Source organism: Rana temporaria, chromosome 6 (assembly GCF_905171775.1).
Source record: "Rana temporaria chromosome 6, aRanTem1.1, whole genome shotgun sequence".
Lineage (NCBI taxonomy): Eukaryota > Metazoa > Chordata > Amphibia > Anura > Ranidae > Rana > Rana temporaria.
This window is the reverse complement of record NC_053494.1, coordinates 128,509,088-128,653,266: the sequence shown is the minus strand read 5'-3', so window position 1 is coordinate 128,653,266 and position 144,179 is coordinate 128,509,088. Positions and strand designations below refer to the sequence as shown.

Sequence of the window (144,179 nt, the reverse complement as noted above, 5' to 3'; positions counted from 1 at the left end):
CTACTTTGGTCCTACATTGATCCTACTTCAGTCCATTGAATATCATTGAAGTCGGACCAAAGTAGGAGCCTTGTCCTTACCAGACATCCACAGCAGCAGTAAAAGGAATTTATCTCACTCTGGGATTGTTTTGATTGGTCAAAGAACAAATCAGACTATCGCAAAGTCAGTTCAAAGTAGTATCCTGTTCATGAAAGTTGGATGGATGTAGGACCAATGTAGGATCAATGTAGGACCAATGTAGAACAGATGTCGCAGAGCAAAGTAGGATGAAAGTTGTACTGCTGTTGTGTAGTATAATGTGAACCAAGCCTCAAATAAAATCGCATCCAGACAGAGATCTATGCTAGGGAGAATAAACTGTTTCAAAATGCTAACCCTCTCCAAGATTTTATATAAAATACAAATGTTACCGATTTCACTTCCAGGAGCATACTTCAAAACAATAAAAAAGTTATTAGGTAGGTTTATATGGCGGAATAAAAAACCGTGCATAAGTATGGCAATATTAACAAGAGATAAGGCACAGGGAGGTCTGGGGGTACCGGACATTAACACATATTATATGGCTATTCATATGGCACGGGTGGTTGATTGGGTTAAAAAAAAATAAAGAGAAAAGGTGGGTTAAATTGGAAAATAGTATAAATAAGTCAATATTAGGGAAAGAGATTTGGATTCCGGCACAGTTTAGACACATGCACACGATTACACTGACATCAATGTCAATTTGGGATAGGGTACACAAAAAAGAAAAATGGAGATATAGGGCCAAATCCACAAAGCAGATGCACCGACTTAACTCGAGATTTCTAAATTTACACCGCGCGTATCTTTGCGCCCCATCCTCTAAACGAGATACGCCTTAAAACAAGGTTTTTCCGTCCTACCTAAAAAAATTACACCGGCGCTTCCACGGACGCAAATTACGCTAGTCACGCCGCTGTTTTTGATAGGCAAAGATGCAAATGAGGGAGATAGGGCGATCCACAAAATTAAGTGTGTGCGCCGTAGATTACGCCCTGTGCGCACCTGTTAGTTTCCCAGCGGGAAGTTACACTTTATAAAAGCAGCCCTAATTTTACACCTGCCGTGTAAATGTCTGCTGAAGCAACAGCATTGAGGAAGAGCTGAGCACACATATTTGCTGGACTACAATCTGTCTGCCAACATGCCAGGGCCATCCATGATCCTAACTGCACTCGTTACTTTAGAGGCGCAAAGAAGGAGGAGGGCACAGAGGAGGAGGAGGAGGGCACAGGAGAGGGTATACCGCCCACGCCGAGATCTCTTTGGCATGACTGCTTCTGAGGTCTATGGCAACTTCCGTTTCAACCGTGAAGCCATCCTGGAATTAACCAGAATCCTGCAGGATGAACTCACCACCCCAACACAACGATCCCATGCCCTGCCGCCTCTGATCAAAGTAATGGCAACACTCCATTTCCTTGCCACTGGCTCTTTCCAACGCACATGTGGAGGTCTGGCTGGGATGGCACAATCCTCCATGAGCAGGTGTGTGCACCAAGTAGTCCCTGCAATACTGAGACGCATGGGCAATCAATTCCAAAAACCCACCCAGGAGGTCCAGCGATTGAAAACCATGACAGACTTTTACCACATTGCCCGAATCCTACGGACCATCGGGGCCATTGATTGTACCCATGTGGCACTACAGCCCCCCCATGAGACAGAGCACATGTTCCGTAATAGGAAGCACTGGCATTCCATAAATGTCCAGGTAATAGTGGATGCACAATCCCTCATCTGGCACGTCTGTGCGAAATTCCCTGGATCCTGCCATGACAGCTACATCTTCCGGCAGACCAACATCTCCAGAGATTTGGAACTGAACGTGTTTGGGGCAGCTGGCTGATTGGTGAGTGACATGGGTGTCAGGTATGACTGTCCCCCCCATGATGCAGACATCACGAGGGGCACATGCATGACTAACATCCTCCTGTCTTTTCCCTTCCAGGTGACTCTGGATATGCACTGGGACCCCATATGATGACCCCATACCGGAACCCCCAAACTCCAGGAGAGCAAAAATATAATGAGGCTCACATTCGTACCCGTGCAGTTGTGGAGCGCACATTTGGCCTCCTGAAGTCCCGCTTCAGATGCCTGGATAAGTCTGGGGGTACACTGTTGTATTCCCCAGACTTTGTGTGCCAGATAATCGGTGCATGTTGTATTCTGCACAACTTTGCAGTGAGAATGGGCCTGGAGATTGACATACATGCTGACCTGACCCCCGACCCAGACATTCCCCCCCTAACCAACTCTACCCGGTCTGCTGAGGGCATAGCAGCCAGGAGACGCCTCGCAGAAGGCATTTTTTCACAGTAAACGCACATTAATTATGTCACAATGAGAATGTTTTTTTTCACAGTAAACGCACATTAATTATGTCACAATGAGAATGCATGAATGCACACCACTGTGGTCCCTAGCACAGACATATCACATGCACATCGAATTGGATTAGATCCAAGTACCCCCCCCCCTTTGGTACTTGGGAGCAGTAACCCCACGCCACGGCTCCAATTATGTCACTGTGCATTCATACACCATTCAGGAACCTGGGATCACTTCTCCCTGGTCCTGGGGATCCCTTCTCCACCAAAACTGAGGGCGACACCCTTATTTTATCAGGAATGACACCCCCCCACATTCACACATCATTCACACACATAAATCAAATCATAAGTACAGAATACCAAATTAAATAATAAAAATAAAAAAAAAACATAAAAATAAAAAAACAAAAGTATCCCTGCTAATTCAGTTGCGGCGGCGATTGCTACGCCTTGGCTGGCCACGGCCACGGCCGACCGGAGGATCTCCATTGGGGGGAGTGTGAGAAGGGGAAGGAGGATCCTCCTGGGGGGGTAAGCAGGGGAAGGAGGAGCCTCCTGGGGGGGTGAGCAGGAGAAGGAGGAGCCTCCCCTGCTGGCCTGCCCTCCAAGGCCACTGCTATTCTTGTGAGACAGGCAGTGAGGGCAGCCGCATTGGCCTGGCCAGACCTGGTATTGTCCTGCACAGCCTGGGTCAGGGCACTCACCTCCTGGGCCACGCCTGTTGTGGCGGTATGCAGGTCATTCAAGCATGTAATGACCGCCACTGAGTTGGTGGCCACATCACCGAGTGCCTCCTTCATTACACCCAGGCTGTGCTCCATCTGGGTCAGTTTTTGATGCATTTTACCCAGAGTGCGGGTCTGCCGGGCATTGTCCCTCATCACACTGACCGGAAAACGCTCGGCCACCCCCCTGGTTTCCTGGGTCGGCATCCTGCCGGCCGCTGAGTTTTGCGGCCCTGGAGGAGGGGAGAGAGTGACCCTTGTGAGTTGTGGCCTGTTGGGGGAGAAGTGGGAGGGGCTACCCCTGATGGTGGCCTGACTGCTGCCAGCCTCTGGGGTAGCCTCAGGGGTAGCCTCAGGGGAAGACTCAAAGGTCATCCTATCAGGCCTCGTACACACGACAGAGTTTCTCGGCAGAATTCACCGAGAAACTCGGTCAAAACCCGGATTCTGCCGAGAAACTCTGTCGTCTGTACAGTTTTGGCTCGATGGAGCCGCCGAGGAACTCGACGAGAAAATAGAGAACATGTTCTCTATTTTCTCGTTGTCCTCGTTGTTCTATAGGAGAAGGCGGCCCGCCGAGCTCCTCGGCGGCTTCATCCCAAAACTCGACGAGGAACTCGACGTGCCAAGCACGTCGAGTTCCTCTGTCGTGTGTACGGGGCCTCAGAGGCCAACAGGACTTCCCGGCCAATCTGTAGATTTTCTTCCTCCTCCCCCTCATCCTCCTCCCCCTCATCCTCCTCCCCCTCAACCTCCTCCCCCTCAACCTCCTCATAAGGGGAGGTTTGGCCACTCCCCTCCCCTGGGGAATCCTGCCCTTCTTGGGACTCTTGTCTTGGGGGTGGTGCAGCAGCCTGGCCTGATGGGCCTGCAACCTCCTGGCCTGATGGGCCTGCAACCTCCTGGCCTGATGGGCCTGCAACCTCCTGGCCTGATGGGCCTGCAACCTCCTGGCCATCTGTGGAGGACACAAAACAATCACAGGTTTGAGGATCCACACACTTGGCACATCTTCCCTTCCCCCACCCACACATGCTAATCACCAGAGAGAAAAACCAAAAACGTACCTGTCCTCACAGGAACATCTGACTGATAGCCACGCAGGCCCACCACCTGCTGTGGGTGGAAACACTGGGCCACTGCCCATTCCTCCTCAGTCAGCCTGACTGGGCAGGGTCCCCCTCCTCCAGTGCCCCTGGTATGGGCATCGATCCTTGCCATCTTGTTCCGGACCACGCTCCTAAGATCGTTTATTTTTTTTTGTATGCCAGCGGGGGTCCTGGTCTCCCCCCCCCGCCGCATTGATCTGATCCGTGATCTTTTTAAGTATCTCCTTCCTCCTGGCCGGGGGGGTGTTCCGGCTCTCAGGGCCATGCAGATAACGCCCATATCGGACGATGCCCCGAGCAAGAATTTGCTTCTCTCCCAGGGTAAAATTCAGCTTCCTGTGCTTGGGGGCCATCACAGACACCACCCAGCAACAAGAAACTCACCCAAAAAGCAATCAACAATACACACACACACAACAAACAAACAAACAAACAAACTCACTGAAAAAACACACAAGCAGACAGCTACTATAAATTCAAAAACAAACACGCAAAAAAAAAAAAATACAATCACAAACAAACAATCAGAAAATACAATCACAAAAAAAAAAAAAAAAAACACTTATCAAAAACAAACACCAACTATACTCTCCAACTCCTCAACAACTTTTCTCACAAACACAACTTACCAACAAACACCAACAAACATTCAGAGCAGAAGCAACTTGCTCTAGGAAGGGAAACACTGGGATATACTTTTGCAAGGGAAGTGTGTTTGACTGGGGCTTTTTATACACAGGGCGATCCTCAAACTAAGTACGCTTGGCCTTTTACCTATCTCACTGATTGCGCCGAGCCAAGTTCTGCACATGCCCAGTGAGGTCCAGATTCGTGCGAGCATGCACAGTACGGCCGGCGCCTCATTTGCATGGGGTCACGGCTCATTACAATGAAGCACGCCCACTTCCTTCCCACTTGCAATAACCCTGCCTTACGCCTCGGAATTTAAGTTACGCTGGCGCAAATTTGGGCGCAAATGCGCTGTGGATACGGCACTTACGATACCAAATTAGGACACCGTAACTTAAATTACATAAGTTTTGAAGAACTAAATTTGCGCCGCTTTTTGTGGATTTGGCCCAGAATTCCCCATTAATCCCACTAAACGATACAAATTATTTTGCACCGGGGAAAGCGAGTTTGTTCGATAATTGGATAAAAAAAACAGATGCACAACTAAGGGACATATTAAAAGATGGTAAAATTTGCACTTATCAGGAACTATGTATAAAAAAAAGAAATATTTGAGCTAAACAGGAGGCGATATGCACAGTTAAAACATTTTGTGGAATATCTCCCTTATCCGATTAGGCCGGAGGGTAATCTGCTCCCTTTTGAGCGTTTGTGCTCAGTGCCAAATGGTAGGGGTGGGATTTCCCCCGATCTATAAAATATTGACGGTGTTAAAAAATTCGTGGCCACTTCCATATTTTAAAAATTGGGAAGAGGAGTTGGGAACAGGTGAAACTGAGATAGACGTTGGGAAAATATTAAAGATGACGCATATCACAGCAACCAATTGCGGGCTGATAGAAATTAATATCAAATGCCTATATATATAACCCCGGACATAGCACACCATTATCAAAGGGAAACCTCCAAATTTTGTTGGAGGGGCTGTGAGGAACCCGGAACTATGTCACACCTATGGTGGACTTGCCCAAAAATTAAAACATATTGGAACAAAGTTATATTAGTAATAGAGGAAATTACAGGAACTAAAATACCAGCAGACCCGTGGGCATGGGCTTTCGCTCCATAGGGCAAGGGGGGGCAATGGACCCCCCCTGGAAAATCGAGAAGATGTTGAAGACTAATGACACCCCTCCGCGACTGAAGCAGTGACAGCAGCACGGTGACAGGCAGGTTAGAACAGGGAGAGAGAGGCGAGCTGTTGTCCATGGTGTTGCAAGGGGGGGCAGGGTGGGGTCTGGCGCGGAGTGACGCCACTGCACCTGACCAACCATCCCCTTCTCTTGTGGCCGCGGTCTGTCTGAGCATTCCCTGATGTCACACAGGCACAGCGAGCAGAGTAAAGCCGCCTCCCCCTCCAGTGTTGTACTGTGCTGCGCTGATGGCTGACCTTAGGTACTGAATGGGATGGGGGGAGGGGGGTCCATCTGTGCTGAAGGGGTGGTTTGTGCTAAATGGGGGACCATCTGTGCTGAAGGGGGGGTCTGTACTGAAGGGGGCGCCATCTGTGCTGAAGGGGGGGTCTGTGCTGAATGGAGGGGTCTGTGCGGAATGGGGGGTCTGTGCTGAAGGGGGGTCCATCTGTGCTGAATGGAGGGGTATGTGCAGAATACGGGGGGGTCTGTGCTGAAGGAGGGGGATCATCTGTGCTGAATGGAGAGGTCTGTGCGGAATGGGGGGGTTTGTGCTGAAGGGGGGGCCATCTTTGCTGAAGGGGGGTCCATCTGTGCTTAAGGGGGGTCTGTACATTCTCTAGGCTATATTTATATGGGCATGGAGTAAAGCTAAATTATCTCAAGAGCTATTTCACACTGCCAGCTGGCCGCGTTATTGGTAAGACACCCGCTAAAAAGCGGCGCTTTACCATCGTTTTAGCTGCGCTATTCGGCCACTAGCGGGGCGCTTTTAACCCCCGCAGGCATTTGAAGAAAGGTTTAAATGCGACTGTGTATCGCCACTGCCGAAACGCCCTCCCCTAAAAATATTTCAGCGGACGCCCATGCCCGTGGGTTTGCCTGTTTCATGGGACAAAAATGTCTATCAATCAGTATATGAGAACCTTGCTTCCCCATATCCTAAATGCAGCGAAAAGTTTGATTCCCAGACAGTGGAAGAATCCTAAGAGCCCAACGGTGAGGAACTGGCTATGTAAAATAAACAATATTTATTACACAGAACAGCTTTGGTTTATGGGGGAGGAAGGAGAAGGGGGATTTAAACTGAAATGGCAAGATTGGGTAAAATATAAGCTGTCACAGAGATTCGTAGACAGGATGGTATGGAGCAGGAAGGGCAAATAGGCAAAGGGATACATGACTTGAGATAGTTGGTCGGAGAGAGGAGGGTGGGCTGGGTGGGGGGGTTTTGGGGTGGGTCAGGGTGGGGGGGTTTTGGGGTGGGTCAGGGGGGGGCTTTGGGGTGGGTCAGGGAGGGGGGTTTCTTAAACTGGAAAATAAAGTATTTTTGTATATTTTTTTGGGGGCCGTAACAGGCCCTTTATATATATATATGAAATAATAAAGTTTCAAAGAAATTCCACGATGATGTGAACTATGATTGAGACAGCGAATGAACGCAAAACTGATTAGAGTTCTCTGAGGTGAAAAAAAAATAAAAAAAAAAAACACAGTGGGCTAGATTCACATAGATCAGCGGATCTTTAGATCCGCATGATCTATGTGATTTAAGATACGCTGCCGCAAGTTTGAGAGGCAAGTGGGTAATTCACAAACCACTTATCTCCAAACTTGCGGCAGCGGATCGTAAATCCCCCGGCGGAATTCAAATTCCGCAGCTAGGGGGAGTGTACTATTTAAATCAGGCACGTCCCCGCTTCGATTTAGATGAGCATTCGCAGTCCGTGAATTTTCCCGGCGTGCATTGCTCCCACTGACGTCGCTAGGACGTCAGTGGTTTCGACGCTTACGTAAACGACGTCCATCTGTATTCGAGAACGACTTACGCAAACAACGTAAATAAATTCAAAATCGACACAGGAACGACGGCTATACTTAACATTGGCTGCGCCTCATAGAAGCAGGGGTAAGTATACGCCCGGAAAACCGCTACGGAAACGTCGTAACAACACTGCGTCGGGTCCGCGTACGTTCGTGAATTAGCGTATATCGCTGATTTACATATTTCTCAGCGTAAATCAGCGGGAACGCCCCCCGCGCCATTTTTAAATTGCAGATAAGATCCGACGGTGTAACACAGTTACACCTGTCGGATCTTAGGCATATCTATGCGTAACTGATTCTATGAATCAGGCGCATAGATACGACCAGTGTAAGTCAGAGATACGACGGAGTATCTGGAGATACACCGTTGTATCTCTTTGTGAATCTAGCCCAGTATATATCAGTGCATTTCTGTACATTTAACACAGCATATACTGTATCAGTGCATTACTGAACGTTTAACGCAGTATACAGTATCTCACAAAAGTGAGTACACCTCTCACATTTTTGTAAATATTTTATTCTATCTTTTAATGTGACAACATTGAAGAAATTACACTTTGCTACAATGTAAAGTAGTGATTGTCCAGCTTGTATAACAGTGTAAATTTGCTTTCCCCTTAAAATAACTCAACACACAGCCATTAATGTCTAAACCGCTGGCTACAAAAGTAAGTACACCCCTAAGTGAAAATGTCCAAATTGGACCCAAAGTGTCAATATTTAGTGTGGCCACCATTATTTTCCAGCACTGCCTCTTGGGCATGGAGTTCACCAGAGCTTCACAGGTTGCCACTGGAGTCCTCTTCCACTCCTCAATGACAACATCACAAAACTGGTGGATGTTAGAGACCTTGCGCTCCTCCACCTTCCGTTTGAGGATGCCCCATAGATGTTCAATAGGGTTTAGGTCTGGAGACATGCTTGGCCAGTCCATCACCTTTACCCTCAGCTTCTTTTGCAAGGCAGTGGTCGTCTTGGAGGTGTGTCTGGGGTCGTTATCATGTTGAAATACTGCCCTGCGGCCCAGTCTCCGAAAGGGAGGGGATCATGCTCTGTTTCAGTACCTGTTGGCATTCATGGTTCCCTCAATGAACTGTAGCTCCCCAGTGCCGGCAGCACTCATGCAGCCCCAGACCATGACACTCCCACCATGTTTGACTGTAGGCAAGACACACTTGTCTTTGCACTCCTCACTTGGTTGCTGCCGCACACGCTTGACACCATCTGAACTAAATACGTTTATCTTGGTCTCATCAGATCACAGTAATCCATGTCCTTAGTCTGCTTGTCTTCAGCAAACTGTTTGTGGGCTTTCTTGTGCATCATCTTTAGAAGAGTCTTCCTTCTGGGATGACAGCAATGCAGACCAATTTGATGCAGTGTGCGGCATATGGTCTGAGCACTGACAGGCTGACCCCCTCTTCAACCTCTGCAGCAATGCTGTCTATTTCCCAAAGACAACTTCTGGATATGATGCTGAGCATGTGCACTCAACTTTTTTGGTCGACCGTGGTGAGGCCTGTTCTGAGTGGAACCTGTCCTGTTAAACTACTGTATGGTCTTGGCCACCGTGCTGCAGCTCAGGCCTCGTATACACAACCGAACATGTCTGCTGAAACTGGTCCGCAGACCAGTTTCAGCAGACATGTTCGGTCGTGTGTACGGCCGATCGGACAGGATTCCAGCGTACATTTGCCCGCCAGACCGTTTTCGAGCGGACAAATGTTTCTAAACTTGCTTAGAAACATGCCCGCTGGAATCCTGTCCGTCGGACATGTTCGGTCGTCTGTACAGACTTACCGTACATGTCCGAGTGGCCGCCATCCCTCGCATGCGTCGAATGACTTCGACGCATGCGTGGAAGCAATTGCGCATATTTTTAAAATTGGCCGTTTTTTCAGGAGCAGTGATTTTAATAATGCTTAAAGTGAAACAATAAAAGTGAAATATTCCTTTAAATTTTGTATATGGGAGGTGTCTATAGTATGCCTGTAAAGTAGCGCCTGTTTCCCGTGTTTATTACAGTCTCTGCACAAAATGACATTTCAAAGGGAAAAAAGTAATTTAAAACTACTCGTGGCTATAATGAATTGTCGGGTCCTGGCAATACAGATCAAAGTAATTGAAAAATAAAAAAATAAATGCGTGGGGGTCCCCCTAAATTCCATTACCAGGCCCTTCATGTCTGGTATGAATATTAAGGGAAACCCTATGCCTAAATAAAAAAAAATGGCTTGGGGTTCCCCCAAAAATCCATACAAGACCCTTCAGGTCTGGTATGCCAGACCCTTCAGGTCTGGTATGGATTTTAAGGGGAACCCCGCGCCATAATTAAAAAAAAATGGAGTGGGGTTCCCCCCAAAAATCCATCTGGAAGACCCCTTTAACAAAGGGGCACTTCAGATCCTGCCCCCCCATGTGAATTGGTAAGGGTAAGGAACGATGCACGATCCTGCCGAATGATGCACAAGCTCTTTGACAGCTGGTGCTTGCCTGTTCACTAGAGGGTGAGTGGCACTAGTACTGGCTCTCTGCTCCATACGAGAGGCCTACGGTTCTTGCACCTCAACAACAGCAGAAGAATGGGGTCGAGTACGCCTGACCTTGACAGGGATGCCGCTGCTGTCTACGGGTTCGTATTCTGAGCCTAAATCTGACAGATGGGTGACTTCCTCTTTACTATCTGTCATGCTCAGAAACATGTAGGCCTTTTCACTACTGTACTTTTTTATTTGAAATTTTGGTCAGTAAATTTACTGGAAAAGTAGTGAGACTTAGGCCGCGTACACACGATCAGTCCATCCGATGAGAACGGTCTGAAGGACCGTTCTCATCGGTTAACCGATGAAGCTGACTGATGGTCTGATGTGCCTACACACCATCGGTTAATGAACCGATCGGAACGTGGTGACGTAAAACACAACGACGCGCTGAAAGACACGAAGTTCAATGCTTCCAAGCATGCGTCGACTTGATTCTGCTTTTGCATACTAACCATCGGTTTTGACCTATCGGTCAAATTTTAAAGCAAGTTCTCTTTTTTTTGACCGAAAAAAAACTGACCGATGGGGCCCACACGAGATCGGTTTGGACCGATGAAACGGTCCTTCAGTCCGTTTTCATCGGTTTTGACTGAACGTGTGTATGCGGCCTCACAGGAAAAAAAGCTCCTGACTGTCAGCGACTGATTCAAACGCTACCAAAAAAACTGTTAGCATTTGCAGTGATCAGGCCAGACTCTGCGAATGCTGCAGTTATGTGTTTAGTGTTTTGGAAGTGACAGTGATCGATCGATACTGCACTTGGGTGGGCTGGGCTGGACACTATACTACTAAAGGAGGTGTATGGTGTGTGCATGGGTGTTAGCACTACTGGCACTAATCTGACGCTGTGAGTGTAAAAAATATTGCGCAAACTAAAATATAATATGGATAGGCCGCCAACACACAAAATGTATTTGTGAAAGAATGTAAAAATATAAAGTGTAGCGCCAATGACTCAGCTCTACTCGGGATGCCCCAAATGGAGTAAGACACTCCTGAAAGGAATGAAAAAACAACGTGTATCCACACAGTGATAGTGGGATAATGTATAGTATCACAAATGTGAGATATCAATCACAAATATAAAAATGAGAATATTAAATAAACCTGTAAATTTAACAAAGTGCAATACACAAATTCAACCCAACACCATATTGTACATAAATCAATCTGTGTTGTTATGTGTCCATAGAGATCAATCCGGCAATCAAAAAGGTGTTTGATAGCAAAAAGAGGAGGTAGCAACTCTCCCAATTTGGCATATGAACCAGACACCCAGCATCAACATAAATTAATATGTGGAAGAATCTCTATATTCCTCTGCAACAGTCTGCATAGAAACAAAAGATGTAAAGTCCGTCCCCCTATCAGTGGTGATATACAAGTATAAACTCTTTCCACTCGTATGGACTTGAAGAGATGAATATCTTCAGCAACTCATTCCAATCCCTTTAGGGAAGGTAGTAAATGGATACTCTTACCAGATTCCAATGACCCACTGCTCATCATACGATGGGTGGGTCTCCAATGCTTGTATGGGCCGATTGCCCTCTCTGGTTATCCTTGCGGTGGTATCCTTCCAAGACTATTTCAAAGCCTATGTGACATCAGGACGGTTGCTGGTGGGAGATTATACTCACAGTCCAGGGGGGTTCGGATGTTTCCAAGGGTGATTGGAAAATCGCGATACAGCCAATAATTGATCATACCAAGGTATGTGAGGAAAAAAGAAAAAGCTCCTCATAGTGTAAAAAAGTTGTGATTTAATAAAAAACATCAAACTAGTGTCACTACAAAGATCAACACTTTGAATAAAATTGGCAATAAAATTCAGTAGTGAATCCAAAAAAAGGAGAAAACAATCCAACCAGAAAAACATGCAGCAAAAAATAAAGCTTCAATGCCCTGTGAAAGGCTGAAGGAATCCACAGAGTTTTAGCAGATGGTGGCAATGTGACCTGTATACCCTACCGAAACCCTACCAGTTTCGTCGCAATTGGACTTCTACACCCCAGTAGAAGTCCAATTGCGACGAAACCGGTAGGGTATACAGGTCACATTGCCACCATCTGCTAAAACTCTGTGGATTCCTTCAGCCTTTCACAGGGCATTGAAGCTTTATTTTTTGCTGCATGTTTTTCTGGTTGGATTGTTTTCTCCTTTTTTTGGATTCACTACTGAATTTTATTGCCAATTTTATTCAAAGTGTTGATCTTTGTAGTGACACTAGTTTGATGTTTTTTATTAAATCACAACTTTTTTACACTATGAGGAGCGTTTTCTTTTTTCTTTTTTCCTCACATACCTTGGTATGATCAATTATTGGCTGTATCGCGATTTTCCAATCACCCTTGGAAACATCCGAACCCCCCTGGACTGTGAGTATAATCTCCCACCAGCAACCGTCCTGATGTCACATAGGCTTTGAAATAGTCTTGGAAGGATACCACCGCAAGGATAACCAGAGAGGGCAATCGGCCCATACAAGCATTGGAGACCCACCCATCGTATGATGAGCAGTGGGTCATTGGAATCTGGTAAGAGTATCCATTTACTACCTTCCCTAAAGGGATTGGAATGAGTTGCTGAAGATATTCATCTCTTCAAGTCCATATGAGTGGAAAGAGTTTATACTTGTATATCACCACTGATAGGGGGACGGACTTTACATCTTTTGTTTCTATGCAGACTGTTGCAGAGGAATATAGAGATTCTTCCACATATTAATTTATGTTGATGCTGGGTGTCTGGTTCATATGCCAAATTGGGAGAGTTGCTACCTCCTCTTTTTGCTATCAAACACCTTTTTGATTGCCGGATTGATCTCTATGGACACATAACAACACAGATTGATTTATGTACAATATGGTGTTGGGTTGAATTTGTGTATTGCACTTTGTTCAATTTACAGGTTTATTTAATATTCTCATTTTTATATTTGTGATTGATATCTCACATTTGTGATACTATACATTATCCCACTATCACTGTGTGGATACACGTTGTTTTTTCATTCCTTTCAGGAGTGTCTTACTCCATTTGGGGCATCCCGAGTAGAGCTGAGTCATTGGCGCTACACTTTATATTTTTACTAATCTGACACTGCCTGGGGTGATGCAGACCCTAACTGATGCTAAAACCTAACTGATATCACCCGCCGGGTGATCAGGATAAACCTTTATTAGGTAATATATACGGCGGGTACCCTGACGGAAAAAAAAAATAACTAGCTAACCAGCGTCACCAGTGACACTAATACAGTGATCACTGGTGACCTGGTGATGGGGGGTGATCAAGGGGGTTAAACCTTTATTGGGGGGGTCCCTAGACCTATCTGAACCTACCACTAATTACCCGAACACAGATTTGTGTCACTAATGACACCAGTACAGTGATAAAAAAATATTGTGACACAGTGACAGGGGATGAAGGGGTTAACTGGGTGGGTGATCGGGGGGGGTAAAAAGTGTACCTATGCGTACTTGTGTCAGTGTAGTATTGGTGCAGTTACTCTGAGATGTCTTCTCTCCTCTCTCTCTGGAACATAAAAGAGTTCTACAAAGAGAGATGACAACACTTTCACTTAAACAGGCAGGGGAAGCATTCCATTTGCCAGGACCGATCACCAGGTCCAGGCCATAAATCATTGGCCTGGAGACTAATTGGTTCTGAAGAAAATCCGATCGTCGCTGCCGCCTAAAGGGCGCACGCGCCGACGTACATATGCGACGATTCTCCCAGTCGGACTAACCTGCCACAGTATATCTGCATAACTTTCCATTAATTTATTGTTTTTTATGTAACGTTTTCCATGCTCCCATCCACACCACTGGGACTGCGAAAGGCATGGACCTTTTCTTCTTGTTTAGCCAATGACGCAGATAAGTTGCACATGTAATGTAACAATAATGAGGAGCCCAACTCTTGTCCTGATCACCTATTTTGCAAAATATAGGCTATATGTCTTTTTTACCACTGCCGTCATACTGCACTTTTGAGATGCAAATGTAACCTCGCCACAGTTACATACTTTATCTGCGTTGTTTACACAGGCCCAGATTCAGGTACAATTGCGCTTTATTTGCGGAGGCACAGGGCAACGATTTTGCCCTGCGCCCCCGCAAATATTTTGCGCTGCCCTCGATTCAAATTGCCCGGCGTAAGCGCGCGCAATGTAAATGATCCCGCCGGGGGCGGGAATCATTTAAATTAGGTGCGCTCCCGCGCCGAGCGTAAATCGCATGCTCCGTCGGGAAACTTTCCCGACGTGCATTGCGGCAAATGACGTCGCAAGGACGTCATTTGCTTCAAAGTGAACGTGAATGGCGTCCAGCGCCATTCACGATTCACTTACGCAAACGACGTAGATTTTAAATATCGCGAAGGGGGAATGTGGGTATCCTATAGCATTGGCTACGCCTGCTATTAGGATGTGTAACCTTACGCGAAACCCGACGTACGCAAACTACGTAATTTGCGTACGCAGGGCTCGCGCAACGTTGTGAATCGGTGTTAGTATGCAATTTGCATACTATACACAGATCACAATGGGAGCGCCCCCTAGCGGCCAACGCAAGAATGCAGCCTAAAAAGAGCCTTATGCCACACAGATTTTAGGCTGCAGTCAGCGTAGCGATGTTCCTGAATCAGGAGCATTCGCTACGCCGGAGCAAGTAAGCAATTGCGCTGTGTAACCTATGGTTACACAGGCGCAATTGCTTCTTGAATCTGGCCCACAGTTTTGCGGAATCTTGGCTTCTGAGGAGAAATATCATGCAACTGTTCCTTGGAAATGTTAGGTAATAACACTTTCATCAGCCACTAGATGTACCTGTATGATGCGTAGATCTGACCAAGACAAATGTACCTTGCAATAAAAGAACAATAAATTACAGTTAGGTAATAATCTTTAGTCTCAAAGTGAAGATAAATTTATACACTTCCATGTGGTACCATTTTCGTTATTCTAATATACTTTGTCAAGACGTTCCGAGGCATCATGATCATCAGACAGCTCCCTCCCTTGTAGGGAACTATATTCGCCTGTGTATAAGGCTGTGTTTACACCATTGCAAATTGGAGGCAGGATCCCGGCCTCCAATTTGCAATAGCAGGAGATTTTGACCGGCTCTCTATGGAGCCGATTCACATAACTCCGCAGCAAGTCCGATACATTTTGCAGAAAAACGATGTGCATCTTTTGGTCTGTTTCAGGTCCAAATTCAGCCCAAAGTTTGGGCTGAAATCAGACCCACAAAGCTGAACCATCACACACCGGACCCCTGCTTTGAGCGACATACGGCTCATATGTGAGCCGAGCCTGAATCTTTATTGTGAAATATTTAAAAAACTTGAGCCAACCAGCACCTTTATCACCTGTTTTACAATTCATCTAATAAAAATATGTAAGAATTAGCACATTTTATCTCAGAGGTTAATAATTTCCCCAAATTTGTAGACCAGTGTTATCTGAACAACTCCTTCTGTATTACCAGCCATGATGATCCCTTGAAAAAGCCAGTAAAATGTTCATATGTCACAAGGGGGTGGGGTCACCTGCTCACGTCATCAGGTGACTCCACCCCTTAGCTACAGTATTAAAGGGGGTTGTAAAGGTTCGGTTTTTTTTTTCCTTAATGCATCCTATGCATTAAGCTGAAAAAAAAAAACCTGGCAATGACGGCCCCCCCTGTTTTACTTACCTGAACCCGTTCACCTGCTGCGCTCACCCCCGATGTCCTCTTCTCCACTCAGTTTGGCCGTTGATTGGCTAGATTGGATGGATTGATAGCAGCGCAGCCATTGGCTTGCAGTGCTGTCAATTACATCCAATGACGTGGCGCATCTGGGGCACGAGGCCGAGTGATACAGTCTGCGGCTATAGCCGCCGGCTCTATCACTGGAGTGCACCCGCAAGATCTAACCCCCATGGGAGAGAGCTATCATGAAGGGGGTTAGTTCCTGCGGGGAGGAGCTGAGACAGCCGCCGAGGGACCCCAGAATACCAGGATCGAGGCCAATGTGTGCAAAACGAGCTGCACAGTGGAGGTAAGTAATGTTTTTTTGTTTTTTAAAACGGAAACCTTTAGTGTCCCTTTAAGAAATGTAAGACAGAGGAAGAGGCAGTCTGCGGGCAGCATTCAACGAGGCCGGAGGCTTTTTTTTCCCCCATGTCCGGCGGTGGGCGGTGTAATTAATATCTTTTAGAAAATAAATTGTCAAAAACTTGTGTTCTGTCTTTATTGACTTTTTTGTGAATAGGCAGGGGAACTATGCACCCTATACTCATTCACACGGGGGGGGGGGGCTGGGATCTGGGGGCTCTCTTGTTAAAGGCAACTTCCAGATTCGTATAAGCTTCCCACACGCAGACCACTACAACCACAGCCCAGGGTTGTGGGGAAGAGGGCCTTGTCCCTGTCAACATGAGAGAAGGTCTCTTTATATGGATGGGCAATTGTAAGAATGCTGTTACATTGGCCATTACTAAAGGGGAAAGCTCTGATACATTGGTCATCAGTGGGGAGAATGCCTCCTACTTTGATGATCATCAGCTGGAACAATGTTCTGATGAGTGAAACTTGCTGCAACTATTCAGGCACGGCAAGGCAGTAAGTCAATCTGCCACTGCTCTCTGCTCAAGGAACCACTAGCAACCTCTGGAGGATCCCTAGGGATTAAGTTTGCTTAACTGCTGCCTTTTTGTATTGGATGTTACTATGGTTTATTTTCTGTGTGATATGTTTTTAAATGCATTTGTTACTTCCGTTTTATTAATCACTTGCTGTTTTTTCTTATTTACAGAAATATGTTACTAGAATTATTGACCGGAGTCATTTCCGGTTCCCAGAGATTAAAACAATATATTTTGTAAGGAGTTCAGATTTGTGTCATACTCGATGAAGGGCTGAAGCAAGCCTGAGTGTTGTCTTCTAAATACACATGCTGTGATATTTGTCAGAGCTTCAAATATGCTGTATTGCTGAAACCACATTAATAACATTTGGGAGTGCTTCAACCTGCAACTTTTTTGGTAGCTAGTAATAAATTGAGCGGCTTGCCATTTTAATTTGGAAACTGCAAATTCCCTTTAAACTGTATGCAGCATGTAACCCACTAGATGGCAGCAAACTACAAAACAAATATTTCTAAGGAACAAATGTACACTACAGTATATTCTCTTTATAGAAGTTCCTTTTCTCCATCTTATTTTAGCCCAAAGAAACTGGGCAATATAGAGCAGATGACAAGGATGCATTTAAAAGTTTACAAAAAAATAAAATAAAAAATAGTTATAAAGTTTGATGACTGATTAGTGTGAAAATTTGATTTATTCAATGTAAAATTGCACTTAATAAGTCCCAGAGCCATTGTAATTCATATCTATTTCTAGTTTTAAAGAAGTGAGGTGGTAATTATGCCAGGGGCAAATGTATTGCGGGAGCAGTCTCCTACTGCACATACAGTACGTTCTAAATAATGATGAGCAAACTGCCTGGTTTCGGTTTGTGGCAGGATGAGTCAATCCAGTTTTTGTTTTAAATTTGTCATTGTTTTGTAATGGTGTCTGTGCATTAACATTTACCATTTTTTGTAACAAGGGGTTTTCTGTACCCTATAGTTATTGGGCGGTCACAGATCGAAAGTTGTTGAGCGAGGGGGGGGTCCGCGTATCAAAGTTGTTGAGCGGGGGGGGGTCCGCAGATCAAAGTTGTTGTTGAGCGGGGGGGGGGGGTTCGCGGATCGAAGTTGTTGAGCGGGGGGTGGGTCTGCAGATCACCGCAAATCACAGTTGTTGAGCGGGCGGATCGAAGTTGTTGAGAGCGCGGGGGGGGGGTTCGCAGATCAAAGTTGGTGAGCGAGGGGGGGGATTCCTTGGTTCAGAGTTGTTGCGCGGGGGGGGGGGGGGCGCAGATCTACCGGGATTTAACGCGAATCGCGGGATTTAAAGAATCATGTTAATCTCGGGGGGTAGGGGGGACAGCGAAATCGCGGGACAATAGCAGTGCTCGCGGGACCGTGGGATTTACCATGAATCGCGGGACCTTCGCGCGAAATCTGGGACGGTTGGGAGGTATGAATTCCCCTCACTACAAACAACCACACTAGGGATGTAGGGATGAGGCCTAGGTCCCCATTGACATGGGGGCCCCCAGTAGGGTACCCTCCCCGTGTTGAGGGGACATGTTTTGTATAGTTCAGGAGAGGGATGCATACTCACTGCATCTCCCTTTCCTGGCCAGCCAAGCTTCATAAGTTTATTTATTTTTAAATATGTTTAAAATAATGTAGTACGTGTAAGAGGCTGGTGTTTTCAGTTGTGATTAAAGCAATTAGAGAGTCAGTTTAAAGTAAAATTATAGGCAAAACTTTTTTTTTAAATTTCAGATAGAACAAGGGAGGGATATAACCTCTGAGTTTATTTTTGCCATCTTCATCCCATTGGGGAGAATTCCCTTCACTTCCTGTCCCATAGCCAAAACAGGAAGTGAAAGGAAAACCCTGCAAATAATGGGGCTTTTTTGGGGATCCCCAGGTCACTATAACTAGTGTCTCCATAGGAAAATTTCACCTCTATCATTTTTCTTGGGACAACCCAAAAATGTGGCATTTTCTTTTACTTTCACTTTCAATAATAATGTAAGGTGACCACGTGTCCCGGATTGCCCGGGACAGTCCCGCATTTTGCAAGTCTGTCCCGGGCACATTCATTCCGGGACAATACAGTATCTCGGAATGAAACTGACACAGCCACCCCCCAGGGTCAATCTAATGCCCCCAAAAAAGGCCGCCACATCACCACTTTACTCACTGACAGTACTTGTCCTGGCCGGGAATGCCTGGAGAAGCACAATCCCACCCTCTGGTTGTGATTGGAGAAATCATAAATCCCGCCTCTTGTGTCCAATCACTGTGCTGTGATTCGTTACAGCACAAGCTGATTTTTGGGAAAGGAAGGGTGTCCCTGAATGGTAGTTTGGAAATGTGGTCACCCTATAATAATGGTAAACAGGAGAAATGGAGAGAGTGAATCTCCCTAATGGGGACACAGGTATTCTAATCCCTCTCCCCTTTATCCAAAACGAAACATTTGGAAAGATGTAATCTGGGAGGCAGTGACGACTGGTGCTCAATTTTTTTTTGGGGGGGGGGGCGTCAATCCTGCCCCCCTCGCAAGACCCACCCACCCAACACCGTGTCGCTCAATCGATCGCCATTTCAATTGACCGACCGCCCGTCAGCCCCACACTTACCTTATCCAGGTCACGGCTTCGACAGCCTCCACCCTGCATCTCCTTCTGAGTCTCAGCGGTCCCTTCTCCTCCCAGCTAATCAGGTCTCAGGACTCCCAGCCAATCAAGTCTCAGGACCTGCTTTCTGATTGGCTGGGAGAAGCAGAAAGACAGTAGCGAATATAAAATCGCTAGGGTTATCCCGATACCGATACTAGGATCGGTATCGGGACCAATACCGAGCATTTTCTCCCGATGCCTTTACCGATACCTGGGATGGGCGGAGTCAGCGGGCGGAGAGTGGAGAGCAGGGCAGAGCGAGTCCTCAGCGTGTAAGTAAACTTTAGTAAAGTAAACGTCTTTCTCATCATCCAGAAAACAGCAGCGTGTGCTCTGCAGCTTCTGCTGTTCAGTAGGTGACTCGATGCTGGGAGGGAGAAAGGGAGGGAGGGAGTTTTGATCAGCACTGAGAACGGCCCAGGGGAGGCGAGAGCTGGAAGTGGGGGGTCCTGCCTTTCTTTGGTTAATATTAATTAAGAACTGTAGAAGGGCAGGATGTGAGCTCAGAGAGAGAGAGAGAGTGCAATATCACCTTATCACCTGAACTGCAGTGCCACCCGGTGAGAGCTCTTCTGTATTGCAAGTAGTGTACTATAGTGCTTAAAGGGGGGGTTCACCCAAAAAAAAAATGTTAACATTACATTCAGCCGAGTTGTTAGAATGACAATCGGCTGTTTTTTTTAATCTCCTTGCCGTACATACCGTTTTATATATACCTGTATATATATATATGTTCACCGCGGCTTCCGGGTATGGAATCTGCGGGACTGGGCGTTCCTAATTGATTGACATGCTTCCGACCGGCGCATACAGCGTGTCACGAGTTGCCGAAAGAAGCTGAACGTCGGTGCGCAGGCGCCGTATAGAGCCGACTCGCAGTCCGGCTTCTTTCGGCAACTCGTGACGCGCTGTATGCGCCAGTCGGAAGCATGTCAATCAATTAGGAACGCCCAGTCCCGCAGATTCCATACCCGGAAGCCGCGGTGAACATATATATATATATATATATATATAAAACGGTATGTACGGCAAGGAGATTAAAAAAAACAGCCGATTGTCATTCTAACAACTCGGCTGAATGTAATGTTAAAAACATTTTTTGGGGTGAACCCCCGCTTTAATAATCAGTAATCCAGTCTTTTTAACTAAGTTGATGTGAAAAATGAGAGGTTCTTTAAGAGGTTGCCGGGGTTTCTTCAGCAGTGATCAATGTTTCCATTTCCAACTCACAGATAATAAAATAGTGACCCCAATGAATGTATTCGCTATCTGTAAGGCAGGCATTCTTCCCACTGACCGCCAATGTAAGGGACATTCTTCCCACTGACCGCCAATGTAAGGAACATTCTTCCCACTGACCGCCAATGTAAGGGACATTCTTCCCACTGATCACCAATGTAAGGAACATTCTTCCCACTGATCACCAATGTAATGGACATTCTTCCCACTGACCGCCAATGTAAGGAACATTCTTCCCACTGACCGCCAATGTAAGGAACATTCTTCCCACTGACCACCAATGTAAGGGGCATTCTTCCCACTGATCACCAATGTAAGGAACATTCTTCCCACTGACCACCAATGTAAGGGGCATTCTTCTCACTGATCATCAATGTAAGGGACATTCTTCCCACTGATCACCAATGTAAGGAACATTCTTCCTACTGATCACCAATGTAAGGGACATTCTTCCCACTGACCACCAATGTAAGGAACATTCTTCCCACTGACCACCAATGTAAGGGGCATTCTTCTCACTGATCATCAATGTAAGGGACATTCTTCCCACTGATCACCAATGTAAGGAACATTCTTCCCACTGATCACCAATGTAAGGAACATTCTTCCCACTGATCACCAATGTAAGGGACATTCTTCCCACTGACCGCCAATGTAAGGAACATTCTTCCCACTGATCACCAATGTAGGGAACATTCTTCCCACTGATCACCAATGTAAGGAACATTCTTCCCACTGACCACCAATGTAAGGGGCATTCTTCTCACTGATCATCAATGTAAGGAACATTCTTCCTACTGATCACCAATGTAAGGGACATTCTTCCCACTGACCGCCAATGTAAGGAACATTCTTCCCACTGATCACCAATGTAGGGAACATTCTTCCCACTGATCACCAATGTAAGGAACATTCTTCCCACTGACCACCAATGTAAGGGGCATTCTTCTCACTGATCATCAATGTAAGGAACATTCTTCCTACTGATCACCAATGTAAGGGACATTCTTCCCACTGACCACCAATGTAAGGAACATTCTTCCCACTGACCACCAATGTAAGGGGCATTCTTCTCACTGATCATCAATGTAAGGGACATTCTTCCCACTGATCACCAATGTAAGGGACATTCTTCCCACTGATCACCAATGTAAGGAACATTCTTCCCACTGATCACCAATGTAAGGGACATTCTTCCCACTGATCACCAATGTAAGGAACATTCTTCTCACTGATCACCAATGTAAGGGACATTCTTCCCACTGATCACCAATGTAAGGGACATTCTTCCCACTGATCCCCAATGTAAGGGACATTCTTCTCACTGATCACCAATGTAAGGAACATTCTTCCCACTGATCACCAATGTAAGGAACATTCTTCTCACTGATCACTAATGTAAGGGGCATTGTTAGTCTGTCTGTATTGTGGTTTGAAAACTGTCACATGACATTAAAAAAAAGAATCGGGATCGGCGAGTACTTGAAAAAAATATCAGTACTTCTACTCTTAAAAAAGTGGTATAGTGACAACCCTAAAATTCGCTAATTTCACGCAGTGCTCTGCATCCCGAGCCCACCCTTTTTGAAGCCAATTAGAGCCTCAGGCTCTAACTATGTGCTTAAAAAAAAAACATTGAAGTCCATGCATCCGGTGCCCTGCACGGAGATAAGGTGCCGGGCGCATGGATTAGGGGGGGGCTGCGCCCCTGCGTCCTTTATGAGCGGCTACCACTGCTGAGAAGTTCTTAAATTGTAGTTCTAGAATTCACTTTTTGAGCTATAACTTTACCTTGTTTATCTCCCTAGGTATTAAATTAAGATTTAGCTCCGATAGTCGTTAAAGTGGTTGTAAACCCTGTACAACCACTTTTTGCTACAGGTAAGCCTATAATAAGGCTTATAGGTGTTATATACAATACTGCGCAAACCAAATAATAACGTGAATCAGGCTGCCAACATACCATATGGATGCTTGGTGAAAGTAATGTGAAAAAAATGTAGCGCCTAAAAAAAGTAAGAAAACCCTAAAAAGGGGGATTTCTATGTGGCCAAAGAGCAACTGAATAATAGAAATTGTGCATCTGCATCTTCATGCTGGGGACGGGCTGAGAGACATCCTTGGAACGCACTGTGAGACGCAGCGCTGACGTGCTGACGTCACGGCTCTGCGGAAAGGCTATTGAATGATGCCTATTGGCTGGCAAACCGCTACATCTCCACCTATTGAAATGGAAGAGAGGGGGAGTGACTTAGTCACCCACACATAATGAATACATCAGCGCTAATCCCGCCCCAACACTTCCGGCCTCTGGAACGCAAGTGAGGAACTAGGATTACTGTATTGGAACGCACGCCGTTTGGGCATGGCGGAACAGATGGGGGCAATCACGGATCTGGATCTGAGGTATTTAATGCAGTGGGGGAGCGGGGGAAGGTCAGATACCCCAGTTGAAGTCCTTATTGCGACGAAACCGGTAGGGTGACTGTTCCATCGCATCCCTGCTGCATTCTAAGCTTTTGGAACACTCCTTACACCTATCCAAGGTGGGAGTTTGCTGCTATTTTTTCAGTTTGCTGTTATTTTCGATTGATTGATTTTTTCAGTTGGCTGATTTTTTATTTCACGTGTGGCTTTGTAAGCTTTTTATGGTTTTACTGCATTCCTGTCACGTGTGTGAACTTTGGAATTTTTTTACCATTAAATAATAGTTTTACACTATGAGGAGCACCTCTATTATTTTTTCTTTTTTGCATATGAATTGGGGTGTTTGGAGCAACTACTGACAGGCTGACCCCTGTTATTACAATACCTCTGGACAATCAAGTACATCTGTGACCATTCCTGGTTTGGACGAGTAGAGTGAGGACCCCTGGATCCGGACAGTCGGTCTATATAAGCTCTGACGACCCTCCCACCGTATGGTGGTTGAGAGGGTCCACCTGTTCTGGTAAGAGTACCCACTCATCTATTTATATGTCCAGTATAGAAGATTGTCTTGTTTGAGGATATTTGCTCCACCCCAACACTGGAAGAACGTACATGTGCATTGACTTCATACTCCTTACAAGGACTTTGCAGGATTGGGTGTATGTCACTTTATTGAGGCACACCTGATTGCCAGCTCAATATTTACCTTGGAGGACTGTTTTTAGAACCATCATTTTGATTCTATACTGTCACTGTTTTTATGTTTATTTTTTTAAATAGACACTGCAATGTTTTGAGTGTTATACACAACACATATATGTTTCACGTATTTAACACAAGATTGGTTGTTTTTTATGGATATACTGACACCTTACAGACATTCATGTTAGGTGGTATGTAAATCAACACAAAACCACCATACCTATCTATCATTATTTCACACAGTGTGTATTCTTCTGTTCTGGGACATAGGCTGTTGACTCTCTTGAAGAGCACAGGTGTGTCCGAGATCCACAATATTCTACACATTGTCACTACTTAGGTTGTTCACCACATGGGGGTACCTATTATAGGTACAGCTTAAAATAATTTTTGTGTTTATTTTACCTCGCATGGTTTATCACTTTTTTAGTGCAGTAGAAGGTGTAAGACTTTCTATTATTCAGTTGCTCTTTGGCCACATAGAAATCCCCCTTTTTAGGGTTTTCTTACTTTTTTTAGGCGCTACATTTTTTTCACACTATAATAAGGCTTACCTGTAGCTATCGGTTTAGGAGATATCCCCTGTATCTGCATGTGCTGACGTTATTGGCACACGCACACTGAAGCAATGGCACGTACGTGCCGTTGCTTCAGTCAGTGTGCCATTACTGGCGGCTCACGCAGGAGTGACATAATTGCGGCTCCGGAGCAACGGAGCCCTCGATATCCAGAAGTAACTCCGGGAAGGAATGTCGCCGGCCGGAGTCGGGTACGCATACTAGTTCATTATGCCTTTGTCTTGCAGGTATTTTATTTATTTTTTCACTTTAAGCAAGGTTAAAAGGTTTTCAGATTTTTTTCTGTTTTAGGTCTAAGGTCATGTTCAAGATGCTTTTGTTTTCTTGGTACTTTAAAGGGGTTGTAAAAGTACAATTTTTTTTTGTTCTAAATAGCTTCCTTTACCTTAGTGCAGCCCTCCTTCACTTACCTCATTTTTCGATTTTGCTTTTAAATGTCCTTATTTCTTCTGAGAAATTCTCACTTCCTGTTCCTCTGTAAATCCACACAGTAATGTGAGGCTTTCTCCCTGGTGTGGAATGTCGTGCTTGCCCCCTCCCTTGGACTACAGGAGAGTCAGGACGCTCTCTACGTTGCAGATAAAGGAGCTGTGTGTTAGTGGGCGTCCTGACTCTTCCGTAGTCCAAGGGAGGGGGCACGCACGACACTCCACACCAGGGAGAAAGCCTTGCATTACTGTGTGGAGTTACAGACAGAAGAACAGGAAGTGAGGATTTCTCAGAAGAATTAAGGACATTTAAAAGCAAAATCGAAGGATGAGGTAAGTGAAGGAGGACTGCACTAAGGTAAAGGAAGCTATTTAGGGAATAAAATTGTACCTTACAACCCTTTTAACAGGAATTCAAGGTTTAAAGTTCAGTTTCTTTTTTGTTAAATAGATGATAAGTCATTATTTTTTCATTCTGAAAACCAATTGTATCATTTTACCTAGAATACTTACTTGAGTATGAGTATGAAGTGTTTTTTAGGTTATTTCAAAAAAATGTTAAATTCTAATTTTCAAAAGACTTAAGAAAATAATTATCAGTAAGTAACAATTCATTTGGATGCTAGTGAAAATTATTTTGTTTCATCCACAAATTAGAAATAAGAATTTGTACTGATGTGTCATCCAACCAAGACACAGGTAACATTGTTGCTTCAGAGACATAGCAAAGAAGTGATGAATAGGTTTTTATATCTATACGTCAACAGCTTTTGTGGATTAAATTTAATAGCCTTTTGTATAATGTTTAAGATCCCATTTTGAATGAATTATGTCATATTGGGATAATACATATTTTTTTTGCTTTAGTTACAGTATTTTAATACAGGTTGATGACAGATTTATCTAGAAATGGGTCTGTAGTTAAATTAGAGTCGCTTTCATCAATAATTTGACCTACTGCTTGAGGAAGAAAAAGAGAGAAGAGGTTGAATGGAATAATTATATTTCTATTTTTACTCTGTGGCGTGTCACACACCCCTCCTGTGTCCCCACTCACCAGATATAAAAGACCCCTAGCTTTTCAGTCTAGGGGTCATATGAGTTGAGATCTGGCAAGGGATAATGACTCAAAATGGGTCCAAAAGAGCGTCCTTGATGACGCCTAGTGGAAGGGCGAAGTGCTTTGATGTAATTTCCGGAGCCGAGTCCAAACAACATCACTTCCAGTTTTCGGTGGGATGCAGCGTTCCTGGGTTGAAATACATGGGCTAGATTCAGATACAATTGTGTATCTATGGGCCGTAAATTAGGGCGCAAGTTCTGTATTCAGAAAGAACTTGCGCCCTAAGTTACGGCGGCGCAACGTATTTGGTCCGGCGTAAGCCCGCCTAATTCAAATGGGGGATGATGTGGGCGTGTTTTATTTAAATGAATGGTGACTCCGCGTATTTGACGTATTTTAAAAAATCCCAGTGCGCATGCTCGAAATTACGCCGCAAATCGTCATTGCTTTAGACGTTAACGGAACTTACGTACAGCCCTATTCGCGAACGACTTACGCAAACTACTAAAAAATATGTGTTATCAGAGGAAAACTTAATAAAACATTAACAGCGCTTTCAGGTCACTACCGTGACTCATGAGTTCAAAAGAATCTCATAACCTTAGATGAGATGATAGAAAAGCTCTCAGGGTCAAAACACTTGTTTGGCAGCTCTTATCAGTCTCTTTACATAAACAGCTCAGTGAAAATAACCAAACTGTGTGTGTGATGAAGTGTCAATTCACATATCACTGCTGAAGCAGAAAATGTAGAAAAAATCTTCTCCAAGCACTACAGGACTGTATGCTTCACACTGCTATCTTCCCCCTATAGGTAATGTACTCACCAGATATTAGGTGAAAGACAGCATAATAAGTACTGGATCTCAGCTTGTTTCCTCAAAGCACTCGATGGATGTCAGCTGTGGTAGGATCCTGGTGTTGAATCACTCTGCTACAGCTTATCTCTCTGCAGTTGTAAAGAGGTGTTTCCTTGGAATATTGATGCAGCACAACGGACATGCAGGGAGAAAAAGGGAGACTAGATAGTGTAAAACCCTTTTATTTTTAATAATAAGCCCCTGCTGCCCACATATGCTTACACGCTTTAAAATCAAAAAAGGCTTGTCACTCAAAACTATGGTATCAGCTCACACAGGGAGGATGTTCACAAATCTCTATCCCCTGTTTTGTAAGTCCCGGGTAAATACCAGCCTTAGTGCAAGCGAGCTTGTCGTGTAGTCACGCCCTGACGCGTTTCGTGATTGGCTCACGTCTTCAGAGGGCATGGCTACACGATACGACTGCTCCTTATTTAAGGGAATGGACAAGTCTAATTGCCCGCCCTTCCCTAAGTGTGATACGTCCCAACATAGTTAGCTCCACCCCTGTTGGACTCGTCACAGGCTGCCGCTGCCAATCCCGAGCGTCTCAGGATCGTCGGCAACAGCATGCGTCCCGGCCAATCCGCTCCACCTGCTCGTACCCTCGTCACTGGCTTAATCGGCCAATCGCGGGTAACAAAATATTTGCATATGTTGTCAATGCTTGGAAGTCTCGATCAGCTGGGACCTACAATTCATTTATAACAGATGGTAACCTCCGATGCTATAGTGGGTCCATACTTTAATACAGATCCGCTGGCATCATTGTACCATAAGATAAAGAGGGGGAATGAACTAAAAATACATTATAGAGGAAATCACATCTAGTATAGCGCTAATACATAATCATGACTGACATCCTTTTGTACAAAATCTCAGTGGTATATATTAACAGCCAAAATAATGTGTCATATGATCCATATCATTTGGCTTATATTCCTCATTTAAATGTCTTGATTTGATAATAACAATGTATACATTTAAAATCCAACATGTGTGTTGTTAAAAGTCTCTATGTACCTTATATTTATTAAAATGGTATAAAATAAAATCTTCATTAAAAAATGATTACTGTATTGTATAAATATACATAATGGAAACCACATACTAATTAATTAACCTCCTCATTAATTATTAAGAAAAGTAAAATTATATAAGATGTCATTTTCCTCAGCAATGACAAATATATATATTAAATATGTCCAAACTTATCCATAGACACTGCCATTGGACAAGTTTAGACATATATTAAGTGATCACAATGGCCTGTAAGGTCAAAAACATGACCAGTGTGTTCAACTTAAATTTATTATGCACATCCTATTGTCTGGTCGTGTGATGTGCACCTCTAGAGGTGGAAATATTGTTTGAATATCACATCACACAAACAGCAATAATAATTGAATATCGACAAAGAATTTAAATCAGAAGAGCTCCCCATACTCCCCTAGTGGTCACTGATGAAACAATTGAGATCTACATCTATATTGAGGCCATTAGGGCTTAAAGTATTAGTCCAATATAGCCACTGGGTCTCACGTTTGGATATCTCACGGACCATATTAGCCCCCCTCCAGTTACGATCTATACGGTCTATACCCCAAAATTTAAGTCCAATGGGATTTTGTTCGTGTTTGTCCCTAAAATGGAGCGAGACGCTATGATCTTTGTAACCTATAGTGATGTTATAGATATGCTCCGATACCCTCTTGGTTAATGTTCTTTTTGTGCGCCCAATATACATTAGGCCACAAGGGCATTCCAGAGCATATACCACATGTGTAGTTTTGCATGTGATACATTCCTTAATCTTGAATTCTTTTCCATTCGCAGTGGATGTAAATCTGGTGAGTCCTCTCAGATGAGTGGATACTTGTTGGCATGACTTACATCTCCTACATGCTGTGAATCCTGCTTTGTCCCAAAACATCTTGACTTTTTTGGGGGGATCCAATACCTTTTTTACTATTTGGTCTCCAAAAGAAGACGTTCTTCTGTATATGAAGCGTGGATTTTCGGGCAATGACATCTTTAGTACTCTATCCAAAGTCAGAATGTTCCAATGTTTTCTGAATATGGCTTCTATTTCATGATACTGTTCATGATAGGTAGAGATAAAGCCCCATTCATGGGCTTGATTTGGTGCACGTTCTTTTGGTTCCAACATATTTTGCTGTGTGTTCTGTCCCACCTCTTTCATCCAATTATCTAGATGCTCCAAATTATATCCTTTCTCCACGAATCGTTGTTTAATAATGGAGGCTTGGGCCCAATAGTCATCATCTTTAGTACAGTTACGCCTAATACGTGTGAATTGGCCCTTAGGTATATTTTTGAGCCATAGTGGGTGGTGCCCACTTTGTATTGGTATGTAACTGTTCCTGTCTGTGTCCTTGAAATAAGCTTTAGTGTACAGTTGTCCAGGACCCTTGATCACTGTAACGTCAAGGAAATGGATTTGTAATTGATTCCAATTAAAATCTAGTTTGATGCTGTTCTTATTACTGTTAAGCCAGACTGAAAATGCTATAAGAGATTCCTCCGGACCCTGCCATATCATAAACATATCATCTATATAGCGTTGGTAAAAAAATAAGCTCCTTTTTCTTGTTGTTATAGATCCACTTATCCTCCCATTCACTCATGAATAGATTGGCTAGGCTTGGCGCGAACTTTGCGCCCATAGCTACACCAATCTTCTGGGTGTAGTACTGTCCCCCATACCAAAAATAGTTATGGGTAAGACAGTAATCTAATGCCATTTTAAGGATTTTTTTCTGGATGAATGGTAGCTCCTCTCTCTTGCTTAGTGCCCAATTAAGAGCTAAGAGGGCGTCATCGTGTTGAATATTGGTGTACAATGCTGAAACGTCAGCAGTAACTAAAAACACTTCTGATCCTACAGGGAATGTAACTTCCTTTACTTTTTGAATAAAGCTGGTGGTATCTTTCAAGAAGGCTTTTGTGGTGACAACGCTACTTTGCATAAAATGGTCTAAATATTGACCAATCCTAGCTGTAACAGAACCTATTCCGTTCACAATAGGTCTAGCCGGAGGTGCAATTGGATCCTTGTGAATTTTGGGAACTGTATACATAGTGGGTGTCCTGCTGAAGCTTGGGCACAGGTACATTTTTTCTTTTTTGGTAATAACCCTCATGTAGTACCCGTAATCCACCAGATTATGCAAATCCACTCTATATTGTTTGGTAGGATCATTCTTTAGAAGTTGATACGTACTTTGATCTTCCAGCATCTCCTGTAGTTGGGTGTGGTAGTATGTCTTATCCATTACCACCACCCCTCCTCCCTCCCCCTCCTTTTACGCAAACTACGTAAAATTTTCAAAACTCGGCGCGGGAACGACGTTCATACTTAACATTGGCTACGCCTCATATAGCAGGGGTAACTTTACGCCGGAAAAAGCCTAACGTAAACTACGTAAAAAAATGCGCCGGCCGGACGTACGTTTCCGAATCGGCGTATCTAGCTCATTTGCATATTCCTCGCGTAAATATACGGAAGCGCCACCTAGCGGCCAGCGTAAATATGCAGCCTAAGATACGACGGTGTAAGACACTTACGCCGGTCGGATCTTAGGGAAATCTATGCGTAACTGATTCTATGAATCAGTCGCATAGATACGACGGCCCGCACTCAGAGATACGACGGCGTATCCGGAGATACGCCACCGTATCTCCTTTCTGAATCTAGCCCCATGTGTATACATACTCTGTAGATTTAGATTTCTTGTAAGTACATATCTTTTTCTGCACAATAGACATGAACCATACAGAACTTCACTATTAGTTCCCTTTTCTGTCCATTCTGGTGAACATCTCAACATTGATCTTTGGACCCAATTTGAGTCATCATCCCTTGCCAGATCTCAGCTTATATGACCCCTAGACTGAAAAGCTAGTTTTTTTTTTTTATATCTGGTGGATGGGGACAATGGAGGGGTGTGTGACACGCCACAGAGTGGAAGTTTGGATTTTGCACAAGAGCACTTGTTTATATTGAATGATTTTTTATATTCGGTAGGTTTTGGACTTTTGCAAGCGCTGTAAATAGTTTATTTGATGATTTCAAGTGTATAGCACCTTCTGTACAACAGCTAAAATTTTTGGTTTATTTTATATAATTATATATAATTTGTTGCACAGTTGGTACATTCACCTTAGCGCAAGTATTTATATTTTTTCACAATAATTCCACTTGTTTATGAGAAATATGAGATTAGGGATACTATAAGATTGGGAATATTTTAAGACCATTAAAAAAAAAAAGTTTATCCTATCAAAAATATTCTGGGTCAAAGAATTTCAAATTACAACCCCTCTATTTTTCAGGGGATGTTAGATAAATATAAGGTGGAGATAAGATCATGGGGGGGGGGGGTGGATATCTTGCCATTGGGGAGAATTAAGATCTTGTTGTGGTCATAGTAAATTAAAAAGTATATGATATATAATAACTATTAGAAAAAACATATCATACCCCAAAAAAAACATAAAATCAATTTATTGATTAAAAAAAAGGAAAATGGAAAAGAGAAAATTGGGCAAAAAAAAAAGGCCAAGTATGAAATAGGGGGGATATAAATAAGACATGCCAGTGATGCTTACAGAACTTTGGTTAAAAAAAATAACCCAAATCAGTGTATATTATTTAGTCTGTGTAAAAGTCTACAAACTATGGCATTTATATTTGAAAATTGATCAGTCCTAAAAAGCCAGAACATTACATAACCCTCCCCCTCCAAATGACACCTTTTTGGAAAGAAGACAGTCCAAGGTATTTAGTAAGAGTAATTGGAAATTTTTTGAAGTTGTAATTTTTTTCAGACTTTTGTGGAAAAATTAAGATTTTTTGATTTTTTTTAGAAAGTTGCCATTTTAACAAGTTATTTTCCACACACAGCATAGGCATACTTAGAAATACACTGCAAAACACATTCTGCTATGCCTCCCAAGTATGGGGATACCAAGCAAGATACTTTTTCACAGCCTAGATGCACGGAGGGGTCCAAAATCTAAAGAAACACCATTGGGCTTTCAAGGAGCATAAATTTATGCATCAAATTTCCTGACCACCTTTCACATTTTTGGAGGTCTTGGAGTGCCAAGACAATGGAAAATTAGCCCAGTTTGTAAAGTAAACACTGTACCAAGAGAGAAAAAAAAAAAAAAAAAAAAAAAAAAAAAAAAATGACTGCTGCACACCCTTAAGAGTTATTACTACGTTTTATTAAATATCAGAAAATAGAGCATAAAAGGCATTAAAAACACACAGGTAACCAATAATGGTATAGTACCCTAGAAGTGACCTGAGAATACACTCACAAAAGCGAGACGGCAAAAATCAGTGACAAATTGAAAACTGGAGCTTGATCATCCAATAAGGAGATCTAAGTCCATAACTCACCCATTCACCCTCCACACAACACAAAGAGACCCCCCACCCCAAGCACATATAAAACCCCCACTGCTATCAATAATCCTAAAGATTTCCACACCATGCGGTGGTTCCCTGTAACTACAGGTGAAAGTACCACCGTCTAAGTGGGAAAAGTTGCAAAAAAGAAAAAGCTCAAAAATGGGGACATGAGAGGGATCCACTATATAGTGGTATAGTAATACTGCTCAATTGGAGATAAATGGCAAGTGATAAATCAGATGAGAGAGATATAGTCCCAGGGACCACAGACAATTCTACTAGGCTGGAGAAAAAAAGTGGTATATATATATATATGTCTCTGCTCTTCAGATGGGTCGCCGCATCTGGCGTAAACAGTTATTCAATTTCCATCAGATAGTAACTGATAAGGAGGCATTCAACAAAAATATATATTTGAGACACTGTAGTAGTGATCATTAAGTATCAGAGTTCACCTATGCTGCACTTGAGAGGACTATGCAACAATGTAGCCACAGTTGATTGACGGGTTCCCATTACTTATGGGTAGTGTCCATTCTAATATATCAAGTAGATATGTCCATCAGATATTGAAATCTTGTTGAACTGCTAATGGCAATTAGGCTTACACGAATATTGGATGTGTTGATATATACACTGTTGGTGAGCAGATAATTGATCAGCATTCCACAGAAAATAAACGGTTGAAGTTGTACTCACTGTTGGGCTGTTATGTGTAGCTCAGAGTTGTAGCTACCACATCAAATCTGTACTCACGTGCTGCCAGAGAGATTTGCAGCCGGGCCATCCATCCATGTGTAGCACACAGAGCCTGAAGCACTCCTCATCAGTGCAGTAATGATAGGTGAATGATATAGTAATGTCCAGTATAAAACTGCAATTATACAGTGTCTTCAATGATGTTTAGGCAAATACCAATCTCCAAAGTTGAGAATAAAGAATGTATTAGGTCTCCATGGGGTCAGTCTCTCCAATTTGAGCGTGCAAGTAATGTTCAGATTGCACTGTTCATGTCTCCATGTGATAGTTTTCCTTAAGCTGCTTAGTGGCTCAAGGTAACTATGTTACCGAGCTCCAAAAGAAAAAAAAAAAAAGCACTGAGGTTCAAAATGTGCATCGGGGGGTCCCTGTACCCCAAGAGTTTACATGTTTCGTTCCTTTAGAACTAGGAACTTCGTCAGAACTGGGGGGCTATTGATCTTTACCTCCTATAAAAAGGGAATTCAGAGCTATCCATAATTAACCTAGATGTCAATCAGGTGTAATCAACCCATTATCTCATTTAACCATTAGGTTTACCTGGTGCTCTACATATCAATTTTAAATATACAATTAAAAAGAAACCCATAGCCAAAAAACCTATGTTGGTGTGCGCTGTCACATACAATCTATTCCCAATAGGAAAAACGCATTCATACACACTGCATCCATGCATCCATATAGTACATGTCCAAATAATATTTTTTAAAAATTTGAAACATATCGTATCCAAAAAGATCCATCCACATACCATCCGATTCCTATTTCACAAATATATCCAAATCGCAGAGGAAATTCTTTTCCATATTCTCTGGCAAGTGCATTTAACCACCAGGCAATACACTGCTTGGAATCTCTATGGAACCAGAAAAGGGATATGGATGGAGCACAGATAGAGAGGTGAGGGGTATATACATACCCAGTGCGACTGGAACACCCGGTCAGTTTCTATAGCTATGCATATCATATCCCATAGTAGATCAATATTCCCTACAAAAGCATAGGGCGTATCACTATCAATTCTACACAATGCATATGCATGCGATATACTCTTCACATATAGTATTTATTGAAAAAGTGGATCGTGGTCGCACAAAAATGACATTCAACATACTCACTACATGTGTGCGCATAATACATACACTCAAGCGTCCATATAATACCGATCGAATAATCACATTTTACATCCGGCTTTCCGGCTTTTCTATGTTCCATGCTTGTCCATATCGCATGGTCTGTCCCCAAGTCTTCCGATTTTTATTTCACAGTCAGACTTATATAGTACATAGAGCATTAGATCGCAATGGTCACAGACAGCACCTCACCTTCAGGATCGGTGTTCAAAGTGTAGTAAAAGACGTGTCTCTATCAGTTATGCATGAATTACAAAAAACATTGCAAAGATGAGTCGCTGTTTAACCCCTTAGGCATCATACAATCCAAAAGAAATATCCATTTAGCTTCCTTTTGTTGTAGGATTTTGTCCCAATCTCCCCTTCTATTTGATAGTTCCAGTTTGTAGATCACCATGCATTGCATTCCAGTGGCCACTGATTCATGGTGGTCCATAAAATGCATTGCTACCGGTGATGTATCATCTTTGCCTATTATGCTTGATATGTGTTGGCCTATTCTCTTCCTAAATTCCCTGATAGTTTTTCCTACATAGATCTTGCCACAAGGGCAAATTATTTGGTAGACCACAAAAGTTGTAGAGCAATTGACAAAGGGTTTAACTTTATATATATTTTTGCCTGAAGAATTTTTAAAAGAGTTAGTTTTCATAACGTATTTACATATTGAGCAATGTCCACATGGGTGCATCCCTCCAATGTGTTTAGCAAAAGATAGTGTTGTTTGGCCCTTTATGCTTCCTCGAGTGTATTCACTGTGAACTAGTGTATCACCTATAGTAGGTGCACGTTTTGCTATCATATTGGGACGAGGACCCAATATTTGTTTCAGTTTGTTGTCTAACATTAGCAAATGCCAATGTTTACCCAAAATTTGTCTTAGTTTGTCATAGTTACCTTGAGCCACTAAGCAGCTTAAGGAAAACTATCACATGGAGACATGAACAGTGCAATCTGAACATTACTTGCACGCTCAAATTGGAGAGACTGACCCCATGGAGACCTAATACATTCTTTATTCTCAACTTTGGAGATTGGTATTTGCCTAAACATCATTGAAGACACTGTATAATTGCAGTTTTATACTGGACATTACTATATCATTCACCTATCATTACTGCACTGATGAGGAGTGCTTCAGGCTCTGTGTGCTACACATGGATGGATGGCCCGGCTGCAAATCTCTCTGGCAGCACGTGAGTACAGATTTGATGTGGTAGCTACAACTCTGAGCTACACATAACAGCCCAACAGTGAGTACAACTTCAACCGTTTATTTTCTGTGGAATGCTGATCAATTATCTGCTCACCAACAGTGTATATATCAACACATCCAATATTCGTGTAAGCCTAATTGCCATTAGCAGTTCAACAAGATTTCAATATCTGATGGACATATCTACTTGATATATTAGAATGGACACTACCCATAAGTAATGGGAACCCGTCAATCAACTGTGGCTACATTGTTGCATAGTCCTCTCAAGTGCAGCATAGGTGAACTCTGATACTTAATGATCACTACTACAGTGTCTCAAATATATATTTTTGTTGAATGCCTCCTTATCAGTTACTATCTGATGGAAATTGAATAACTGTTTACGCCAGATGCGGCGACCCATCTGAAGAGCAGAGACATATATATATATATACCACTTTTTTTCTCCAGCCTAGTAGAATTGTCTGTGGTCCCTGGGACTATATCTCTCTCATCTGATTTATCACTTGCCATTTATCTCCAATTGAGCAGTATTACTATACCACTATATAGTGGATCCCTCTCATGTCCCCATTTTTGAGCTTTTTCTTTTTTGCAACTTTTCCCACTTAGACGGTGGTACTTTCACCTGTAGTTACAGGGAACCACCGCATGGTGTGGAAATCTTTAGGATTATTGATAGCAGTGGGGGTTTTATATGTGCTTGGGGTGGGGGGTCTCTTTGTGTTGTGTGGAGGGTGAATGGGTGAGTTATGGACTTAGATCTCCTTATTGGATGATCAAGCTCCAGTTTTCAATTTGTCACTGATTTTTGCCGTCTCGCTTTTGTGAGTGTATTCTCAGGTCACTTCTAGGGTACTATACCATTATTGGTTACCTGTGTGTTTTTAATGCCTTTTATGCTCTATTTTCTGATATTTAATAAAACGTAGTAATAACTCTTAAGGGTGTGCAGCAGTCATTTTTCTTTTTTTTTTTTTTTTTTTTTTTCTCTCTTGGTACATTATATTTTTGATTGCACCCCCCGAAAATATCGGTGAGTACTACATATTTGATAAATAGGTGGGATTCCCATATCCTTCTCTCCTTTGTTTATAGTTCTCTTGGTTTTGTATAACCTATTTATGGTTGAGTCCCGCCCCAATATACTAAGGTGATCCTTGGATATTTCATTTAAGGCATTTATTCACGGTATTGAATACACTCACTATGGATATATTTATATGACAATTATTTGTCCACAGAATTTCACTCATTGCGACGGCATAGTGACATATATGGACTTTTTTGTCTGATTTTATATGAATACTCATTCACCCATCAGACAATTACATTTGTGTTGGTGTGGGCTGTGAGTGCATGGTGGGAGTGTATATGTTGTGTTTGTTTGTAGTGTTCATATAGATACATGATTTGACCTCACTGACAATGGCTTTTTGTATTGATAGTGGAATAGAAAAAGAGATTAGAGCAGTATTCAATAAAGATGAACAGATAATTCCAAAACGTCAGAATGAATTTAGACAGCTTTTTAGGAAGCATAGTAATCTAACTATCAAACATTTAAAGAGAAAATGGAATATCATTTCATTAGAGGCTTACATAGAAAGTAATATGATACCACGAGGTCTAAGGGAACGTATCATGCCTGCGGACCATTTACATAATGAGAGATTTCTAAAAAAATGGACAGAGGAATCAGTAAAACATGGTTTACATATGATCGGTCTGATTGTAGAAGAGGAAAAAATACAACTAAATGATATAGAAATACAACTAAAAGAGAGTGTAGAATTACTTAATGAATATCAGGATCTTGAAGATTTCAAAAAATTCAATGAGAGGCTAAAGAAGGAAGTCGAGGACTTCCAAAAAGAACAAAAGATTGGTAAACAAAAGAAGTTTCAACGTGACACTGCTGACTTTGAAACAGGGAATATTCTAGATTTAGAAAGAAAAAGAGGAAGAAGTAGATCACGCAATAGATTTCAAAAACAAGACCCCAGGAACCATAGTAAAGAGGGGGGAAAAAACGTGACCTTTTTAAAGAAAACAGACAAAACCACTCTCAAGGGAATAATGGTAGAAAAAAGAAACGAAGGAGAAGGAGAAATAGAAAGAACAGACATACACACGGCTCAAGAACAGAATACATCCAAGATGGGGAACTCTACTTTACAGGGGAACAGAGTAACCACGCGGCTACAGAAAACACAGATATGAATGTAATTAACCTTACGGAACATACATTAAATCAGGATCAAATATCTGTATTAGGAAAAGGCTTAGGCTTTTCACCATGTAACAAGGGTAACCCATTTGAGATATATAAAGATATATGTCTGTTTCTACGACGAGTCAATTTCAAACTCATGTTCTTTGGAAAAACCAAGGAACCACCTAGAGGAATGGAAATACTTGAAATTGAGGAGTCCCAAGTGGTTGACTTTTTGGAGGGGAATACATGGATAAATTCAGACATGTTAGACCCACCACCACCTTCAGGTCTAGCAAATAAATCTCAGAGATTCCCTAATTTCTCAAATAATAAATATCTTCAAATGTTCCTTGAGGCTACTACGGAAGATATTAGATCGATAAATTGGGAGAAAATAGAACCAATAGTAGACAATTTATCGCAGAGTGAGAGAAAGGCACTACAGGAATTAAAGGAATTATCCAATTGTATTATCAAACCCAGTGACAAGGGAGGAAATGTGGTTCTATGGCCAGAAAATGAATATCTTGAGGAAATCTATAAACAATTAAATGACAACCACTGCTATGAAAAATGGCCAGACAACCCATTCCCAAACCTTGTCATGGAAATCAATTACCGTCTTACAAAAGCTTTTGAGGTTGGATTGTTGACCCAAAAGGAATTTTCTTTCCTTAAAGTTATCAACTTTAACACACCCACTTTTTATATCACACCCAAAGTACATAAAAATCTGAATAAACCTCCTGGTAGGCCGATTGTATCAGGGATGGGTGGACCTCTAGAAAGAATTGGCAAATATATTGACAAGAGAATTAAACATCTTAATCAAGAATTACCATCATATGTACAGGATTCGGCAGACATTCTGCGGAAATTAAAGGACCTGGAAATACCAGAGGACTGTCTATTAGCAGGCATTGATGTGGAATCTCTTTACTCATCCATCCCTCATACAATCGGAATTGATGCAGTGTCACAGTTTTTGGATATTAGACACCCTTTGGCGGGCCCACACAATGAATTTTTAATAGAACTTTTGGATTTTGTGTTAAATAACAACTACTTTGTTTTTGATAGTAAATACTATCGTCAAAAACGAGGCGTAGCAATGGGAGCCTCATGTGCACCCTCCTATGCTTGCTTACATTTGGGATGGTGGGAACGACAAGAAGTCTACCACCACCCTGCCTTTGAGAAACACGTAGCCCTCTGGGTTAGATTTATTGATGATGTCCTGGTGGTGTGGAGAGGTACTACAGCTGAATTTGAGAAATTTATGAGTGAACTAAATAACAATACTAGAAATATCTTTATCACTTTTAAAGTCGATAGGGAACAGATTGAATTTTTGGATCTAATGATCCGTAAAGAAGGAAGAACAATTGTGACCAATACCTTCAGAAAACCAACAGCTGGAAATACCCTCCTCCACGCCACCAGCCATCATCCATGGGCACTCATCAGAGGAATTCCCATTGGTCAATTCCTCAGAATTCGGAGAAACTGTACACAAATTAAAGACTTCCACAAAGAAAGCAAGGAGCTAGGTCAGAGATTCAGGAAAAGAGGCTACCCTAATTCTACAATTAGACAAGCAAAATTAAGGGCAGTGAAACAAACACGTGAAAAAATCCTGGGTCTAGAACCGGATGATGAAAGAAAAGGAAAAATGGACAGAGAGAGGGTAGGCCTAGTGACTACATATGGTACTCACTGGGACTACCTAAGACAAATTTTGGGTAAACATTGGCATTTGCTAATGTTAGACAACAAACTGAAACAAATATTGGGTCCTCGTCCCAATATGATAGCAAAACGTGCACCTACTATAGGTGATACACTAGTTCACAGTGAATACACTCGAGGAAGCATAAAGGGCCAAACAACACTATCTTTTGCTAAACACATTGGAGGGATGCACCCATGTGGACATTGCTCAATATGTAAATACGTTATGAAAACTAACTCTTTTAAAAATTCTTCAGGCAAAAATATATATAAAGTTAAACCCTTTGTCAATTGCTCTACAACTTTTGTGGTCTACCAAATAATTTGCCCTTGTGGCAAGATCTATGTAGGAAAAACTATCAGGGAATTTAGGAAGAGAATAGGCCAACACATATCAAGCATAATAGGCAAAGATGATACATCACCGGTAGCAATGCATTTTATGGACCACCATGAATCAGTGGCCACTGGAATGCAATGCATGGTGATCTACAAACTGGAACTATCAAATAGAAGGGGAGATTGGGACAAAATCCTACAACAAAAGGAAGCTAAATGGATATTTCTTTTGGATTGTATGATGCCTAAGGGGTTAAACAGCGACTCATCTTTGCAATGTTTTTTGTAATTCATGCATAACTGATAGAGACACGTCTTTTACTACACTTTGAACACCGATCCTGAAGGTGAGGTGCTGTCTGTGACCATTGCGATCTAATGCTCTATGTACTATATAAGTCTGACTGTGAAATAAAAATCGGAAGACTTGGGGACAGACCATGCGATATGGACAAGCATGGAACATAGAAAAGCCGGAAAGCCGGATGTAAAATGTGATTATTCGATCGGTATTATATGGACGCTTGAGTGTATGTATTATGCGCACACATGTAGTGAGTATGTTGAATGTCATTTTTGTGCGACCACGATCCACTTTTTCAATAAATACTATATGTGAAGAGTATATCGCATGCATATGCATTGTGTAGAATTGATAGTGATACGCCCTATGCTTTTGTAGGGAATATTGATCTACTATGGGATATGATATGCATAGCTATAGAAACTGACCGGGTGTTCCAGTCGCACTGGGTATGTATATACCCCTCACCTCTCTATCTGTGCTCCATCCATATCCCTTTTCTGGTTCCATAGAGATTCCAAGCAGTGTATTGCCTGGTGGTTAAATGCACTTGCCAGAGAATATGGAAAAGAATTTCCTCTGCGATTTGGATATATTTGTGAAATAGGAATCGGATGGTATGTGGATGGATCTTTTTGGATACGATATGTTTCAAATTTTTAAAAAATATTATTTGGACATGTACTATATGGATGCATGGATGCAGTGTGTATGAATGCGTTTTTCCTATTGGGAATAGATTGTATGTGACAGCGCACACCAACATAGGTTTTTTGGCTATGGGTTTCTTTTTAATTGTATATTTAAAATTGATATGTAGAGCACCAGGTAAACCTAATGGTTAAATGAGATAATGGGTTGATTACACCTGATTGACATCTAGGTTAATTATGGATAGCTCTGAATTCCCTTTTTATAGGAGGTAAAGATCAATAGCCCCCCAGTTCTGACGAAGTTCCTAGTTCTAAAGGAACGAAACATGTAAACTCTTGGGGTACAGGGACCCCCCGATGCACATTTTGAACCTCAGTGCTTTTTTTTTTTTTCTTTTGGAGCTCGGTAACATAGTTACCTTGAGCCACTAAGCAGCTTAAGGAAAACTATCACATGGAGACATGAACAGTGCAATCTGAACATTACTTGCACGCTCAAATTGGAGAGACTGACCCCATGGAGACCTAATACATTCTTTATTCTCAACTTTGGAGATTGGTATTTGCCTAAACATCATTGAAGACACTGTATAATTGCAGTTTTATACTGGACATTACTATATCATTCACCTATCATTACTGCACTGATGAGGAGTGCTTCAGGCTCTGTGTGCTACACATGGATGGATGGCCCGGCTGCAAATCTCTCTGGCAGCACGTGAGTACAGATTTGATGTGGTAGCTACAACTCTGAGCTACACATAACAGCCCAACAGTGAGTACAACTTCAACCGTTTATTTTCTGTGGAATGCTGATCAATTATCTGCTCACCAACAGTGTATATATCAACACATCCAATATTCGTGTAAGCCTAATTGCCATTAGCAGTTCAACAAGATTTCAATATCTGATGGACATATCTACTTGATATATTAGAATGGACACTACCCATAAGTAATGGGAACCCGTCAATCAACTGTGGCTACATTGTTGCATAGTCCTCTCAAGTGCAGCATAGGTGAACTCTGATACTTAATGATCACTACTACAGTGTCTCAAATATATATTTTTGTTGAATGCCTCCTTATCAGTTACTATCTGATGGAAATTGAATAACTGTTTACGCCAGATGCGGCGACCCATCTGAAGAGCAGAGACATATATATATATATACCACTTTTTTTCTCCAGCCTAGTAGAATTGTCTGTGGTCCCTGGGACTATATCTCTCTCATCTGATTTATCACTTGCCATTTATCTCCAATTGAGCAGTATTACTATACCACTATATAGTGGATCCCTCTCATGTCCCCATTTTTGAGCTTTTTCTTTTTTGCAACTTTTCCCACTTAGACGGTGGTACTTTCACCTGTAGTTACAGGGAACCACCGCATGGTGTGGAAATCTTTAGGATTATTGATAGCAGTGGGGGTTTTATATGTGCTTGGGGTGGGGGGTCTCTTTGTGTTGTGTGGAGGGTGAATGGGTGAGTTATGGACTTAGATCTCCTTATTGGATGATCAAGCTCCAGTTTTCAATTTGTCACTGATTTTTGCCGTCTCGCTTTTGTGAGTGTATTCTCAGGTCACTTCTAGGGTACTATACCATTATTGGTTACCTGTGTGTTTTTAATGCCTTTTATGCTCTATTTTCTGATATTTAATAAAACGTAGTAATAACTCTTAAGGGTGTGCAGCAGTCATTTTTCTTTTTTTTTTTTTTTTTTTTTTTTCTCTCTTGGTACATTATATTTTTGATTGCACCCCCCGAAAATATCGGTGAGTACTACATATTTGATAAATAGGTGGGATTCCCATATCCTTCTCTCCTTTGTGTAAAGTAAACACTCCAAGGTATTTTCTGAAAGGCAAAGTTTTGACGTTGCTTCCGCCCTGCAATGGTATGGAGACAAGTGGGGGCCATCTTCCCCTCACTCATCTCCATACCTAACAGGGAGAAGGACCCGATTGCCTCTGCCGGCGGCTCCGGTAAGCGGCAGAGCACAGATTAACGGCGGGAGGGAGGGGGCCCTCTCCTGCCGCCGATAAGTGATCTTGTGGTGAATCCGGTGCAGAAACCACTTTTATCTGAAAGCAGACCGCCCACTGAAGAAGAGGACACCGGGGGTTAAGGTAGCTAGCTGCTGCCATAACAACAATATCGCTCTTCAAACAGCCGTCGTATAATAACGGCCGGCAGTCCGTAAGTGGTTAATACAGGCTGATGATGGACAGATTTATCTTGATTTTTTTTAATTAAAAAAAAATAAGACAACAGTGAAGTTAGCCCAATTTATTTTTTAGATTGTGAAAACTTTTATCCTTAAAAATCTCCATATGCGACGTTTAAAAAATTCTACAGGTTGCATGTTTTGAGCAACGGAGGACAGAATTATTGCTCTTGCTTTAACGTTCGCTGCATTACCTCACATGTGTGGTTTGAACACAGTTTTCATATGCGGGCGCTACTCACGTATGTGTTTGCTTCTGCACTTGAGCAAGGCGGGAGATGGAGCACGTTAAAAAAAAAAAAAAATTGTGTCACTTTTATTCCTTGTAATTGAAAAAGCATGACAGGACCTCTTAAAGCGGAAGTAAACCCATCGATTTAACAGTTTCAAAAAGCAGTTGCATTTCCGGCATGCCGGGATTGCTAACTGTCCCATTGGTTGTGCTCTCAACCAAACTGTCAAACCATCCAATGGCTGATGTCATAACTGATCACATGTGCAGCACCATGGCAGTTGAAGATTAAATATAGGCCAAGATGGCAGCTTCCTTGGCTGAAAATGATAGGTGGGTTTACTTCCACTTTAAATATTAGATCTGGGGTCAAAAAGACCTCAGATCTCATATTTACAGAAAAATTTATAAAAAAAAAGTCCCCCTTAAGAGCAATGGGCAGAAGTGACGTCGCTTCCGCCCTGCAATTGTACGGAGCCGAGCGGGGGCCATCTTCCCCTCACTCCATACCCAACACAGAAGAAGACGCGATCGCCTCCACCGTTGCTGGAAGGCACTGGAAAGCGCCAGGAAGGGGGCCCTCTCCCGCCACTGATAAAAGCGATCTTGCGGCAAATCCGCTGCAGAGACCACTTTTATCTGAAAGTGGACCGCCCACTGAAGAAGTGAATTTCCACTTCAAAGTATAATGACAGCGGGCGATCCGTAAGTGGTTAATATTTTTTTTTCCCCTACTTAAAATTTTTATGTACTTCTTCCATCCTAAGTACCTGCTTGATCCTACTCTTCATCTTTCCTCCTTGTTATAGGCTGACCACACAAAGCAGATGCTGATCTGAGCTTGTGTGGTCATTTCTGGCTGGCCATTTAGAGAACACTGTGCAGACACACAGAATGAGAATGCCTGTATTGGGTACTTTGTTCCATCACCATAATCCCTGACCAGCTATAGTCTGCCTCTGGCGCATACCCAATCCTAATTACACAGACTGCCTCTTGAACACGCCCCCTCAAGCAAAGCCTGCATCTTGTCTAAGGCTCAATAGATTTTGGAATACAGGCATACTGTGTCTGCAGTGTCCTGTAATCCTGCCTCCCACTTTTGGGAAGAAATGATGTGTGGATTGTCAAGATTGTTTTTGGTACCTGCATACCTAACTGTATTAGAAAGTTGGAGGCGATTTACTAAAACTATAGCCTGCAAAATCTCGTGCAACTCTGCATAGAAACCAATCAGATGTCAGGTCTTACGGTCAACATGTTATTGAACAAGCTAAAGTTAGATGCTGATTGGCTACCACGCACAGTTGCATCAGATTCTGAGTGCTACAGTTTTAACCACTTAAGACCCGGCCCAAAATGCAGGTAAAGGACCAGGCCCCTTTTTGCGATTCGGCACTGCTTCGCTTTAACTGACAATTGCGCGGCCGTGCGACGTGACTCTCAAACAAAATTGCCATTCTTTTTTCCCCCACAAATAGAGCTTTCTTTTGGTGGTATTCGATCACCTCTGCGGTTTTTATTTTTTGCGCTATAAACAATAGAGCGACAATTTTAAAAAAAATGCAATATTTTTTACTTGTTGCTATAATAAATATCCCCCAAAAATATATAAAAAAAAAAAATTTCCTCAGTTTAGGCCGAAACTTATTCTTCTACCTATTTTTGGTAAAAAAAAAATTGCAATAAGCGTTTATCGATTGGTTTGCGCAAAATTTATAGCGTTTACAAAATAGGGGATAGTTTTATTGCATTTTTATTATTTATTTTTTTACTACTAATGGCGGCGATCAGCGTTTTTTTTCGTGACTGCGACATTATGGCGGACACATGGGAAAATTTTGACACATTTTTAAAAATGCATGGTTTACTGTGAAAATTACAATTGCAGTTTGGGAGTTGGGCGCTGAAGGGGTTAAGTGTGACCTCATCTGTGTTTCTAACTGTAGGGGGGTGTGGCTGTAGGTCTGACATCATTGATTGTAATTCCCTATATTGGGGAACACACGATGACGATGGCGGCGCCACAGTGAAGAACGGGGAAGCTGTGTTTACGCACAGCTCTCCCCGTTCTTCAGCTCCGGGGACCGATCGCGGGACTCCAGCGGCGATCGGGTCCGCGAGTTCCGTGGTCACGGAGCTTCGGACCGGGTCGCGCGCCCACGACTGGGCATTTAACAATTACGTACAGGTACGTGATTGTGCCCAGCCGTGCCATTCTGCCGACGTATATCGGCGTTAGGCGGTCCTTAAGTGGTTAATAAATCTTCCCCATTATGTTTACACCTATTTTAATGGGTAAGAGCATGCTTTTTCCCACAGTCCCTTCTGGATATAGGTGTTTAAGGATAGTTCAAACATATTTGCCTTCAAAGGGCAGCCTCACAATTTGCTTTATAGAGGTGTTCCACCGGCTAACACTTTAGCCACAGGATCCTACTCATATGGACAGACATGGTGCCCACCCATGAAAGCTGCCTTATGGATTCTTTCAACACATCCACCAAGAAACTCAGGGGGTCATAGAAAGTCGTCAAGGACTGGCCCATTAACATGATCTTCCAGATCATATTCCCTGGAATGGAGCACCTACTTTGCATAAATTCTAAGGGGGTGGCAAACCAACAGCAGACACCACAGGCTGCAGAGCTGCTCCCAAACAGAGAAGAATATACTTTAAAGAGGGTTTGTATTCATGGCATCTTTAAAGACGATCAGGATGGTTAGTGTCTTGTTCAAATAAAAAAATGGCCATGTAAACATCGGCTGTGGTGCCGACATCGCTGGACTCCAGGACAGGTAAGCGCACTAATGTTAAAATTCAGCAGCTACAGTATGTGTAACTGCTGACCTAAATTTTTAAAGGTTTGGACGGAACTTCGCTTTAAACTGCATGCACTGAGAAAGAGACCTGGAAACATTAGGTGTCCAGCAGGACCCAAAAGCAGTGACTTTAGAAGATTTTGGTAGTAGTAACCCAGGGTTAGTGTGTACCACATCCACCAAGAAGCGCACCATAGGCTTCTGTGTCTAAGACAGCCCTAGACCCCGAGAGTCCTCCTGTGAGGATTCAAGTACCGAGGATTCCTGATCCTCAACTTCTACTTCTTCCTCATTCAGAGAAACCTTCTCTAACCCCCCATTGTACCTCAAAAGGGGAGGATGGGTAAGAAAAAGTGCCCAAGTTTGCATCCCAAGCCAATGAGAACCTATAAGAACTCCAGCTATGGCTGAAAATAATCGCTCCCTTGACACAATGGATGTAGAGGGACTTTGCCTCTAAAACTGTGGAGATACCAGATAAGGGTAGGGATTCAACGCTATCTGACCCTTTAGTGAGCGATATAAGGGGGAACTTCTACCTGATAAATGGATTTGGGTGCCCATTCCATTGTCCTCACCCCTCTGCCTGCATGAAGCCATGGCTTTGTGAGGGTTATACAGGTCTGCATACCGAAGCATGTCCACCTCTCCTAGAGTTGGCCTGCTTGCCATAGTAGCCGATCCTGGACATAGCCCAACTCTGCCCCACTTGGCCAACTGGCTGTAGTGACTGATCTGGATAAAGCCCACCTCTGGCCCAGAAGGAATGGAAGAAACAGGCCATGAAGGGTGGGAGCAAAGTCTGATCTTCAGAGACACACAGGAACGCATCCATCACCTTCAGATAGTAGCACACAACTGAGGCTTAGCTTTCTGTCTTTTTGGGCTAATGATCATTTATCTGAAGGTGGCAGCAAAATACAACTAGTCATGATTATTAAGTCCTCTGTGCCCTATAATGTACAATTAAGACATCTATCTCAAAGTTTTTAGTCTGGTGTAACAGAATGCCCTAAGATTTCTGACTTCGAACATAAGTTCTGTTCAGTTGTTTCTGCTCATTCTGGAATTTGACCAGGCCCCATCAATGCCCATAGTTATCTGGTTGCTTAACGGTGACCGTGAATACTAGGACACCATTAACAACCCAGCACAATGTTTGTAAACAGGTTAAAGTATTTTCCATATAGGGTTAGACATGATTGAAGTTTATGCAGAAAAATTGCCAACACACCAGCAGAGATGAACCTCAATTCCAAACTTATTGAAGTTTTATAATGCAACTTCAGTAAGTTTGGAGTGTTGAAATTCAGCTCTGTGGGTGTGCTGGCTATTTTTCTGAATGAGCTATGATCTGGTATGGTATCCCTGCTGGCTAAGCCTCCCAATACAGTGCATCTGGTAAGTATTCACAGCGGTTCAGTTTTTCCAGATTTTGTTATGTTACACCCTTATTCCAAAATGGTTTAAATTCAATAATTTTCCTCAAAATTCTACAAACAATACCCTATAATGACAACGTGAACGAACTTTGTTTGAAATGTTTTCAAATTTATAAAAAACAAATAAAAAATTACATGTACACAAGTACTGTATTCACAGCCTTAGTCATGACACTCAAAATTGAGCTTGGGTGCATCCTGTCTCCACTGATTATCCTTAAGATGTTTCTACAACTTGGAGTCCACCTGTGGTAAATTCAGCTGATTGGACATGATTTGTAAAGGCACACACCTGTCTATATAAAAGGTCTCGCAGTTAACAGTGCGTGTCAGAGCACAAACCAAGCCATGAAGTCCAAGGGGAATTGTCTGTAGACCTCCGAGACAGGATTGTACAGTACAGAAAAAAAATAGGTCTCAATGAGCACAGTGGCCTCCATCATCCTTAAAAGGAAGATGTCTGGAACCACCAGGACTCTTCCTAGAACGGGCCACCTGGCCAAACTAAGCAACCAGGGGAAAAGGGCCTTAGTCAGGGAGGTGACCAAGAACCCGATGGTCAATCTGACAGAGCTCCAGTGTTTCTCTGTGGAAAGGAAGAACAACCATCTCTGCAGCACTCCACCAATCCGGCCTGTATAGTAGAGTGGCCAAACGGAAGCCACTCCTCAGTAAAAGGCACGTGACAGCCCTTCTGGAGTTTGCCAAAAGGCACCTGAAGGACTCTCCGATCATGAGAAACAAAATTCTCTGATCCAATTAAAGGATTGAACTTTGACCTGAATAACAAGCAACATGAAGGAAACCAGGCACCACTCATCACCTGGCCAATACATCCCTACCGTAAAGCATGGAGGTGGCAGCATCATGCTATGGGGATCTTTTTCAGCTGCAGGAACTGGCAGACTAGTTAGGATCGAGGGAAAGATGAATGCAGCAATGTAGAGACATTATTGATATGAAAACCTTCTCCAAGTTCTTCTTCCAACAGGACAACAACCCTAAGCACACAGCCAAGAGAGCAAAAGAGTAGCTATGCGACAACTCTGTGAATGTCTTTGAGTGGCCCAGCCAGAGTCCAGACTCGAACCCAATTGAACATCTCTGAAGAGACCTGTAAATAGCTATGCACCAAGGATCCCCATCCAACCTGATGGAACTTGAGTGGTTCTGCAAAGAAGAATGGGAGAAACTGCCCCTTGGAGCATCATACTCAGAATCTCAAAAAATATTAAATAAAATACTTGCGCTGTAAAGTGTGGGACAAAGAGTGAGAATGGGTGATAAAAGTTACAAAATAGCTAGTGAAAATAATATTATAAAACATATAATATAGCAATGAAAGTAATAATAGCAAAAGGACAGTCCTTAGTAGAAACCGGCACTCTGAAAAAATCCAGATCCGGCACAATCCTGCCGTGTATTGGTGTATTCCATCAAAAGTGAATCCTAATCTCCAACGGTGCAGGTGTTGTGTAAATGATAATACAAAAAATACACTTTAAGAGAAGAAACACGGAAAATAGTTCTAAAGGAAGTACATATAAGACCCTTGGATCCAGAGTATAGGTGGAATAGAGTAGTTGAGCCAACACCAAAGTCACATGTATACACCTCTGGTGAACCCAGCTGCTCACCTCAAATTAACCGCAATGTGTCTAGATCAACCTGGTCTGGATGGTTATAGTCCACAAATAGGTAGCACATATAAATCTCCGTCCGGTGTGTTACATGAAAAAAACTGAATAAAAAGACAACAAAAAAAGGCTGATGGTGAAATAACGTCACAAAAGGGGTTGGTAATTGGGATCTTGGCGAGTGGGAGTGCACTCACATGTAGGTGAGAGATCTCAGGCTCATATCCACGAGCACCGAACTCGTTAGTCCCTCTATTTTTCCTCTGTTTTTTCTGCTAGATCTTAGGATTCGTGGGCTGGCTGTTTTAGTCTCCCCAAGGTTTCACAGTGTGTGGGGATGTCTCAGCTGGTGTGGGCTTGTGATGACTCCTATTCCTCTCTCAGTAACTCAGATGGGGCGCTCAGATGGCGTGATGATGGGGAAGAGGTGAAAAAACACACCCATAGTATAGCCCAGTCAGCGATATAAACAGGTTTATTAAAAACAAGATTAAAAACTCACATAAACATTCAGGAACTCTGCAACAATCCTTACGAGTGGCGAACTCGTGTGTCCGTTCGTCAGATGCTGGAGTGTGTCCTGCCTGCCAATCCCGACGCGTATCGTCACGGTCACGTGACTTCATCAGGGGATGATGTAGGGGACACATGGACAGACATTTATAGTCTGTATTAATGAGCACCCGGCGGCCATTTTGTCGAAGCTCATAAACAATGACGACGTTGCCTGTGGTCTGCTTGCGCCATGCTATGCAATGCAAGCCGCGCTTGTGAATAGGATCAGAGAACGGGGATTCAAAATATAAAACGCATAAGAAGCGTCTTATCTAAACGGGCCTGCAATGGAGTGTCAGGGTAGACAAACCAATATGAGAAACCTAATGCAAGGAAGGATAAAGGCACGGGGGAGGGGGGGGGGCATAAAGACATATCCTAGTATGAGAGTGTGCAGTGTGGGGCCATAGTAGGGGATGTTAGATAATTGCATATCTGGACAGTGAGAAATCAGATAATCTATATGGCCCAAGTCCATATTCTACTGGTAAACATGAAGAGATATTGGAACTAATCGGGAGGGGAGGAGTGGGGGCAGTGGGTGGGGCGGGGGGAGTATGGAACGAGAAGGGACGGAAGGGAACTGGCATGGGGATATAAATATCTCCCTAAGTGAACCATATTAGTAGTGGTCTATACGTGCCAGATAGCCAGCTTGGATAAATGGTGACCAAAATAATAGTGACTATAAAAACCCCGGACAGGGGAGTGTCAGACACGTCGGGGCTGACGGCCTGATCCATAAAATCCTAACCTCATGTGGTGTGAAGTATGTATTCATGCAGCACGAGTGTCAGATAGACACGGGTGATACACATACAGTACGACCCAGTCAGACGTATGGTACACTTCTCTTCCTCAAAATTGAGGAAGTGATAAATATACGATGCATGGAATTCATGTGTTGTAGGTGGCTATAACTCACAACAGAGAGCCTACCTCAGGGGGCGTGGTATCGTGGTGGGGAAGTGAAAGGGGCAGGGAGGGAGGGCATGTGAAGAAGGGGACTTATGTGCCAGTGGGTAAATGGCAGATTGCCATACATATCAAGGGTGAGACAACACTCACTGATCATATGATAGTGGTGACTATATTACATAAACCAGTATTTAAACAGGTTTTAAGATATTATTTAAAAAATTATTTAAAAAACGTGGAAACTGTAAGAGGGACGGGGTCAGGTAACCCGTATCAAAAAGTGGGAGAAAAAGGGCCCGAGCCAAAGGGGGCATGATGTACCGCAGCATATGACGTACAGCCAGATGCCATCTAGATCATATACATATACAGTAAGAGGGAGCGTATGCAAGATAAAATTAAAAATCACTAAGAAAACAATTGAGGTCAAATTCTATATTTAAACCCTTGGGTGCAAAAGTGTCCATGGAGAATATGTACTTAGACTCAATTTGGCTCAGTGTTCTAACTTTGTGGCCGCCACGCCAAGGCCTGGAGTAGGGCACTATCCCCCAAAACCTTAAGTGTGCAGGATTTTTCTGATGCACTTCGGCGAAATGGCGGGATACACTGTGTTTTGGAAAACCGCTTTCAATGTTTTTGACGTGCTCCTTAATGGGAATTTTCAAGAGCCTTTTGGTGCGCCCAATGTACTGGAGGCCGCAACTGCACTCCAGACAATAGACTGCACCTTCAGTGTTGCACCCAATGAATTCTTTGACCTCATATTGAGTCCCATTGCTATTGGACTGAAACTTAGTTACTTTCAGATTAGGTGTATGGGTATGGGTGCATGAATAGCATCTCTTACAGGGGTAGAACCCTTTTCCCGTAAAGAAGGAGAATGCTTTTTTGGGAGGGTCAATCACATTTTTGACCAGTTGGTCGCGCAAGGTAGGCGCTCGTGTGTACATAAACCTTGGTTTATTAGGCAGTATCTCCTTTAGGCCCGGGTCTGATTTTAGAATATGCCAGTGGCGTAGAATGATCTTCTCTATTTTTTTGTGCTGTACATTAAACTCTAAAATAATAGGAACCTGGTCTTTCCTGCTAACAGGCCTACAGGTTTCGAGAAGTTGGCTTCTTTGTAACTCGGTTACTTCTCTTATTTTGTCTTGGATGAAGGTTCCTTCATATCCCTTCTCTATAAACCTATCGCCTATCTTGTTGGCCTGGGTCTGAAATTCTTCAGTGGTCGTGCAATTCCGCCGTAACCGTACCAGCTGCCCTTTGGGTATGTTAAAAAGCCAGTTCTTGTGGTGGCAGCTGGTAATGGGGAGGTAGCTATTACGGTCAACGTTTTTGAAAAATGTTCTCGTGCTAAACAAATTATTCGTCCGGCTGATTTCCAAGTCTAAGAATGGTATCACCTTCTCTTCGATTTGCCAAGTCAAAACAATGTTGACATAGTTATCGTTTAGTTTCTCAAAAAACGATATGAGCGACTGGCGGTCACCCTTCCATAGAACGAAAATGTCGTCTATGTACCTCTTGTACAATAGAAGATCTGATGGAGAGTCATAGAAGACGGCCTCTTCTTCCCATTTGGACATGAAGAGTCCTGCTACACTAGGTGCAAACTTAGCCCCCATAGCAACCCCAGTTCGCTGTGAGTAATATTGGTTCCCGTACCAAAAATGACTGTGTTTCAGACAGAAGTCCAGACATTTGATCAAATATTTCCTTTGGAGGCATGGGAGCTTGGTGTATTTACGAAGGCCCCACTTTGTAGCATCACATGCCAGATGGTGGGGGATGATCGTATACAAAGAGGATACGTCCGCCGTCGCCATCAGGAGTGGTCCGTCAATATCTATACCATCCAGGAGTCTCAGCATTTCTTTCGTATCTTTCAAGTACGCGCAAGTTTTCTGCACGGCTGATTGCAAGTATCGATCAATGTATTGGCCAAGTCTGGCAGTAATAGACTCGATCCCGTTCACTATCGGACGAAAAGGTGGGATTAATAGATCCTTATGAATTTTGGGCAGTGCGTAAATAATAGGGGTCCTACAGGCTTCTGGGACAAGATATTTCGCCTCCCTTTTATCTAGAATGTTCTTCCTGATGCCTAGTTGAACTACCTGTTCTAACTCTTTTTTCCATTTAAAAATGAGATTTTTTGATAGTACACTATATGTATCGGAATCTTCTAGTAATTTCATCATCCCAGTATGATATTGTTCAGTTGTTTGGATGACGATCCCTCCTCCCTTATCCGAAGGCCTTATTACGAGATCTTTTCTTTTCGTGAGTCTACTAATGCCAGTTTTTATGGAGATAGGTTCTTCCACTTTTTTAAAATTCAAATTCTTAATTTCTTCAGTTACCATTTGTTTAAAGACCTCAATATGTTTCCCATCTTTTAATTTGGGGTTAAAGGTAGACCTATTCCTCAAATGACTATGCACCACCTGTTGATTATCACAAGTCTGGGTCACAAAGGGTTTCTCTAACATGTACTTCTTTATATTTAATTTGCGAACATATTTTTGTATGCCGATGTAAGTTTGGAATTTATCCAAATTCCTCACTGGTGCATACTTCAGGCCTTTGTCCAGTACTGCAATTTCTTCAGTTGTGAGTGGTGTGTCAGTGAGGTTGAAGATCCCTTCCCCTATTGGTCTCTTCTTCTGTTTTCTCTTCCCTGCTCTGCAGCCTCTTTTCTTGTGGGGCTTTTTTGTTTCGATTCTTCCTGTTTCCTTGGAGGGTGATATACTGTTCCTCGGTCTAAAAAAAACGACGGATGGTTATATCCTTGTTCTTGACGGAGGTCTAGGTCTCGCCTTCCGTCTCTGTGGGTATCGCGCAGATCCCTTAAGGGGGCATAGTAGTTGTTAGTGTAAATCGGGCTTCTCTCCCTAGGTCTCATTTGGGGTGGTGGTTCGTGCCTGTAATAAGTATCAATATTTGGAGTTCTCCTATATGGCTGATCTCCATGATGATAATCCCCTCTATGTTCTCTGTTGTCATAGTATCCACTAGGATAAACAGGACTTCTAGTTTGGTAATAGGGTACATAAGGTGGTTCTCTGTCGTCCCTTGGTCCTGGGTTTGTTTTGTTCCAATTGTTATATGGTTTCTTGTTTTTATTTTTCCTTTTGGGTTTTTTCCAGCCTTGTTGTGGTGTATATCCATTCGGTTGTGGTTGCCTCCAAGGGGTGCGAGGGGAGACATTACTTGGGTGTCCATGCCTTTCATCACCATGTTGGTTTCTTGAGTAGTGATCCCTTGGTCTTTCTTCCCTCCTATCTCTATGATCCATTCCCAGAAGTGGCGGAATGGGGGTCGCCTGTGTCCTTGTTTGAGGTGGGGCTCCCCTTTCCGGTGTAGAGAAGGTGGAACTGGGATCCGAGGGTTCCAGTGGTTTAGCCTTATTTTGCCATTTAAAGACTACATCATTCTTGTAATCAGTAATATCTCTGGTGTATTTTTTACTTTTTCTCAATTTGACTTCCGAATCCTTAGTCACTAGGTCTTTATTTAATTGAGTAGTTAATCGTGTAAATTCCGCCGTGTCTTTGTGTGTATCTAGTTGTGTTTTCAAAGTAGCTAGTGTAGCATCAATTTTGCGAAGCTTCTTTTGCTTCCTCTTCAGTAGAAGGTGTAGAAGCTCCATCCCTTTAAGGTTAAAAAACCTAAACCATTCGTCAATTGACTCCTGGTCGCATAGGCCATCGTTGGGGGGTACATCCCACCTAAGACGTCTGGGCACAATATTAGCTTTAATGTACCGGTCAAAGGTGGTGATGTCCCACCAGGTATTGATCTTCTTTTCCAGGCCATGTCCTAATTTGCGTATTAAGTGTTGGACATTGCTAGCGTCTTTGGGGGGGGGGGGGTCTTCATCGTTGAACACAAGGTCTAAATCGACTTCTCGCTGTTCAACAAAAGTGAAGAGATCCATGACTGCTGCTGGAGTGATAAAGCAAGGTGAATAAAATATGGATAAGGTGAACTCCTGCGCTGTCTACAGAAGCCTGTAGGACCCCTATTATTTACGCACTGCCCAAAATTCATAAGGATCTATTAATCCCACCTTTTCATCCGATAGTGAACGGGATCGAGTCTATTACTGCCAGACTTGGCCAATACATTGATCGATACTTGCAATCAGCCGTGCAGAAAACTTGCGCGTACTTGAAAGATACGAAAGAAATGCTGAGACTCCTGGATGGTATAGATATTGACGGACCACTCCTGATGGCGACGGCGGACGTATCCTCTTTGTATACGATCATCCCCCACCATCTGGCATGTGATGCTACAAAGTGGGGCCTTCATAAATACACCAAGCTCCCATGCCTCCAAAGGAAATATTTGATCAAATGTCTGGACTTCTGTCTGAAACACAGTCATTTTTGGTACGGGAACCAATATTACTCACAGCGAACTGGGGTTGCTATGGGGGCTAAGTTTGCACCTAGTGTAGCAGGACTCTTCATGTCCAAATGGGAAGAAGAGGCCGTCTTCTATGACTCTCCATCAGATCTTCTATTGTACAAGAGGTACATAGACGACATTTTCGTTCTATGGAAGGGTGACCGCCAGTCGCTCATATCGTTTTTTGAGAAACTAAACGATAACTATGTCAACATTGTTTTGACTTGGCAAATCGAAGAGAAGGTGATACCATTCTTAGACTTGGAAATCAGCCGGACGAATAATTTGTTTAGCACGAGAACATTTTTCAAAAACGTTGACCGTAATAGCTACCTCCCCATTACCAGCTGCCACCACAAGAACTGGCTTTTTAACATACCCAAAGGGCAGCTGGTACGGTTACGGCGGAATTGCACGACCACTGAAGAATTTCAGACCCAGGCCAACAAGATAGGCGATAGGTTTATAGAGAAGGGATATAAAGGAACCTTCATCCAAGACAAAATAAGAGAAGTAACCGAGTTACAAAGAAGCCAACTTCTCGAAACCTGTAGGCCTGTTAGCAGGAAAGACCAGGTTCCTATTATTTTAGAGTTTAATGTACAGCACAAAAAAATAGAGAAGATCATTCTACGCCACTGGCATATTCTAAAATCAGACCCGGGCCTAAAGGAGATACTGCCTAATAAACCAAGGTTTATGTACACACGAGCGCCTACCTTGCACGACCAACTGGTCAAAAATGTGATTGACCCTCCCAAAAAAGCATTCTCCTTCTTTACGGGAAAAGGGTTCTACCCCTGTAAGAGATGCTATTCATGCACCCATACCCATACACCTAATCTGAAAGTAACTAAGTTTCAGTCCAATAGCAATGGGACTCAATATGAGGTCAAAGAATTCATTGGGTGCAACACTGAAGGTGCAGTCTATTGTCTGGAGTGCAGTTGCGGCCTCCAGTACATTGGGCGCACCAAAAGGCTCTTGAAAATTCGCATTAAGGAGCACGTCAAAAACATTGAAAGCGGTTTTCCAAAACACAGTGTATCCCGCCATTTCGCCGAAGTGCATCAGAAAAATCCTGCACACTTAAGGTTTTGGGGGATAGTGCCCTACTCCAGGCCTTGGCGTGGCGGCCACAAAGTTAGAACACTGAGCCAAATTGAGTCTAAGTACATATTCTCCATGGACACTTTTGCACCCAAGGGTTTAAATATAGAATTTGACCTCAATTGTTTTCTTAGTGATTTTTAATTTTATCTTGCATACGCTCCCTCTTACTGTATATGTATATGATCTAGATGGCATCTGGCTGTACGTCATATGCTGCGGTACATCATGCCCCCTTTGGCTCGGGCCCTTTTTCTCCCACTTTTTGATACGGGTTACCTGACCCCGTCCCTCTTACAGTTTCCACGTTTTTTAAATAATTTTTTAAATAATATCTTAAAACCTGTTTAAATACTGGTTTATGTAATATAGTCACCACTATCATATGATCAGTGAGTGTTGTCTCACCCTTGATATGTATGGCAATCTGCCATTTACCCACTGGCACATAAGTCCCCTTCTTCACATGCCCTCCCTCCCTGCCCCTTTCACTTCCCCACCACGATACCACGCCCCCTGAGGTAGGCTCTCTGTTGTGAGTTATAGCCACCTACAACACATGAATTCCATGCATCATATATTTATCACTTCCTCAATTTTGAGGAAGAGAAGTGTACCATACGTCTGACTGGGTCGTACTGTATGTGTATCACCCGTGTCTATCTGACACTCGTGCTGCATGAATACATACTTCACACCACATGAGGTTAGGATTTTATGGATCAGGCCGTCAGCCCCGACGTGTCTGACACTCCCCTGTCCGGGGTTTTTATAGTCACTATTATTTTGGTCACCATTTATCCAAGCTGGCTATCTGGCACGTATAGACCACTACTAATATGGTTCACTTAGGGAGATATTTATATCCCCATGCCAGTTCCCTTCCGTCCCTTCTCGTTCCATACTCCCCCCGCCCCACCCACTGCCCCCACTCCTCCCCTCCCGATTAGTTCCAATATCTCTTCATGTTTACCAGTAGAATATGGACTTGGGCCATATAGATTATCTGATTTCTCACTGTCCAGATATGCAATTATCTAACATCCCCTACTATGGCCCCACACTGCACACTCTCATACTAGGATATGTCTTTATGGCCCCCCCCCTCCCCCGTGCCTTTATCCTTCCTTGCATTAGGTTTCTCATATTGGTTTGTCTACCCTGACACTCCATTGCAGGCCCGTTTAGATAAGACGCTTCTTATGCGTTTTATATTTTGAATCCCCGTTCTCTGATCCTATTCACAAGCGCGGCTTGCATTGCATAGCATGGCGCAAGCAGACCACAGGCAACGTCGTCATTGTTTATGAGCTTCGACAAAATGGCCGCCGGGTGCTCATTAATACAGACTATAAATGTCTGTCCATGTGTCCCCTACATCATCCCCTGATGAAGTCACGTGACCGTGATGATACGCGTCGGGATTGGCAGGCAGGACACACTCCAGCATCTGACGAACGGACACACGAGTTCGCCACTCGTAAGGATTGTTGCAGAGTTCCTGAATGTTTATGTGAGTTTTTAATCTTGTTTTTAATAAACCTGTTTATATCGCTGACTGGGCTATACTATGGGTGTATTTTTTCACCTCTTCCCCATCATCACGCCATCTGAGCGCCCCATCTGAGTTACTGAGAGAGGAATAGGAGTCATCACAAGCCCACACCAGCTGAGACATCCCCACACACTGTGAAACCTTGGGGAGACTAAAACAGCCAGCCCACGAATCCTAAGATCTAGCAGAAAAAACAGAGGAAAAATAGAGGGACTAACGAGTTCGGTGCTCGTGGATATGAGCCTGAGATCTCTCACCTACATGTGAGTGCACTCCCACTCGCCAAGATCCCAATTACCAACCCCTTTTGTGACGTTATTTCACCATCAGCCTTTTTTTGTTGTCTTTTTATTCTGTTTTTTTCATGTAACACACCGGACGGAGATTTATATGTGCTACCTATTTGTGGACTATAACCATCCAGACCAGGTTGATCTAGACACATTGCAGTTAATTTGAGGTGAGCAGCTGGGTTCACCAGAGGTGTATACATGTGACTTTGGTGTTGGCTCAACTACTCTATTCCACCTATACTCCGGATCCAAGGGTCTTATATGTACTTCCTTTAGAACTATTTTCCGTGTTTCTTCTCTTAAAGTGTATTTTTTGTATTATCATTTACACAACACCTGCACCGTTGGAGATTAGGATTCACTTTTGATGGAATACACCAATACACGGCAGGATTGTGCCGGATCTGGATTTTTTCAGAGTGCCGGTTTCTACTAAGGACTGTCCTTTTGCTATTATTACTTTCATTGCTATATTATATGTTTTATAATATTATTTTCACTAGCTATTTTGTAACTTTTATCACCCATTCTCACTCTTTGTCCCACACTTTACAGCGCAAGTATTTTATTTAATATTTTTTGTTTCACCTAGTCTATCGAGGTAGACCTTTATATTTGCAGCAGTATTTTCAGTTTGTTCCCCTCCCCTTCACTTTGTAGACAGCGCAGGAGTTCACCTTATCCATACTCAGAATCTCGATGCTGTAATTGGTGCCAAAGGTGCTTCAACAAAGTATTGAACAAAGGCAGTGAATATTTGTGTTTTTTTTTATTATAAATTTGCAGATTTCAAAAAAACTTCTTTCACATTGTCATTATGGGTATTGTGTGTAGAACTATGAGGAAAATAATGAATTTAATCCATTTTGGAATAAGTCTGTAACAAAATGTGGAAAAAGCGTGTGAAGCGTTGTGAATACTTTCTGGATGCACTGTGCTTTGGGCTGTATGGGCATGGTGCAGGGAGGCTTGGACTAAAGTGGATTTCTTGATTTCCGCCATATGTACCCCACTCCATCGCCCTTTCCCAATTTTTTTGTCTGCCTCATATATGTGGAGTCGTAAGGTTCATTTCTGCAAAGGCACTGGCTATATTACTGAATGAGCTAGAATACGCTATAAGTATTGACCACCGCCTCATTTTGGGCATTAACCATAGGTGCTGCAATAACCATAGGTGCTGCAATAGGAGAGGGGAGCACAGACACAAAGGAACAGGAAGTCTGTTACTAGCAAGATTACCATGTAAAAAAAAAGAAAAAAAAAAAAAAAAAAAAGAAAAGGCCTGAATAAATGTAGCTACCAAACAGAACAACTGCTAAGCTGCACTATATTACATTTTTGTGTTTAGATAAGCTGTAAGTAGAACTCTGGCTAAGCAATGGATATTTTAAAACACAAGTCCACCTTCAGCACTACAAAATCAAATTCCTTCATAAATCATGCCTAACATTGATGTGCAAATACATTTTTTTGTAAAAATTACTCACCCTTGAGTTCCCATTTTTGTGAGTCATTTAAAAAAAAATGCACTGGAAGCTTCGCTTCCGCTTCCTTATCTCCATACCTCCCACTCTTTGTATCTCTATTTCTCAACCCCCTCCCCCTTCATACATACCACTTTCCATTTATCTCTATTTGTAGCAGCATGCGTTATAATTAAAAAAAAATAACAAAAAACATACAAATCTCATATGTTTATGTGTATACATATGGGAATTCTCATCTAAAAACATAAATTGTGCAGCATTATGGGTGAGACTACCCAAAATGATTGCCTTTTTCAACTTTTCAGGTAGTATGTAGAAAAATTGAAATAAATCAATTTACCAATAATGCTCAAAAAGTGATTACTGGAAAAAAAAGAGAACATTAGTAACACTGATATAATTAAAAAAAAAAAAACATTCAACTCACCACAACAGAGATATGCTCCCTCCACGTTATAAGAGGACTGAGAAGTGACTGATATGTCAGCGTTACTGAACACTGGATTTTCGTTTTTTTTCCCCACTGATGGCTTTTGGAGGATTATTGGGAAATTGTTTAGAGTGTGTGTGTGTGTGTGTTCCACAGACTAATTGAAAAAGAGAATTGTTTTGGGTACTCTCACTTATAAATGCTGCACAATGTATGTTTTGACGAAATTCCACATATGTATACGCTTTAACGCATGGTATTTGTATGTTTTTTTTTTTTTTATTAATGTATTTAGGTTTGGATAGTCTCTGCAGTGGTGGCCTGTCAATTATGGGCACCACCCCCTCTATCCATGCGCCCGTCCCCTGTTCTACATGCAGGGCGCTGGATGCATGAATTCCAATGGGGGGAGGGGTTTTCTTTTTTGAAGCCTGTGACTGATAGGCTTCAAAAAAGGGTGGGCCTGGGGTGCCGAGCACTGCTGCTGGGGGGGGGGGTGGTTGTCAGATGCCCCCAGCCCCCAAAAAAACACCAGCCAACACTAAGTGTGTGTGTGTTTTTCCTTGTCCCTCTCTCCTCTTCCTTACCCCCAAGTTACTTTATAATTGCCTGGTGTAGATAAGGGGGAATCATGGAGATGTAGCTATAAAGAAGCAGGGAAGTGTAGCTGTGAACATTGAGCTCTGCTCTAGTGCTGAGGGGGCGTCAGAGGACTGCAGAGCATGCAGGGAGAGAGAGAACAGCAAGGCATCACGGGATTCAGGAAGTCACACAGGACAAAGGTACTGTGTGAGGAGGTACGTTTAAGGCCTTGTACACACGACCGAACATGTCCGCTGAAACTGGTCCATCGGACCAGTTTCCGCGGACATGTCCGACCGAGTGTATGGCCTACCGGACAGTTTTCCGGCCTAGCGGACAGGTTTCCAGCGGACAAAAGTTTCTTAGCATGCTAAGAAACTTGTCCGATGGAAGCCTGTCCATCGGACATGTTCGATGGTCAGTACGACTCATCGGACGTGTCCGCTGGCTCGAAATCTCGTGCATGCGTCGAAGTGATTCGACGCATGCGTGGAAGCATTGAACTTCCGGGTTCGCGCACTTCGCCGCGTATTCTGTCCGCAGGGAATTTGGTCTGATGGTGTGTACACACATCAGACCAAAATCACCCAGCAGACATGTCCGATGAAAACGATCCGCGGACCGTTTTCATCAGACATGTCTGGTCGTGTGTACGAGGCCTAAGGGTAATCTAAATGTGGCTTTAAAAATACCTACAACTGGAAGTAGGGACTAAAGATAATGAAAGGAGCTGCTTTTTTTTTTTTTTAATCTGTACAATGCTTATTGTTCATAGGGGCCCTCTTATCTGAAAACATAGAAAGTTTTTTTAAAGGTAAACTTACCCTTTAATGACTTCATCCCCAGAAGATTTGGCTGCTCAATGACCGGGCCATTTTTTGCAATATGGCACTGCATCGCTTTAACCAACTATTACACAGTCGTGTGATGTTGTATCCAAACAAAATTGACGTCCTATTTTTCCCACAAATAGAGCTTTCTTTTGGTGTCATTTGATCACCTCTACAGTTTAAATTTTTTGCGCTATAAATAAAAAAATAGCGTAAATTTTGAAAAAACACACAATATCTTTTACCTTTTGCGATCGTAAATATCCCAATTTAATTTTTTTTAGTTTAGGCCGATATGCAAAAAAAAAAAAAAAAAAAGAGAAAAAAAATGTATGGTTTGTGCAAAAGTCATAGGGCTAGATTCAGGTAGCTCGGAGCATAGTTTTGCCGGCATAGCGTATCGAATATACGCTACGCCGACGGCGCGCACAGAGCAGTATTCACAAAGCACTCGCCCCGTACGTTGCCGCGGCGTAGCGTAATATGGTAAGCCGTGTTGTATTGAAATGAATCATGACCCCATGTTAATAAAGCGCCGTACGAACGGCGCATTCTCAGAATCACGTTGCATATACTCCCTAAGCTACGTCGGCTCAATGCTTTCGACGTGAACGTAGCCTACGCACAGCCCCATTCCCGTACGACTTACGTAAACAACGTAAAATTTGACAGCCATTCCGACGTCCATACCTTTGCATGGGTAGCGCCACCTATAGCAGGGATAACTTTACGACAGACGTACGCCTTACGTGAACGGCGTCGATTACAGCGACGGGCGCAAGTACGTTCGTGAATAGGAGTATCTAGGTAATTTACATATTTGGCGCGTAAATCAATGGAAGCGCCTCTTGCGGCCAGCGTAAATATGCGCCCAAGATCCGACGGAGACTTACGTCGGTCGGATGGAGGCCAAATTCAGGCGTATCTAGTTAAGAGAATATGGTGCATAGATACGACGGCGCATTTGTTCACTTACGCTGCATATCTGTAGATACGCCAGCGTAATTGTTCTGTGAATCTAGCCCATAGCATCTACAAACTATGGGAAATATTTGTGGCATTTATATGGTGTTTTTTTCCCACTAGTAATGGCGGTGATCTGCGATTTTTTGCAGTATTGCGAAGTTGCAGCAGACAGGTCAGACACTTTTGACACATTTTTGGGACCACTGACATTAAGGGCCCTTTCACACGGGGTGGATCAGTAATGATCCGCCTTCGTGTGTCCGTCAGCTCAGTGGGGATCCTCCGTAAAATCGCCGCCGGCTGACAGGGCGGTCCCTGCACACACTAGGGGCCGCCCTGTCTTTTCTCCGCTCTCCCCTATGGGGGGATCGGATGAACATGGACCGTGTGTCCGTGTTCATCCAATCCGATGACGGAAGAAAAAAAAAATAGGATTTTCTTCCGTCCGCAAAATCGGAGCTTTGCGGAGGCGGGCGATTACTGGTGTCAGCGGATGTTCATCCGCTGACACCCGCAATCACATAGGGACCAATGTATGTCCTGTTTTCATCCGCAAACGGATGGATGAAAATGCGGACATACGTCTGCACATGTGAAAGGGGCCTTACAGAGCGATCAGTTCTATAAATATGCACTGATTACTATGTAAATGTCACTGGCAGGAAGGGGGTTAACACTAGGAGGTGAAACGCATGAAGCTAAGGAGACCTTGTGAGGTCTGTTTGTACGCCAAAGCAGCGTTATTCTGCACGTTTTAAAGTTTTTTGATGCAAGTGTAATATTTTTGGATTCTATAAACCTTGCAGTATTACACTATATACTCTTTTACCTTTATTGCCACACACTTAAAAAATGGAAGGATCTAGGACACCTTAAATTAGAGCTGCACGATTCTGGCCAAAATGAGAATCACGATTCTCACAACGTAAAATCTTTTACATTTATTAAAAAAAAAAAAAAAAAAAAAAAAAAAAAATGGGCTAACTTTACTGGCTAGTTTTTTTGAATTCATTAAAGTAATTTTTTTCCCCATTTCCATTTTATTCTCTAGGGTCTCTACTAAAAAATTATATAATGTTTTGGGGTTCTAAGTAATTTTCTTGCAAAAATAAATAATGATTTTAACTTAAAAAGAGCTGTCAGAAAAAGGTTTGGTGTTTAAGTGGTTAATTATTTCTAATTTACATACAGAAGTTTATTCCTTTGATGTAAAAGTCAATGTGATTCAATGTTTAGACTTAACTTTCCACTGATAAAGAATGTTTTCAAAACTTGGCAGGCTGCCCAGACTTGGCAGATTGCCCAGACTTTGACTTTTGGCTGAGAGCAGAGAGAAAATTCTTTGCATACCAAAGTGCAGAGAGAAAATTCTTTTCATGTCAAAGATCATGAAACCCTGTCAAGAATTGCAACGGGAAAAAGATTGCGATAATGATTCTTGACCAATAATCATACAGCTCTACCTTAAATGCTTTTGAATATATACCGGTGTAAGATAGGAGTCAACGCTATATATACTTACAGGCGTATTTAAAGCTCCTTTCTGGTGAGTGGGCACCCAGGAGGAGAGTACGGAAAGTCACCTGAGAACCATTTCAACTTTTCACAAGCTCAGCACACTAGATTGGATGGACTCTATATAATTGCACTGAGCACTTTATATTGCTAAATACTGTATTATGTCACTATACATGTTGGTATAGGCATTTGAATGTTAGATACTGTATTGCTTTAAGTTAGAGGAGCAGCGCTGAGTTTAATAATCATTCATTTTTTGCAAGAGGTTAACCGTGTTCCCTATTGTGTTCGAACTGTGTGGGAAGGGACTAGGAGAGATGACAGATCGTGGTTTCTACTTTGTAGAAACCACGATCTGTCTTCTCTCCTCAGACAGCACAACGATTTGTGTTTACACACACAAACCCCCGCGCTGCCGCTTGTGCATGCGACCACGCCCACGTGCAGCTGGCTCACACCCCCTCTGGTGGCTCTGCTGGGCGAAGCTGTATACGTACCAGATTTCGCCCAGGAGAGCCATTCTGCCACAGAAAATCTGCATGAGCCGGTCAAGAAAGCAGTAAACAAAGAGTGAAGCTCTTTGTTCTCAGCACTCTGCTCTCCTCCTCTTAGTGCATCTGCTCCGTTTTAACCATTTCAGATATGCAAGGATTTACCCACTTCCTGACCAGGCCATTTTTTGCGATACAGAACTGCGTCGCTTTAACTGACAATTGCACGGTCATGCAACGCTGTACCTAAACAAAAGGTATGTATTTTTTTTCCCCACAAATGGAGCTTTCTTTTGTTGGTATTAAACAAAAAGAGAGCGAAAAAATGTAATGTAAAAAAAAAAAATTTCTTCATCAGTGTAGGCTGATATGTATTCCGCTAGAAAAAGTTGTTGATAAAAAAAAATAAGCGTATATTGATTGTTTTGCGCAAAAGTTACCAAATCTACATATAAGGGCCTGGATTTATGGCATTTTTATTTACTACTAATGGCGGCGATCAGTGATTTTTAGCGGGACTGACATTGTGGCGGACAGATCAGACACCTGACATTTTTTTTTTTTTTTTTTTGGGGAACCAGTGACATTATTACAGTAATCAGTGCTAAAAATATGCAGTTATTGTACTAATGACACGGGCGGGAAAGCGGTAACATCAGAGGCGATCAAGGGGTTAAATGTGTTCTAACTGTATGGAGGACTGCGAGACTGGGAAAACACACAGATCAATCTTCCTGTTAGCAGAAAGACCGGATCGGTTTGATCTCCACTGTCAGAACGGAGATCTGCCTTGTTTCCACAGGCATGTACCCGTTCTGTCACTGCTGATTGGCCAGTGGGGGAGCCTATGGGAGCACACACGCGATTTGTGTGATCGTGCCACCTTGCTGCAGTACAATGACAGCGGCTGATCTGCAAATGGTTAATGTCGGAGATGAGAGAGATTACAAACTGCCAGATCACTGCTAAGGGAAAGAGAAAGTAGCAAAAAACAAAGTGATTGGGTTTTTGCTGTAAACAATTTGATGATTTTCTTCAGTGTCTGCAGCTACAAAGTCAGTGAGGACTTGGAATACAGCTTATTTACTGCTTGTGAATAAAAATGTGCCAACATTTGTATGCCCTTAGCCTAGCCACTGGTTAACTTTAAAGTACACATGAAAAGTTAGCATATACCTTTGAAAATGTAAACCAAAAGATGCACTTAACGTAGGAAATATACTCATGCAAATTCTGTTATACAAGACATGTTTTATCTGGATAACTCCACATAAAAAATTCTGCACGAAATTGCCTTTATAATTACTGTCACAACCATGTGTTAATACTGTAACAACTAAAAGAGGGTATAAAAGTACAAAATCATTTCATATTTGACAGCAACAAATAGGAATCCGTGACAGTTGCAGATGCTATTTTATAATTGTAGAAAAAGGTGAGAAGCACAACAGTAAAGCCTGCAATGTAACCTTCCTTTAGATGCAAAAGTAATGAAACTAAAACCAACCAGATAAAGTAGATATATGTTAACTACAGTAATGTTTAAAAGTGCAACATCTTTGCAAGGGGGTTAAAGATCATTATTTAGAACAGTACACTCAACACTTACTTTTCCTGAAGGCATTTCACATTGAGGGAGAGCAAATACGTAACGTTCTGCCTGCATTTAGCTTTTTTTTTTATCCAGCATAAGCCCTGGTTCACACCAATACGGTTTTGAAGTCACGCTACATCAAAACAGTGTGATTTCATGTGCAGCTTCATTTAACAGCTGTCAATGCAAGACGCACAGAAATAGTGCAGGAACCTTTTTCAAAGTCGTTGCGGCTTGAGTCGAGGCAATTTAAACTTTTTAATTGCCACAAATGGGGTATGACTTTGAACTGTCAAGTCGCACTGGTGTGAACCACGGCTAACCCCCATTTTTTTCTGGTTCCAACTGAACCACGTATAATTAAAATGTTGAGGCAAAATTTTTTATAATTCACCAACTACCAACCCTATGCAGAAAATACAAGTCCATCAAACTTGCCTTAAATTTTTACTTTAGAGCTTTACATTACTGTCAATATTTACTATCCTATCTGTAATTTTCCCATGTTTTCTAGTATGCAACCTGGAATTAACATGATTTAATGATACTTCTGTACACAAAATATTTCATAATGTTGAAGTGGGAAAAGAATATTTAGATTCATATTTACAAAAAATATAAAAAATACTGGCTAAAATTTGTTTGCTGGCAACAACTCGCCAGGAACAGGATTGCTAACAGACCACTTGCCTTTTCCTATAGAATTGCTCATTCACAGGCTAGACCAGGAAGATGATGCTCTCTTTTAATGCAAGAAAGGACAGAGGCAATTCTAAAACAGCTTAAAAAAAAAAATATCACAGCCGAGATGAGAAAATTCATCCAACTATACTGTGACACTTTATAAAAAAAAATGCTGAAAAATAAAAAACAGTGCTGAAGAAAAAATCCTCTAACTGTAAAAATAAAATCCGTGAACGGATGAGACCAAAACTGATCTTTGACTTTCATGTAAGCCTTTATGTGTAAAACAAAGCCAACCCTGCTCATCACCTTAGAACACAACTTCGGGAAAGATGGAACGTGCTGAATATTGGGTAATTTTTGAGGAAAACCTATTTGAGACTGTGTAAACAGCCAAAATCCACACAGCTGAATGTCTTAAGTAGGCCTACACGGTGCTCACTTCTTTCCTGCAACCAAGTTACAATAAAGAAATTCTCACTATGCCCCGATCAACACAGGCAGTGCCAACAGGCGAATCAGCAAGACCGTGATTATCGCTAGCGGCTAAAGAAGCCACTAGTGATAATCGCAAGAGAATCCTGCAGGCTGGTTGCACCCAAGTTGATCGATCACCTTGGGCACATTCCTGCTGAACTGGTCATGGTTTGAACTGTGTATAGCCAGACTTAGAATGGTTCAGTGAAAGCCCTGGCCATTCATAGAGCCGAAGTTTGCAAACTGGAAGAAAGACCAAGTGAAGATGGATGCACCGGGGATCCGTGGCAGTGCTGCACTGGAGGGCTTTGTGTTCAGGTAAGTCTGTCATAATGTGCTAGTATACCGTGCATACTAGCACATTATGGGGGTTATTTACTAAAGGCAAATCCACTTTGCACTACAAGTGCAAACTACAAGTGCAGTCGCTGCAGATCCGAGGGGGACATGCCAGAAAAAACAAACAAAAAAAAAAAACAGCATTTTAGCTTGCACATGATTGGATAATAAAGTCAGCAGCGCTTCCTCTTTCAGATATACCCCTCCGATTTACAGCGACTGCACTTCCAAGTGCACTTTGCACTTGTAGTGCAAAGTGTATTTGCCTTTCGTAAATAACCCCCCATGTCTTCAACCTGCAGGGGGGCAAAATTTGTTAAAAACTACCACTTAATGGTTTAGCAGACAACAAATGTATGCTATGTAGACGCTATAACTTTTGCGCAAACTATGGGAAAGATTTGACATTTTTTTTACTAGTAATGTTTGCGATTTTTTGCGGTACTGCGACATTGAGGCGGACAGAATGGACACTAGACACATTTTTGGGATCACTGACATTTATACAGCGATCAGAGCTATAAAAATGCACTGATTGCTGTGTAAATGTCACTGGCAGGGAAGGAGTTAACACTAGGTGCGATCAAGGGGTTAAATGTGTTCCCTAGTTGGTGTTTCTAACTGTATATATCGCTGTTCCGTGGATGGATGAAAAAGCGGACATACCGTCCGCCCGTGTGAAAGACCCCTTATGCTGGTCACACACAGCTCGAATGTCAGAATCTGTAAAGGCTCCACAAACTTCAATCTGAAAAATTAAAACAGTCACAAAATTCTCAGCAGTATAGTAACTGCAGTTAGTGTTTGGGTATACTGACAACTGTAGTAGCAGTGGCTGTCAGCCCTGCCAGCTGTTGCATTCTATCTCCTCCATCCACACCATTTAGCGTGAATGTGGGAAATCTACAGATTTTGCATTTTTGGCTGAACGACAGAAATAACATGTATGGCTAGCTGTAAACCTTCTGAAGTCAATCTGCATTCTTCTCCTACATACCCAGTGCAAACTTCTTGCCATCTAATTTTAACTGGGCAGTGCTAAATGTAGACTGAAAGTTCGGGGAACAAAATATTTCATTGACTGCAAATCCAAAAAACATAATGACATTATACAGAGTTAATATAAAGGTAACTTTAACATTATAATTAATCAGTTAATTTTAACTTGCATTGCAAACTGTCAGGTTAAATAAAAAACAGTGTTCCTGTAAAAGAACAGAATTTTTAGCAACCCATGTCTCCTACCCTACACCTTCCCTCCTTTTCAGCGCTACAGCCTCCACAAGACTTATTGCCAATCCAACATTGGATGCCTCTGCCCCCCTCCTCCACTTGTCACTGCAGAGTCATGTACCGACGCTGGAGTTGAAACCACAGCACACAACACAGGTATCTGATACTCACAGAAGTGTAGAATGTCGAAGAGTCTTGCGGAGGCTGCAGCACTGAAGGGAAGATAGGAGACACAGGCCAACAGAGATAAGAATTGCATACTTATCCTTTATATGAGCACCCTACCCCTCCAAGCAAATCACCTGTACCAGTTTATAAGCTTCCTGGCCCCAGCAGTTTTCCGAGATACAGGAAGGATTAAAAGGTAGACAAAGCATTACTCTTGAAAGTAAAGTTATCCTTTTTAAGTACCACTATGTGGGTTTGTTGCCACTCATTCTTTGTGGCTGTCCTCCCTGAGAACTAAGCCTTCCTATACATGATATAGACAGCAGAGGGGCAGATTTGGGGTATAAGATACACACAGCTTTATGATCTGGTTTGAAAAAGCCTTTCAAGGATGAAAAAGCACCACATAGCTTGTTTGGGTGTCCTGTATCTATTCTTGATTGGAGTGTACACTGAAACCACCAATGTCCTATGAAGGATATGGCAAAAAGAGAAAGGTGTACTATATAAACTATTCATCAGCGAGTATACTTCCAACATAATACAGTACTACATTATATGTTTATACAAATTATGGTACTGCAATATGTAGGGGTGCAACGGATCATCATTGATCCGTGATCCGAACCGAAAAAGATTGATCCGAACCGCACACACGTGATCCGAGGATTGTTTTCTAAAAAAATAAAAAATAATAATTTGCGCATGTTCAGTCCACACACACAGCGTGGTCATGGCGAACGGAGGAGCTTGAATGCCCCGCGTCATTTAAATCCCCATGTATGGGAGCATTTTGGCATCCCTGCCAAATATAATGATGAAGGAAAGAGGTTAGTGGATAAAACCGTGACGGTGTGTAGGCACTGTAGCACAAGAACAAGTGGGAACACATCAAGTATTGTCACTAGGGGTGCAACTGATCCGTACGGATCAGCACCTTCGGGTCGGGACACGCGGCGATCCACGGGCCTCCTGGTCCATAGGAAAGGCCGCGGCTTCGGCCTAGCTATCGAAGCGGCGGCCATCGAGGTCCACCCGGCACGGGGGATGCAGGCTGCTCCTCGGAAGTTTGTGGGCACTTGAGCTCAATATGTCATTGACTCCTAACAGCCCAGCGATGAGCTCCATGCTGCACCTTGAGGAATCCACACGGGGAGCCACTGCCGCCGCAGCACCGGGCGTCCTGCTGCTTGCCAGAGAAGAGAGAGGAGGCGATCGGGGGGATCTGTATGGACTGAGCACGTAGGGGGGATTTTCACTAGACACTCAGCCCGCCGATCAATGACACTAAAGGGATCTGATGATTGGGATAGTTCAGGTCACAGTAGGGAACTGGTGACACCACTTTCGTACATGGGGCTGCGACTTCCACTTGGCTGCACATATAAGTATTGCGAGATGCAGTTATTTCAACACAAAACAGAGCTTATACGCTTAAATACAGTATTTGTAAATCTGACGGACTGTTTAAATGTGAAAATCAGAGGTGTTCTGTCACATTAGCAATAAACAGTCCGTCGGATTTCCAAACACTGTATTTAAGCACATAAGCTCCGTTTTGTGTTGAGAAGAACTGTGAAATCTAAAACTCTGGTGGGTGTAACAAGATTTGTCTTTTTTTTTCTGACCCGAAAATGATCCGATCCGTGACCCCTGATCCGAGGATCGATCCGATCCGTGAGTTTTTTGATCCGTTGCACCCCTAGCAATATGTATATACACATTCTATGTACAGATAACATTTTGTATCATCCGTTTGTGCACTTCAAAACTATTTTTTTTTTTACAATACACATTCATTCTCGTAGTATGTACTGGCATAGGCATCCTTATGTTACATGCTGCCTAAAGTTTATGACTATAAAAGATCACCATCTCTACCTAATTTGCAGATCATACAACGGTTACCACTGGAATTTAAATTAATGCTAGAGACGATTGCATGAATTATAGTACAAGCTTTAAAATTACAGTAATATATCTCTCATGACTATAATATAAAAGTTCTCATCTTGTATATTACACCAGTACACAGCTCTGGCCATAAATACAAAAACTTTACAAAATGGGTTAATTAGGCATTTTACAATCTCAGATTATGATCATTTTTAGTTGGACAGGACAGAGTTTCTTTTTTTTTAATGCATACATTAGCATAAACCTAAAACATGCCAAGAAAATGCTAGCAAAAAAGTTGCTTTCAATGTTTTTTTTTTTTATCATTTTAGTTTTGAACAGTCACTGACTTTAAAATCCTGTTTGAATAAGATTTTGCATAAATGTTCTTCAGCCTTTTCTCGTTGCTTTAAAGGATACGTTCAACTTAAAAAAAATAAAAATAAAGAATAAATAAATGCAATTTTTGCAGATAAGGAGCCTGTAAAAGCATTGCACCCACGATCAGCAGATTATGGGTGCAATCTCAGGCTCCTGCAGACTGCCAGTGTAGTTGTCTGTCAGTACCTCCGATGCGGGCAGGCAGTTACTTCAGTCCAGGAAGCTCAATGGACTACGAGCGCAATCACCAGCAGATTAGCAGTTCATTGAGTAATACGAGCCGTTAGCCGCAAAGGCCAACGGTACTTGTAGGCATTCACTGAACTCTGAATGAATGATGTAGCCATGTGGGCGGTACCGGGTATCAGTGGAGAGAGCTGCAAGAGTGGGAACATGTTATATGTTCTACCCTAAAAGCGGGTGGAACATGTAACATATCCCCAAAGGTTCACTCCTTTAAAAGGGTGGTAAAACTTCAAATATTTCTCTTTTAAAATAACAAACATGTTATACTTACCTCTACTGTGCAGCTCATTTGCACAGAGTGGCCCCGATTCAAGTCTTCTGGGGGTCCCTCAGCGGCTGTCTCAGCTCCTCCCTGCTTCTGGGAACCCCCCTGGAAAGTGATCTCCCAAGGGGGTTACTTTGCGGGCGCGCTCCCGCGTCCTGTATCCAGCGTCCCTGCCCCCGCGTCATTGGAGTTGATTGACAGCAGCTATCAAGCTATCAATCTATCCAATGAAGAGCCAAGAAGCAAGCGTGTTCTCGACGCGGGACTTTCGAGGGCTCAAGTAATGGGGGGGGGCGGCGGTAAGTAGCAGATGTTTTTTCACCTAGAATGCATTAAGGTGAAAAAACATGAAGGTTTACAAACCATTTAACTCATTTACTTTGCTACTATATTCTAAGGGGGGAAAAAAAGCTCAAACAAGAACTTTCATAGAAAGAATTATTCTTCCATATAAAATATTATAAACCACCCTGTGATAAGTTCTCTGTACTCCAGGATCACTAGATTATTTGCATCTCTACAAAGTTCTTTTAGAGACTATTTAGGTATGACTATATTCATTATAAGAAAACGAAAGCACTTAGTGCATTTTTTTCTTCTTTCTCCAAGGCAATGCAATCTATCATTTACTTATATCACAGTCTAGCTACTGTACATTGTAAATCAGTGAAATAAAAGTTAGCGTTAGCTGCAAATATCATGGGTATGTGGCACAACTAAAATGAAATGGATTGCAGACACAGAAGTGACCAGAATGTTCTTGACGTTCTAAGTATACCAAAAACAAACATACAGGAAACGATAGAAACAGAAATAGAATGAAAAAATAATCTAATTTTTGTGCATTGAAAAAAATGTTTAAACAACCATGCCAAGACAAGACAAAGCTTGTAATACAGTTTTGTTACAGTTATCGACAAGTTTGTTTTTGCTAGTTCATCTCATCCTTAACAAGATATTCAGATTAAAAAAGACAGCAACTTTCAGCCACTGGTTATCTATATCCACTAAAAAATGTTAACCATGTGATGTCACCTAGTTAGTTACTGTGGTACTGCAGGCTAACCTTATAGCTGAATTCAGGGTATGGATATTTTTGCAATGTTACATTGGTGCAGTTTGGACCAACTTAAGTATGCATATTCCATACTTGGTTAGTCCCAGTGGAAGGTGAGAATCACCATGGTAGTAGTCACCATTACTACAGCGATCCTCACTGGTCTTACAGATTTTGTGTTGAGTGGCTGTCCTGCTGCACAGTAACCACACAGGAACATCTGCTCGGCATGGGTTTCAATCAAACAATGCATTGTGTTTTCCTCAATAAATACAAGGCATTCTCTGATTGGATAAGGTAGAGATTGTGACATTACCTCCCCACCTCATGCAATCAGACAATGGTTTGCATTTATTCATAAAAGGCAAAATAATTCTCTTTAAAGTGCCTATGGCAAGTGATCAAACCCCAGTGGTTACTAAAGCGATTCTCCGCTTCCACAGGGATTTTCCCAGGTATGGAATATGCAGTTACATTGGTCCAAGGTGGACCAATGTAACTATGCAAAAATATCCATACATGAAATTCAGCTTTAAGAATATGTTACTATGTTATACCTTTAAGTTTTGCAAAAAGGATGAAAGCAATGAAAAATGTGTTCTCAGCTGCTTGCAAAAGCGCAAATAATAATAATAATAATAGCACTATATTTTCATTAAAATGTATGACTGTGTAGATATTAAATTTATATAGATACATGTGTAAAATGTAAAATAGGATATATACATTAGCTAACAGCGCACAAGCACAAAATAAATCTTACACACACACAAACTTAAAAAAAATGTTCTGATGCAAACAATACATCATAGTTTTAAAATACAAAATGTATTTCAAATAGTACATGATAATTCTACTCAACATAAAATATTTTACAAGACCAACAAATCCCAAACACAAAGTAAGCTGTTTTTTAAATGTAGCTGTGTATAGACGCAAAAAAAATGGCCACACAACTATTAAGTGCAACCAGGCTCTTAACAATATGACCATTTTAAAAGTGATAAAAGCCCATGTTGCACAATTTCAATTTCCAAATTCAAGCACAGGGAGTGAAGAAAAGGAAACAAAACAAAGCTATTTTCTCCTCATATATACATATGTGGAGCCAAATAATCCACAAAGGGTGCTGGTGATAGGGATTTGACATTTAAGAGGTACAGTACATAAAGAAACAATCGATGCCCACAGAGCCTTGGTAATTTGTGGCTTATCCAAATTACACATTCCTCTTTAGAAATGTAGGTATGCAATTGTTGCAAATGAATACAATGAAGATGCGATGAGGAGTGCTTCAAAGTCTTCCTCTTTAGACCCTTCAGTCCTGTAGAACGTGTCATTTGTACCTCAGTGTGCTTAGAAAGGACATCCCTTTCAAGGTTTGTTGAATTTCTGAGAGCATGTACTAATTTGAAATTGACCGACGAGTGGCAGCTGGCTCGGCATTATAGTCCAATAAAAAAAATAAAAATAATAATAAATTGTGAATGAAATCCCCCTAAGAAATCTGTCTGCACCAAAGGACAACAAATAGTTTTGACACATGGGGTTCAGTTGCTTTTCAATTCCCATTTTTCACATCATCCAAAACGTTCTACTTCCTACAGGGTGCAACTTAGCAACTTCAGTGACAGGAGCCCAAATGCGTCATATATACAAGCTCTCCCTGCACTAACAGTGCTTAGCAAATATAAGAGGGATAAAGCAAAAAAGCAAATAAAAAGGTATGATTAAAAAAATATTCATAAGTTGTTCTTGATCTTGGAGACTGAAACGTGGCGTTGACTCACTTGGGTTCAGAGGCAGGAGCTAGATGCATTCACAGTTTTAACGCAAAAGCACAGATGAATGAAATCCTTTAGTTGCTGTCAGGCAGTTTTGCGAAAAAGGAGAAATATAGAAAAAAAAAAAAAAAAAAGTTTATCTGGTTACAGGAAAACCAGTTCTCCTCATTGGGGACACAATCCTAAATACAACTGCCCCAATTAGTCAGATTTATGGCAGTAAAGGTCTTTAAGTGCTTTCAGTTCTTCAATCAGTGTCTTGTTTTGGTTTTCGAGGACCGCTACTCTGTTCTCCAGGCATTTTACATATTCTTTCTTTTTCCGACGACACTCTCTTGCTGCTTCCCTGTAAGAACAAATATATTAGGTGTAAAAAAAAATTTTTTGAGTAAAATAATAGCTGCCTTATATATCTTACTAAACAAAATTTCTCCCCTCAAATACCTGAATTCATTCAAATCACGGAATCACTTTATGAAGGCAAATTACACAGCCCTCACAGGTTAAAAAAAAGACTGAAAGACATCTGAAAGACTATAACCCATCTACCGGACAACAAATCTTGTTTGTCCAAAAAATAAAATTAGTAATCAAAATGTTATGAAAAAAAAAATAAAAAATAAATGGATGAAGTTTAAATCAGTTTGTCATCTGTTTTTCGTCCATCAGTTTTTTTACTGTGTCAATGGAGGCTTATGCCGCGTACACATGATCAGAATTTCTGACAAGAAATGTTCGAAGTGAGCTTTTGGTTGGAAATTCCAACCGTGTGTAGTTCCCCATTGGACAGTTTCTGTCGGAATTTTTTGAGCTGGTTCTCAAATTTTCCAACGGCAAAAGTTCCTGTTGGAAATTCCGATCGTCTGTATGCAATTCCGACGCACAAAAATCCTACGCATGCTCGGAATCATTGAACTTAATTTTTCTTGGCTCGTCATAGTGTTGTACGTCACCGCGTTCTTGACGTTCAGAATTTCCGGCAACATTTGTGTGACCATGTGTATGCAACACAAAAGTTTGAGCCAAAATTCCACCTGTAAAAAAATCCACGGTTTTGTTGTCGGAAATTCCGATTGTGTGTACGCAACATTAGAGTTTCTTTTTTTTGTTATCTGTGTCCCATTCGGGAGATTTCGCTTTTCTTCCTGTCCCAGAACTATAACAGGAAGTGAGTGGAAATCCCCCAATACGTGATAAATGGTTTACGTTTTATCGTAAATGGTTTACGTTTTATCGTTTTAGAATTACATGCATACTATTGTATTGAGATTATGCTCGCAACAGGCATTGTGTGCGATGCAGTGCCATACATTCTGACTGGCACCCCAAAACATCTTGAAGACTATGTGAATTGTAGTGCACTACCAAAAATGGTACATGCTTTTTTGTGTGTTGGGCAGTTCATTCCTGGTAATAAACTGCCTTAAAGCTAGTTAACGCACAAAATAAGCTTTAAAGGAGTTGTAAAGAAAAAAAAAATTCACCTTAATGCAATCTATGCATTAGGGTGAAAAAACATTGGATGCTGCCGCCTGCCCCCCCCCCCCCCGATATACTTACCTGACCCCTCGAAAGTCCCGCGATCCTCTTCGCCCACTCAGCCTGGCCGCTGATTGGCTAGAGCGGATGAATTGAGAGCAGCGCAGCCATTGGCTGGCACTGCTGTCAATCACATTCAGTGACGCGGCACGCTAAGGGGGCCGAGTGATACAGTGAGCGGCTATGGTCGCTCGCTGTATCACGGGAGCGCGCCCGCAATTACTGACCACCATGCGAGCACTGTGGTGAGTAATTGCGGGGAGGACCAGAGACAGCCGCCGAGGGACCCCAGAAGACATGGATCGGGGGCCACTCTGTGCAAAACGAACTGCACAGTGGAGGTAAGTATAACATGTTTGTTATTTCAAATGAAAAATAAATGTTTCCTTTACTAACACTTTAAAGGAACACACAACAATGGTTTGAATGGACCCTAAAAAGGGATTTGGCTAAGAAATTAATCAGCTATTTGAAGACATACATAGTGCAATATTTAAATGTTCTAGGTATTTTGACAAATGTGTGTGGCCCTTTTATAGAGATTCTTTACAGATATAAAAACACAAAACTAAAACACTGTGATTGTAGTGTATTTTTGAAGTGATAAGCTGAAACAAGAGCGTAAAAATGCATAAAAAATGCAATTATTTTACAAGCCATCTAGAGTCTAAATGTTCTAACAAAGGAAAGATTTATATACCTGTTCTTCATTAGCCTCACTTCTCTTTTACGTGCTGCCTCTTCAGCTGGCTGGGCAGGGAGTGCTGGAGAGGATGCCATGACAACTCCTGGTGCAATTGTGCTGGTTGGTGCTGTGCGAATCTGGTACGTTTGTACATCTCCCGAGGCAGCTAAGACCAAGAAAGTTCAAAATTCTGTAAATGTGCATACCACCTTTTATTTTACATTTATGACACAAATATAATTACCGTAGATACATTATTTTTTACATAGAAACATAGAAAAGTTATGGTAGAAAAAGACCATTGAGTAGTCCATCGAGTCTGCCTATATATTTATTACTATTATTTTTTTTTGCGATCAATCAAATCTAAAATGATACAGGAGACAGGGATCGGGTCGAGTCCTGCTGTCTGTGTCAATGGACGCAGCAGCAGGACACGGGAGCACGCCCGCACGAGGGAAAACGGCTCTCCAAAGGGGCACTCGAGAAGAGGAGGAGTCAAGAGTGCCCGCTGAGGGACCCCAGAAGAGGAGGAGCGGGGTCACTGTGCAAAATCAGCTGCACAGAGGAGGCAAGACATTTTTTTTTTTTTTAACACAAACCTTTACATATCCTTTAAAAAGAACAGGACCCAGTATAGGGCCTTGTGGCACCCCACTACTGACTGGTGTCTGTTCTGAGTGAACCCCATTTACAATCACACTCTGGTATCTATCCTTTAGCAAAGTGCATATCCACTGTGCTAGCTTGTACAACTTTGTATTAGATTATGTGGAACTGTATCAAATGCCTTGCTGAAATCAAGATATGCTATGTTCACAGCACCTCCCTCATCCAAAACATTGGTAATATAGTATAAAAAGTCAATCAGATTAGTCCGACATGATCTGCCCTCAGTAAAGCCATGCGGCTTTGGGTCCAGCAATCTGTGTATTTTTAGGTGATCAATGATCCTTCTTTTCAGTAGTGATTCCAATGATGTTAAACTCACTGGCCTGTAATTGCCAGCATCTACCTTGCTGCTCTTCTTGTGGATAGGTACAATATTAGCTATCCGCCAGTCAAGGGGAACTTCTCCCTTTAGAAAAGATTAAAAGGAGCAGTTAATGGTTCAACAACTATATCTCAAAGTTCTCTTAGAACTCTGGGATGAATACAAATCAGGACCAATTGCTTTAACCGAACCAGTTGCTCTGCTACCTCTGTCTCCAGAAATCCTAGAAATGAACGATCATTACTAGAACCAATATGATTCCCAAACTTATTATCGTTCGTGCAATTTAAGACTGAACAGAAGTAATTGTTTAAATTATTTGCTACATCCTGATCTCCCTCAACACATGTGTTATGCCCAGTTTTCATTTTAGTAAACCCACTGTATTTTTTCCTTCTACCACTAATGTACCTAAAAAAAAAGTTTCATCTCCTTTCTTAATAGACTTAGCAATTTCCTCCACTTTCTGTGCTTTGGCAGCACTGATGCGTTTGGCCTCCTTTTTTCTATTTTTATGCTCCTCTGTCAGCTACACCTCCTGTTCCTAGAATCTTCTATATGCTTTTGTTTACCTTTACTAGCCTACTTACCTCTTTAAAGAACCATATTGTTTTTTTCTTCCATTTATTCTTACTAACTTGCCTGACATATAATTTAGTTGCCTCCAGGATGGCAGAATTTAATAGTGCTTACTGATTACTTACTCCTGTCATTTTACTCCAACCTTTCAGTTTATTTCAGCAAAATTTCAGCCAAATTTGTCCTTTTAAAATCTAAAACTTTTGTTTTTGTATATGATTTTTCAGTTCTCGTTTTAACCACTTCCAGACCTGCTCATGTATATATACGTCCAAATTTTAAAGATGGATATCTCAGTAACGGCAGCAGCTGCTGCCACAACCGAGGTATCTATCTTTAGCATGAGCGGTCCTGTACACGATAATGGCGGTCTGTTCAGCGGATTCGCCGCAAGATCGCCGTTATCGGTGGCGGGGCCCCGTCGCTCTCCCGCGCCCTCCGCCGCTTACCGTAGCTGTCGGTAGCGGCGGAGGCGATCGGGACCGTTCGGCAGCTGACTGGGGACGGGACTGAAGGAAAAATCTCCTTCGCCCGTCCCCATAGCTCTGCTGGGCGGAAGTGACGTCAAAACGTCAGTCCCGCCCAGCCTCTTAAAGAAACATTTTTTTTTGCTGTTGTCGTCATTTGAAAAAATGACATTTTTTTTTTTTTTTTGCATTTTAGTCTAAATATGAGATCTGAGGTCTTTTTGACCCCAGATCTCATATTTAAGAGGACCCGTCACGCTTTTTTCTATTACAAGGGATGTTTACATTCCTTATAATAGGAATAAAAGTGATCAAATTTTTTTTTTTTTTTTCAGTGTAACAAGTAATAAAATAAATAAAAATAAATAAGAAAACAAAAAAAAGCCCTAGGCCTACTCTGTAGCTCAAAAGATGCAACCTATAGATTTTTTTAAACGTCGCCTATCGAGATTAAGGGTAAAAGTTTGACGCCATGGCACGAGCGGGCGCAATTTTTTGACATGTTGGGTATCATTTTACTCGGCGTAACATTATCTTTCACAATATATAAAAAAATTGGGCCAAATTTATTGTTGTCTTATTTTTAATTCAAAAAAGTGATTTTTTTCCCAAAAAAAAGTGCGCTTGTAAGACCGCTGCGCAAATACGGTGTGACAAAAAGTATTGCAATGACCACTATTTTATTCTCTAGGGCGTTAGAAAAAAATATATATAATGTTTGGGGGTTTTAAGTAATTTTCTAGCAGAAAAAAACTGTTTTAGTCTTGCAAACACCAAATCTGAAAAACACCTAAGGTCTTTAAGTGGTTAAAATAAAAACAAATGCATTAGTGATCACTAGAACTCAAATTCTCTCCCACCTCAATATCAGACAGTAGATCCCCATTTGTCAGTACTACCTCAGGTTGGGCTTTTTAAAAAGGTAGAACTTAAAGGGCTTGTAAACCTTCATGTTTTTTCACCTTAATGCATCCCATGCATTAAAAGTAGAAGTCCAGCCTGAGCTTTTTAGGCTGGGTTTCTCCTCTGTGTCACAGTAGTACAATTAGTTTTTCACTCCTGTGACCCGTTTTCAGCGGAGAGCGGTCTGAAGTCCGCTCTCCGCTGACGTCACTGCCATCAGTCAGGGCAGCGCATTATCACGACTTCCTAATTGGGATCCGCCAGCTGCTCTGATTGATGGTAGGCTCAGCGAGCCGCTGAGACAGCCTCTCCCCGCCCCTCCACTGCTCAGGGCTCCAATGAGAGCTGAGAAGTAGAGCAGAAGCCATGCTGACTGACAGCATGACTATGCTCGGGGAGGAGTGAGAACCGAGCCATCGGTGGTGTTTGGTGGCTTGGTTCTCAGTGCAAAAAAAACCATACTTCTCTTTTAAGGTGAAAAAACATCCGCTACTTACCGCCCAATCCCCTCCCCCCAGCCCCCGTTTACTTACCTGAGCCCTCGAAAGTAACGCGTCGAGAACACGCTTGCTTCTTGGCTCTTCATTGGATAGATTGATAGCAGCGTAGCCATTGGCTCGCTTACATCCAATTAAGGTTCCAGGTCCGTCTGTCGGGATAACACATACACATTCCTGTTTTGAGGCCCTGGCCCATAATCGGAAGGCAAGAGGCTAGCATTTAGTCCTCTCCAAAAGCCTCTGTCCCGGCTAGGTCTGTCACAGAACTCAAATCTGTCCTCACTGGTAGAAGGGGGGACACGCAGGGGTTTCCCTAATTATTATACATTGTCAAAGTCCATGTTCTAGATCTTTAAGGCTTTGTTGGAACAGACTGTGTTCAAATTTAGCTTGCAACCAATACGATCTGCCAGCTCAGGATTAACTAGGGTTACCATTCACTCCTCAGCATTCCCTGCATAACAACGGGAACCTTAAGGTTTTTTTTATTTTTTATAAAGCATGTAAAATGTAACTAGGGATTTTTAAATTATGACATAAATGAACATGTAACAAATATAATGTAGGTGTTATCCCAATTTGACTGCAAAGTGGAAATACCATTTAAATTACCAATAGGAGAAACTCAAGAGGTAAGTGGAGATGCGGGCAAAACTGGCATATAAATTATATCTAAGGAGTGGAAGGTAACTGCTGTTTAGCCATTTTACCATGCACCCAGTGTTACAAGATTTAGATTTGTGATAATAGACCGATATGCAAATCAAGGCAATTAAGCCCACCTTGAACAACAACTTGGTTGCTGGGAACAAGTATCTGCTGTCCATCTGTTGTCTGTGCATACTGTAATATTGTAGTTCCAGGCTGATTTGCTCCTGCATTTGACATTGTTAATGTCTGAAGACTCTGGACTCCATCTGTACCGTTGTTCGCTAGCTGTATTGCTCCTCCCTGAGTAATGGCAACTGGGAGACAAAAAGAAATATAGTTAAAAACGGTATAGAAACTAGACATCGCATAGTAAAAAGGACACTGTCATTGATGGCCTATATTTTTCATCTCTCCCTACAATATCCATATTCTGCTTTCAGCCTATTGCCTCCATCTATATGCAAACACTGTAATGAATGTTCATGCACTCTGAGAAGTTTCTTACTAAATTTGCTGTGGCATCCATTAAATGAAGTTTTACTGCATCAAAGGCTTTAAAAACTAAAAGATTCAATCTTCATACCAAAAATAAACAATAAGGAGACTCCCTGGACTAATTTGTAGGCGCTATAACTTTCACCAAGATTCAAACCATGTATGTATGTATGTATGGGCAGGCTGAATTTAGATTGTACATGCTAGCAGCTATAACAGTCTGCAATAAATCGCAGTATTCACTGTGTTCGCCCAGCTGCGCAAAAAAAAAAAAAAAAAAAAAAAACGCAGAGATGATCAAAAACCACCAAAAGAAGGCTCTATTTGTGGGAAAAAAAGGATGTCAAATTTTGTTTGGGTGTAACGTCGCACGATCGTGCAATTTTCAGTTAAAGCGATGACGTGCTGAATCACAAAAAGTGCTCTGGTCAGGAAGGGGGCAAATTCTTCCGGGCTGAAGTGGTTAAAAGAACCCCTAGAAAAGAAGAGTTAGCATATCAACATTCAGTAGCAAATTTTGTTTCATAACACTCAAGAATCTTAGCCGTTAGAATGTTATGTTGCTGTTAAATGCACTTCTATTGGGAAATGAGCTCTGGTCCAGATGAGTTTAGCCTTTTTTGTTATACATCTTCTCTTTAGAAAAAAAAAATTAGCTCCACATAATACATGACTTTTCTAGTCAGATATGACCACATTTCACCCAAATTATTACTTGCACAAATCCTAGTTATCTCTGAATCAGTAATAAACTGACCAAAGAAAAAAAAAAAATGTGGGTCCCCTGCAAGTTTATGCCATAATGTGCTAGTATAAACCACATTATGACATACTTATGCCGGCCATAGATGGTTTGAATCTCAGGCAGTTCAGAAAGGACTGGCCAAGATTCAAACCATGTATGGGCAGGCTGAATGTACATTGTACATGCTAGCAGCTATACCAGTCTGCAATAAATCGCAGTAATCACTGTGTTCGCCCAGCAGCAGCCTGTGGAAGGGCTGCCTATACACTCATGGAACACCTGTGCATCTCAAATGTGTACATGGCCCTCATACAAAGCCTTATCTCCCTCTTTGAACATGTCTTTACAGTGTACACTGAGCTGTGTTTGTATACAATCCTGGGTGCTAGGATTTTAAAGTGGTTGTAAAGGTAAAAATTGTTTTCCCTAAATAGCTTCCTTTACCTTAGTGCAGTCCTCCTTCACTTACCTCATCCTTCCATTTTGCTTTTAAATGTGTGGCTTTCTCCCTGGTGTGGAGAAAGCCTCTTGAGGGGGCGAGCAGGAGGGTCAGGACACTCTCTATTTTGCAGATAGAGAAAGGAGCTGTGTGTTAATGGGCGTCCTGACACTCCTGCTCGCCCCCTCCCCCCTCAAGAGGCTTTCTTCACACCAGGGAGAAAGCCTTGCATTACTGTGTGTAGACAGAAGAACAGGAAGTGAGGATTTCTCAGAAGAAATAAGGACATTTAAAAGCAAAATGGAAGGATGAGGTAAGTGAAGGAGGACTGTACTAAGGTAAAGGAAGCTATTTAGGGAATTTTTTTTAACGTTTACAACCCTTTAACTCTAGTGTATGCATTTCAGCCAATCAAGATGGTAGAAGATCCGAAACCAAGAAGCCAAATGGGTATAGATATCAACATCAGCAAAGGAGCGCAACATGTTGCTTTGCTGATGTAGAGGCATTCGCGCACTTTAGTAAATTAGCACACATGTAAAGGAAATCTTCTATTAGAAATAAAAGCATCAGAATTCATGCTTCTATAAAATTCACCCTTAAAGGTGTTTTAATGCGTAAAATGTTTGGATAGTTGCACTGCATGCTTTAAAAAAAATAAAAATAAAATCAAAACTGGACGGTAAGAAATCTGTACACTACATACTGTACTGGCCACTGCTGGTTTGGTAGATGGGTGTTGGTACTGTTACTGTTGTGATGGCAGGAGCAGAATTCTCTTCTTCAGATTTTTCTTCTTCAATTCTTGGCACCCCCGGTGCATCTGAAGAAAGGTCATTTAAAATTTTCCTGTGAAGAAAAATTTAAATATCTCACAAGCTGTATTTTGTTGGGAAAACAAAGACCCACAAAAACAAAAGCACTGCTTCAAAGAAAAAAAAAAGATTTTTTTTTTCCATGCATGGAGAAGGTGATATACATATATTGTCAAACAATATATACACGCACATGAACTTTAATAGCATTCCAGTCTTAGTCCGTAGGGTTCAATATTGAGTTGGCCAAAAATCGCAGATTGCCACCATTACGAGTAAAAAAAAAAAAAAAAATCTTCCAAAAATACTGTATGTAGAAGAATACATGTCGGCCTAAACTGAGAAAAAAAATATTATAGCAAAATTGTTGCTCTTTTTGTTTATAGCACAAAAATAAACACTGCAGAGGTGATCAAACACCACCAAAAGGAAGCTCTATTTGTGGGGGGGGGGGGGGGGAAGTAAACTTTGTTTGGGAGCCACGTCACTACCGTGCAATTGTCAGTTAAAGTGACGCAGTGTATAAATCGCAAAAAGTGCTCTGGTCAGGAAGGGGGTAAATTCTTCCGGGGCTAAAGTGGTTAAATAAACCCCCTGTTTTTACATACTATGCGATGACCTGTCTTTCTTTATCCTGCACACACACCTGAGTGAGGCACAGTGATCATCCCGAGTGAGGCAAGCTGTGCTGTGATGCTGTGAAATACACTTTCAGTGTGGAGCCAGAGTCCAGAGTGAGAGGTGTTTGGATGCTGAGCCTGGAGCTGTCGGATCCATCCATCTTGGAGGCTGGGAGACACACAGCGGATGTGGCCAGGCATCGGGCATTTTCTTACTTCATGCGTTAAATGATCTCTTATAATTTAGAGATATCAGAAGATGGTAAGATGCCAATTTAATTTTCATTTGGATTGTTATACTGTATTATCACTGGGAATGGTGTATAGCACATCCAATTGGTGGAATACCGATGGAATAATTTTTATTAACATGGACACTGGTTTAATGAAATCTTTATGCATCACCAATTGATTACACTGTGTTAGCTATATTTTTTGATGAGAGTTTTTTCTTTGTTTATGAGACAGCGCAACTTTTTACATTTTTTGTCAGGTACAGTCATGTTTGATGGGTTTATTCACGTGGGTCAATGACGGGCATTCATCGTGAGTGACCGTAAATTTATATCGGGGGACAACATTTTTTTTATCTTTTTTAGGACTTGGCATGTTTTTTTTTGTTTTTTTTTTGCTGCAGAGTAGAGTCTACGTACACCCCATACTCCTTCACATAGGAGAGGATCATAATTTGGGGCCCCCACTTCTTAAATGGGCTTCCAGAGTCTGATAAGCTGCCCCCCACAACCACCAGGTTTTAGGGAAGAGGCCATTGTCTTTATCAACATGGGGTCAAGGTGCTTTGATTTTTTTTTTTTTATTTGGCATGAGGTCCCTCGTAAAATTCATACCAGACCGAAAGGGCCTGGTATGTATCACACTTTTTTTCCCCACAATCTCAACTCTCTTGTTTACATTCTGAGCAGGAATGACTCATTGGGAAAATGGCAGGTTCCGGTTCCTTAACAACCAATGACTCATCCGTGCTGCTAATAGCAGGGATGAGTCTCTGGTTGTTAGGAGGCCAGCGGGTCCTGGCTCCTAACAACCAGCACATTGTAAAACAGATGAAAAAATCATACAGATGCGATTTTGATGTGTGTCTATTGAAGTCCATAGACCACAAAAATCGCAACTGCATCGCACAGGACCCTATTCAAAGTCTGATCGCAGTCCCACTGTATGTAAGTGAAGGGGCTCCATAGAAACTGATGCTAGCACACTTGATTTGAGGTGATCCAACTCGCATTAGAAATTGCATTAGCATGTACCAGGGTTTCATTAGATATCGAGTTACTACATCAGGTAGAAAAGATATATGGACAAAGTGAACAAAAATGAGGTGCATGGCTATCGTTTACGGACGATTTGAAGCCTACCTGTATGATGGCCGTCTTGACAAAATTTCTCTACGTTTCTGAGAGTCTGTAACACTATCAACTGATTCCTGGGAGTCTTCACTCTCTGCAATGGTGGATATCTGACAAAAACAAAAGCACATTTCTAGTCAATTATTTTTAAATTAGATACTTCTTATAATAAAAATACTAGGAAAGGCAATTAGCTGAAGATTAAAAAAAGGAACCTCAAAAGCTGGGCTTTAGGAATTCATGCACTTTTGTAAAATGTACAGGATTACATATGGGTCCAACATGATGCATGCCATCTCATAGACTTCTCTCTCTAAAATTTACAATTTACATTTGTATGGAATGCTTGGGGCATAACTATTACTATACTTCTGGCGCTCCAACACTGGACCATCTGGTCTCAGCTTCTGTAGCTGCAGAGTCGTATGCAGCCACTATGCCTTTTGTTACATTTCTCTACTGTTGTCTGGCTCTGAGTTTTACTGAAGAAAAATCAAGCTCCACTAAAAATAATTGTAGAACAGCTTTCATTTTTACACACCGTAGTTTTCTACCATGTACTCAGAACAAATGTACACTTTCAATATGAAAATTGTGCACATTGCATTTTTGTTTTAACCCTTTAATAAAAACGATATGACAAGCCCCAGGACAACAAAAAGCAATAATTACATAAACCTATAAACCCAGAGTGCAAATGGGGAAACTCCACATCGTTTAACAACATTAAATTAATATACTAAGTGTAACATACTAAATATGCATTATTAAAAGTGACTTACTTGTACTGTCTGCACTTGTGGGGACTGAATGACAGATGGCTGTGCAGCTTGAATAACCCCATGTACTTGAACTGTCTGTCCATTAGGAAGTTGAACCAAAGTCACCGTGGGGGGCGAGGATGTTGCATGTGCAGCTGCCATGGAAACCTTAGAGTAGACAAGAAAAAAAAAACATAACTAGAAAATACAGCATAATACTTTTAACAGGGTAATTTTCATTAAATTGCCAGTCTCAGATTTTTTCTGAGTATGTGCATGCCAAGTCCTGAATGAATGTTTTATTAACTTGAATCTTCACAGATTGGACAACTCTACTCACCTAGATGGCTACATGTTGCAGCTGTCCCCTGATAAAAGACTGATCACTCAGTTCGGGTCCACTCCGAGCACAGAGAGATGACTGTCAATCAACATTCTGTGCTCTGCCCCTCCAGCACTCACTGGACTGGACCCCTCCCATTGCCAGGGCAAAATCCAAAATCTTTGAATGAATCAAAAATCTTCTCCTCTTTTTCCCCACTAGCATCTCTGAGCAAATCAGGAACAGTTGCTGCCGTTGCAGACAGAATTTCTGAAAAAATTGACATAGCTGCTCTTTGTGCACCAATACAAATCACAAAGAATCCTGGAATTAGATCTCACAAGGTCAACAAGTGATGTCACAGTGTAAATAGATTTTTATTGGATACAGTAAAACAAACATAAAAATTTGCAATTATGTTCCCCAACGCGCATTTACAAAAGAAAGAAAAAAACAAGGTGGAAATGGACAAGTGTGCACCCAGCCTTAGAGATACCTCTCTAGGACAGCTATTTAGCCACTTGGCCAACAGAAGGTTTACCCCCTTCATTTTTTTTATATTCAGCACTGTGCTACTTTAACCAGCAATTGCTCCGTCATGCAAAAAACTGTACCCAAATAAAATTGATATCATTTTTTTCACACAAATAGAACTTTCTTTTGGTGGCATTTAATCACCACTGTTTTTAATTTTTTTTTGTTTATATAGCAAAAGATAAAAAAAAAAAAAAAAAAAAACATTTTTTCTTAGTTTGGGTTATAAAACATTTTGCAAACAAATAATCTTTCATCATCAATTTAGGCCAAAATGTAGTCTGCTACATTTCTTTGGTAAAAAAAAAAAAAAAAAAAAAATCAGTGCAAATTTGTTAGTCTTCGTGAAAGTTAGAGAGAGTCTACAAACTATGATATAAATATTTGAAAGCTGATCAGTCCTGATGGCCGATCTCATTTCTTGAGACCCTAAAATGCCAGGACACTACAAATACCCCCAATTGACCCCTTTTAGCAAAGTCGATAGCCCAAAGCATTTAGTAAGACACGTGGCAAGTTTTTTGAAGTAGTAAATAGTAATAGTTTTTTGAAAGATTTAGAAAATAAATATTTTTTCACTCAACTTTTTATCAGAATCAGACAGGACATCTCTCAGAAGGTAAAAGTATTTCTTACAAACTTTAAAACCAAGGGGCCTCAATGTAAAGCTTGATATTTGTTGTTTTACCGGTGATCTTTGAAAATGTTTTTAATTATTTTTTTTAATGGGATTTCCATTAAATCAGGGGATTAAGTGATCTTATTTATGAGCATGCCATACAATTTGGTTGAATATGAATTTCAGAGATTATATTACATATACACACACAGTACACCCCTCACATTTTTGTAAAAGTTTTATTATATCTTTTTATGTGACAAACACATAGAAATTACACTTTGCTACAATGTAGAGTAGTGAGTGTACAGCTTGTAAAAGTGTAAATTTGCTGACCCCTCAAAAATACCCTACACAGCCAATAATGTATAATTCGCTGGCAACAAAAGGGAGTACACCCCTAAGTGAAAATGTCCAAATTGGGCCCAAAGTGTCAATATTGTGTGGCTTCACAGGTTGCCACTGGAGTCCTCTTCCACTCCTCCATGACATAGCTGGTGGATGTTAGGGCCCTTTCACACTGGTGCGTTTTCGCGGTAAAAATAGCGCTATTAAAATGCCCATAAAACGCTCCCCATGCCCCCTCCATTGAAATTAATTTAAAACCGCTGTAAAAATGTGGTAAAATCACGGTAAAAACGGAGCGGTAAAAGCGCGGTTAAACACAGCGATTTTACCGCGTTTTTAATTCATTTCAATGGAGAGGGGCATGGGGAGCGTTTTAATAGCGCTATTTTTACCGCGAAAACGCGGCAAAAGCGCACCAGTGTGAAAGGGCCCTTAGAGACCTTGAGCTCCTCCACCTTCTGTTAGCGGATGCCCCACAGATGCTCAATAGGGCTTAGGTCTGGAGACATGCTTGGCCAGTCCATCACCTTTACCCTCAGCTTCTTTACCAAGGCAGTGGTCGTCTTGGAGGTGTGTTTGGGGTCGTTCTGTTGGAATACAACCCTGCGGCCCAGTCTCCAAAGGAGGGGGATCATACTCTGCTTCAGAATGTCACAGTACATGTTGGCATTCATGATTCCCTCAATGAACTATAGCACCCCAGTGTCGGCAGCACTCATGCAGCCCCAGACCATGACACTAAAACCACCATGCTTGACTGTCTTTTTACTCCTCACCTGGTTCCCGCCACACATGCTGGACACCATCTGAACCAAATAAGTTTATCTTGGTCTCATCAGACCACAGGACACGGTTCCAGTAATCTATGTCCTTAGTCTTCTTGTCTTCAGCAAACTGTTTGCAGGCTTTCTTGTGCATCATCTTTAGAAAAGGCTTCCTTCTGGGACGACAGCCATGCAGTGTGAGGCGTATGGTCTAAGCACTGACAGGCTGACATCTATTTCCCAAAGACAGCCTCTGGATATGACGCTGAGCATGTGCACTTCATTGGTTGACCATGGCGAGGCCTGTTTTGAGTGGAACCTGTGCTGTCAAACAGCTGTATGGTCTTGACCAGTATGAGAGAATGAGGGCTATAACACCAAATTTAACACACCCGAGACCTTAAAACACTAAATGAGTCACATGACACCAGGGGGGGGTGGCTAATTGGGCCCAATTTGGACATTTTCACTTAAGGGTGTACTCACTTTTGTAGACATTAATGGCTGTGTGTTGAGTTATTTTGAGGGGAGAGCAAATTTACACTGTTAAGCTGTACACTCACTACTTTGCTATAATGTAAAATGCCATTTCGTCAGTGTTGTCACATAACATATTTACAAAAATGTGAGGGCTGTACTCACTTTTGTGAGATACTAATTGTGTATATATATATATATATATATATATATATATTACACATATACACATACACAGTACAGACCAAAAGTTTGGACACACCTTCTCATTCAAAGAGTTTTCTTTATTTTCATGACTATGAAAATTGTAGATTCACACTGAAGGCATCAAAACTATGAATGAACACATGTGGAATTATACATAATAAAAAAGTGTGAAACTGAAAATATATTTCATATTCTAGGTTCTTCAAAAGTAACCACCTTTTGCAGCAGACACATCTATAGAACTGTTAAGAGGAGACTGTGTGAATCAGGCCTTCATGGTAGAATATCTGCTAGGAAACCACTGCTAAAGAAAGGCAACAAGCAGAAGAGACTTGTTTGGGCTAAAGAACACAAGGAATGGACATTAGACCAGTGGAAATCTGTGCTTTGGTCTGATGAATCCAAACTTGAGATCTTTGGTTCCAACCCCCGTGTCTTTGTGCGACGCAGAAAAGGTGAACGGATGGACTCTACATGCCTGGTTTCCACCGTGAAGCATGGAGGAGGAGGTGTGATGGTGTGGGGGTGCTTTGCTGGTGACATTGTTGGGGATTTATTCAAAAATTGAAGGCATACTGAACCAGCATGGCTACCACAACATCTTGCAGCAGCATGCTATTCCATCCGGTTTGCATTTAGTTGGACCATCATTTATTTTTCAACAGGACAATGACCCCAAACACACCTGCAGGCTGTGTAAGGGCTATTTGACCAAGAAGGAGAGTGATGGGGTGCTGTGCCAGGTGACTACCTCTTGAAGCTCATCAAGAGAATGCCACGAGTGTGCCAAGCAGTAATCAAAGCAAAAGGTGGCTACTTTGAAGAACCTAGAATATGAAATATAGTTTGTTGTTTCACACTTTTTTGTTATGTATAATTCCACATGTGTTAATTCATAGTTTTGTTGCCTTCAGTGTGAATCTACAATTTTCATAGTCATGAAAATAAAGAACACTCTTTGAATGAGAAGGTGTCCAAACTTTTGGTCTGTACTGTATGCGATTGATTTTTGGAAGATTGAATACTTCAATATGTTTTATACAATGTATTTGTATTATATGTGTTAAATTGTATGGATAATGATAGGGGAGGGGTTATATTTTTGGCGATATGATAAAAATGTGTGTGTGTGTGTGTACACACACATACCCTGGCAGAATATGATTTTTTGGCCATTTTTCAGAGAATATGAATAATAAACACAAAAAAATTTCTTTCACTCATGGTTAGTGTTTGGCTGAAGCCATTTATTATCAAAATCAACTGTGTTTACCCTTTTTAAATCATAATGACAACACAAACTACCTAAATGACCCTGATCAAATATTTACATACACCAGTTCTTAATACCGTGTATTCCCCCCTTTAACATCAATGACAGCTTGAAGTCTTTTGTGGTATTTGTGGATGAGGCTCTTTATCTTCTCAGATGGTAAAGATGCCCATTCCTTTGGCAAAAAGCCTCCAATTCTTGGGCTGTCTTGCATGAACTGCAAATTTGACATCTTCCCAGAGTGGCTCAATAATATTGGAGGTCAGGAGACTGAGGTGGCCACTCCAGAACCTTCACTTTATTCTGTTGAAGCCAATGACAGGTCGACTTGGCCTTGTGTTTTGGATAATTGTCATGTTGGGATGTCCAAGTACGTCCCATGCGCAGCTTCCTGGCTGATGAATGCAAATGTTCCTCCAGTATTTTTGATAACATACTGCATTCATCTTGCCATCAATTTTGACCAAATTTCCTATGCCTTTGTAGCTTACACATCCCCAAAACATCAGCGATCCACCTCCGTGTTTCATAGTAGTAATGGTGTACCTTTCATTATAGGCCTTGTTGACTCCTCTCCAAATGTAGCGTTTATGGTTGAGGCCAAAAAGCTTAATTTTGTGCATCTTGAAACAGCCACACCACATATGTTTTCAGAGAGTCCTGTATTTCTCTTGAAGTTATTTGTGGTGTTTTTCTTTGCATCCCGAACAATTTTCCTGGCAGTTGTGGCTGAAATTTTAGTTGGTCTACCTGACCGTGGTTTGGTTTCAACAGAACCCCTTATTTTCCAATTCTTAATTAGAGTTTGAACATATCTTTTTATATCCCTTTCCTGTTTTATACAGTTCAACTACCTTTTCCCGCAGATCCTTTGACATTTCATTTGCTTTCCTCATGACTCAGAATCCAGAAACATCAGTGCAGCACTGGATGAAAAATGCAAGGGTGTGTCAGGAATCCAGAAACTCATTGACTCTACACACACACACACACACACACACACCACAGGTGAGGATGGTTACCTTAGCCATTCAAACCACCTTTGTGTCAACTAGTGTGCATGTTATCAGGCCAAAATCACCAGGGTATGTAAACTTTTGATCAGGGTGATTTGGGTAGTTTTGTGAGGATTTAAAAAGAGTAAACACAGTTGACCGATAATAACTGGCTTCAGCCACACACTAACCATGAGTGAAATATATATATATTCAGAATGTGTCTATTGGTATTTTAATCCTATGCATAAATTCTTAATTTTATAAAAATACATTTTTTATTTTATAGGATTGTGTTATGTTGGGGTATCCTTTTATAATTTAATGCAGAACACAGCTATGAGAGAGTCAATATGCTTGTTGATTTAATAAAAAAATTGTAACATTGTTTGGTTTGATGTAACATGGCTGTAGGTGGTTAGATTATTACATAAAGTGGATAGACAATGGTGATCACTGTAACTGCCATGTAGAGGGATCCATCCTGCAGGGATTTAGTTAAGGTTTGCAATTTTGTCTCTCCTTGTGAAACACAACTGTCAGTGGTCTGAATGTGTGCAAAAGTGCTTTGACGCTGCCAATTACCACAGATTGGCGTGTATAGAGATCCATCATGCAGGTATTGGGATAAGGTGCATCCCCTTTTGCCATTTTTGTGAATTGGGATAGATTGAAGTGGCTGGTGGACAGTGGCTTCTCTGCAAATCTTTGCCTACACATCTATATGCTCGATTCTAAGCTCATGCTTGCTTAAACAGCATTTGCAAGTACCTTGATTACTTGTGTCAAATACATTTGGATGTTTAAGATACTACACTATGGGAGCCTGTTTTTTTGTTCATTTTAGTCTAGCTATGAAATCTAACCGCTGAAAGGGGAGAGGACCGCAGTGGAGGTAAAGTCTTGACGGGGACTGCACCCGTTTGGAAGATCTTCAGAATTAATACAAGATGGTTTTTGCCTGGTCTTGTAGCGAAATGGGCACACACTTCCTGTAAGTGCGTTTTCCTGTATTAGTGATGGTGGTCACTTTAGATCAAAGATTTTTTTACACTTGGAAAAATCATATTGGTGATGAGAACTTTTTAGTCATTACACCGTTAGATTTCTTTATACATAAAAATATTTTTAACCAAAATATTCTATAAATATTGTGCACAAATTTTCACAAAGAACAATTTATATCATCGAGTCAGCACTGTAATTATCATTTTGTTATATCTCATTAGAATAGTTCAATGCCACCATAGTGTCACTGTACTACTTTGGGGGGTTGATAAGGGATGTTTTTTTTTTTTTGGGATTGCTTGTTATAGTGAGAATTACTGTAACAATTGTTTAAACTGTCATGAATGGCTTTCATTCATGACTCATTGTTTACTATTGTAATGCTACAGTACTACGATTGGCCCAGGTATCACGCGATCATTGGTGACCACACACAGTAGTGTAGTGTAATCTAGGGCTGCACTGATATAGTGTCCACTGTAAATTATCGGCCAAAAATAAGGTTATCGGAATTTTGGCAATAAAAAAAAATAAAGTGCAGATATGGGCCACTGAAAAACGCATGTGGTTTTGCAATGATTCTCATAGGTAATGTGACTCAAAAACTGCATCAAAATGCCACGTTTTCAATGCATTTAATAGGGAGGTGCATTACACCACAAAGGAAGAGCAACGGACCAGTGTTAAAGGGATGCATTTTTCTTGAGCTTTTTTTTTTCTTAACGCAAAAATCACTTAAAAAAACAAAAAGTTGATTAGAATACAATTATGTATATAAAAAATAAAATAAAAAATGTCCATTTCAGTGATGGTTTTCGGCCAAGTGCATCCTGAATTTTCAGTTAAGAATTTTTATCATGGTGCACCACTAAACAATGATGTCGTGAATGGATTCCAGCTTATGTGGGAATGCAGCCTAAAGCCTCGTACATTCTACTAATCCACCGTGTTGAACGAAAAAGAACCCCTGACAACTCGGGTCAGAGTCCTAACAATCCAATAGTATAGCGACCTTCCCTGCTGTGCTATTGTGTTTTGACGGGGACGCTCCCCCACCAGAACACCCTGGTCAACACTCTCAGCCATTGGCTGAGAGCGCTGAAAGGGAGCCGGTCGGCAGACCTTTTTCGGTCATGACCCTTCGACAGAAGCTGGCTGGACGGCTTCTGTCAGACTGGCTGCTGTACACATGGGCTGAATGACGGCCGGTTTGTATTAAACCGGCCAATGCCGCCCGACATTCAGCCCATGTGTACTAGGCTTACATGTGATAGCCAGAACTGTAAAGGCACATCAGTGTCTTCACTGCACATTGTATACCTGTGCTAGTGTTGCAATCTGTGGTTGGGTCTGTATGGTCATCTGTTGGGCTTCTGCTTCCGTAACAGCCGCATCTCCACTCTGCTGAGTCTCTGCACCAGATTCCATGGTCATTTAGCAACCTAAAAACAACGTATTCTTTATCAGAAGTTAACATAATTCAAAACGCAATACAATAGAGCAGAATTATACAATTCTTTAACAATACAGTTAATTACACAGTTTTCACGGGAGATTAAGAGTCTATTCACAGTTTCACACTTTGTCATTCGATTATGTTGCAACGTATGCCAAAGAGCATTTTGTCACACGTGAATGTGCAATGCATTAGGACTTCTCATTAATTTTTCATGAGCCATCAACATACAACACGCTGTCAATAAGATCTTTGACAGGCTAGATTGAAATTAACTAAAACGCATTATCAGTTTCCAAAACCAAGGTCATTCTCTCAGCATCCAGCTGCAACATAATCTTACAACAAGTCAGATTTTTGCAAGAGAACGCGTATTATTCATGTTTCTCCAGATTACGTCTGTTCTTTATCTCTTTTTTTAGTAAAGAGAAAAAGAAAATGAATAAAGAAAAACACTCATTTACATCATATCATCTCAGCAATTTACATGTCCAATGTCGCATCTTGAATGACAATTGCGTGGTCATGCAAAACTGTACCCAAACTAAATTCTTATCATTTTGTTCACACAAATAGAGCTTTCTGTTGGTGGTATTTAATCATCACTGGGTTTTGTATTTTTTGCTAAACGAAAAAAAAAAGACCGAACATTTTGTAAAAAATGCTTTTTTCCATTTGTTATAAAATTTGCAAATAAATAATTGTAAAAATACCCCCAAATCAGTGTATATTATTTAGTCTATGTGAATGTTATAGAGTCCACAAATTATGGTATATATAGATCTCTTAAAATTGATAATTCCTGATGTACTGATGGACTAATGATTTCGTGAGGCCCTAAAATGCCAGGACAGTACAAATACCCCCAAATGACCCCTTTTTGGAATGTATACAGTCAAATTTAGTAGGAGGCATTGCAGGTTTTTTGAAGTTGTAATTTGTCATAATTCTTTAAAAAAATTGCACAAAATGCACAACATACTGTCACCAGTGCAATACAGTGTGACAGAAAGTATTGCAACCACTGCCATTTTATTCTCTAGGATGTTAGAATAAAAAATATATATAATGTTTGGGGGTTCTAAGTAAAAGGAAAGGAGATGGGCAGGCAGTGAAAACAGGCAGAGGAAGCCCGATTAGCATTGCTGGTTGTCTTGTCATACCAATGGCCACCACAAGAGGGCACCAGATTCCAGAAGGCCCGCAAAGTCGCGGCCTCAATTACCGGCCGGCACACCCCAACGTGATCACACCGAGTGGGGGTGCGCACGGAGACAGTATAGGGATACCCCAGCTGTGCCGCCCTAGTCAGCCTGGCGCCAGGGGTTTGTAGGGGATCAAATACTTATTTAACTCCTTAAAATGCAAATAAATGTATAACCTTATTTGAAATGTGTTTTTCTGGATCTTTTTGTTGTTATGCTGTCTCTCACGGTTAAAATAAACCTACCATTAAAAACTATAGACTGATCATTTCTTTGTCAGTGGGCAAACATACAAAATCAGCAGGGGATCAAATACTTTTTTCCCCCCTCACTGTACTGATAATTTCACGGTATCTGTCCAGGGGGACAAGAATTACACCGATTTGTTATACAAAGAGAAAGCCTTGGAAATTAAAGTAGCTACAATTTTACCAGAATTAGGTCACCAATAAAAAGGAAAATTAAGTCCTGAGTATTAACCACTTAACCCCCGGACCATATTGCTGGTCAAAGACCAGAGCACTTTTTGCAATTCGGCACTACATCGTTTTAACTGACAATTGCGCAGTCGTGCAATGTGGCTCCCAAACAAAATTGGCGTCCTTTTTTTCCCCACAAGAGCTTTCTTTTGGTGATATTTGATCACCTCTGCGGTTTTTAGTTTTTGCGCTATAAACAAAAATAGAGCGACAATTTTGAAAAAAAATGAATATTTTTTACTTTTTGCTATAATAAATATCCCCCAAAAATATCTAAAAAAACGATTTTTTTCCTCAGTTTAGGCCGATACGCATTCTTCTAAATATTTTTCGTAAAAAATAAAATAAAAAATAAATAAAATAAAAAATTGCAATAAACGTTTATTGATTGGTTTGTGCAAAAGTTATAGCGTTTACAAAATACTTTGTAGTTTTATTAATATTTTTTTTTTTACTAGTAATGACGGCGATCAGCGATTTTTTTTTTGGTACTGCGACATTATAAGCGAACACTTGACACTTTTGACACATTTTTGGGACCATTGGCATTTTTATAGCGATCAGTGCTATAAAAATGCATTGGATTACTATAAAAATGCCACTGGCAGTGAAGGGGTTAACACTAGGGGGCGGGGAAGGGGTCAAGTATGTTCCCAGGGTGTGTTCTAACTGTAGGGGGGGTGGCCTCACTAGGGGAAATGACTGATCGCTGTTCATACATTGAACAGACGGTCAGGCATTTCTCCCCTGACAGGATCGGGAGTCAGGGACGAGCGGGGGGCGTGCACGTGCCCCTAGTGGCCGCTTCGAGAGCAGCTGGCAGCTGGTCGGCATGTAGTTAATTGGCTCCAGTTTCCAAGATACAGCTTCAAGTCAAAAATCGCATCAAAATAATTCAAAATTTTGAGGGGGGGGGGGGGGGGGTGCGATTATACTCTAAAACTTTTCTGCAAAATGTGATATCGCTTGGAGAATGGTGTCACACCAATCATTATAAATTTGTCTTTTTTTTTATGCCAATAACATAACTTTCCATTCATTTATTGTTTTTTCATGTAACATTTTCTATGCTACCACTGGGACTGCAAAAGGCATGGACCTTTTCTTCCCGTTTAGCCAATGACAGATAAGTTGCACATGTAATGCAACAATAATGAGGGCCCAAAACTGTTGTCCCGATTCCCTATTTTGCATCCAAAATACAGGTGGTATGCTTTTTACCGCTGCTGTCATACTGCACTTTTGAGATGCAAATGTAACCTTGCCACAAATGTAGAAGTTATTTGTGTTGTTTGCACAGTTAAGAGGCATCTTGGCTTCTGAGGGAAAATATCACGCAACTTTTCCCTGGAAATGTTAGGCAATGCCACTTTCACCAGCCACTAGATGTACCTGTATGATGCGAAGATCTGACCAAGACAAATGTACCCTTGCAAAAAAAAAATTAAATTCTCATTGTTCTACCGTACATTATCGAGAAGTTACAAGGCATCATGACCATCAGACACCTCCTTCCCTTGTAGGCAAATATACTGTATAATTATAAAATTGTGAATTATCTTTAAAACCTTAGCCAACCACCTTTATCACCTGTCCATGCATATATAGGCTGTTATCAGCGTCTTTTTGGCAGGTGCGTTTCTGGCTGGAAAACCCCCCATAACTAGTGGGGTTTTTAGGAAAAGTTAAAAACAATAACTCTGATAAAGGCGTAAAAACGCTTAATGGGGCTATTCAGGGTTTATCGTTTTTTGAGCCATAAGCTTTTGTTGGGGGAAAGTTTTGCTAAAAGAATGCAACAGTTTAAAAACGCTACAAAACTCATTCTGCAGCTTTCTCCAGCGAAAGCTACTGGTGTTTTTATAACTTCCAGTGTGCATGAGGCGCAAGGCTATGTTCGAATCTTTACAATGCATTGGTTCATGTTTTTGTGCAGAAAAATTGAACTAAAGAAGTGCACTTACTTACTTACTTTTAAAAGGGGCAGCTCACCACAAAAGCATGGTACTTTATTAACATGTATTGCAACACAAGTGCATTGGCATTGTGCGACAGGGTACCATTAAGCATGGACGGTACACCAACAAGGGCACCACGCATTTTCGCACAAATGCACGCGATATTGCATGCATTCCACAAGGCATAAATGTGAATGGAGCCTTAAGTCGTCAGATTTCACAACTGCCATATAACTTCTATGCCTAGGCTGAGAGGAACAATCTCCACCACTGCACATAAGGTCATACACAGTTTTTAGGTTTTCAATGAACATGAAGATAGTCTCTGCACACCTGTGGGACATCACTTCTCACAAATGGTCGACACTATAAAAGACCATAGAAGACCTCAATGTTTTAATAAAAAGGGAATTTCAGAACTGTCCAGGAAAGGAAAACTTTTTAACCAAAGAATAATACTTCTTTTTAAACAAACACAAAAAATAATGGCCTAAATTTAGATATTAGTTTACTTACCCATTATCCTACAGTTTTACAATTCCCTTTGTGACTGTAATCTCCCTCCCAGTCTATAGCTCTCCCTCTGTCTTATCTCACTATGCTAGTTTTATTACCATTGTTACCTACATTTATTAGTCTCTTTTTTTTTTTTTTTTACATTCTGTTAAAACTTTAGTGAATCAGTACTGCTGGGACCTTGAAGAAGGGGACATACCGCGAAAGCTAGTGCTGAAAAATTGTATGTTGGTGCAAAAAAAAAAAAAAAAAAAAGATCACGAACAGTACTCAATTGTCTAGGTTTTTAATGAAAGAGGGACTCAATTGTATATCGGGTCACAACAAAGGATACAAAAACACAGGGATTACATTACACGATTGTCCAAATACCAAAAAAAAGGTAAACAAATATGTATCCCAGTACTTTGTTTTGCCATTTGGATTAGGGTTGTCCCGATACCACTTTTTTAGGACTGAGTACAAGTACCGATACTTTTTTTTCCAAGTACTCGCCGATACCGAATACCGATGCTTTTTTTTAAATGCGTCCCCAAATGCAGCCATATCCCCCCACATATTGCAGCCATGTCCCCCCACATATTGCAGCCATGTCCCCCCACATATTGCAGCCATGTCCCCCACATATTGCAGCCATGTCCCCCCACATATTGCATCCATGTCCCCCCCATATCCAGCCATGTCCCCCCCCATATGCAGCCATGTCCCCCTTACCTACATGCTGCCGCGCCGCCGCTTGGTTAATACGGGCGGGGAACACTACAGCTTTTATTTGAATAGCTGTAGTGTTTCGCGCCGCGCAGCGTATAGACACTCCCCCTTGCTCGGGATTGGACAGTTCACCTGAGCAAGGGGGAGTGTCTACACGCGGCGGGAAACACTACAGCTATTCAAATGAAAGCTGTAATGTTCCCCGCCTATATTAACTAAGCGGCGGCAGCGGGGATGCGGCGTAGCGGCGGGGAGCGCGTGTTCGGCCAGGCATCGGGGGCATTTGCGGGAGTACAAGTACTCCCGCAAATACTCGGAATCGGTCCCGATACCAGTATCGGGACAACCCTAATTCGGATTTAGTAAGACTACACAGAAAAGAGAAACATCTGACCAGGTTCATTAAAGTGCTTGAAAGAATTAGGCGCCTTTCACACGGACGGACGACTGTTTTGCCGCAGTTAAAAGCATGCAAATGTTCTGTGAAATTCAAGGCTCCAGGCACTGCGATTAGCTGCATTTACGTGCGGCCGCGTTTAGCTGCGGTAGTCATTCCCATAGCAACCCTTTTATTTTTTTTGATTATGATGTGCTTCCTGTTTTTTTTTTTCTTACGCTGCTATCCGCAGTTGACACAAAATACTGATTACCTGTGGTTATGTGCATATAGCGGTGCTAAATCGCTCCTGGACGCATTAAATTATATTTTTCTAATTCGCAGCTAAACGTTGTGTGTGAATGGGGCCATAGGAAAGCATTGTGTGCTTTTAGCTGCGGTAGAAAACACCATTCTATCCGTCCTTGTGAAAGGGGCCTTAAGGTCTCACAAAAGGATTAGGAAAAGTCATCAGCAAATTACAATGACAATACACAAACACAGTCATGCTATGCCTTGAAGCGGTGTAAGCACATCTTTAAAGTAAAGAAGCCAAAAGAAATCACGCGCAGCATAGGCAAAAAATAAAATGAGGCCTATTTTACTTACAATTCCCATTCTAAAGCCCATTCTAAAGCCCATTCTAAAGCCTAGAACACACTAGTCTTTTTCACTCAACCCCGTAGGGCTGAAATGGAAAAAAAAAACAAAAAACAGCTCATGCGCAGCCGCTATGCTAACTAGCCGGCTTCTGTTTGGACCGGCTGCAGTACACACAAAAGAGAAATGTCGGCCAGTGAACTGGCCTATGCCACCCAACATTCAGCCCCTGTGCGTAGGCTTTAGTTTTGTGCCATTTTAGATGGTTTTCTAATTACTATTGGGAAACACCAACCCACCACTTTTTTGTTTTTTTTAAAGAATGTGATTACTGCTATACTTTGACATTTTACTTACAACTTGCTTGGCCCCTGTGAGTTGATTTGCTAAAACTGTAGAGCGCTAAATCTGGTGCAGCTCTGCATAGAAACCAATCAATTTGTCTTTTTTTTTTTGTTGTCAAAGCTTAGGCTAGGTTATCACTTGCAACCCCCAAAGCCGCACGATTTTGCCTTGACTTGAAGCAATGCAAGACCAGTATTTATGCTAGCCAGCACAGGGATGTGTGTGTAAACACAGAAAATCCTGTTCTGTCAGGGGAGAGGAGACATATCGTGTGTTCCTAAGTAGGAACGTCTCCTCCCCCAGTCAGTCCTATCCCCATACAGTTAGAAGACACGGAGGGAACACATTTAACCCCTTGATCGCCCCCTAGTGTCAACTTCTTCCACCAGTGACATTTACACAGTAAACAGTGCATATTTATAGCACTGATCGCTGTATAGCCGTCGGTGGTCCCAAAAATGTGTCAAGCGCCCAGAGGCGATTCAGTTTGCATGTATTGCACTATATAAGTTTCTCACTCACTCAGTCAGTCGGCAACAATCATAGTAAGCAAGAGGTAAGAATAAATTAGAAATGGCATTAGAAGTTATTTTCTGTGTACTTTTCCTGAGTCAATAACTCAAAGTATTGAAGCTTGTGGGTCAGCGTGACAGCCAGGCAATTATCCACCTTAAAGCGGAGTTCCACCCAAAAATGCAACTATCTGCTTTAAGTGCAGATGACCCACTGACGTGCCACATTTGGCATGTTATTTTTTGGGGGGAGGAGCAGGGGTCCCTGTTTTTACAGGCTCCCACTTCCTCCCCTGGTTCCAGAAGGAAGTTCACCTCTCCCCCCTTCCTCCCTGTAAACTTCTGGGACTCGGTCCAGGACCAAGAAGATTGCCAGGCTATTCACAGTACACAGTGTGCGCCTAGCTGTGAAGCCACAGCCGGGCACCCATAGTTAGAATGCCGGTGCCTTCCTGCACCCGCATCGCTGGGCCGTTAATTCACAAAAGTAAAATAGGGGTAATCTATAATTTGACTGTAAATTGTGTACATCTGTCTATATTTTTATGTCAAAACAAATGCTGCCAACACAAACAGATCAGTTATTTAGGACCAGTTCAGTGTCTTTATTAACCGGTTCATGCAGATATACTGCGACACAAAGGCTCTCCTGGGCGAAACCCTGTACAGGTACGGCTTTCCCTTTAGAAGCCGCACATCGCGGGACTCAACACGCATGGACGAAAGCCAGCGCAGGGATGTGTGTGTAAACACACAAAACCCGGTTCTGTCAGGGGAGAGGAGACATATCGTGTTTTCCCAAGTAGGAACGTCTCCTCCCACAGTCAGTCCTATCCCCATACAGTTAGGGCACACATTTAACCCCTTGATCGCTCCCTAGGTGTCAACTTCTATATTTATAGCACTGATCGCTCTATAGCCGTCAGTGGTCCAAAAAATGTGTCATTCTGCTATAGGCTGGGTGGGAAGTGGTTAAACACGAGTGCTTGTCCAAGCATTTGTGTTTACAATATGTAGAGAGTCACTAGAATAAGAAGAAGTGCAGCTCAAGCAAATACTAGCATTTCAGGGAGAAAAAATAAAAATAAAAATCAGACTTTAAAAGCTAGGTACACACAGATCCAAATTTAACCGGTGCAGCAGGAATTGGCTGAATTTCAACCTTAGTGTGGTGCTCCCTGTCTAACAGAAGTCAATCGGTAGATAGAATTTTGTCGAGACTGCTGGAAAACAGTCAATCAGCCCCTTCAGTGCTGATCAGTGTATACCGACAGTCTTGCGGTCAGAATACAAATACAGTAAGGAGGATTCCTCCACCCACCTGTCTTGTAAGAATAGGGCAATCATTTTTTCGTTCAGCCTTGCAGATGAATGAAAATACTATGTGTATATACCTAGGTAAACCTATCCGAATTAAAGCGGAGGTTCACCCAAAAGTGAACCTCCACTTTTCGTAACCCCCCCCCCCCCTCCGGTGTCACATTTGACACCTTTCAGGGGGGAGGGGGGTGCAAATACCTGTATAAAAAAAATTCAGGTGAACCCCCGCTTTAATCTCTCAACTCCCGCAAGTGGTTAGGGATGATCCGACACAGGATCTTTGGCTAGAAACTAGGTAATCAGGGGACATCTCATTTTTGTTGGTGGGAACCTTCAGGGTTGGCCAAGAAAAGCAGATCTCAGAGGCTAAGCCTCCTTCCACACCAGTGCGACTTGTCATGGGACTTGACAATTTCAAGTCACACCCCATTGCCAGCAATGGAACCATTCATATTGCCGTGACTCACACCGCGATTTAAAAAAAAAACAAAAAAAAACAAACAAACTGTTCCCGAGCTGCTTTTTACCAATTTCTGTTAAATTAAGTCACAATGAAATCAGCAGTGCAAATAACACTGATGTACGGCTTTGAAATCGCGCTGAAGTAGCGCAATTTTAAAACTGCACCGGTGTGAACCAGAGCTATTGTTACCCAATTTGCCGCACCTGAACCCAATTTTTTCGTTGCTGAAAAAGATTACCCCCACTTAGGCTCCTTTCACGTGGGTGCCTCTGCTAAGTGAAAGCTGCTTGCTCAGCAGGGGATCTCTCCCCGCTGAGCAGGCAGATTACAGGTCTGTGTCCGCTCCGCTGGGCAGAGCAGACACAGGCCCACTCTCCTCTATGGGGCAATTTTATGGAAATGGTCCGCCAGACGGATGGGGACTAGAACCACCATCTGTCTGTTTTTGGTGTACAGTATTGAATCAGATGGTGGCGGGTGTCCGCTCACATCCGCTGCACTATAGAAAAGACTGGCGAGTCAGAACGGCTCTGCCTGGAAAAAAGATCCGATTGGACAGCCGTGTAAAAGGGCTTAACCACTTAAGAACCGAGCCTCTTTCTGAGACTTGGTGTTTTCAAGTTAACCACTTAAGCCCCGGACCATTTGGCTGGCCAAAGACCAGGCCACTTTTTGCAATTCGGCACTGCGTCGCTTTAACTGGCAATTGCGTGGTCGTGCGTCGTGGCTCCCAAACAAAATTTACCTATTTTTTTCCCCCAGAAATGGAGCTTTCTTTTGGTGGTATTTGATTGCCTCTGTGGTTTGAATTATTTTGGTCAGGTAAAGCATTTTCGATTATCATCAAATATCCGATACACAAAATGTGTTGGTACGGTTTAAAATAAAAAACTGAGCAATGAATCTGGCGTCCATTGTTGTTTATACTATCTTTAAAGCGTAACTCCACTTTTGTTGAGGGGAAAAAACATTCCCCTCTGGGTGATCCATGTACATTGCAAGGATAGGATATGGAACAACCTTTGTTGCAGATTCCTACCTTTTGTTATTCTGAAGAATTCCATGTCTGTGCCTCTGTACTCAGTTGGTGTAATGGGAGTGGTTTTAGAATTAACTGTCAGGTGTGCAGCTGCAAGGCACTAGAGGAAATCTGCTGGGCCTGCATTCCTTTAGACGTGCTCCTATTGAAAGTATCCTTCCAAAAATGACATTTTGTTGCATGGGATGCCTGAAATCTGACTTATGTTTCTGGGGAGTGGTCAGTACATACTCCTTGTACAGAACAACTCCATGTAGCCATATTGCAATGCATTCTCAGAAAGTTACAGTGGCTGCAGTTTGAAAAGGAAAAGTAATTTTTAATAACATTCAATTACAATTAGTGTCACAATTATATGTGCTGTATTCTTTTTTGTCTTTATTTGTATTTTTTTTTCCATACAAAAGTGGAGTTAAATGGTAACACAAATTTTACTTTAGATTCAACAAAATGTTTTTAATAATTGACTTTAACAAAAATGAAAGCATCTTTAACCTATTTTGAGGCAATCGCTGCAAACAAGTGATTCTGTAGCAATAACAATAGATACTTTGGCCCACTCTTCCAGAGCAAACTGCTCCGGCTGCCTCAGGTTAGAAGGGTGCTTGTTTCAGACTTCATGTTTCAGCTCTTTCCAGATCTAGTGAATAGCATTCAGTTTAGCGCTAGCAGAAGGCCCATTCAGAATAGTCCAGTGTTTTGTTCTTGGGTGCCTTTAAAACTGTGCTTCTTGGTTAATTATCCTACTGCAGAACCCACGGCCTTTGACTGAGGTCTGAGCTTTCAAACACTGGGCAGTTATCACTCCAGAAAGTCCTGAGATTTCACATTGTGCTCTGCACCCTGTTCCAGACACAGCAAAGCAGATCTTGAGAGAAGTTAACCACTTAAGGACCAGCGCACACACATATCCGTCAACAGAAAGCCTCGGACAGGCAAATGGGCGTACAGGTACATTAATTTGCTGTCCTGTCGCAAGCTCCCACGATCAGGTCACAGAGTTGAAGAACGGGGTGATGTCAGTGTAAACACAACATCTCCCCGTTCTTCCTAGTGACATGTCACTGATCTATGGTTCCCTGTCATCGGTAACAGCGACCAGTGACGTGTCACTCATAGCCACGGCCCCTAACAGTTAGAATCACTCCCTAGGACACACTTAACCCCTTCAGCGCCCCTACAGGTTAACACCTTCACTGACATTTTTACAGTAATCAGTGCATTTTTATAGCACTGGTCGCTGTAAAAATGACAATGGTCCCAAAAGTGTCCGCCATAATGTCGCAGTCACAATAAAAATCACCAATCGCCGCCATTACCAGTAAGAATTTTTATTTTATATATATATATATATATATATATATATATATATATATATATATATATATATATATATATATATATATATATATATATATATATATATATATATATATATTATTTATTAATAAAAATGCCATAAAACTGTCCCCTATTTTGTAGATGCTATAACTTTTGCGCAAACCAAACGCTTATTGCGATTGTTTTTTACCAAAAATATGTAGAAGAATACGTATCTGCCTAAACTGAGGAAAACTTTTTTTTTTAATATATTTTTGGGGGATATTTATTTTAGCAAAAAGTAAAAAAAAAATATTGGAGGCTCTATAAAAACCGCAGGAGGCGATACAAATACCACCAAAAGAAAGCTCTATTTGTGGGGGAAAAAAAGGACGTCAATTTTGTTTGGGAGTAATGAAGATATTCCCGCGCTGGCCAAGTCTAAAAGGTGGGGTACTGCAGCAAGCACTGAAGGTAGTATCAAGACCCAGGTAAGTATAAATGTAGAAGTAGTGCTGCGCTGTGCATAGATAGGTGATAAAGTGCAAATGTGCTCACGTGACAGGTACACTTGAAAGGCAATAAATGAATAGTCAAAATAGCAACAATAAAATATAAATAATCAGCAATGAACACACAGTGCAGATAATGTCCATAAGGTGCAAGCTGGATGGATGGCTGTGTGTGCACAGTGATCAGGGTGAAGGTGCTGGTATGGAGTGCTACCGATAGGTGGTTGCTGATTCTCCGTGCAATTAGGGTATAGGTGTCCCCTTACCTTACCGCTGTAAGGTAACAGCGTATAAGTGTGTCTTTCAATCTCCCGGTGGCTCCTTACGTCTCAGGCTCTGCTGGTATGTATCTTTACTTTGGCATCAAAGTCCACTTTAGGTGTCCCTGGTGTATCTGTATCAGATAGCCTCACATTGGGGGATGTAAAGAGGGATGCTCGATAGTGTAGTATTTAAAACATTCAGCCTGCTGTCAGCTGATAACGGGTAACGACTGCAGAACAGAGTGCCCTCTATGATCCATAGGAGAAGTAGGGCCGAAATAGCTTTGGCCATACTTTTCCTTTGGGCTGGGTTCGCATATACTGAATGCAAATTGGTATACGTGTTCTCCACACCCAATTCGCATGACAGGCAAGTGTGACCGGTTCTCAATAGAGGCGGTTCACACAGGTCCGGATTGCAGAAAGGTCCTGACCGTCTTTAGGTCTGGTTCAGGTGTGAATTCAGACAAAAATTCTGACCTGAATCACACCTGAACCGATGAACAGCAGGGTGGATTCGATTAAAAAATAAATAAAAATGTATCTCTGACCCACTGTCGACTCATCGACCGTCCCATTTACTTTAACCACTTAACTACTGGGCACCTATACCCCTTCCTGCCCAGACCAAATTTTCATCTTTCATTGTTGTGGCACTTTGAATGACAATTGTGCGGTCATGCAACAATTCTACCCAAATGAAATTTATATAAATGTTTTCACACAAATAGAGCCGTCTTTTGGTGATGTTTAATCACTGCTGTTTTTTTTTTTGTTAGGGAAAAAAAAAAAAAAAAAAATTATGTTATAAAATGTTGAAAACGGGCAATTTTCTCCTTCATTGACCAATGTCCCTCTGACAGAAGCCGGTGATTGGCTTTTTTCCCCCCTCACGCAGTCAGCATGAGGGAAAGAAAAAAAAAAAAGAAGATTACCGATCTTCTGTTTACATCAGGTGATCAGATGTCATTGGCTGAAAGCTGATCACGTGGTAAGGCCCCCTTACTGCGATCTGTAATCAGCCGGTTATCACATTGGTGATCACAGAGCGCGTGCAACCCACAGCTCATGCAAGGGATGATGTCCATGGACAATTAAGGCAATAAGGCGGGTGGCAAGAGTGTTACTGATTCCTTCCACACCAGTGCCAGTTCCACCAGACCAGTGCGGCCAGCAACAATGTTCCTGATCATCACCACACCAGTGCAGTGTTCCCTCTGCCTGCTGCATGTACCGACCCTGGCCTTTTTATTGACCACATTTCTGCCTGCCGTCTGGATCAATTCTTTGCCCGTCTATTCACCATACTCTGCATGTCACCTGAACATCACATCCTGCTGTCTAGGTTCCTGTGAGACACCTGTTTCAGCCATCCCCTGGGGACAGCTGCACTCCTGGAACCACACCTTTGGTTTCGTCTCCTGTACTTCTTAGCCAATGAACATGGCATTCCTGGGGGCAGCCACATACCAAAGCTAGGCCTGTTTGACTTGTAGGAAAAGGGATTACTATAGGTGATGCTACACTAAATTATATTCCCTAACCACTTATATAGAGATGACCATTGGAGTACACTTATTTTAATGCAGTGTTAGTTGATTTCTGTGATACACAAGATACAATGGCTGCTAATCAGTCCAAACATTGAAAACTTTCACACGTGTGGTGTAACCATACACATGAGGGTAGCAGAATGTGTTTTAGGTGACATTCTATGTATGTCCATGCTGTGTGTGAGAAAGCACAGACAACTTTGTGTAAAAAATACATATTTTTTCTGCATTTTCTAAAAACTTGTGTCAAAAAGATAACATTTTCAAAAGACTCTCCATGCCTCTTAAAAAAACAACTTTGGGTGTTTACACTCCAACATGTGGTTATTTTTTTTTTGAGTGTTTCCACTGTCCTGGTACTCCAGGGCCTCCAAAATGCAGTGGGTAGTCAGAAAATGATATTACATTACACCTTGGGGTGTTTACTCTCTTGAATGTGGTCATTGTGTGGGTGTTTCTACTGTCCTGGTTCTTCATGGCCCCCAAATGTAGTGAGGAAATTAGATGCGCAATTTATCCCCTTTTAAAGATTGAAGATGCCAACTGGATTATGGCCCCCTCTATGTGGCTAGGATGTGAAAAAACAAATATGCGGTGTCCCCATAATCTGGAGGCATAGCATAATGCTAACATACTGCATGTTAGGAATAATTTAGTGATTACAAAAAAAAAATCATTATCCTTCTTCATTTTCTAAAATGTGGCAGCGTTTTGTCGCACGTATTCGCGCGTTAGCATACAGCGTTGTCCGACTTTTTTGAACTTCGTCGTTTTTTATTTTAGCCAATAGGAAAAATGATCATCTCTTTCATCATTTGTTGCTATGTGTTTAGATTTTTTTATCTTCTTCCTGGGTGAATATTCTATTTCACAGAACACATCAAAGCGACAAAACGCCCGTAGAAACGCTTGTCACGCTAGACGCTTGAATCAAGCGTTTCCATTCGTTTCTATGGGAATACAAGCATTCAATAACGGCCAAATCAGCCCGATTCGAGCGACAAAAAAGGGTCCAGAACTTGTTTAAGCTTCAGGGGTTCGGCTTCAGACGTTTTGGAGTGGAGATGTGAACCATCTCCATTGAGAATAATTGTTTTTTTTTCCCCCTTGTTTGAGCTTCAGGCTACAAAACGCTCAGGTGTGAATGCACACTAACACTTTCCCTACCGAGTCATTGTAAAATGATGTCGGCGGGAGCCCTCCCTCCGAGTGGACGTCATAAATCGAGTCGGCCTAAACATTTCTCAGCCATTCAAGAGAAGCCTTGCATTTTGGTCCATGCATTCAAGGCCAATTTCCACCTTGGCCATTCAGAACAAGACTTGTTTGTTGATAAAAATATAATGCTTCTCCTGATTGACGGAGAAGCATTCAAGACAGACAGGTCTATTTAGTTCCAGGAGCAGACAGAAGGTTGGTCATACAGAAGTGTTTCTCAACTTTTTTTTCAGTCAAGGCACCCTTTAAAATTTTGCACAAACCTCAAAGCATCATATTCTAAAAATGTAAAAAAATAAATGAATAGTTATACATAATGCAGTGGCATCTACACATGTAGCACACCCAACATTAGAGGGGATTTATTTTTTACAAAGCAATATACCATTGCACATTGGTACTGACTAGCATTCCAGGGTTTCTCTTTTTACTCGGTTCCTCTCCCTCATTCATCTAATGTGACCCCAGTGCTGATAGAAGGGAAAACAAGGACATCCTCAGGCACCCAATATACTCCTTATCAAGTTATGATGTCATCGGCTGATAGGAAGCCAGCAGCTGTGCCCAAGGTCATAAATACTGCACAATAAATGGCTTTGTGTAACAAAAACGGCGAGCATGATCCACCTGACAGTTTGTTGACAATTTAGACCTTTTTTTTTGCCAAGGTACGTCTGAAGGTGCCCTGGTTGAAAAGGGCTGTACTACAGTCTAGTAAAACACACACGTTGGTAGTGGAAATGGTTTGTTTGAGCCACCTTGGCCCAAACTATATAAAGTCATAGTAAAGTGTGTGGAGATAATCAGCGCCAATACTACTAAATAAATAAAAATACAATATAAAGCTGCTCCTCATTGGCAAATAATAAAATGCAATTGGTGAAAGTGTATAAAAAGAGGGTGCTGAGCTACAGGTTAATATCGCAAAAATATATCCCCTATAGTTGTGCAAATCAAAAATTATTAAACATATACCAGTAATAACTTCAATATGAACAAAAATAAATAAATGACAAAAAGTGCTACAGCACAATTCCAGTGCTTGTTTAGGGTCTCTTATCATAAAGTCCCAATCTGTGCATTACAGTGCAATGGATATTCAAATCTTAACGACTGTATTCTTGTTTAGGTGATAATGCCACCACCAAACTTTGTAATCTTCTTTCACCCAAAACATGCTCAAACAAATGGATGCACTTACCAGAAATATTTGACTACTTTAACGAAAAAGATAGTCAAATAAAGCTTTAGCAGGATTGTGCCTGCAAACATGCTGACAGGAAATTAACTTGTGTGAACCTCATTCTCAGCGTCCCAGGCGGGATATAAAAAAGACAGAAGAAAAGATCCAATAGTATAATACTGTTTAGGTTTTAAAATACACTGGGACTGCAGACGTACCACCGCTCGTTGCGGTTTCTGTTTGGGGCGGCTGGATCTGCTCCCACCTCCGTGGTGAACGTGCAGGTCCCCGGGGGCTGCTAGTTCCGCAGGTCAGAGAGGACGTAGGCTTGTCACGTGACCAGGTACCGCTGCCGACGTAGGTTTCGTTGGTCAACGTCTTCAGGGGGCGTACCTGGTCACAAAGCATCATGGGATTTGTAGTCTAGTCAGACTACTCATTGGATCCGAATGTGGAAAGAAAGACCAATTGAATTGCAGCCTCAGTGCCATTCAGCTCACGGGTTAAACCGGCACCATTCCAAATAAATGGGCATAACAATTGGATGGGATAATTACAATAAAACATTTAAAACAGCTAAAGTTAAATTAGCCACGGAGGATAAGATTGCAACCCTTGCTCCCCTTTTGATGTGCCTTGCACCCACGATCGGCGGTTACACAGACAAGGACGTGGATCTGTGTGTGTGTAAACACAAAGATCCACGTCCTGTCAGGGAGAGAGGAGACTGATGCTGTGTCCCTTGTACATAGGGACACAGATCGGTCACCTCCCCGCACAGTTAGAAACACCATGCAGGGTACACATTTAACCCCTTCCTCGCCCCCTAGTGTTAACCCCTTCCCTGCCAGTAACATTTATAAAGTAATTAGTGCATATTTATAGCACCAATCGCTGTATAAATGTGAATGGTCCAAAAAATGTGTCAAAAGTGTCCGATGTGTCCTCCATAAGGTCACAGTCCCAATAAAAAAAAAAAAAAAAAAAAAAAAAAAAAAATCGCAGATCGCCGCCATTACTAATAAAAACTATAACTTTTGCGCTTATTGCGATTTTTTTCCCCAAAAATATGTAGAAGAATACGGCCTAAACTGAGAAAAAAAATTTTTTTATATATATTTTTGGGGGGTATTTATTATAGCAAAAAGTAAAAAATAGTTAATTAAAAAAAAAACAAAAAAAAAAAACGCTCTTTTTTGGTTTATAGCGCAAAAATAAAAACCGCAGGTGATCAAATACCACCAAAAGAAAGCTCTATTTGTGGGGGGGGGGAAAAAAAGGACATCAATTTTGTTTGGGAGCCACGTCGCACGACCGCACAATTGTCAGTTAAAGCGACGCAGTGCCGGAAGCTGAGATTTCGTCTGGGCAGGAGGGGGGTATATTGTGCCCAGCAAGTGGTTTAAGCAGGGTTCCACCTGCGATTTTTATTTTTTAAGTCAGCAGCTCCAAACACTGTAGCTGCTGACTTTTAATAAGGACACTTACCTGTCCTAGGCGCCCGCGATGTCGCCCCCCCCCCCCCCCCCCCCGAGGCAGATCGCCATCCTCACTAAGGGAAACAGCCTTGCGGCTTCACTGCCCGTTTTTTACTGTGCATGCGAGTCTCGTGGCGCTTTATGAATGGGTGGCTGCTCTCTGGGATAGTTTTTTTTCTATTTTTTTGCAGCATTTTGGTGCAATTTTTTTTTTAGGGTAGACCTCCACTTTAAATGTAACCATATTGCTACACTTAGAGGCACCTCTCTTCTCTTTTATACTCAGTTGTGACATGATGCTACTCTTATATCAAGACATTGCTTGCATATCAAGTCAAAATTTATAAAAAAAATAAATAAAAATGTTGCTTGTCTTGCAAAACACTCTCAAACCAAGTTACTCTTAAACCAAGGTTTTGCTGTATAGTCATGAGCACATTAAAGGAGTTGTAAAGGCAGAAGGTTTTTTATCTTAATGCATTCTATGCATCAAGATTAAAAACCTGTGTGTAGCAGCCACCACAGCCCCCTCTAATTACTTCTCTGTTCTCTGTGTCTAAGCTGTCCAGGACACGCCTCCTGATTGGCCTACACACAGCAGCGGCACCATTGGCTGCCGTAGCTGTCAAAGTCAGTCAGCCAATCATAGGAGAAATGGGGGCGGGGCTCCATGTCTTTATGTATACACGGAGCTGTGACTGGGCTCATGTGCCCCCATAGAAAGCTGCTGACTGAAGGGGCACTCGATAGGAGGGAGGGGTCGGGAGCAGCAAAGAGGGACCCAAGAAGAGGAGAATGCAGGCCACTCTGTGCAAAACCAACTGTAACAGAGCAGGGAAGTAGAAACTTTTTTTTTTTTTTAAACAAGGCTTTACATTTCATATGGTCTAGAACAGGGGTGTCAAACTGGCGGCCCTCCAGCTGTTCCGAAACTACAAGTCCCATCATGCCTCTGCCTGTGAGTCATGCTTGTAACTGTTAGCCTTGCAATGCCTCATGGGACTTGTAGTTTTGCAACAGCTGGAGGGCCGCCAGTTTGACACCCCCTGGTCTAGAATTTGCTTTCCATTTTCCTTAAAACCTATTTTTTGCTTTGTTTGGTTCATGTTCAACTGCTTTTCTCTAAATACAACATGGGCTGACTGACTGCTGACATGTATAATACTAATTACAGAAAATGGATAGTTGGAATTAACTATGATCCAATTATTTAATCTTTTTGAAGGGTACCAAGAGATCTGTAGATCAAATTTTTGAAGAAGATGGGGACGAGATGCGGCCCTTCGGTTGCTTTTATCTGGCCCTTGGCACACTATTCATCCCACCAATATGAGACACCATTCTGTCCTCCAACACCAAAAATGGGGCATAATTCTTGCCAGTGATATCAACAATGGTGCACTATTCCTTCCCCCCAATACCATACATGTGGCACCGTTTACTCCCAGTGAGGCCAGAAAAATGTTCTATCCCTGCTGGCCAAAGTCCAGCCCCCCTAAAATCTGAAGGACAGTAAACTGGCCTTTTGTTTAGAAAGTTTGGAGACCCCTGCTCTATGACATACCAAAGGCATGCAGGTAGACAATTGCTTTAAAATTCCCTCATTTGTTTCAGGCGGAATAAAGGATTGTTTCAAGCACAAACAGAATTTGTTCACATCTGTGTCGGCTTCCAATGTTTCCCTACATTTTGCAGCTCACAACGATGGACAGAAATGTAGGTTTACACTTTCAAGAATTCTGGAACTAGAAACTATCATAAACTCTTTTGTGGATATGCTGTCATCTGGTAATACGAAGAAATCAGCGATTACCCTGTCAAAGGGGATGACAACTGTGTGTTGTGTAGTTTGTGTAATGGCAAGGTATGAATCAGGAATGGTGGCTCAGATTAGTTATCAACTCTAGCCCTCAAAAGAAACAGAGCATACATGTATGCATATACAAAGTGGACATACATTGACTTCTGTATGTACTACGGTGAGACAAAGGGCTTTGGAAACACAAAGCTGGCTAAAATGAGGCTCAAAAAAGGCAGAACTGCTCCATCACAAGGCTGTCATTGTTTTGGAGAAAGGTACTTGGAGGAATAGGATGTAATTTCCTTTATGTAATATTATACATCTTAGAGAAGCTAGGCCGACAGGTCATAACTGAGGTCACATGTCATAGATTGGTGCACCATCACAGAGATTTGGGGGTAGATTTACTAAAACTGGAGAGTGTAAAACATGGTGCAGCCGTGCATGGTGGCCAATCAGCTTCTAAATTCAAGTGTTTGTTTCTAATGATAACCATTAATGAGTGACTTTAAAAGTAGTCCCTGTACTACTTTCGTCCAACTTTCACACAAGTTGAGGTCCATAGACCTCAAGTTTACACAGGTATTCTCTGAAATTGCGGCAAAAATCACATGACTTACGTCTTGGAAGTGTGAAAGGGGCCTTACTAAGACTGTTAACATTTGATGCAGGGATCTAAACCATACATTTTATAAGGAAAACACACACACACACACAAACCTGCATACAAATGTTTTGGATGGGGAAAACCTCTTCAATCTATCACTTTATTTTGACAGCAAGTAGACTCCCCCAGTGACAGAATACACAGAGCAGCGCTTCAGTTGATTGCCTGCGGTACTGATCGAGAACGAAAATATACCATCAGGGCCATTAAACAGAAGTTGATTGGTAGACTGACCTCAGTTCAGCCACAATGGCCAAAATTTTGGCCAGTCCCCGCTGAATCAGTCAAATTTCCTTGGGGGGGGGGGGGGGGGAAGATCCAGTGGGAGGTCCCATACCTTATTGTTTTTGGCTGGGCACCCTCTATGCACATACTGTAGATCAGGGTTTTAAATGGCAGGGTACAATCGATTTAAATAATACACGCCTGAAGCATAAAAGGGAAGGATCTGCATCCAATGGCATGCTATAAGTTTCCTAACCGTGAAAATGAGCAGGAACATATCTGAATCAAGGACCAGGTATAAACTCAGTTTACATTGTTTAGGGTTGGAGAATTAGTGACCACATTTTAACATTGAATCACCTGAGGCTAGTAGCCTTGGACCTTGGGAAATGCACAAAGTGACTAAAGTTATTGGGCTCGAGCAAGCATTTTAGGCTTAATGGCGTTTGCATGGTGTGATATTTTGCCATGAGCACAGGGATTAAATAAGCACAGCGCATGATGCAACGTTGGGTAAAGGCAGTCAGACAACTTGGAACTGTCCAGTACTTTGCCCCATTTCTCGTCAGAATCAGCCGAATTTCAGTTCATGTACAGTTGTGCTCAAAAGTTTGCATGCCCTGGCAGAAATCGTGAAATGTTGGCATTAATATTGATAATGTGACCGATCACGTTAAAAAAAAAAAGAAGAAGAAGCTGTTTGGCTAATTTTAAATCCTAATATCAGAGATCATCCAAATGGCCCTGATCAACAGTTTACATACCCTGGAATGTTTGGCCTTAGTACAGACACACAGGGTAACCCAGTTTTACCTAGTGGGTTTACCCAATGGCAATTAAAGGTTAATTTCCCACATTTGTGGCTTTTTAAATTGCAATTAGTGTCTGTGTATAAACAGTCAATGAGTGTGTTGGGTCTCGGCACTGGTTCACACTGGGCTGCGGGAGTGAAGCCGCGCGAGTTCAGCTGAACTCGCACGATTTCACTCCCGCTGGCAGTCCCGATTTAAGAGACATCTGTGCAGGTTTCTGCATGTAAAAATTGCATCTCAAATCAAAGCAAATCGTACCCAGTGTGAACCTGGGCTCACAGGAAGACACACTGAGTAGGAGAGATACTGAGCCATGGGAAGCAGAAAAAAAAACGTCAATAGACCTGCGTAACAAGGTAATGGAACTCTTAAGGTGGAAAAGGATATACAAAGATAAAAGCTTTGAATATGCCTCTCAGTACTGTTCAATCACTTATTAAAGTGTAAGTAAACCCCCCTATTGTTGTCAGCCAAGGGAACTGCCATCTTTGCCTCCGTTTAATCTACCACTGCCATGATGCTGCACATGTGATCAGTTGTGACACCAACCATTGGATGGCTTGACAGTTTGGTTGAGAGCACAACCAATGGTCACATCACGTGCCGGAAATTAAACAGTTTTTTTAAACTGGTAAATGGATGGGATCACTTCCGCAGCAAGTGGAAAATTCAGAGATCTATTAATACAAGGCAGAAAAATTGTTCAGGAAAAGCTCACATGTGCAAGAGAAACACAGGCTGCTCTAGAAAAAGACGGTGTGGTGTGATTATAAAAAAAAAAAAAAAGCACAACATGATAATACTTAAACAAAAAATTACCTGCATGGTCGGGTTGCCAATAAGAAGCCTTTACTGCGCCAATGCCACAAAAAAGCCTGGTAAGGAACGTCAAGGTGTCATTGGGCATATTTTAACCTGGCTTTTTTGTGTCATTAGTGCAGTAAAGGCTTCTTTCCGACTCACCCACTAACAAACAGATGCCACTGTAACAAGATAAAAAAAAAAAAAAGAAGAAGTGGATAACATTAAGTCAGCAGCTACATATACTGCAGCTGCTGACTTTTAGAATATGGACACTTGCCTGTCCAGGGGGCCCTGAATGTCGGCACCCGAAGCCGATCTGTCCCTCGGCTCTCAGGTGCTGCCGCCACCATCTTCGGTAAGGGAGTCATAAAGTGAAGCCTTGTGGCTTCACTTCCTGGTTCCCTACTGTGCATGTGCGAGTTGCGCTGTGTGATCTGAATGGTCCCTGCTGTCTTCTGGGACCCGTGTGTCTCCCAGAAAACAGCAGAGACGGAGGAGGCGCCGGACGTGGTGTAGATATGCCTGGATATCTATGCCCGGAAGTGGGAGAAAATACCTGTATTAGACAGGTATCTGCTCCCCCTCCCCCTGAAAAGGTGAAAAATGTGACACCGGAGGAGGGAAGTATTCAAAAAGCGGAAGTTCCATTTTTGGGTGGAACTCCGCTTTAACCTAGGTGTTTCCAAGCTTTCTAAACAATGGGCCAGTTTATTATCCTTTGATAACAATGCCCTGTCTTTGGTGTCAGTGAGAAGACTAGCGACACCGCCATTAGGGTCAGTGAGAAGACTAGTGCCCCACTGTTGATGTCAGTGGCAGGAATTATGTCCCATTTTGATGTCCGTGGCAGGAATCAGGCCCCAATGGCTTGATACATATGCAACATTAGAGTCATTTGTCAAGTTCTAGCAGATTTTATTTATTTTTTTAAATATCACACACTCTTGTGCATGAGGTCCTAAAGAGCACATTGAAAGTGATGGACATCAGCAGAAGGAGCTTCCCCCTGAAAATACATTTTCTCTAAAAAGAATACCATATAACCATTTTCAGAAAATGCAGACCATGAAAAGATCACAGAGAAGGGAGAATTTAGCTGTCAATACAAAAAAGCACTTACAACCACAATAGGTCAAGAGAGTCAGGACATGTCATTTTGAACCATGCTTGGTAAATGTCCAAGGAAATAAAATGACAATATCACTTACATTACATATACATTATCCCAAAATGTAACTAGGAATGTATAGCCTGAACTACTAAACCTTAACAATCACGTCTGCATTCCAGTCATAGCGAACATGACTAGCTTGAGGGGTTTCTTACACAATCACAATGCTACATGACTGTGAATCACCAATAATCCCAACAACCGTTTTTCTAAACATGAATTGAACTACAGTAGTTCTTATATAAAAAGTCATATCCAAATCATTAATGTTAGAACTTATCCCAAGTGTTGTTAACACTCAAAGTCAAGCAAATAATGAGCAGAGGAGCTGCTTTACATACACAAGCTGCATGCCAAAAATCCAAAATCTGGGTCATTCTAAACAGACCACCATAGGGACAACATTATTCTTCTTGCCTAACTGAACCATTTGTTCTTCACTTACAAGGCTATGCAAGGAATATGATAAAATCTGATCAAAAAGGCAAGACTTATCTTGACAACTACATGATAGTAATTTTTCCAACCAGAAATTTACCTGCAACTTTTTTTTTATCCGTCTCCAATGCGTTTCCCTTGAACACCTACCCAAGGTTTTTTTAAAGCCATAACGGTAATCAAACAAGAATTACAAGCATCCAAAATTTGTGTATGAAAAAGGTTTATAAAAAGGACAGAATGACATGACATCCAATGTACAACTATAAACCCAGAAACACTTTGGCTTGGTTCACATTGGTGCGATTTCAGATGCGACTCGAGTCACACAGAAACGCAAGACAATGGAAAGAACATTATTCTCTATGGGGTCCTTTCACAACAATACAAAGCAGCAAGGCAAGCTTTTGGAAAAGGGCCAGTTACTTTTTGGTGCGGTTGCAGTACAATTTTTGCCCACAGACTTTAACCTCTTGACCACTGGGCACTTAAACCCCCTTCCTAACCAGACCAATTTTCAGCTTTCGGTGCTCACATTTTGAATGACAATTACTCAGTCATGCAACACTGTACCCAAATGAAATTTCCATCCTTTCTTCCCCACAAATAGAGCTTTCTTTTGGTGGTATTTGATCACCTCTGGGTTTTTTGTGCTATAAATGAAAAGACTGAAAATTTTGTAAAAAAAATGAATTTTCCTTCATTTCGATTATAAAATTTTGCAAATAAGTAATTTTTCTTCATAAAATTTGGGCAAAAATGTATACTGCTACATATCTTTGGTAAAAATAACCCAAATTAGTGGATATTATTTAATCTGCAGGTGCACTGACGGACACTGGCAGCACGATGAGCACTGTAGTGGCACTGACGGACACTAGTGGCACCAATGGGCACTAGCGACACCGATGGAGCACTGACAGCACTGATGAGCACTGTAGAGGCACTAGCGGCACTGAAGTGGCAGAGGTGGCACTGATGGGTACTGTAGTGGCACTGGTGGCACAGATGGGTACTGTAGGGGCACTGATGGGTAGTGTAGTGGCACATAAATAAATGTCACTCACTTTTGTAATTTCTTCTCTCTCACGCACTGTATCGGTGTGAGGAGAAAAGAGAGCAAGACCTCAGCATGACCTTTTTTGTTTACATTTTAATCGCTCCCTCCCACTATCATTGGCTCTTCACCATGATCCGTGTTTTCAAATAAGATTCTTCACCGATGTGTGCCGATGAGGCTGCACTGATGGGCATTGGTGAGTCTGCACTGACTGGAACTGATGGTCTCTCTGCTGATCCCCGCTCCACTATGCAGAGCGCATGCAGCCCTGCTGTTCTCTTTGGAGCGGTCAGATGCAAACAGACTGCTTGTCCATTTCCATCTGTCATCAAAACTGACAGGTGGAACTGATCAGGCCGCCCGTGTGAAACCAGCCTAAATGTGTCTCGTCAGACTTGCCAGTTACCAGCTCTCCTTTCTTCATGCTGTGACAGCGTGTGAGGAAAGGAATGTCTTCACTGGCAAGTTTAACATGTGATCGATCAACTGATTGGACAAAGCTGATCAAATGGTAAAGGGCCTCTGTGATTGGCCCTTTACTGCAATCAGCTGTGTCCAAAGAACAAAGTGGAGGCATGTTCTGGGAGGACGTCAATGACGTCTCTGCCGCGTCAGCCAATCACAGCGCCAGCAATACCCGGAAGCGATGTTGACGGCCGGAGCCGTGTACTGGCTGCGGGGGCTTCGATCTAAGGCGAGTATTTTATAATGAGCTAGTAGGCTACTAGCTCATTATGCCATTGTCTTGCCGGTTGTTTTTTGTGGGTTTACGACCACTTTAACTCTTTAATGAATTAGTCAATGATTTGCATCATCGCTTTTGTTTAATTAGCAGGGAGACAAATCGGGTAGCAGTAGTGATCCTTCTTGCAGTGTGTGAATTAGAAATCTTATGGCAGGTTAAACATGAAACATATACGGTATGCATTTGTTAATTAGGGTATTCACAGTTAAAAGCACTTAGCAGTTTTAGGCTTTGTTTGCATGGGCAGCCAGGGGGTGGTAAAAACAGGCAGTTGAACCTGACCTCCCTTCAAATAACATGTCCCAGCAGCCAAGTTACTACAAACTGCTGCAATCTCTGAAAACAATCCATAGCATTTTATCACTTTTCAAAGAGGCAGTAAACACTGCTGCACATCTAAACAAGCCTTTAATCCTGTTTCACATGGGCACCATCAGGCAGCTAAACAAGGCAGCTGTGGTGCATTTTTAACTTGCCACAGCCACCTGTCAAAATCAGACAATAACCGCAACACACCCCATAAAGTTGTGCTTTGTGGCTTGAAAAAACAAAACAAAAAAACAAGATAAAAAAAATAGGGCAAAGAGTGTTCAACAGCCGATACCCCCCTGCCACCACACTATAGAGGTGAACGTGGCCTTGTCGCAACCACATCCAATGGACAGACATGGCATGCAGAAGGAGACGTATCTCCTGATAACTGCAGACTGCCATAAATGTGGTCCCTGCAGATAACAAGTCTGCAGTTAGGCCCATGTGAAAGAGGCTTTACAGTCAGGCTTTTAATACCCCTAGAAACGTATGTGTACAAACTACACTTTTCAGATCATAACAGTACCATGAAAGACCATCTTTTGTTATTGCAAATATAAAAAAATATGTTATACAGACATGCTCTGTGCAACAGCATTGCACAAAGCAGCCCGATCCTTTTGTTCTAGTAGGCCCACAAGCGATCTTGGCTCCTCTTTCTGTGCTTGCCGCCCATAGCAAGTGCTCGCCATGCAATGGTTGGGTCTACAGTCACTACATATAGAAAGAGAACAGCAAAAGCCCTAATCACACTTGTGCAAGATAAGATGCATCTTAAAGTGACAATGCACAGAACACAACCATCAATAAACAAATATGCAGGCAAAAAAACTTGTTGGTGCACAGATGTTAATGGGGCCTTGCTGTGTTTTACTTCTGTAGAAAACACCAAACTAAACTCCTTTAACCACTTCCATACCAGGTACTTACGCAGCTTCCCGCCCAAGCCAATTTTCAGCTTTCAGCACTGTCGCACTTTGAATGGCAATTGCGCGGTCATGCTACACTGTACCCAAACAAAATTGGCGTCCTTTTTTCCCCACAAATAGAGCTTTCTTTTGGTGGTATTCGATCACCTCTGCGATTTTTTTTTTTTTGCGCAACAACTAAAAATAGGCTGAAAATTTGGAAAAAATTACGTTTTTATTTTTTTCTGTTAATTTTTTTGTAAATAAGTTTTCTCTTTCAATTACGGGCACTGATATGGCGGCACTAATGGGCACCGATGAGATGGCACTGACGGGCACAGATGAGGTGGCACTGATTGGCGGCGCTGGTATGCGACACTGATGGGCACACATAGGCGGCACTGATGGGCACACATAGGCGGCACTGATGGGCACACATAGGCGGCACTGATGGGCACACATAGGCGGCACTGATGGGCACTCATAGGCGGCACAGATGGGCACTCATAGGCGGCACAGATGGGCACTCATGGGCGGCACAGATGGGCACTCATGGGCGGCACAGATGGGCACTCATGGGCGGCACAGATGGATACTTATGGGTGGCACAGATGGGCGCTGATAGGTGGGCACTGGGCATGGATGGGCACTGTGGGGTGGCACTGATGGACACTGGGGTGGCGCTGATGGACACTGGGGTGGCAGCACTGATTTTTGTCAGGTTGCCAGTCAGTGCCCATTTGTGGGCACTGACTGGCATCTTTTTTCTTTATGCTTTTTTTTTATTTTTTAGACTTTTTTTATTTTTCTGCCATTTTTTTTTTTTTTGCCCACCCTGGTGCTCCAGGGTGGGCATCCCTGGTGGTCCAGTGTGGCGATCCGAGGGGGGGCTGCGCTGATAAACAATCAGCGCTAACCCCCCCTGTCAGGAGAGCCGCCGATCGGCTATCCTCTACTCGCGTCTGTCAGACGCGAGTGAGGAAGAGCCATCGACGGCTCTTCCTGTTTACATCGTGATCAGCCGTGGTTGGACACGGCTGATCACGTGGTAAAGAGTCTCCGCCGGAGGCTCTTTACCGAGATCGGAGATGCAGGGTGTCAGACTGACACCCCGCATCACCGATCGCCGCGATGCGCGCCCCCACGGGCGCGCGCGGCATGAAATCCTGCAGGACGTTCTAGAACGTCCTGTCAGGATTTCATAACCACTTCCCGGACGTAAATCGGCCATAGGCCGGGCGGGAAGTGGTTAAACCACTTAAGGACCGCCTCCTGCACATATACGTCGGCAGAATGGCACGGCTGGGCACAAAATATTGATTTTCTTTTAAAATTGTCTTTTAAAAATAAAAACCGCAGAGGTTATCAAATATCACCAAAAGAAAGTTCTATTTGTGGGGAAAAAAGGATGCCAATTTTGTGTGGGAGCCACGTCGCATGACCGTTTTTGCGATTTGGCACTGCGTCGCTTTAACTGACAATTGTTAGTTAAAGCGACGCAGTGCCAAATCGCAAAAACTGCCCAGGTCCTTTACCTGCGTAATGGTCTGGGTCTTAAGTGGTTAATAAAAAAAAAAAAAAATTGTACTGCTTGCTTATGGTGTCATTTGGAACAGCAATTATTTTTAAAAGCATATTAAACAAAAGATGGTCATCTATAGCAATTTTAAACCCACCTAAAAAAGGAAGTGACAGTAACACACAGATACAGAAACAAAACCAAAACATTGTTGTTTTGAACTTTATTGCACATCAGGATTTGAAAAAAACGAAATAAAAATGTAATTTATAAAACAGGGGAAGAAGGAAGCCAGAATGGATGAAATAACATGCCAAATAACGCCCATTCCTGTGCAGGATATGAGTTGTTCTCAATACTTACAAGAAACATGTCAATTATAAGCACTTCCAGATGGTATCCTGTACATTACCTTGTATACTATACAATTGTTAAAGGAATATTATCAATGGTGTTCAGTTATAGGCGGAATAAAGTTGGCTGAGTCACATGTTCGTTTTTCCAACATCTTTGTGATTTAGGCAGTGAGACCTTCCTTTCCAATTTTCAGGCAGATTGGGATTAGATCTACTTTTATTATTTGTGACAGGTTCTCATTAACCTACAACAGGGGTAAGCAACCATAAAGAGGTGGCTACCTGAACATGGGAGCAAGATCACCGGACACAGTGTTACTTTCTCACACCCGATTTAAAGCTCCATTTGCTGTACTACCGGGCGGCAATCGCATGCATTGCACAACAATCATGGGGTTAAATCAGGTGGTGAGGAGGCAAAATATCGCCACCTGTCAAACACACTTGTATCACTTTTCAGAGGCGCAGCAGTACCTTACTTGCATTCGGCAACGGCACCCTTAGTGGACGTTCACACGTTAAGTTGAGGGGGGGTGGTAAAGCCCTACAGTTCAGATGCGGTTTTACCGCCCCCAATCCCTACCCCCTTTAGCTGCTAGGGCAGCAGTCAAAAAGGTATACACATGCTGCAGCAGGAATTAAGCTCTCATTTGCTTATGGTGGGTGCCATCACCTGTCAATTGCAATCCATTCAAGTAAACAGGGCCACTCTGCAAGCTCCCCGCAACTGCAGGGTCCAAGGAGTTAAAGTAACTGCTGACACTGCCTACTTTAACCCCTTGTTTGGTGTACTGCACAAGATTGCAGGGCACTTGCAGAGCCGCCTCATTCACTTGAAAAGTTCATGTTTGGCAGGTTTTACACCCACCAACCATTACAGGGCATTTAACTTCTGTTGTGTTTACCCCCCCTGGCCACTCCAGATAAAAGGGGTTCGGTTTGGGCAGAGGGTGATAAAAACATGTCTTAAAAGAGAAGTATGGGTTTTCTTTTGATGGGCTATTTACACTTACCTCGGTGGATGGAGCATCAGACCGATGCTCCATCTGTCCCCCCGCCGTCTCTGCACTAAGAACTGAGCCACCGAACATCACTGATGGCTCGATTCTCACAGATCCCCGAGAGGAAAGCTTCTGACTGTACTTTGTTGAAGCACCTTTGGCACCAATTGCCTCAAGTCTTTGAGTATGATGCTACAAGCTTGGCACTAGAGGTAGACCGATATGGGTTTTTCTCTGGCCGATGCCGATATTTCAAAATTGGGGCGGCCGATATTTTAGGCCGATTTTTGCAGCCGATATTTTAGGCCGATTTTTTTTTTCATTATCTCAGAAAATCTAGGTTGGGGAGGAGGTTATTGTTTAGGGTGGAGAGGTGGAGTGCAGCCTATCAGTGTCCACCAATGTAGCCTATCAGTGTCCATCAGTGCCACCTCATTAGTGTCCACCAGTTCAGCCTGTCAGTGCAACCTCATCAGTGCCTACCAGTTCAGCCCATTAGTGCCACCTCATAATTATTAAAAAATACAATCTTAGTCATTTTAAGGAGGGGGGTACAGAGAGGTGGTTGTGGAGGAGGGGGGTACAGAGAGGTGGTTGTGGAGGAGGGGGGTACAGAGAGGTGATTGTGGAGGAGGGGGGTACAGAGAGGTGATTGTGGAGGAGGGGGTACAGAGAGGTGATTGTGGAGCAGGGGGTACAGAGAGGCTGGCTGGCTGTAAAGCCACCTCTCTGTACCCCCCTCCTCTACAGCCACCTCTCTGTACCCCCCCTCCTCTACAGCCACCTCTCTGTACCCCCCCTCCTCTACAGCCACCTCTCTGTACCCCCCCTCCTCTACAGCCATGTGTTGTGGAGAGGGGTGGATGGTGCTGGGCGTGGGTGGGGATGCATTGTGGAGAGGGGTGGACGGTGCTGGGCGTGGGTGGGTGGAGATGCATTGTGGAGTGGGATGGATGGTGCTGGGCGTGGGTGGGGATGCGTTGTGGTGATGCGTTGCGGAGAGGGATGGGTGGTGGTGCGTTGTGGAGAGGGATGGGTGGTGGTAGGCGTGGGTGGTGCTGCGTTGTAATGAAGATGATTGATTTGCAGTGCATTGTGAAAATGAATGAGGATGAGAGTTACATTGTGAAGAGGATCTCCACAATGTAACTCTGATATACACCCAGTCATCCTCATCCATTTTCTCAATGCCTCAGCCAGGTTTCCCTTTTAAAAGGAGTTTAAATACATTCTGCAGGGGGGCACAGTAGCACGTAATTTGGGCAACTTACCCTCCATACATGCTGGTATCATACACTAATTCTATCAGCATGCACCTAGCCTATTAGGTGCATGCAGATAGTATTAGTGTATGATCAGCCAATCATTATTTGGAAATTGGTGCAGGCTCCGCCTCAGCAGGGAAGGAAGACAGAGCTATTGCTGGCAACGATCTCCTGCTGCGGGGAGTTACATTAGTCAGGCGGCAGTGTAAGCCAATCATTGTTTCTCCCTGTGCCTAATACAGCACGCCAAGGGAGGGGGCGGGGCACAGCTGGCGGCGCGATGTCGGTGCAATCTATGTCCCTTCTGTGGTGGCCGTGCAGATGGAGAAATCGGATGGGAGCGGGAGCGGGGTCCGCCGCTGCCGATTTCACAAAAACGGTCGAACATCGGCCGACCTCTACTTGGCACACCTATTTTTTGGCAGTTTCTCCCATTCTTCTTTCTTCTCAAGCTCCATCAGGTTGGATGGTGAGAGTCGGTGCACAGCCATTTTTAGTCTCCAGAGATGTTCAATCGGGTTCAAGTCTGGACTCTCAAGGACATTCTCAGAGTTGTCTCAAAGCCACTATTTTGTCATCTTGGCTGTGTGCTTAGGGTCGTTTTCCTGTTGGAAAATTAACCTTTGCCCCAGTCTACGTTTCAGAGCAGGTTTTCATCAAGGATGTCTCTGTACATTGCTGCATTCATCTTTCTTCGATCCCAACTAGTCTCCCAGTTCATGCCACTGAAAAACATCCCCACAGCAGGACGTTGCCACCACCATGCTTCACAGTAGGGATGGTATTGGCCGGGTGATGAGCGTTGCCTGGTTTCCTCCAGACATGACACTTGTGCAAAAAATAGTAACAATTGCGCAACCCAAAAAACAAACTGCAACTAAATATATCAGTTGTGCGTCCTTCACATAATACAATTGAAAGCACTGGGAATGTATCCTATAAATCCTTCCCAAGAATGAATGTAAAACAATCACTGAAACAAACTGACTGAATTAAACGTCCATAGCAAATGACATTCACTGTGGATGGATGATGGATGGACCCCAAGGTAAAAAACGCAGGTGATAATACTGTTTTTCACACAACAGCCAGGTAATAATAAGCAATAATAAAAGTCCATTACATTACGTCCATTACAGAGATCATATGGGCACATACAGGAGGGATCAATCTGGTCACAGACCGATCAGCTCATTCGTCCAACCCGATCCTCTCCTCCACTTTTCAGTTCCAGGTGCGGTGGTGATCTCCGTGAAATGTTTTTTTCCCGGACTGGATTAGCTCATGCAGAATATTTAAAAAAGAAGGAAAAAAAGGAAGGCTTCACAGTGCAGTATATTTAGAACAAAAGTTTTTATTCTATTTGCTGGGCTACTGACATCTTTAGAAGCATAAAGTAGCAAACAATTAAAACGATACTTCTCAGCCGGCTCAAGCCCATCAGCTGGTTCGTGGTGACATCAGGTCATAATGCTCCACCCGACGCAGCGTTTCTCCGTAAGAGGCATCGGCAGGGAAAGGAGGCTCCAGATTGATCCCTCCTGTATGTGCCCATATGATCTCCGTAATGGAGATCCTACAGTTCTGGTAAGCGGCCTGTGTGGCTACTTTTATTATTGCCTATTACCTGGCTGTTGTGTGAAAAACAGTATTATCACCTGCGTTTTTTTAACTTAGGGTCCATCCATCATCCATCCACAGTGAATGTCATTTGCTATGGACGTTTATTTCAGTCAGTTTGTTTCAGTGTTCGTTTTACATTCATTCTTGGGAAGTATTTATAGGATACATTCCCAGTGCTTTCAAGTTTATTATGTGAAGGACGCACATCTGATATATTTGGTTGCACAGTTTGCTTTTTAGGTTGCGCAATTGTTACTATTTGCACATTTTTATGAGCTGAATATTCAGGCTCTCTGTTTTAGTTGCAGTACGATCAGATATTTATCTTTTATTGTTTTGTTTCACTTTGTTTATCCATTCTTGAATATTCACTTTTTTGTCATGGGATTAGTGCAGATTTATCACTTTTAACATGACATGACACTTGCCATTTAGGCCAAAAGAGTTCAATCTTTGTTTAATCAGACCAGAGAATTTTATTTCTCATGGTCCGAGTGTCCTTCAAGTGCCTTTTGGCAAACTCCAGGCGGGCTGTCATGTGCCTTTTACTGAGAAGTGGCTTCCGTCTGGCCACTCTACCATACAGGCTTGATTGGAGGAGTGCTGCAGAGATGGTTGTTCTTCTGGAAGGTTCTCTTCTCTCCAGAGAAATGCTAGAGCACTGTCTAACCATTGTGTTCTTGGTCACCTCCCTGACATAGGCCCCTTTCACACTGGGACAGGAGGCGCGGTGGCCGTATAGCGCCGCTATACCGTCGGAATTGGCGTGGGATTCGGCCGCTAGCGGTGCGGTATTAACCCCTGCTAGCAGCCGATAAAGGGTTAATACCTCCCGCAATGCGCCTCTGCAGAGGTGCATTGCGGGCGGTATTACCGCAGTTTCCCATTGTCTTAAAGGGAAGGAGCGGTATACACGCCGCTCCTCTCACCACTCCAAAGATGCTGCTGGCAGGAGATTTTTTTTTCTCTCCCGCCAGCGCATCGCCTCAGTGTGAAAGCCCTCGGGCTTTCACATTAAGTATGCAGTGCAGGAGTTTTTCAGGCGGTATAGCAGCGCTATTTTTAGCGCTGTACCGCCTGAAAAACTCCTCAGTGTGAAAGGGGTCTAAGGCTCTTCTCCCCGAATCACTCAGTTTGGCCGGGCGGCCAACTCTGGGAACAGTCCTGGTGGTTCCAAACTTCTTACATTTACAGATGACGGAGGCTCATTGGGACCTTCAATGCTGCAGAAATGTTTCTTGTCCAGATCTGTGTCTTGATACAATCCTGTCTCAGAAGTCTACAGACAATTCCTTGGACTTCATAGCTTGGTTTGTGCTTCGACATGCACTGTTAACTGAAGGACCTTATATAGACAGGTGTGTGCCTTTCCAAATCATGTGCAATTACCTGAATTCACCACAGATGGACTCCAATGAAATTGTAGAAACATCTCAGGGATGACCAGTGGAAACAGGACACGCCTGAAGTCCATTTTTGATGTCATGGCAAAGGCTGTAAATACTTATGTACATGGGATTTTTTTCGGTGTTTGTTTTTAATAAATTTACAAAGATTTCAAAACAAACTTCTTTTACGTTGTCATTATAGGATATCGTTTATAGAATTTTGTGGAAAATAATTTAAAGCAGAGGTCCGCCTGAAAAAAAGTCAGCAGCTACAAATACTGCAGCTGCCCACTTTTAGACCCCTTTCACCCTGAGGACGTTTTGCAGGTTATATAGCGTTAAAAATAGCAGCTGCAATCCGCCCCTAAACTGCTGCTCTATTCACTCCAGTGTGAAAGCCTGAGGGCTTTCACACTGGACGACGCACTGGCAGGGCGTCAGAAAAAGTCCTGCCAGCAGCTTCTTTGGAGCGCATTAGCAGCGGTGAACTCATCACCACTGTAGCGGCGCATTGCCGGCGGTATTAACCCTGTCTTGGCCGCTAGCGGATGTTAAAAGCACCCCGCTAGTGCCCGAAATGCGCAGCAAATCCGACAGTAAAATAGCTGTGTTTTACCGCTATTTTACTGCCGACGCTACGTACCAGTGTGAAAGGGGTCTTAAAATAAGGACACTTCGCTGTTCAGGACTCCTGCAATGTCTTCACGTGAAGCTGACCCTTCCCTCGGCTCTGGGTGGAGGCATCGGCATCTTCAGTAAGCCAATTGGGAAGTGAAGCCTTGAGGCTTCAAAGCCTGGTTCCCTAATGCGCATGCACGAGTCGCCTTGCGCGTTCCGAGTGGTCGCTGCTGTCTTCTGATAGCAAGGGTGAAGGAGGGGGTCGGATATGGCCTAGATCACCGTGGATACTGATGCGATCCTTTGCCGGAAGTGGGAGCAAATACCGGGATTAAACTGCTCCCCCCTCCCATGAAAGATGACAAATGCGACACTGGAGGGGGGGGGTGAGATCAGCGGAAGTTCCATTTATGGGTTGAACTCCACTTTAATACATTTTCCAGATTCGCTGTAAACATATTGTGGGGGCTTCTCATATTTGGACAGCAAAAGTGGAAAAGCACCTTAAGCCAAATATTTTTTGGGAAATAATTTCCATCGCATCGTTGTTTCCGTCTTTGTTCCATTGGCGAGAATTTCCTTCACTTTCCGTAAAAAAAAAAAAATAGGGGAGGAAACTTATTTTCTATGTACCCTGTTCACACCATAGATGTGCAGAAAAACAGTTTAACACACATTGTGTGAACAAGCCCGTTGTTGTCTTTGAAACAAGTGTTTATGCTAAATTGTCACCTAATTCCTGTGAAAATTCAAAATTTAGAATTTTCCATTTTAGTGTCCCATTGGAGAAAATTTACTTTTACTACCTGTATCAGAAACACAACTGGGAGAGGAAAAAGGGTTAAAAAGCACTGCTGCTTTAGCGGTTTTGGCAGAGCTAACCATTGATTTCAATGGCAGGGGCGTTTTAGCCCCAAAGATGCTGCTTGTAGGACTTTTCCCCCCCATCCTGCAAGTGCACCGCTCCAGCGTGAAAGCACTCTGGCTCTCACACTGGGGCTGCAGGGAGGCGTTTTTTAGGCACTTTACAGTGTCTGAAAAACACCTCAGTGTGAAAGTGGTCTTAATACACAAAAGTCTGCTACTGATGTCCTGCAGCTTGTCACTTCCAGTCTACAAGCACACAAACACAATTTGCACCCCATTACCAATGCCTAGTACACATGATAAAATCAGACGAAAAATACTGCATTCAACGTGATCTGATCATTAGTACACAGCTTTCAAGAGCCAATCACGACAGTTGATGTAAAAACATCCAAAAGGACCAGCATGAAAGGTTCTCATGTGATACCAGAACTAATGGTTTTTGTGCAATAAGTATGGTATTTGTACGAAAAAAAATAAAAAAAAAAATAGACCAAGCACGCTTGGAAACAAAAGAATACAATACTTCTAAAGTGGTCAGCTTCAGAAGTCATACGAGAAGATTTGTAACTTTAGTAACCTATTGGTTTTCAATAGGAGACTAGCATGGAGGAATAAAAAAAACAGGTGCCATTTGTCCAATATTCTTATTGGATTGGATTGGATTGGAATAAATACTTATAGAGCGCCGAATGCGAGTTGTGAAACTCGCGTCTTATCGTGTGTACTAGGCTTTAGGAACCGCTTCCTGATTGTGGCAGTGCATCATGCACAAGTAACGTGTTTGCACAATGGCTTGTAGTCTCAGTGGGGATGGATGCGACAGGGCGACAATACGGGAGGAGGTTGTCACCCCATGACAGGAAGGATCTTCAAAAGCAGGATCACCAGATACTTAAATGAGTGAGCAAATTTTAAAAGACTTCAAGCATTTTTTAAGTTATTTTAACATGATGCAGCTTATATGTGAGTGGGTTTGGATGTATTTTATGTTTCAATCTGTTTAGCGTAAATGTGACCACAATACTGGGCAATTTCACCCCATTCCTGCGCAGGCACATTTTTTTTTAGCTGTCATTTTCCTACTTTACTGATGGACATAAGCTTCCCTGATTGATACTGATGAAGAGGCTTCAATGAGGCTGCACTGATAATCAGTGTAAATGCTGTACTCGCTGTGCCCTAGTAGATCAGCTCTCTTCATCTCATAAGCCGCCTGTGTGGGGAAAGGAGAGACAATAACCAAGAAGTCCATTTACATGTGACCAGCAGTGATTGGACAGCTGATCACATAGTAAAAAATGGCACCTGTGATTGGCTCTTTAACCTGATCTGTGATCTGCTGTGTCCAAGGGACACAGCAATCACAGACACTTCACGATGCGCGTGGGAAAGCATGTCCTCAGGAGATCCAGCGGCATGTTCCCAGAACTGGAGAGCCATGCTGTAGCCGTATATAGGCTATAGTGCGGTGTTAACGTAAACAGCAATACAAATTACATGATTAATCATGTTAGTGGGTTATCTTCACAAATGTAGCCATGAATATGGCCAAATATAAATATGAGCAGCTGTGATGGACATACGATTTTAAAATAAAATTTGGACACCAACAGAGAATGCAATCTGTTAATAACACAGAGGAATAACACTACTCAAAATATAGCTAAAGCCAAAAGAAATTCCATTTTAGAGAGATTGGAAGGTGGTAAAATGACACTAAAGTCTTGGGTTTTTTTGTCTTTGAAAATAACGAACATGTTATACTTAGCTGCTCTGTGCAGGCGTTTTGCACAGAGCAGCCCGATCCTCATCTTGGGTCCCTCGCTGGCTCCTCCCTCCTGCTGAGTGCCCCCACAGCAATCAACTTGCTATGGGGGCATCCAAGTTGAGCTGCACCTCCATGTGTCCATTTAGACAAAAAGCCGCAATTCGGCCCCGTCCTCTCTATCCGCATTGGCTTACCAATTGATAGCAGCAGGAGCCAAAGCTCCACTGCTGTGTCTCAACCAATCAGGAGGGAGAGTCCCAGACGACTGGAGGAACTTCTGCACATTGCTGAACCGAGAGGGGGCTCAGGTAAGTATTAGGGGGAGCTGCTGCACACAGAAGTTTTTTGTTTCCCCTTTTACCTTAATGCAAAGAATGCATCAAGTTTAATAAAAAATAAAAATCTGACTTTACAACCACTTATTTTTTTTAAACCCTGGTGAGGCTTTTCTGCTGCCCGTGTTCCACTGTGGAGACCAACCACAGGAAATTAAATTCTCTTTCCTCGGTGATAGCAATTACAGAAACCATTGTCCCCATTAAATCATTTCTCCTCTATGGTGTAGAAATAATGGATTTCTCATCACAGTTTCTACAAGAGAGACTTGTCAACAAGACCAATAAAAAAGGTAGGCAAATCTCCCAAACAGGGACACAGATCGCAATAAAAACTTTATTTGTACCACTGATCTGGGTTTATTAACGGTTTATGAAAGAGATGTTTCTCCCCCGATCATCTGCACACACTGAGAAGCTGTAACTGACTGACACAGAAATGGGCAGTTTATGAAGCTGCGATCTGAACACTTCACTGGCGATCTGTGTCAGAATTCACCCTCCACGATTCACCATCTCAGAGCTGGTGAATCGGGGAGTGAAGAGAGAATCTCGGGGAACTGAGTGGGAAGAATGAAGATTCTTAGCTTCCTTTTACCTCGATCAGACTCCCCCGCAGCACCCTCCCCCAAGACATTAAACGTGTCCCCCTGCCGTGTGTGCAATATATAACACATACATACATATATATATATATATATATATATATATATATATATATATATATATATATATATACATACACACACACACACACACACGTGTGTTATGTGGATATACACAGTATCTGAAGAGGAGGAGAGAAAAAAAAAAAAAAGAAGAAGGAGTACACCCCTCACATTTTTGTAAATATTTTATTACATTTTTTTCATGCGACAACACTGAGGAAATTACACTTTGCTACAATGTAAGTGAGTAGTGAGTGTACAGCTTGTATAACAGTGTAAATTTGCTGTCCCCTAAAAATACCTCAACACACTCAACTAAACCAATGGCAACAACTGAGTACACCCCTAAGTCAAAATGTCCAAATTGGGCCCAAAGTGTCAATATTTTGTGCGGCCATCATTATTTTCCAGCACTGTCTTAACTCTATTGGGCATGGAGTTTACCAGAGCTTCACAGGTTGCTACTGGAGTCCTCTTCCACTCCTCCATAATGACACTGAGCTGGTGAATGTCAAAGACTGAGCTCCTCCACCTTCAGTTTGAGGATTCTCAACAGATGCTTAACAGGGTTTAGGTCTGGAGACATGCTTGGTCAGTCCAGCACCTTTACCCACAGGAAGGGGATCGTGCTTTACTTGAGTATGTCACAGTACGTGTTGACATTTATGGTTCCCTCGAACTGTAGCTCCCCAGTTCCGGCAGCACTCATGCAGCCACCGACCATGACACTCCCACCACCATGCTTGACTGTAGGCAAGACACACTTGTCTTTGTAGTCATCACCTGGTTGCCACCACAAACACTTGACACCCTCTGAACCAAATAAGTTTATCTTGGTCTCATCAGACCACAGGACATGGTTCCAGCAATCAATGTCCTTATAGTCTGCTTGCCTTCAAACTGTTTGCAGGCTTTCTTGTGCATCATCTTTAGAAGAGGCTTCCTTCTGGGAATGCCATGTAGCCATGTAGACCAATCTGATGCAGTGTGTGGAGTATGGTCTGAGCACCGAGAGGCTGACACCCCCCACCCCTTCAACCTCTGCAGCAATGCTGGCATCACTCATACCTCTATCTCCCAAAGACAACCTCTTGATATGACGCTGAACACATGCGCTCAACTTCTTTGGTTGACCATGGCGAGGTCTGTTCTGAGTGAAATCTGTCCTGTTAAACCACTGTATGGTCTTGGCCACTGTGCTGTAGCTCAGTTTCAGGGTCTTGGCAATATTCTTATAGCCTAGGCCATCTTTCTGTAGAGCAACAATTCTTTTTTTACAGATCCTCAGAGTTCTTTGCCGTGAGGTGCCATGTTGAACTTTCAGTGACCAGTATGAGAGGGGAAGAGCGATAACACCAAATTTAACACACTTCAAACCTGAGACCTTGTCACACAAGTCACATGACAACGGGGAGGAAAAATGGCTACAGTGGGTACAGAAAATATTCAGACCTCCTTACATTTTTTACTCTGTTATATTGCAGCCATTTGCTAAAATCATTTGTTTGCTCATTAATGTACACACAGCACCCCATATTGACAGAAAAACACAATTGTTGACAAGTTTGCAGATAAAAATAAATAAATAAATGAATGAAATATCACATCATCCTTAGTATTCAGACCCTTTGCTCAGTATTTAGTAGAAGCACCCTTTTGATCTAATACAGCCATGAGTCTTTTTGGGAAAGATGCAACAAGTTATTGGATTTGGGGATCCTCTGCCATTCCTCCTTGCAGATCTTCTCCAGTTCTGTCAGGTTGGATGGTAAACGTTGGTGGACAGCCATTTTTAGGTCTCTCCAGAGATGCTCAATTGAGTGCAAGTCAGGGCTCTGGCTGGGCCATTCAAGAACAGTCACGGAGTTTTTGTGAAGCCACTCCATTATTTTAGCTCTGTGCTTAGGGTCATTGTCTTGTTGGAAGGTAAACCTTCAGCCCAGTCTGAGGTCCTGAGCACTCTGGAGAAGGTTTGCGTCCAGGATATCCCTGTACTTGGCCGCATTCATCTTTCCCTCAATTGCAACCAGTCGTCCGGTACTGCAGCTGAAAAACACCCCTACAGAATGATGCTGCCGCCACCATGCTTCACTGTTGGGACTGAATTGGTCAGGTGATGAGCAATGCCTGGTTTTCTCCCCACATACTGCTTAGAATTAAGGCCAAAAAGTTCTATCTTGGTCTCATCAGACCAGAGAATCTTATTTCTCACCATCTTGGAGTCCTTCAGGTGCAAGACACATGAAAGCCATGCAGGCTTTCATGTGTCTTGCACTGAGGAGAGGCTTCCATCGGGCCACTGGAGGGTTGTAGTGATGGTACAACTTTCTCCCATCTCTCGACTGCATCTCTGGAGCTCAGCCATAGTGATCTTTGGGTTTTTCTTTACCTCTCTCACCAAGGCTCTTCTCCCCGATAGCTCAGTTTTGCCAGACGGCCAGCTCTAGGAATGGTTCTGGTCGTCCCAAACGTCTTCCATTTAAGGATTATGGAGGTCATTGTGCTCTTAGGAACCTTAAGTACAGAATTTTTTTTTTGTAACCTTGGCCGGATCTGTGCCTTGTCACAATTCTGTCTCTGAGCTCTCCAGGCAGTTCCTTTGACCTTATGATTCTCATTTGCTCTGACATGCACTGTAAGGTCTTATATAGACAGGTGTGTGGCTGTCCTAATCAAGTCCAATCAGTATAATCAAACACAGTTGGACTCAAATGAAGGTATAGAACCATCTCAAGGATGATCAGAAGAAATGGACAGTACCCGAATTAAATATATGTGCCACAGCAAAGGGTCTGAATACTTAGGACCATGTGATATTTCAGTTTATTTTTTTTATTTTTTTTTTAATCTGCAAAAATTTCAACAATTCTGTGTTTTTATGTCAATATGGGGTGCTGTGTGTACATTAATGAGGAAACAAATGAACTTAAAATGATTTTAGAAAATGGCTGCAGCATGACAAAGAGTGAAACATTTAAGGGGGTCTGAATACTTTCCATACCCACTGTAATTGGGCCCAATTTGGACATTTTCACTTAGGGGTGTACTCACTTTTGTTGCCAGCGGTTTAGACATTAATGGCTATGTATTGAGTTATTTTGAGGGGACAGCAAATCCATACAAGTTATACACTTACTACTTGTAGCAAAGAGTAGTTTCTTCAGTGTTGTCACATAAAAAGATATAAAAATAAATAGCAATAATTTGAGGGGTGTACTCAATTTTGTAAGCTACTGTATATATTGTGTATATTTACTAACATGGAGGAGAGCGGTCTCCTCTAGGAATGTTCCTGTACTCAGCAGTGATAAGTTTCCCTCTCCTTACTAAAACCGACACCTGGAGTGTTTCAGTGAATTTATGGTACTGTAATCTCACAAGATTCCAGTATCAGGGAGAGTTCTCCACTGTTTGTAGATCGCTTCACAAAAGAAGACGCGGTCTACACCGCTTCATAAACTGGCACTCACAGGAGAACGATGTCCTCTGTGAATGCCAGAGAATGGAGCAGTCGATATTTTCCACTGCTTCATAAACAGACACCTAAATTTACACTTGCAAAATTCTAAGGCCCCTTTCACATTGGAGCGGGAGCCGCGGTGGCGGTATAACGCTGCTAAAAATAGCGGCGCTATACCACCGGGACTGCTGCAGAAATCGGCCACTAGCGGTGCGGTATTAACCCCCACTAGCGGCCGATAAAGGGTTAATACCGCCCGCAATGCGCCTCTGCAGAGGCACATTGCAGGCGGTATTGCCGCGGTTTCCCATTGTTTTAAATGGGAAGAAGCAGTACACATGCCGCTCCTCTCACCGATTCAAAGATGCTGCTGACAGGAGATTTGTTTCTCTCCCGCCAGCGCATCGCCTCAGTGTGAAAGCCCTCGGGCTTTCACATTGAGTAGGCAGTGAAGGAGTTTCAGGTGGTATAGCAGCGCTATTTTTGGCACTGTACCGCCTGAAAAACTCCTCAGTGTGAAAGGGGTCTTACGCTAAGATGAACAAAAATCAGCTACCATTAACACCATATCTGCACCCTAGATGCCTTCAGATTAGTTTTTCCCTTTTACTGGGGGGGGCTTGGCTTTATCACCTCACTGATATTTAATAGACACCACTACTCAAAACACACTGTAACTGCGCCATAACTACTACAGGTGCATTTACAGCATGCCATCAGACATGGATTGAAGGAGTTGACAAGCTTCACCTCCTCCTAGACTCGAAATGTAGCTTCATTTGTGCAGTGAAGTGACAAAAACACTGCATGTTTTTTGAAATGTGGACAGCTGTCTGCTACCAATATCATCCATTGTAGGTTGCTTTGCTAGGTGTTTGGGGAGCAGCAAAACACACACACACACACACACACACACACACACACCAAATGCCAGTTTCTAATGCCAGTGTGAAGAGACTAACACTAAACTAAAAGTTGTTCCTTCAAGTGCCATTTTCAATGGCATGAAACACACAACACGCAGATGTGAGCAATCTTGGCATTGCAGTGGGTAAGTCCATTCAATATAAATAGGCTACCTTATGGCAATATATTTATGCACCCCGAACAATAAAAATTAACCCTTGATTTAAAGTACACCTGTGCCCAGACAACAGACATTCAATTATCTATATTATCTTAGCTTGCATTAAAAGAAGCCATGACTCACCTTCCTTGCTGTGTATACTGGGAAGTAAAGTTGCATGTTCTCAAAGAACACAACAGACTAGTTGCTTTTGAACCAGCTAAGGTATGTTAGAGGGCTGGCAAGCTACTAAAATCTGCTTACATTTATTTACAACACCTATATCTACAGAGATGAATGGGTTCTTATTTAAAAATATTTCCTTTTTCAGAATACAGTATGTAATACTTTTAATGTGCATAGTCTGAACAGGGGTTCACTCTAAGGGCTCCTGCAAACGACTGCCAAAAAGCAGTGTTATTTTCAGTAAAGGTGTTTATTCTACGGATCTGAATGGGGTTCCATTGTTCTTCTTAAATCAAATACAGAGGCAATTATTTAATATGACAGAGTAGATACATTTATATAATCTTACAGATACAACGCGCCCTTTGAAGGCAACCATAATTCCTAAACGGCCCACAATGAAGTTGAGTTTGACACCCATGGTTCAAACTGTATGATCTTTTTGCCAGCAAGATCTTACATGGATGACAATATCACCATAGCCCCGTGCATGTACCCCAAAGCCTCGCACACATGATACGATTTTTGTCAGGGGATTGCCTGTTGACAGACTGTAGTCCTAAAATCTTACCGTTAGTACGCTCCTTTTGACACCTGTTGTCCAACTTTCAGCCAACAAATGTTGGATGACAGACTAGTAAACTTTTGGCGGACAAAAGGTTTGATGTCAGATTTTCGTATGGTCAGTACACAAATCCATCACACAAAAGTCAAAAGTACAAACACACATGCTTGGAATCAATGCTCACTAAACACGAAATTAGCAGAAGGGGCCCCAAAGTATGGCGCTCAAGAGCTGAAATTCCTCGTAGTATGTCACTACGTTCGTGTTTGTGGCACGACATTTCTGTACCGTTAATATGCAAGACAAGATCCTGGCACATGCCCTTTCAACAAAAATCAGACGCTCAGTTGTCCAAACGTATCGTGTGTACGAGGCTTAAAGGGACACTAAAGGAATTTTTTTTTTTAGCTAAATAGCTTCCTTTACCTTGCTGCAGTCCTGGTTTCATGTCCTCATTGTTCGTTTTTGCTTTGATGTTGCTGTAAATCCTCTCTGTTTTGGACACTTCCTGGTTGCCTGTTTCCTGATAACCACAGTACTGGGAGATTTCTCACGGTGGTCACTAATCAAGGAGGTGTGATTACTGTGTGTAAAACGAAACTGGATTGGTGCTGAGGAGTTTTAGACAAAGTATCACTGCTCTTTATTGGCTGACTGCCCTCTAGTGGCTCTCTGTACATCAGAGAACCAGCAAACAACAGCAAAAACGAAACTACACTGCAGGCACATTATATGATTGTTTTTTTTATCAATTTTTAATCATTTTTAAAAGGAATCAGTTAACTATTATGTCTCTATGCCCTGTAAACAGTCATTTCAGCTAAAAAAAATTTTTCCTTTAGTGACCCTTTAAGGCTCCATTCATATATGCTGCCACTTTTTAAAGCGGAGTTCCGGACACAATTTCACTTTTTAAATATAAATACCCCTGTAATACACAAGCTTAATGTATTCTAGAAAAGTTAGTCTGTAAACTAAGGTATGTTTTGTTAGGTTGTTACAGCATTTAGACACTTTATAAAATAGAAATAGACTGGGGCCATCTTAAGTGTGGGCATCATGAAGCCAGACTGTATGACTTCCTGGATTTCAGCCTTGCAAATCTCGCACATGCTCAGTGCTGCACAAGCAGTGTCAGATCAGGTTTCAGCACCTGTGCTGTCCAAGTCACATGATTCTTTGAGACTGGGGAATGCACAGACTCCTGGAAAGTTACACCCACTACATTCCCAGGAGTCTGTGTGGTGTAGGTTAGGAAGCTTAAGCACCTAGGTGCAGGAAGTGGGAAGATTAACTATTCTGCCTAGCAACAACACTTTGAAGGCATCTAAAAAAAAATTATATTTATGGGTGGAACTCCACTTTAAGTGCAGACCACCCTGGAGTTGTGTGAACTGGATCCATTGAGAGCCGGTCACACTCTCCTGTCATGTGCATCCAATTCGCATGTGTGTGCACCCAGCACAAGTCTCATGATACAATATGGCAATACAATTGTTGTACAGCCAATTTTAGTTCTACCAAAACCAAGTAATATGAGGACCTACCCAATCAACGTTTACTTACAGGAGGTCTTTGTACTACATTACTAGTTGGCAGATCTAAAAGGAGGCAGATTGTAACGTGTGTCGTGAGCTTAGTTAGTTCACGCAGAGTGCACCAAAAAGTATGCCCGCAGAGGGCTGTTTATACCCACATTGAGAAGTACAGGTGTTCGTCATCTAGGAGTGCAATGGATCATCATTGATCTGAACGGGTCACCGCGTTCAGATTGGCACACCACGTGATCTGCGGATTGCAGCCATGGCTTAGGCCTAGCTACGGGGGGGTGGCCATCTGGGTACACCCGGCAGCAGCGGCCTAGGTGAGCTCCCCAGAGCGGCGAGCCGACTGGGAGATGTGGATAATACAGTGGGGAGAGATGTTACAGTGGGGACTATATATATATATATATATATATATATATATATATATATATATATATATATGTATATATATGGTGGTGATCCGTGACTCTGATCCGAGGAACGATCCAAACCGTGAGTTTTTTGATCCGTTGCTTGCACCCCTATCTTCATCCCTGTGCTAGTCATGTCAATACGGATGCAGCAGCTGCAGGGACACAGCCGCTGTTCCCAATTTGACATCTGTGTGGATGTAAATGCGTGAGAGTCCCCAAACTCAAAATGTGTTCAGGGCTGTGCACCCACACAGATTTTACATTGGAACAGCGGCTGTGTCCATGCAGCTGCAGTGTCCCAGTTGACATCAATGGGACTGCCAGCATGGAAATTAATGGAACTTATGTGCATCCCTGTGCAGGTAAACACAACTTTCCACAGGCATACACTTTAAGGTACCCTGAGTGAATCAACTCTCTCTTACATTGAGCATCAGTTTTGGGTGGGTTAACCCTGTATTTTAGGGACTGCAACTACGGCACCCTGACCTGCAGCTGAACTCCTCCATGTAGGTTCTGCCATCAAAATAAGGTTTGATGCACACAGAACTTTAAAAAAATACTGCTGTTACAGGTGTTCATGTTTTTTTAGCCTACATGGATCCATGCACACTAAGAGCAGGAAAATCTACATAAATATAAAAAAAAGAAAAAAGGAAGATGCTCATCGTGGCTCGTATTGTGCAACAGTTTATTGGCATTTGCGTTTATAAGCATTTTATGCCAAGACATTTCCCTCTGCTCATTTTTATTATAATCAATGTACACTGAATACTCCTAAATGCTGCATTTAGTGTTTTTTCTGCCTGAAAACTAATTTAAAAAAAAAAAAAAAAAAAAACACACTTGTAGTTGACCTTTTGTCTGCCTCAGCTTTTTTTTTTTTTTTTTAATCTGCCTCTAAAATGCCCTAATATGTATTAACAGTGACACAGGATAACACTGAGCTGCTTCTATTTTTAAAAAAAAGTGCATTCAGGAGAGGAACTGAAAAGCAGATAGAATGCAAAAATATGTATTGCCTTGAGGCATTAACGCATTCAAATAGCCAGAATAAATTCATATTTAGGCGAATAGAATTCGCCAACACTTAAATGCTAGAGGCACCTAGAAATGCGTTCAATACAATTTTTTTAAGCAACTTTTTCCTGCCAGGAGTTTTGCCATTGAGAGGTACATGAACAGACACCCTGTGAATAGGAGCCCCAAAGCTGGGTACACATTTGCCAGCAGGAACTACCAACTTTCGGCCCATGTGTAAAGCTCCAAATCAGTCTCACAGCCAGCTTATGTTCAACAAGCATACTGGAAAACCAATGGCAGTCAGCGCTGATCAGTGTGTTCTGGCAGGGTGGCATTCCCCCTCTCTGAGTACAACAGCTCAGCGGGGAAGATCGCCACACTAACAATAAATGGGTTAGTAAGGTGACCTGAGCTGGGTATAATAAATTGAGAAAAAAAAAAAAAAAAACACACCCTGGAAGTCATAAAGACTGTTACAGACAGATGTTGCAAGTGTCTCTCATGTGTTCTAAAAGTAGTAAAGGATGTGCCAAATTCATGTACCTGTCTAGACCTTGTACTTGAATTTGGCATAGGCTGCGTCACTACTAGAATACAGTCAAGAAGACACTTTAAAAGAAAGATAGCATTCTCCCCCCCCCCCCCCCATGCTCAATTAGCCTTGGCAAAATGTTTACATTTGGTGCGTTCAATGACACAATGTAAAACTGGCGCATTTTAAAAAACGACCTGAATTTGATGCACGAGTCGCTGTCAGAACCAAAAGGGCTCGTTTACACTTGCTTCAAAACATGGCTTCAGAAACACTTTAAAGCTCTTTAAACACCAGTTAAAGCTTGTCACTAAATAACATGGTCCGCTTACAATCCTCTTTACACCTTGCATTTGCTTAAAAAATTATATCCCATGTCACTTTAATGGCGTTTCAAAGCCTCCATAGAAGTCTATGACAAAGCTCATTTGAAGCATCTAAAGCTTGTGAAAGGCTTTAATTCAACTTTAGCTTCACTTTGTTTTGGACAAATAGCAGGTATGATATATCAAAACACACACAGAGCATCTGCCAAGCTTCATTAAAGCATGATGAAATGGTAGGTGCTTAAGGGGGAGTTCACCCGAAAAAAAATTTTTTACATTAGATTGAGGCTCATTTTGGGAAGCAGAATGGGGTGGTTTTTTTTTTTAAATCGAAGCAGTACTTACCCTTTTAGAGAGCGATGTTCTACGCCACTTCCGGGTATGGTCTTCGGGACTGGACGTTCCTGTTTGATTGACAGGCTTCCGACGGTCGCATACATCGCGTCACGAGTAGCCGAAAGAAGCCGAACGTCGGTGTGGCTCTATACGGCGCCTGCGCACCAACGTTCGGCTACTTTCGGAAAATCATGACGCGTAGTATGCGACCGTCGGAAGCCTGTCAATCAAATAGGATAGGAACGCCCAGTCCCGCAGCCCATACCCGGAAGCAGCAGAGAAGATCTCTCTCTAAAACGGTAAGTACTGCTTTGATTTTTAAAAAAACACCCGATTCTGCTTTCCAAAATGAGCCTCAATCTAAGGTTAAAAATTGAGTTTTTGGGTGAACCTCCACTTTAAGCTTAGGTTCACACTGACAGCAGGATTGAAATTGTGCGAGTTCAGCTGAACTCCAGAAGTCAGTCCGACTTTGGGGGCGATTTCAGTTATATGTGCAGGTTCCTGCACAGATGGCTATACAAATCGCACCCCGAAATTACCAAGAGTAGTATAGAGACTATTTTGTGCAATCGACGCGGCATCAAATCGATGCGGATAGTGCCGTTGCCGGTAAAAGCCAGTGATTTGGCATGCGATTTGACATGTCAAATAGCATTAATGTGAACCTAGGCTTAATGTGTGCTTTAGTCGAAGCAAGTGTAAATGAGCTCTAAAAGGAGTTATTTACTAAAGTCAAAGTGCACTTGAAATTGCACTTGGAAGTGCTGTAGATCCGAGGGGGACATGCAAGGAAAATAAACAGCATTTTAGCTTGCACATGATTGGATAATAAAAGCAGCAGAGCTTCCCCTCAGATTTACAGCGACTGCACTTCCAAGTGCAATTTCAAGTGCATTTTGCACTTGTAGTGTAAAGTGGATTTACCTTTCGTTAAAGTGGTTGTAAATCTTGGAAAAAAAAAATACCTGCAAGACAAAGCCATAATGAGCTAGTATAACTAGCATACTAGCTCATTATGCATTACTTACCTTAGACCATAGCCCACAAATCCATCCTGCAGCCGCAATCCATCGATCCTGGAGGTTACTTTCTGATATCGCCGCTCCGGTACTGTAATTGGCCGGAGCGGCGATGACGTCACTACGCAAATGCGCGGGAGCCAAACACGGCATTGCCGAGTTTAGCACAGCTATTGTCAGTGCGCCTGCGTGCCGATGTCTACGGTGCATGCGCCATGGACAGCGGTCCCGTCATTCGGCGAATATCTCCTTAACCGAACAGGTTGAGGAGATATTGCCAACACCTATTCTAAGGCTTACCTGTAGGTGTAACTTGCAAAAGTGTGTTTACAACAACTTTATTAACCCCATAAGTGTCGCAAATGCTCCGTGAATTTGAAACAATCCATGGAATTCATAAAGACTGGCACAGATAATAAGATTTTGCAAAAGTCTCTCTCATGCAATCTAAAAGTGATGAAGAATGCGCCTAAATCATGGACTAGTTTACAACTTATACTTCCATTTGGCTCATATCGCACCGCTTTTTAGGATTCACCTGAAACACATAAAATACAGAGTTGGTCTTGATTAGCGAAATTTTTACATTTGGCACATTCAATGTGGCACAATGTAAAAGTGGCGCATTTTAGAACGACCTGAATTTGGTGGACGAGTTGCGGTCAGAACCAAAAGGATAGCAAATGCTTCATGAATTGGGCGCAATACATAAACAAGAGGGATTAAAACGACAGAAAAGTAGCGCAGCAGCTTTATTAAATTCCCCCCATAGCGGGTTAAAGATTCGTATAGCAATCCTGCTTGGACATTGAAGAGGAGGGTACACATGAAAAATTGTAGGTTAGTGCAAATAAAACATAAATAAAAAAAAAAGTGGATAGTACTCAATTGTTTCCATAGCAATCCAAAAACGTCTTTAGCGAACAAAAGCAGATGGATGCACAGAGGCCCTCAAACAATAATCCAGAGATAGTGGGATCGGGTGATGGGATTGTATGGTGTATGCGATTGTATGTAGAATGTGATGTGCTGTTGTCAGTCCACAAAGGCAGCATTGTATACATGTCCATAGATCGCACACACAGCACAGCTTGCTGTCACCAGTGCCCGGCTCCCATCATACACATCCCCGGTGTAGCCCCCCCTGATGGCTCGGATCACCAGGAGCAGATTGAGGCGAGCCCTGATTTTACCCTCCGGACTCGGAGAAGAGCAAAACCACAACTGACCGAACCTCACCCTGGCCATCCGGACAGCCTGCCCTGCTCTGACCCTACACCCTCCATAGACACACAGCAGACATGACATGCATGGAGCCCGGGGCCGCTCTCTGTCCTCCCCGGAGACGAGGCAGACATGGTGGGGGACAAGGCACCGCACAGGGGGGAACTCCTTCACAAAAAATGCCCTCCGGAATCCCCCATGCCTGTTGTGCAGTGGGCGCTGTATCGCGATAGAAGGGGTCCCCTGTCGCGACAGTGAGGGAGGAAGGAAGCCCCGGCTCCCCGGTGACCCCCCATGTCTGCCTCGCACACCCCCGGCTCAGGCCGCCGGCTGCCTCCCTCCTATGGGCCGCCATTATCCTTTGTTTCGCGGCTCTTTTTTTTTTTTTTCTCTCTCTTCCTGTCCGCCTGTAGCCGGGGCCTCTCCGTCCTCACAGAGCCGCCACAACATGGCGAGCTGGCGGGAAAATGAGAGAAAATCTCGGCGGGTGTAATACTTCCATAGAGCCCCCGAGCTCCCCTCAGCGTGTGGCCGTGTGAGTGTGAAGAGAGCCCCGGGGCTGCGGCCTGCTCCATGTCTCTGCTCCAGCCTCTCCCTCTCCTCCTCCTTCCTCTTACCGGGTTACACTGCCTCTCCTCCGTCACTGCTTTCGTTCGCGGCTGGGATCTCGCTGGGCTTTTTTTATTCTCTTCCCCACCACGTAACACACCGCGTCAAACTACACCTCCGCCGCGTCACTGTGTAGCTCGCTCCTCTCTCTCCTTCCTCTGCTGGGCGGCTTCTTTTTTTTTTCTCTTTTTTTTTTTCCAGTCTCCACCAGGCGCGGCGTTGTGCGGCGGGTTCTACTTCGACAGGACACAGCCCGAGTTCGGCACAGCGAGCAGCCAATCAGCGGACAGAGAGGGCGGAGCGGATTGCGTGGGAGTGCTGCGCATGCGCGCCAGAAGACGGAAACAAATTCGAAGAAGACATGGCAGCGGTGTGTGTTTGTTGTGCGCGTTGTGATATCAATTTTGCGGTCTCTGGTCTTTAGTAGAGTTCAAACGATGGCTTCTCGTGATGTCGTATATAATCTC

General features: G+C 42.4%; 1 protein-coding gene across 2 annotated transcripts; it reads right to left on the bottom strand.

Moving 5' to 3' along the window:
- Positions 1 to 72,408: 72,408 nt before the first annotated feature.
- On the bottom strand, positions 72,409 to 143,963 carry CREB1 (cAMP responsive element binding protein 1). 2 transcript variants are annotated; one of them, XM_040357369.1, is made up of 8 exons: positions 143,721 to 143,963; positions 93,863 to 93,984; positions 86,017 to 86,163; positions 85,244 to 85,344; positions 83,139 to 83,281; positions 80,885 to 81,067; positions 76,675 to 76,825; positions 72,409 to 74,781 (listed from the first exon to the last, which is right to left on the bottom strand). In XM_040357369.1, the coding sequence occupies exons 2-8, from the start codon at positions 93,974 to 93,976 to the stop codon at positions 74,637 to 74,639; spliced, it is 984 nt and encodes a 327-aa protein (XP_040213303.1). In that variant the 5' UTR covers positions 93,977 to 93,984; positions 143,721 to 143,963; the 3' UTR covers positions 72,409 to 74,636. The 2 variants fall into 2 exon arrangements, with proteins under 2 accessions (XP_040213303.1, XP_040213304.1); XM_040357370.1 differs by lacking the exon at positions 93,863 to 93,984 and having other exon boundaries at positions 143,721 to 143,962.
- Positions 143,964 to 144,179: the final 216 nt, after the last annotated feature.

Bases quoted from the DNA above. Each gene is read 5' to 3' on its own strand.
- CREB1 (XM_040357369.1), bottom strand. From the start codon at position 93,976: ATGACCATGGAATCTGGTGCAGAGACTCAGCAGAGTGGAGATGCGGCT. The intron at 85,345-86,016 runs GTAAGTCACTTT...TGTTTTTGTCAG, and splicing joins CACAAGTGCAGACAGTACAA to ATATCCACCATTGCAGAGAG. The intron at 76,826-80,884 runs GTGGGCTTAATT...TCTTGGTCTTAG, and splicing joins CAACCAAGTTGTTGTTCAAG to CTGCCTCGGGAGATGTACAA.